This window comes from Macrobrachium rosenbergii, chromosome 2, assembly GCF_040412425.1.
Source record: "Macrobrachium rosenbergii isolate ZJJX-2024 chromosome 2, ASM4041242v1, whole genome shotgun sequence".
Taxonomy (NCBI): Eukaryota; Metazoa; Arthropoda; class Malacostraca; order Decapoda; family Palaemonidae; genus Macrobrachium; species Macrobrachium rosenbergii.
The window spans coordinates 35,387,252-35,530,458 of NC_089742.1; the positions used below are offsets into that span (position 1 = coordinate 35,387,252).

Genomic DNA, 143,207 nt, shown 5'->3' on the forward strand with positions numbered 1-143,207 from the left:
CTTAATATCGAAATTCACGCTACCTCGGTATATCTCCGTTGGAGAATTGTCGCCGAAGGGGAATTTATATAAGTGATAAATGAATTGGAATCGTGGGGACACGAACCCGCGACGAAAGCCTATTCAGCGACTCCAGTTGACGTAAACCATTGAGCCATCAAGAGAGGTATAAGTCTCTTGCCGAGATGTCGTACTGTTTTTACCCGTCGTGAGCGGGGAAAGTGTACTAGCCTCGACAATGACCCACCTCCGCCATGACAGTTCATTGGTACGTTTGGAACACGCAGCTCTTGTTATGAAATTTTTATCACACCGTGATTTATATACAATCATGAAGCTACAAATGTCGCTTAATATCGAAATTCACGCTACCTCGGTATATCTCCGTTGGAGAATTGTCAAGGGGAATTTATATAAGTGATAAATGAATTGGAATCGTGGGGACACGAACCCGCGACGAAAGCCTATTCAGCGACTCCAGTTGACGTAAACCATTGAGCCATCAAGAGAGGTATAAGTCTCTTGCCGAGATGTCGCACTGTTTTTACCCGTCGTGAGCGGGAAAGTGTACTAGCCTCGACAATGACCCACCTCCGCCATGACAGTTCATTGGTACGTTTGGAACACGCAGCTCTTGTTATGAAATTTTTATCACACCGTGATTTATATACAATCATGAAGCTACAAATGTCGCTTAATATCGAAATTCACGCTACCTCGGTATATCTCCGTTGGAGAATTGTCGCCGAAGGGGAATTTATATAAGTGATAAATGAATTGGAATCGTGGGGACACGAACCCGCGACGAAAGCCTATTCAGCGACTCCAGTTGACGTAAACCATTGAGCCATCAAGAGAGTATAAGTCTCTTGCCGAGATGTCGTACTGTTTTTACCCGTCGTGAGCGGGAAAGTGTACTAGCCTCGACAATGACCCACCTCCGCCATGACAGTTCATTGGTACGTTTGGAACACGCAGCTCTTGTTATGAAATTTTTATCACACCGTGATTTATATACAATCATGAAGCTACAAATGTCGCTTAATATCGAAATTCACGCTACTCGGTATATCTCCGTTGGAGAATTGTCGCCGAAGGGGAATTTATATAAGTGATAAATGAATTGGAATCGTGGGGACACGAACCCGCGACGAAAGCCTATTCAGCGACTCCAGTTGACGTAAACCATTGAGCCATCAAGAGAGGTATAAGTCTCTTGCCGAGATGTCGTACTGTTTTTACCCGTCGTGAGCGGGAAAGTGTACTAGCCTCGACAATGACCCACCTCCGCCATGACAGTTCATTGGTACGTTTGGAACACGCAGCTCTTGTTATGAAATTTTTATCACACCGTGATTTATATACAATCATGAAGCTACAAATGTCGCTTAATATCGAAATTCACGCTACCTCGGTATATCTCCGTTGGAGAATTGTCGCCGAAGGGGAATTTATATAAGTGATAAATGAATTGGAATCGTGGGGACACGAACCCGCGACGAAAGCCTATTCAGCGACTCCAGTTGACGTAAACCATTGAGCCATCAAGAGAGGTATAAGTCTCTTGCCGAGATGTCGTACTGTTTTTACCCGTCGTGAGCGGGGAAAGTGTACTAGCCTCGACAATGACCCACCTCCGCCATGACAGTTCATTGGTACGTTTGGAACACGCAGCTCTTGTTATGAAATTTTTATCACACCGTGATTTATATACAATCATGAAGCTACAAATGTCGCAATATCGAAATTCACGCTACCTCGGTATATCTCCGTTGAGAATTGTCGCCGAAGGGAATTTATATAAGTGATAAATGAATTGGAATCGTGGGGACACGAACCCGCGACGAAAGCCTATTCAGCGACTCCAGTTGACGTAAACCATTGAGCCATCAAGAGAGGTATAAGTCTTTTGCCGAGATGTTGTAGCTTCATGATTGTATATAAATCACGGTGTGATAAAAATTTCATAACAAGAGCTGCGTGTTCCAAACGTACCAATGAACTGTCATGGCGGAGGTGGGTCATTGTCGAGGCTAGTACACTTTCCCCGCTCACGACGGGTAAAAACAGTACGACATCTCGGCAAAAGACTTATACCTCTTTGATGGCTCAATGGTTTACGCCAACTGGAGTCGCTGAATAGGCTTTCGTCGCGGTTCGTGTCCCCACGATTCCAATTCATTTATCACTTATATAAATTCCCCTTCGGCGACAATTCTCCAACGGAGATATACCGAGGTAGCGTGAATTTCGATATTAAGCGACATTTGTAGCTTCATGATTATATATATATATATATATATATATATATATATATATATATATATATATATATACATACATGTATGTATGTATGTATGTATGTATGTCTGTCTGTATGTATGTATGTATGTGTGTATTAATACTAACGTTTAAATTACATTGTCATTTTCCTACACGAAATAGTTTATGTTAATGTTTTCAATAATATTTTGATTTTCCTTGCATAAATTAAAAGTTTTGTATATAAAGAAACGTAGATTTAAAGGCCTAGTCTTCTTTAGCGGACCGTAGACTACTGCTTAACAGACTATATACCACTAGATCTATACAGAAATGGTGTGTATGCATCAAACGTAGTTTTTACCTCCATAAAGTCTCGTTGAAAAACTTGAATAATTGCTTTACGTGACTCTGAGATTATGTGCCCAAAGGAACGATCTGTGGCGAGGAAGTGAAGTGCAGCCAACAACCTCGTGCAGTGATATGTTGGTTGTCTCACACAACTGAATGTGGGTGTGTTTCTCTCTCTCTCTCTCTCTCTCTCTCTATAAGAGGGCGGGGCGGGGGGCGCCGCATATAATAATTCCATTTAAGTCTGCTCGTCGATTCTCGGGTAACTGAACCAGTCACCAGGTTCAAGTTTCAGTTCATTAAGTAGGCTATCGTGAGATAATTGATTTCTCTTCATCAGCCACGTCTATGGCCAACGTGGATACCGGAGTTAGAACGGAACCTGCTCCGCCGGTCGCATCGTCTACGGGGCCCTTTAGACATAAGGAAGCGCTGAGGTCTTGCTTGATTGGTGATGGGTAACGAGGGAGCCTAAAAGCTGAGCGGGACAGTGAGCGAGTGATTGAAGGATTTACTTCAAAACCCAATCCAGACTTCCCGGCCCTTAAAGTCTTCCTTTCCACAAAGTTCATTGGTGCCATTTATAACTTTTTAAAGCATCTTGCGGACAGACATACTGACAGACAGACAGGCGACTGAAAGGAAGCGGTGGTTATTGGAGTCTCAAGTGTTTTCATATTCTGCGCTGTTGGTTCCGCTAATGTTATTGTCTCTATAAGTGATTACGTCTTCGTTATTGCAAAATACCCATTGTTTGCGAGAAGAGTGACACATTTATTCTTATCCTCTAAATATTCGTCATTGCGCAGCATTTCATGTTTATATTTACTGAGAAGTAAAACTTCACAATCACTTATTATTATTATTATTATTATTATTATTATTATTATTATTATTATTATTATTATTATTATTATTATACTTCCTCATATTTTATAACTTTTTATCAGATCCCCGTGAAATTAACCAGATTCTTTGATCTAAATGGCATTGACCCTGAGAACATAAAAAATGCCAAAACACAAAAAATGTCAAAATCATAAAATAAATTTTTTTATGATTTTGGCATTTTTTATGTTCTCAGTGTCAATGTCATTTAGATCAAAGAATCTGGTTAACTTCACGGGGATCTGATAAAAAAAGTTATAAAATGAGGAATAATAATAATAATAATAATAATAATAATAATAATAATAATAATAAGTGATAATGAAGTTTAATAATGAGACAAAATAAAAAGAATAACGAGTGGGGACACACAAAGGCAGATGACATCACATACACTATCGTAAGACCAATGAGAGGTTGGTACATACAGCCAGTGACGTCATTCAGTACACGACAAGAAAACGCAATTGGAATAAGTCAGCTGCCAAAGGTCTTGACGAATGCTGGTCATAAACTCTTCTGCAGGGACAGTCATTTCACAAGGGGAATCTTGACACAAAGCTTCGCTGCTTCAGGGAGATATTCGCAACTTTCTCTCTCTTTTCACTTTGTTACGGTTTCGCAAGAAATCGAAATTTCAATTTTTCCTTCTGTTTCAGTTACTCCTTGTAAGGGAGTAGTGCCGTCAGTGCGCCTCACAGGGTGTGCTGTAGGCATTACTGAAGGTTCTTTGCAGCGTCCCTTCAGCCCCTAGCTGCAACCCATTTCATTCCTTTAACTGTACCTCCGTTCCTATTCTCTTTCTTCTTCCATCTTACCTTCCACCCTCTCCTAGCTCTTCGTTGGGAAAGTCGGTAGAGCTGTGGACTGGCACTCGCCAGGCCCGAGTTCGAGTCTCCGGCCGGCTCATGAAGAGTTAGAGGAATTTATTTCTGGTGGCAGAAATTCATTTCTCGCTATAATGTGGTTCGGATTCCACAATAAGCTGTAGGTCCCGTTGCTAAGTAACCAATTGGTTCTTAGCCACGTAAAATAAGTCAAATCCTTCGGGCCTGCCCTAAGAGAGCTGTTAATCAGCTCAGTGGTCTGGTAAAACTAAGGTACACTTAACTTTTTTTTCCACCCTCTCCTAATGATTGTTTCAAGTGCAATTCCAAGGTTTTCTTCTTGTTACACCTTCAAAAACTCCTTTACTCTCAATTTCCGTTTCAGCGCTGAATGACCTGATAGGTCCCAGTGCTTGGCCTTTGGTCTAAATTTTATATTCCAATTCCTCTTTCTTCCATCTTACGTTCCACCTTCTCCTAACAATTTACACAGCATTATTTTCAGCGTTGAGTGACCTTATAGGCCCCAGCGTTAGGCCTGAATTTTATGATCTGCGAAAGATTTTATCTTAAAGCTTGTATTTATTTTTACAGTAAGCTTTAAATATCTTTAATTAACCGCAAAAAACAAAATTCACGGAAAAAACTGACTAGAAATCTGTCATTTTCTTCCCTGGCTGCATTGGGCAATCGCAGGCAAACAAAAGAGAGGCATTGGCTAGAACAACAATGTTGTGTAATAAGCAATTTCGCTTTGTTTATTCATCGTGAGGTATAAGACGCTTCTGAGTAGATTGCTTAATTAACAGGTGGTATTTCTTCTTCCAGGCACAACCAATGACAACATCCGTGACGAAGCTATTGCTAGATTCCATGCTCTATTCTTATAATATTACCTTTATTGCCGTCCCAGATTCCTTTTCCTGTTTCCTTAGGAAAGCAATTATTTCACACAGACACTTGTAAAGCAACTCCTTCATTTCCGCCGAAATGAAATGGTCCTAGGTAAGAAGGGTACATTGGAAAAGAATAAGTTTACTTCGCGAAGAATCTAGACAAATAATAAAATTATGAAATGAGTGTCTTTGTTTTTTTAAGCGTCAGCCTTACCCTGCTATTATAATTCCTGAAAGAACACAGCACCTCACTGGAACAGAATACAAAAATGAGGGCAAAGGCCAAGCGCTGAGACCTATGAGGTCATTCAGCTCTGAAACGGAAATCGTCAGTGAAATGGTTTGACAGGTGTAACAGAAGGAAAGTCTCGCAGGTTCACCATGAAACAACTGTTAGGGGAGAGTGGAAAGTGAGATGGAAGAAAAGAGAATATGGACGGAGGTGCATACAGTTACGAGGAATGAATGGGGTTGCACCCAGGGGCCGAGGGGGCGCTGCAAAGAACCGTAAGTAGGAGACATCACCTTATTTACCCGTCGAGTATCACAGCAGAGGCGATAGCCACTCATATAATTTCCAGGTAAGTTTAACAGTACTGTATGGTTTAAAATTCTTGAATTCTCCTACATCAATTCGTTCATTCCATAAAAGGAACCTTTTGCCTCTATAAAACAGATATATTTTACACTTAAGATTCAGTTTAATTGATTTATCGGCAAAATGAAATTGTAGATGTTGTCAAGGCAGTTTATATAATAAATCAGCTATATATATCTATATTATATACACACACATACACACTATATATATATGCTAATTGACCAACCCGGTGCTTCCCAGGAAAACTCTGAATGACAGTCGATCATGTACCTTAGAAAGAAAGTCACACATGATGTAGTTTTGATTAACATGTTTATTTAAAGCAGTGAATTCTAGACAGAATTATTAATCATGGAAAAAAAAGCATTTTCAATGATAGTACTCATACTTTACACGACAAAAGAATTCAAGGGAGATGCAGGAAACTTTTTCACACCAGTACAAACTGTTATCCCATGGCTGGGTCTTTGCCGGGACCCACAGTAAATAAAGTACCCCAGAGGACGTGGGTACTGGTTTGAAACCTACGCAAAAACCTTCCTTAGATCAAACGAGGGCTGCGTGCAAAATTTTGTCTAGATCAGTCAAGTGGTTCAGATTTCTATAGAGCACAAGTTTACATACAAGTATAGCTACGTTCACACACACACACACACACACACACATATATATATATATATATATATATATATATATATATATATATATATATATATATGTGTGTGTGTGTGTATATATATATATATATAAATTCTCTTCGACATAAAAATAACATAGAATATATCAATATATTTTGTATATTGAGAAGTCAAAACAAGATCAATTTTGGCCGAAGATTACTTCCGGAAATCATTTTGAAAAAAATTATTACAAATCTATTTACCTTTCATCTAAATAAATTATAAATCCAACATTATTTTTAAGAAGCCTAGCTACATTTAAATACTTTGTGCTGACTCTGATAACAGCAAGGAAGAATAGTATTGTGCCTAAAGTCAAACACAGGATTCTAAGAAAATAACTTTATTAATATATGATGTTTGTAACTGAAAAGGACTTATGCCAGAACGGGCTCTTGCTCATAAAGTAGCTCGTAAACTTTGTGCCAGGGCTCTGACCCCTTTTATTACATGTGGACGGAATCGTAGTTGCAGTTGACCATATTAATCCGTGACTAAGAGGGCGCACTGTGACTGGTTGCCAAACATGGCAGCTAAACTTAAGTTAGGCAGGGAAGTTTAGAAACTTTAAGGAAAAGCAATGTTTCATAAGAGATGAATTATCTATTCACTTTTGAAATTTGAAAAGAATGGATTATAAAAACTATAACATAATTAAAAACATATTTGAGAGAGAGAGAGAGAGAGAGAGAGAGAGAGAGAGAGAGAGAGAGAGGGGGTCCGGCGTGGGGGAATTGAGTGAGAGGAAGGGACGGTGTTGAGGGAGAGGGGAGGGGGCAATCAAATCATCTCCACAGAAGATTGAAAGATATAGGGAGGCGATTCAACACTGTCCACGATGGGTTTTTCCATTGAACATTTGCATGCTGCATCCTGGACGTAATTTAACGTAAGGTTGGCGATCCTCTTTCCCCCTTCAGTCACTGGCATATGTGTCGTACGTATTTCTTCACTACCAGTGCCACAGTAGAATCCATCGCCTCTACACGGGTGCAAGAAGTCGCGACAGCGAAACACCTCCAGCGGCTCTCCAACCCAGGTCCCAGGTATTGTGAACTTCCCATGTTGATGAACCAAATAGTTTCTCACGCTCTTCCACGCTACGTACGTTTTCCGTGGTTCGCACACGAGCTGGGCGTCTTCCTGTACAGCTGCTATATCTGTTGGGAAAGGAAACCGGATAAAAGGCATTTATAGCTTTAAAGCAAATTAGCAGCTGAAAGTCAGTCAAGCATTCAAGCACTACGATACAAGTGAGAAGACTAATTCTTGTCACCTGAAACTTTTCTACACTAGCGCAGCAACTCAAGCGAAGATGTTATACCTGTAAAACATGCATCAGCACATACACAGAATTCTCTGCTCAAATATCTTTTCAGAGCATGGTAATTACCAATGCTGGAAGTATCTGTTAATTCAGGGTTATGTTGTTGTTTCACATCCGGGGCAACTGCCAACTCTAGGCAACTGAACAACTATCAATAATAATAGCATGCACGTTAATGTACCTTAGGAGTTGATGAATTCAAGAATGGCTCATTTTTCTCAACGTACATTTCAGAAATACTCAGCAATTCACTTGGCATTTTAGAATGAAGAATTGACAAAGCAGCCTTATGCCTGAAAGTCTTTGTCATTAGACCTACTGGATAAAACACAAAAGCTGCATAAGCACTTAGCATAACTGGTGGCTTCCTAACGACAGTAAGTAGCGTTACGTTACCATATTAGAAGAGAATGAAATGCAAAGGAGGCTGATACTGTGTTATATTCTAAAAGATAGCGCGAAAAACCATTTCTGTTGACTATGAAAAAGGTAAAAAATGTTTTAGGCATAACTCTGGGCGCCAGACTAAAACACGCACTTACCGATAGCGTTGCCATAACTAGCTTGTACATAGCACAGGAAGGCGGCAGCACATAGCAGAACTTTCAGCATCTTACTTAGTTGTTTGCTCCGCAACAATCTAAACGGTAGACCGTATTGCTCGGGACCTTGGGAAGAAAGTGAAAATTAAAAAAATATATCTTTAGAATCATCAAAATATTCGTCGAAAAATGTGCACCTGCTGTTTTAATATATTCATCAAAAGCACACACACGGATGAAACCAACCTCATTCCCACTTCCCAGTAAGTGCTTTATAGAACGAAGTTACAGCACACCAAGAAGCCTAACATAACGTTTATACTTTTCAAGTTTCCGTTTACAAAGTGGCTACAAATAATGTCCCATGATGCATGCCACGAATGTTGATGTAACGGTCAGCACAAGCGCTTTAATAGCAAATCAACTCATGCGCCCTGTTAGGTCTTCATACCAAATCAAGATGATGACGAAGCCCAAGTCGCTAGCCGAGCCTAGCTCTGCAAGTGCAAATCATCCTTACAATGTTTGACGCGTCATAAGGCTTGTGATACGGACATTAGGTGTCTCCGGTTTTGAACGCCAGAAGACGTGTCTGTGTATTTGAATTTCCGCGGCTTGCCAATGTCTTGAATGCGAGGTGATTATATTGTTATGGAAGTATCTGTTAACCTAGGCCGCCACTGGCATAATACTGAGACCACCGAAAGAGGAGGCCTGTTCGATGTATTGTGACATAGGCAAGGGTGGTCCGAGCAAGGCCTGTTGGATATGACGTCATGACGTAATGACGTTGACCCTAGTGGTCCAAGCTTGCAATTCTTTCTCTCTCCAGCTTCCTTCCCGTACATCACTTGCGTACAAGGTTTTCTCGTGGTTCCGTTGTTTTGTTTTTTAACTAGACCGTAAAACTTACATGGCATAATGAAGTAGCGTGCCATGGATATATCTTGTGTTTTATTGGACGATTTTACTATGATAAGTAGGTAAACTCAACAGTTAGTTCTCTGCAAACTAGCGCTGAATAATCCCTCGGATTCCAGTACTTGGCTTCAAGGCAAAATTTCATACTCCATTCCATTCCACATTAGGATAACTTTCGACTGCAATATAAAGTCTACATTCATCACACTGGAACCAGCGCTACGCCACGTCCGGAGCGCAAACAAACATACAGTTAGGTTTCTGCGATAAGGTAACAAAAGTTGGGCCTGTGCAAGTATAGCCTACACCCAGGTATAGCCTAAGAAAGCTGTTGCCTGAAAAAAGGATTTAGGTAGGTGTTGTGAGCAATATAAAGAAAGACTGGTTTAGCCTAGATTGAATCTTGGTAGGAATTCCTATAAAGTAGACTTAACATTCTATAATATCGTAACATGTGAAACAACTCCAGTGCATTTCAACTCCCAGTTGCTTCTGTCAAACAGCTCGTTCAGGACTTAACAAGAGCTTTGGAAATGCACAAACATAAATTTATAGGTTTATCACAAGTGGATGCTAGTACAGTGATCAGGAAATGAGCAAGTTACCATTGTAGTCAAAGGACAAACCTTATTGGACTTTTGATTGGTTAAGGTGAATAAAATTAAACTGGCCTAGATTCTAAGGGTTACAGGTACAAAACAGAGGATGTCAATAACTAACCTAACCTCATGGAATTACTATGTTTTAATGCTCATATAACCACTCATGGCATAACTAAATATATATATCATCTTTATACTCTTTACAAGTATTAGGTATCTTCCCTCTTCCACAGTTGAGTACAGATTAATGAAAATAGCATACTGTACAAACACAATACCCTACCTGCAGTTAAGGCTAACTGCACGTACATGCGTTTGTTCATGTTTCTGAAGTACGTCACTTAAGAGATTTAAGATTCCTACAGGTTCATGATACAATATCATTGAGCAGATATTGAACAACGCAGAGCAGACAATGCTGAGTGTATTTCGTCCTGCAATAGCATTGTGTTATAAAATTAGTGATTTCATTTTTGGCAATAATTTTTAGATGATCCAGTCAAACACTTGCACTCTGCTGAAATTCATATTTGAACAACTACGGTTAATATTTGAATAAATTTGATTATTCATCATCAGACCTGGTAATAATGTCTTCTTTTGTTATGTAATTACCCTCAAAGTTATAAACAATAAGAAATTCAAATTTTCCTGATCTACATTAGAATAAATGTTTGCCCAATCATTACAAAATTACCCAATTTTCTGACAAAGAAAAATAATGATACTGATGTGGATGAAACTCACTTGAAACCATATTTTTGATTATAAAGGCGGAAATTCAGTATGCTTGTTGAGATGTACCAGGAATAATTGAAGCCAGCCGAAAGATACAAATAAAACATTAAAAGTTGTCACGGTTCTCCTTTGATGAAATCATATGTTAGAAAATGAAATTCATTATACCATTCAGCTCTGAAAACACTTCATGAGATAGTGATGGTTTACTCTTGTTTACATTATAAACTACCATGAAAAGCATTCTCCTCATCCACCTTTGAAACAAAATGTTCATTTAGTTTTACAAAATATTCAGTATATCTCATTTCAAACTTTACTAACTCTTGGAAAAAATCACCGTTTCCCTTTTTATTCCAGAAGTTACAGAATGTCAATTTTTTACACATTTGATGGACAACAATGAATGTAAATCCCCATATAAAGGTCAAAGGTTGAATAATAAATATGCTGCTCAATAAGTAATGAAGGTCATAGCAGAGAAAAAATTGCAAAATTAATAATTGGCGTTCTCTAACGTTTTATTAGGTAATTTATTGTTTCCAAGAAAATAACTATATCGTAACCAACAAAAACTTGAATAAAATGAGAATTTAGAAACTTAACTAACAAATAACAGCTGTATGTAAAGATAATTATTAAGTTATTTCATTCACACACTTAGTAAAATAAACCATCTTTTTGGTGATGTATGTAGTATGATTGCAATGCCGTCTTGTAATTTGAGTTAACACTATTCATGTATAAACAATTTTTAATACAATGATAAACATGTTTGTACTTGGTATATACTGTATTGTAACTGTAAGTAAATTGTTTTGGCTCACTATTTTATATTAATCTTATAACCTGTGTTTCGAGTTATTATTATTTGGTGTACACAAATTAGTGTAGACGAGAAAAATAAGTAAATTAACCTATTACCATAACTGGCAAGCAACAATGGTCTATTTTAGCGACGCTTTGTTTAGATTTCTTTCGTCTGGCAGCGTAGTCAGTGCTCGCGACTCTGACCAAGACTGGCTTGTTCGATGTATTGTGACGTAGGCAAGGGCGGTCCGAGTCGCTGGCACTGACTACGCTGCCAAACGAAAGAAATGTAAACAAAGCGTCGCTAAAATAGATCATTCGTTGCTTGCCAGTTATAGTAATAGGTTAAATTACTTATTTTTCTCGTCTACACTAATTTGCGTACACCAAATAATACCAACTCGAAACAGATTATGAGATTAATATAAAATACTGAACCAAAACAGTTTACTTACAGTTACAATACAGTATATACCGAAGTACAAACATGTTTATCATTGTATTAAAAAATGTTTATACATAAATAGTGTTAATGTCAAATTACAAGACGACAATGCACTAGTTTACATACATCACCAAAAAGATGGTTTATTCTACTATGTGTGAATGAAATAACTTAATTATTATCTTTTACATACAGCTGTTATTTGGTAGTTAAAGTTTCTAACTTTCTCTTATTATTCTAGTTTTTTATTGGCTACAACACAGTTATTTTCTTGGGAACAATAATGACCTTTATTACTTATTGGAGCAGCATATTTATTATTTAACCTTTGACCTTTATATGGGGATTTTACATTCGTTATAGTCCATCAAATGTAAAAAGTATTGGCATTCTGTGACTTCTGAATAAAAAAGGGAAACGGTGATTTTTTTCAAGAGTTGGTAAAGCTTGAATGAGATACTCACTGAAAATTTGTAAAACTAAATGAACATTTTATATGAATGTTTCAAGAGTAAACCGTCTTCTATCTCATGAAGTTTTTTCAAAGAGCTGAATGGTGCATAATGAATTCCATTTTCTAAAATATGATTTCCATCAAAGGAGAACCGAGGCAACTTCGTTGTTTTATTTGCATCTTTCTGGCCAAGCCAATTATTCCTGGTACATCTCAACAAATGTACTGAATTTCCGCCTTTATAACCAAAATATGGTTTCAGGTGAGTTTCATCCACCATCAGTATCACTGTTTTGTCACTGGGTAGTAATGATTTACATTTAATACGGCGGAACCACGAGGAAACCGTGTAGGTAAGTGATGTACGGGAAGAAAGCTCGCGAGAGCTTTGAAAAATCGACAGCTTGGAACCACCAGGGTAGACGTAGCCACCAGGCCTTGTTTCTGGGTGGTATTAATAATGCCGTCCCCCAGAAACCTACCCACCCGGGCACCCATTCCCTTCAGTGACTGCGTTGTCACGGCCAAGGTTCCGAGGTAGGTAGCACTCGTTCTTCAAGGCTATATGGTACACCTAAAGGTTGTTACAAGACGTTATATATATGGACCTTAGTACCACCCAACACCGCATCAACGAGTCGTATGTGTCAGAAAGTGAATATTGTAAAATAAGTGATAAACAGTAATAAGTATTAGTTTCATAACTGTTAGCCGAAAAAATAATAATTAGTGAAATAAGACAGTGTATTTGTGTATGCATTTAAAGCATATATATATATATATATATATATATATATATATATATATATATATATAATATATATAAATATGTATATATATAATATATATATAATACATATATATATATATATATATATATATATATATATATATATATATATATATATATATATATATATATTTATATATATAAATATATATATATATATATATATATATATATATATAATATATATATATATATATATATATATATATATATACATACACTAGTACCGTCTTATTAACATTTCACTAACTGTGTTTTTTAACGAACACTATCAGCGTGTGTGCGCGCGCAGAATATGCTCGTTATGAAATTATAACAATAGAGGAAAAAAAAAAAAGGTTACTAAAACATCTACACGTGCAACACACAACCTACTGTGATATGGCTCAAAATTTAAATACCTTTCAGAGCTGCTCTGTGTTGAAATAAAAAAAATAGGGGAAACGGTATTCTTCATCACCACCAACAGCAATACCGTGAAGTGGTAGGTAGGACTTAACAGACTGTTGCCCTTAACATTTAGGAGGAGTGTGTTGGTGTACTGTAAAAATATTCGTGGTGAAAACGGGAAAAGCTCTTTTTCTCTAAAGAAACTACGAAAGTTCTGCAACAGACGGTGGTGAGTTACCTGCAGGGGAATATGCTCCGGTCAAAATTAGCGCCAGTCCTTAAGAATGAGTGTCTACTGCTGCGCCACCAGGAAACGTTGCATAGTCCCACCACCGAAGTCTACCGGGAACTGCGAACTGGTCTGGTGATCCGAATGAATGAGGTCTAGGGTGTTGACGGCGCAGGAAATGCCATTCACTTCCGGGAGATAAACATTTTACCGTAACATCAATCACTTAACAGGAGAGTTTACTTTCATGGAAGGTAGAAGGGAGTGATGGGAACCGGTTGCTGCCAATAATTGCCATAAGCTTTCCTGTCTGTTGATTGTGATTTTATATGGAGCTCACACTTTGCCTTTGAAAAAAAAAAATTGAAATGATAGCAAAATCACATATAAAACTGGTTGCCAGTAGTAGATTAGCATAACCCTTTTTTTAGGCTATGAATGCTCATAACATCTACATGCATACAGGCTCGGACAAACAGACACTTAGACAGGCACTAACACAACGTCATTGGACAAATATGGCTTCCCGCTAAAACCTGCAGTGACCCATATGCTGTGGTTTCAAGGAATTCAAAATCTTCATTACAAAGTGTTACGATATATCCGTAGTGTGGCCATCCACAGTGAAGAAATAATGTATTTCTGAGACACTGGCTTTGTTCATAGACTCATTTTATGTAGATTTTTGTTGTTTTCTGTATTTGCCTTCGCTTGTTCTAGGAACCTATTATGGAACACTCACACGCTGACTCTTTCATGGATTTGATCGCTACGTGGCATCATAACGAATAAGCTGAACATAAATTAATTGCTGCCTCTCCTACTCTTCAGAAAATCTTGAAAGTCATTATCCCATACATTCGGAAGGTCGATATCAAACAACGAAAGACACCTGTAACCGAAAACTAGGTTACAAGGTGAAACTGCAGCTCACGTCAATGTTTTGTCTTTCCTAGGAATTGTTGTTCAATGGATGTGGTCCACCTACAACGCCCTCATTGTTGGTTCAAACAACAGCCCCGCCCGCCCCCAAAAAAAGTATGAGTAACCCTTCACAATACTTTATTTTTAATCATTTTTGCTCTTTATTAGAATACCACACCTCTAGTTTCTTTAATCTGATATCGTATGAAGAATACCGATGTGTAAAAGTGTATCAACTTATTAAATTGAACTGAATTTTAATATTTAAGTAAAATATCACTTCTGTTTTATCTTACATGAGGGGAAATTGAATCACAGTGATGTGTTAGTAATTATCGCATATTTCATATAGTAGGGCTTTGTGTTGCCTTTCATGATTTATGAAGAGGGAAAGAAATAATTATTACTTAATCTAGTTTTTAAGTTATGTATTGGTATATTTATAAATAATAACAATGATGATAAGGGTGTTGAGAAATTATATATATATATATATATATATATATATATATACATATACATATATATATATATATATATATATATATATATATATATATATATATATATATAAATTACAAGTGAATGTTTGAATGATTGTGCACTATAGAAATCTCAACCGCTTGACAGACCCAGACAAAATTTCGCCCCATGAAGATTATAACTCAAAATCAAATCCCTACTCCCGTGACAGACATCAAACACAGACAAATTGAATGAAATTTTCGTTTTTTACCGATTTCGTCAGGTTTTCCTTCAGGTGCTGTATGGGGTAATGGTCTTTTTCGCCTGAGCACTCCAGGTTTTCTTCCAGGCGCTGTCAGACGTATGAGTAACCTGCAACAATAAATCCCCTATAACATCATTTTTTTTATCATAATTTATGATAATTATTAATATAATACGGTTGTACAGTGCCACAGTAAAAGTCGACAGCTGTAGGCTACAGATCTACAGCTTTCCAGTATACGTTTCAGCTGTACAATTCTACAGTCTTACAATTCAGCAGTGAAGTTCTATGGTCTTACAATTCGGCAGTACATTTCTATGCTCTTACAATTCAGCAACACAGTCCTACAGTCTTCCAATTCAGCAGAACTGTTCTGCAGTTTTTATAGTTCAGACAATCAGACTGAATGTCGGCGATCCCACTTCTTTAACTGTGTTATGACTCACAACGCATTGTTCCCCAATAGAATGACAGCTAGCACACAAAAAGAGCTTAAGTTATGTCCTTGGCGCCTCGGGGGCGGCGGGGGAGAGAGCATGAGTCAGCCAATAATAAAATTGATTTAATAATTCCCTCCAAAAATAGAGCGATACTGACTCTGCCTTCACCGTACGTGGGACATAGCAAAACGTTTAAGTAAGTGGTTACAATCTTAACTCCTAAGTGCATTCATTTATCTATTCGTTTATTTATTTTTTCCTAGCGCATCTTCGTCTGTAACATTACCAAAGAAGCTCCAAAGTCGTAACGAAAGCAGAGTTAGTAGACGAAGGAGAGAGAAAATAAAATTTGATCAGTGGAAGAATCATCTTCAGCATGATCTTGACATGAATCAGCCTAATCTAGTTCAAGGGGGAAATGCGCCGAAAATAGTTCCATGCCTCGCAACAAAAACATCGTAAATTCTAAACTAAAATGTACATGATTATCATGATTACCTGTTCATGGAGTGAATTTAATGATGCAAACAGCACGACACGCAGTGAATCGACATTTCGGTATAATTATGAAATAAAATGCTCTCTGCGTCGTGGGACTAATAAAATTCACCGACCCGCTCACTAGTTTAGTAACCGAAAAGACCTTCGTAGCCTAGAGTTGTGAATGCCAGACCTCCGCACTGACAATCATCTGATAACGTTATAGTGAATGCCAGACCTCCGCACTGACCATCATCTGATAACGCTGCTATGGCCGAGGACCCATCCGTGACCAATTTCAGGAATTACATTCGAATAAAGACTGTTCAGCCTAATCCGGATTACGGTAAGTTAAAACGAAAAACAAACCACTTTCGTCCTTCGCGTTCAATTACTGTATGTGTGGAATACTTTCTGAAATTGAGCAGGTTCGTACGCTCTTTTTTCAATTCAGAATTTTTGAATGAGGAAATCGTAGTATCCGGAGGATTCTGTTGTGAAATTGGGAAATCATTATGAAATACTGGCAAGAATGCGATTGAACTTTGCCTTCGATCGCTACTCACTCGCCTGAGGAATGTGTGGAGGCGTACACTGACGTACTAATGCATCAAGTTACTACCAGTTCGGCCAAGGTCTCTGGACATCGAGCTAGGCAACTGAGCCATCTCTAGACAATCGATCGCTAGGTTTCAACTGATTTATAGATTTCATAGATTTATGTTGCATAAGTAAATCCGAGAGTGCTTATAGTTATTTCATGTCCATTTCAACTCACCCATTTCAACCCGCTTCAAGCAATTCCTTCTGTTGAACGATAAGGAACACAGTAACAGATAACTCAATGACTCTGCTGATTATTCAGATAAGAAAGATAACACGTGACAGATCTCACTGCTTTGTCCGGGATATAACAAGGATATGCGTAATTCTGGGACGGATATACTTCCTTGTATTTCAAGCTAAAAATTGTCCGGCAGAACATGCGCGAAACGTGCGCAAGAGCGCAGGAGAAGCGAAATAGTGAAATGTATACTCATTTACACAGTTGCAAACATTTACGATAAATGTCACGTTTTTGTCGACTAAAAGCACGTGACACAATAGCTGTATATTCTATTGCATACCTTTTTTTTTTTTACCTTGAAAAATTTAGCAACATTTTTATTTTAGTATCTGGAAAAGATTTCGTATGAGACGCTTTTTTATGAATACTACTTGGCATTAAGCCAAATAACCACCTACAGTAAGTTGCTGGTTGCTTTTTCTTTTACACTGTATCCTAATTTCTTGCCTATTTACCTTTTCAGTCAGTTGTCTCCCATATTGTACTCTTATCCGTTATATACTATATATATATATATATATATATATATATATATATATATATATATATATATATATATATATATATATATATACTGTATATGTGTGTGTGTATATATATATATATATATATATATATATATATATATATATATATATATATATATGTGTATATATGTGTATATATATATATATATATATATATATATATATATATATATATATATATATATATATATATATATATATAAAACAGAAGTAGGCGACGGCCAGTGGGACACATCGGCACGAAGATGGACCATGGAAACGTACAAATTTCAGCATAATTCTTTATTTCCAACGTTTCATAATAACTCTATTACATCATCAGAAAATCTGTTAAATAATGAATAAAATTACTTTAAAAATTGCTCTAAAAATCAATCAAATTCATGAAATACAGCACAGTTAGAATACAAAATAAAAAAAAAATAAAAAAAAAGACATAAAAGCAAAATCAAAGACCCCATTGGTTGTTTGGCTTATGATACAGAAATCATTTCTGTCAATATACGTTTTACAATTTTTTTTATGGTTTCTTATGCTTGAATGTTCGGGATGAGAGAGCCTACAGCCAGTACGAAAACTTAATCCCCGATGAGAGTCGATTCTGACCCTCAGTAACCTCCTCGTGGATCCGACATATGTCCCAGAGTTACGCTTAGGACAAGTATACTTATATACCACGTTAGAGGTCAAAAGCGGATTTAATCGATCTTTGTATCTGAAAAAGGAACCAATCGTTAGTGTGTTTTTTGGGATTAATTTTAGAGTAATGGCACCACAATGTTCATGAACAATTTGTGCGAACCTTTGTCGAAAAGAATCATCATGTAAAAAAGGAAACTTGGCAGAAAAAGCTAATTTTGGCTATAGGCTCTCTAACCCCAAACATTCAAGCATAAGAAAGCATTCAAAAAATTGTAAAACATATATTGATAGAAATGATTTCTATATCATAGGCCAAACAACCAATGCATGCGAACTGCCTATCCTGGAATCATTATCTATTAAACAACTGGTTCTCCAATTAAATACCCAGACCTCCTCCACTCAGCTCTACCTGAGTTAACTTTTTATTTATGCATTCTGCCTTCTTGGTATAAGGTTGGTTAGGGGTCTTTGATTTTGCTTTTATGTCTTTTTTGCTTTTTTTTTTTTTTTTTTGTATTCTAACTGTGCTGTATTTTATGAATTTGATTGATTTTTAGAGCAATTTTTAAAGTAATTTTATTCATTATTTAACAGATTTTCTGATGATGTAATAGAGTTATTACAAACGTTGGAAATAAAGAATTATGCTGAAATGAGTACGTTTCCATGGTCCATCTTCGCGCTGATATATATATATATATATATATATATATATATATATATATATATATATGTAAACTAAAGGCTTGGTCATATTAGTCCAAAAGAATTTTCTACATGGCGTAAAATTCACCCTAAATTCTTGCGTAGGATTCACAGACCAGTTTCCGGTCCAACCTTTGAGGGTTGATCTTCGGAAATTATCAGTGGCTCCCATAAGATTAAAATAAAAAACAACTAAATTTATAAGTTGATTTGATAATATTCAATTCTTCATTCTTCATGATTTGTTTTAAACTTACAAAAAAAAAAAAAAAAGTCTTGAAAATTGCATACAATATCCTTCACCCATGTATGCTCTAATCTCTGATCCCTTTTTGTTATAACAAACATCAATGGTACGTAGATTTCATTGACTATAAATGATGTTCAGAAATGTCAATGCCCGACCGTGCAGATTTGGTAAACCTGTCATTTTCTCAAACTATCTTCCAGCGTTATCCTGCAATCAAAACGAGAATTTTATCCTAAGGCCAAGCACTGGTACTTATGAGGTCATTCAGCGCTGAAATGGAAATTGACAGGAAAAGGTTTGAAAGGTGTAACAGGAGGAAAACCTCGCCGTTGCACTAGGAATCAATTGTTGGGAGAGGATGGAGAGTAAGTTGGAAAAAACAGAATATGAAAGGAGGTACAGTAAAAGGAACGAAAGGGGTTGCAGCTAGGGGCCGAAGGCACGCTGCAAAGAGCCTTAAGTAATGCCTACAGTGCACCACATGAGGTGCACTGAAGACACTACCTCCCTACGGGGATAAGGCTAATCTTTTAAGGCTAATTATTTGATATATGATGCCTACTCAGACGTATCTCCTTTGTTAAACAGATGCGTGTGCCAAGTTCTTACAGAGCCAGGCAAAAGAGCTTGGGGCCCAGTTCCAGAAGATAGAATGCGTTCCAGGAAGCCAATCGTCCTAATGACACTTCCAGGCCAAGACCCGTCACTGAAATCCGTCCTTCTGAATTCTCACACTGACGTAGTTCCTGTTTTTCCAGTGAGTATTTACGTAAAAGAGATGAAGGCTGTTTCCAAGTTAAAATGCCCCAGCCTTAACATCTTTGTTTTTGTCCCACAAATGCACGAGTCATTCACACTTCATTTGGGATGCAGCGAAAATACAATAAAAGATACATTTGCCATTACGAGGGGTTTTCATTCTACGTTTCAAAGATTTACGTTTGCTTACAACAAACGCTTACAGCTATTTCATATCTTGTTTTGTAAAAGTCACCTTTTCACATTTCAAATAAGGACAAACTCTTATTTAATTGCTACCTTTCAACCAAATGCACAACAAAGCAGCTACGAGTAATATATAGAAGCAAATGCCACAACATATCAATTGCAATGTGTGTGTACAAATGAGTGTATAAATGTAAGGAGAGACTGGATATGGCATCTGTGATTCAAAGATTAATATTTTCATATTTTGAAGGAAATACTTTGAATTTTCCAAAAGTTTAAATGCTTTTCATGTATTTTTCATTCATTTTATTTTTTTCTAAAGGGCCCTCTTATTTAAAGTGTCTTATATGCCCCTTTGGAACTGAACTTCTCCCCTGAAGCCTAATACAGCTGAATCACTGTTTTTATTAATAATTGGTCTTATGATATACATTGTGAGATAGACATTGTTAGTTTATACTCAACTGAGCTGGAATTAATGGATATCAGTGTATGTCAAGTCTTCGGAAATTAAACATACCGAGAATTCAGTTCGAGAACCAACCGCTTATTCTTTTGTTCCTTAGCCCTTTTCAGCTCTCCTTTCAACGGGTGAATTGCTTGCTTTCTACTTTCTTCACAGGAACACTGGAAATATGAACCCTTCAGTGCACACAAGGATGAGAAAGGTGATATCTACGGCCGTGGCACGCAGGACATGAAATGCGTCGGTATTCAGTACCTTGAGGCCCTGAAGAGGCTTCGGAAAGATGGCGCCACGTTTCTTCGGACCATCCATTTAACTTTTGTTCCAGGTTAGCATTTGATTTGCTCTATGTGACAAGCTAGAAGCTAGTCATGGAAGTTCTGATCCTAATTAAAAAAAAAATAAAGTCAAGTATAATGAAAAACATGACCTTCAAACTTGTAACAAACAATTAGGGTGAGTCAGCACGATCTGACTGTAGGCTGAGCCAGTGTTGCCAGATCTACAGATTAATCTGAAATTAAAGATTTTTTTTAGAGTTTTTCAGATTCTCAGAATTTTCCTCGAAAACAGGTGAAATCTACAGATTTTTACCATTCTCGTCTCAAATTCCTAGAACTGACCTGCGAAATTATAAAATATTTTTTAAATAATTTAAAATTAAGTATCCTAAAGTATTTTTCTCTTGTGTGAAACTAATCGCAGACCGAAACATAAATGTCTTAGGAGGGCGGTTGACATTTTTAAATTTTCAGAAGGAGTAGCAAGCGATTTCACTGTTTATGATTGTGTGCTGTTTATGGTTTTGGCCACAACAAACATTGCAGTGCATTATCACTTTATAATATTAATGTCGTTCACTTTTCAATGACTTAAACAAACAAATGCAATCAGTCACTTCAGACAAACAATTTACACATTTCTGTTGCTGCAACTCGTTAAAAACAGTTTTGGAATGCCATCTCAGAAAGGTTTACGTGGACTGGACACCGCTACAGAACAGACAGATCAGGGAACGTAAGAACTTCAAACCTTTGGAGGAAATGCATCTTGGCATCAAAGTGAGGATCGAGCTGAGAAATGAAGCTCTATATGTTACACAAGAATGAAAACATTTTAGCTAGACAGTTTGGCATTATTATATGAAAGCTGCCTCTCAGACTTACCAAAGATTTCCTTTTGACTCGGATATAGTTGGATAAATTACCTTCCTTAATTCATCTGGCATCTTGTTTTGGCTATGATATTCAGATTAGCGGAACAGAGCTGACGTTGCTTAGTAATTTCCCTGGAAGATTTGATGGTAACCCTGATGCAATGCCATAGCTATTTTGGAGTACTGTAGCATCAATTAGGCAAATGGACAATACATTAATCCTTCCAAGTTGATCAAACTTTGTTACGTTTACCCTGCCAAAAATATGCAGTTGAAAGAATTCTTCTTACAATAGACTGGATGGAAAATAAATAAAGAAATAGGTTAGATACTGAAATACTTACAGGTTTGCTCCATATAAAACAAATGATAAGATTACATCATGTTTTGAGTTTACTATAAGAAATGATTTACTATAAAGCGCAAGGAAGTGGGAATTATAATTTTGCTGTCTTGTGGAAAACACTGATATGAGTTGGACATGTGTATGTGAGCAAATTAACTTCTTTCTCTAATTTTGTAGTCCTTAGGAATTACCGGTAACCTGTTTTGGTTTGAACATGTTTAGTAGAGTAAAACAAGTTGTATAATCCCTTGACTTTTGTTATTTGTAGCGACATGGGGAAATACCCTCTAGTATTTTTATTGTGTTCAGATTATAGAAGTAGTATTGAATGAGTGTTCTTTAATTTGTCTGAATTTCTTCCTAATCATGTGCAAATACGCTAAGAAAAAAGTCCTTATGAATAAACAGAGGATGCTGCAAATTCATTCTAAAATTTTAATTCTTATCTACAGATTTTTTAACGAAAGTTCAAATTTTTTGAAAAATGATCTGGCAACACTGGTCCCACGGACAGAGTTGTCATAATCCCCTAGCTGAGAGTGGCTGGCAGATAGGGTGGTGGTAGTGTATGAACATGACTTTACAGATCTGGTAACACTGCAAAAATGGCTCCCCTGTGGCATCGGCAGCAGGCTGTCTGTCGAACACAATTGGACCGTGTCACAGTCTAGACCGTGGACTGAGCAGACCCGGTGTAGACGCACCCTAGAAGTGTACTGTAAATGGTAGTGGGTCATTATGAAGGCTGAAAATCAAAAGAATAATTGTAACATCTTTTGCAGATGAAGAACTGGGTGGTACGGAAGGCATGGGCATGTTTATCAACACTCTGGAATTCAAGAAAATGAACGTTGGCTTTGGTCTAGACAGAAGGTTACGCAAATCCCACAGAGAAGTTCTCTGTGTTTCATGGACAGCGGAGCCTCGAGGTGTGTATTTTTGTGCCCCCTCTGAATTTATGGTAGATTTAATCTCCGCTTGAACTTTTGAGGTTCTAATTGCACAACATCCCTAAACTTCTTGTAACCACTGCCTCTTAAAGCAGACTCTTAAGGAACTGTAGCAAATTTCTAGGAACTGATTTTTGGGAGGTTGTTAGGCCCATACACTTCCCTAGTATTTCATTAAATCCTTTAAAGAAATATCTAATTTCTCCCATGGAACAGTCTCCCTGAGGATGTCGTGCAACTGGAACTAAAAATTTTCAAGCGAAGATGCGTTGCATAACTACCCTGTTATTCTCTTTGCATTTAAATACATTTTTATCTATTTATTAATTTATTTTTTTCTTTTTAATAAGTGAAATCTCTTCTGAGCACCATATTCTTTGGAAACTTGAATTTCAAATCAGTGGCCCCTGGGGCTTGTTCCATATGAAGAGAGTTTATCTTCTGAATAATAATAATGATGATCTTGACGAAAGTGACACTTTTACAGGCATTCTGATACGTTGCAAAGGTCAGCCAGGTCATGGATCACAATTTTTACCCAACAATGCTGGCGAGAAGCTGCACAAGGTCATCAACTCCTTCATGGAATTTAGAGAAGAAGAGAAAAAGAGACTTGAGAACAACAAGGGTCTGCGTCTCGGAGATGTCACAACTGTTAATCTCACGATGCTGAAGGTAAGGAAAAAACAACTGATACAAAGTGGTAAATGTAGATATTAGTCATTCATTGCGAGCAAAGTGACCGAAAAAAGTGCTATAATTGTGGATATTAAACATTTTATCATTCATTAAGGATTCAGCAACAATTAATTTGAAGGATTTGAAAGTTTTTGTTTTTGTTTTTAGATAGCTTGACAAATGTGCTGTATCATTTTAGTTGACTTTGTAATTTTTTGGAGATGAAAAACTTTTAAAACCTTTTCACTCTCAATTTCGCTTTCAGCGCTGAATGACCTCATAGGTCTCAGCATGTGGCCTTTGGCAGAAAGTTTACATTCCAATTCCAATACAGTCAAATGCAAGAAAACTGCTGCAGCTAGCAGCCGAAGAGATAGTGCAAAGGACCTTAAGTAAGAGGCATGCCTATGCCATAAGGCCCCCTTTGTAAAGTAAATGACTGTTTCGACCTTATGATTAAAGGGATTTACTTCAAATTTTTACCACTTATTCTACAACTAATAATGAAAATTCTCACGTGGGGAAATGTAGAAATTCGGCCTCTAAGTTAATTTTTACAGTTGAAAAAATCATGACGTCACATTTTAAAAATAATGTGCAGAATAAAAAGTTTCACTCAAAAATGAATTTGCCAACAACAAAATCAAGATATATAGTTATACTACACTCTGTAAAAATTTCATTGAATTTGCTTCAGTCTTCTTGGAGAAATAAACATTTATTTTTGAAAAAAAAATAGACTTTGAGAAAACGGCAAAAGAAAAACATTTTTGGACTTTCAAAAATCATGAGAAAATCTGGACATCTAGACCAAGTTATCCCTATATCATTATAACTCGTTGTCTCTGACATGTCCCATAGAGAGAATGGGATATTTTAGTAAGTGACAATTAATTTTGAATAAATTTTTTTTCACACTTAATTTACATGCTTTTTTACAATTATTTACATGATTTTTTACAGTTTGTCGTTCACATTGCCGTACAAGTGATGAACAGAATTGTCCATGAACCAATCTATACATTTTTTTGAGCAGTATATCTTCAAGATAAGAACTATTGACAACCTTTTTATTCCACTGGGACATTTCGGCTTTAACATGCTAGGTCATTTTCAACCTAAAATAGAGACAAAAACCAAAACATAAAACTTTATACTAGTAAAATACAAATCAAAGAAAGGTCACACTAAGGTCAAACTAATACAATTCAGTGAATTACTATAGCCAATAAAACAGAGAAAAACCAAACTTAAGATGAGATAAAAAAACCATCAAATGTTTTTTTCAAGATTTGTTGTTCACAGTGCCACGCAAGTGATGAACAAAATTGTCAATAAACCAATCTAAATTTTTGCTTTTAGCATTATCGCTTTGGGATATATTTATGTAGACATAAAGCAGTTGAAAACTGTTAATAACTAAAATTCGATAATTCCTAATAATTCGGCAGTGAGTGTCCCCCTAATGCCTGCAGTGAATTGGGTCAAGTGCACTAATGGCAGTTTTCCCCCCCCCTCCCCTGCCCCTCTCACTAGATAAGCTTTTGTAATAAAAAAAACCTTGTATCTCTGGCTTCAGGGTGGTGTCCAATACAACGTCATCCCAGCTGAACTGAGCGTGGGATTTGACGTGAGACTAGCTCCTTCGATTAGCTACGAGGAATTCGAGGCAATGGTGAAGCTTTGGTGTGAAAAAGCAGGTGACGATGTTTCTTACGAATTTATTCGTAAGGTAAGTTTTTCTTTAATTTTTTGTAAGGTTCTGCTTTACTTACTGCATCTGTTTTTACGCTAGTGTTTTTTTATGTAGATTAAAACTCCTCTTAACAACTGGGTCAGATTTTATATTTAAGGTTGTTTTTCGAACAGAACCTAATGCTCTGAAATTCTGGAGATTGCACAGAAAAATAATTACAGATTTTGTCATTTGTTTGCGAAAAATACGTAAATTACTATAACAATAACAAAAATACTGCTCTGGTTTGCAATCTAGAACTAACGGGAAGAATCGACGTATAAACAGAAGTCAGGAAATATTTATAGTTTTGTAAGATTTTACGGAAATTTAAATTGAGGATACGAATGACGTATATCCTCGATTGATGTCATAAAGGATAGAAATTACTGGAAACTTTAGAAAGTAGATTATTTATTACGCTGCACATAACGATAAACTCTTTCATTCTCATGTTCAGTGAAAACTTAGATAAAGTTAAAGGCCATTTTTATTTATTAGTGTGAATAAATACAAACAAACAATATATATATATATATATATATATATATATATATATATATATATATATATATATATATATATATATATATATATATATATATATATATATATATATATAAATATATATATATATATGTACAGTATATATATATAATGATATATATATATATATATATATATATATATATATATATATATATTGCATATATATATATACATATATATACAAATGTACAGTAAGAGGAATGAAAGGGGTTGCAGCTGAGGGCCGAACGGACGCTGAAAAGAACTTTTAAGTAATGCCTACAGGGCACCGCGTGAGGTGCACTGAAGTCACCACCCCCGTACGGGGAGGAGACACCTATACGCTAAACAGAAAAAGCTTTGTAGCTTCAGCGAAGGCCAGGTTTAGAGGCGCATCGGGGGACTGGGAGCTTTAACGGTTTAACATCCTGTTTAATAAATAAGGATTTAAAAATTTTCGGAGAAAAAATCACATTCCGGGATCTAAATCTTATTTCCATTGCTTTTTTAGCTTCAAGTTAAATTCATTATCGATATTTTAACACAGGGCTTTTAGTCTCACTTCGAGTTGAGTCTCATTCCATGAAGAAATGACGTATTTTCAAAAATATTTTCTTGATGACAACTGCTTCCCACCCAAACCGTTGTTTTAGGCACGACAACGAATTTTTAAACAAAATGATTATTCCAAAGTTAACTGTATGTACTGCCTTAAAATTCCCTTTATTTGCCAGTCTCCCACCAATACATAAAAAAATTATGTTGAATTATACATAACCGTCATATTCCGGCTATCAGTATAAAGCTAATAAAGAAAGACTAAGCCTTTTAATGACCTCCGGTGCAGTATACAAATCTACTTAACCCAGATGTGATTTGGGGGTCATATGTCGGTTACACACGGAAGATACTGAATGTGAGGATAGATTCACATCCAGAACAATGGTTAAACTATGGAGCCTTGAATTCTCTAACATACGAGATCACTTACAGAAGTGTAAACATAAAATAAATAAGATGTTTTTGAGATACTGGGCAGAATCTCGAACGACAAATTCCTGACAATTCTTGAATCCGCATTTATTAAGCAGATTGTTCCTTAGTACAACCCCAGTCCTGTGCCACGCCTCTATACCTGACGGGAATTTTCCTGGAAAGCCAAAGTTCCCTTGCTATCATGTAGTCACTCCCTTTCTCTACCTAGCATATGGGAGTGCCTTCTCTTCTTGTATTTCAATTTACATTTATTTTCGTTTTTACTTTTCACTGACTTTTTGTTTTTATTTTGCTGTTGTATTAATCATTTCAATGTTTAAAAATTAGTTTGTCTAAACGGATTTCTTCTTGAAATACTTCGTTTTCAGTTGCATCTTGGTAAAACCTCAAGAATGAATTTTTCCAACACTAAACCCTGACCTAAAGTCTATAATGAAATCCGAGTGGATCTGATCTTGTTTGTCCTCACCCAGGTGACAGTAGGGGAGACATGACACAGCCACCCACACCCATGCAAACCGGTTTGTCCGACCCGTTTGTAATAATTATCCAAAATTTGTCCTAGGTCTAACATGGTTATTGTATTACAGGCTGTTCCTCAAGCTGTAACTTGCATAGAAGATGGAAAGAATCCTTGGTGGGACGCGTTTTCTTCAGCCTGTAAGAAGGAGTAAGTATTCTTTGCTTGTCTTTCCCTGTTGGATCACTTTACAGTACACACTTCAAAGTTATTATAGCATTAGATATTTCCCGCTATCGGGCTCAGAAAGTCGTTCCTTGAAATAGCTTTTTCCCGGCCATAGATAGACTTTAAGTAACAAGAACCTCTACTGGAACAAGATCAGCTTAATCCAACGGCAACTTTGACGACCATGAGAGACTGGTACCAGGTTTCACATAAAGCCACCTAAAAGTGTCTGCTCAGTTACTCTCTTACCTGAGGTCCAAGTAAGGCAGTTTCACTAGGAAACCAAACTAGTAAGCATATCCCTAAGCATTACCTCCTGTAGTGAGAGAGGAATTGAAAGGGAGAGTGAGAGAGCCATCAAGTTGTGTCAGGCTGCGGACTTTTCTTGCTCAGGGAGCATAAGAGCTCTGCTGAATCTGATAGTCTTACCTTCCAGCAGAGCCTCTTGGTTGTCATAACGTGACAGTACATTTCTGTTGGAGTGAAGGAAATCTTGACTACATGTTCGTCGAGAGTCATAGTTACAGGAATGGATTTTGTAAAAAAATTTCAGATTTCCCTCAATACTTGCTAGTGGATTCCAGTAACGATAGACTTAACAGTAAGGAGTGTTGATATACAGCTATATAATTAATCTGTTGCATTCCTGTATACGAGAACCAATTTTCTTATTTCACTAATATTACTTGAACACTTCTGTCATTCCTTCTTATATGCTTTGCATGCACGAGACATATTGTGCAATATCTGGCTTGAGTTTTGATTTTGATTTTTCAGGAAGCTGGACATAGACACGGAGATATTTCCTGCGTCCACTGATTCAAAGTACATAAGAATGGTAAGATGAAATTGTCATGTATGTTATTTCGTATAATCACGTTGATTGGTTAAAATTTGCATCTCAGAAATTCAGTTTTGTTTTTTATGCTTTGTTTCGTGTTCTTAAATGGTATCAGTTGCAGTTTCAATTCAAAGTACACACGAAAAAAGAATGGAAGTTTCAACTAGCGTTTCTACAAAACAAAAAGGAGAGTTATCAGTATTGTAGAAATGAGTGATTAGTCTACAGTTTTATGCACTCCACTGATGAATTATGCAACCCGCATAAAGTCACGCCTTTCCCTAGATTAATATTTCAAGCCATTTAGCCCAAAATAATTAAAAATAAATTAGATTCAATTAATGTCACTGATTCCTCAAAGCTTGGCGTTTCTCTTTCATGTCAGCTTGGCATACCGGCCCTGGGATTCTCGCCGATCAACAACACGCCGATTCTCCTCCACGACAACAACGAATTCCTGAACGAGAAGATATTTTTGCGAGGAATTGAGATCTATGCGACCATTATCCCAGCCCTGGCTAATCTGAAACCTTAATCAAGTGCCTTCAGTCAGTGAACCGTATAATTCTTGCTATAACTCGAGTTTTAACCTTGGATGATCAGGAACTGAATAGCACGGGACTAGCGTAACTGCAGAACAGAAGTATGATTGGCTATCAAGGTCTTTTTTGGAATCCTGTAGTCTCTTTGACGAAATCATTCCGGTACGTTTCATGACCTTATTATCCTGCGATGTATTCTTATTGTAATTATAATGTTTGGATCATAAACTACTTTCTTAGGAGACTGTATTATGCATTAGCAGGCTTGGGTCTGCGTCCAACGTGTGTCTCAGCCACCTAGCCTAGTTTTATCCTAGGCCTAACTTATGTGCATTAGTTTTAGACGAGTCACTGCCGCCTTCATCCTTTAACTGTGGAATTGAGGATATACCCTTTCTACAGCTCGCTAAAAACAACTACTATGCACACACACACATTCTATCTGACTCACGTCCATCTTGCATGAACTCTCATTTCTGTTGTATAACTAATTTAAAATTATTTCTCCATTCTTTTATTAAGCCTACCATTTATGTGTCCTGTTATGAGGTCAATTTCATCTTTTCTCATATTTCTATAGTTATATCCCTGCTGACCTATTGACCCAATTCTAGAGATTTCCATATTCCTATACTAGCTCCTCCAGCTATGACATATATTTATCAATAGCCCATTGTTCTGGTCTTAATTTGAACTCTTCTTCTTCTTGTAAATCTTTCTTGTGTTTCGACATTTTCATTAACGAGATTATGATTAGTTATATCTTTCAGCTATGGCCACTCAATTAACTTTCTATCTATTTAGCACCGACATAACTTAATTCCTCACCATTTTCTCTCTTCTCAGTGGACTGGTGAATACTTTATTCTAGTTCTAGCCCTCCCACCTACTCCACCCTTTTCTCACTCAGCTACCTTTGCATCAAAATCCCCTAGTGCGGCCACCCTTTCTGTTGAAACCTAGCCAGATTGAGACCTTCCCAGTAACTTCCCGTTCAACCATATTCCTACGTTCTCCCTCTACCCTCATCATCACCCAAATAGCACTTATACTTTCACACGTCCCCATAATTTCCATGACTCACCAAAAACTTTCTCCTCCATTGCCCTACATCTGGCAGGCTCACTTGGTCTTGATAATTGCAATTCAAAATAAATGATGGTGATAGAATGATCTGATTCTAAGTTACAAATATCCAAAATAGTGTGTTCAGTATCCTGAATAACTAAAATATCGGAAGTATTTTAACATCCGGTTCGAAGGACCATAAAAAGGGAAAAGCTGTGGCGAAAAAAAAATTGATTGTATGGACAAAGTGGACTGTATGCTTAATGTTGTTACTTGGTCAAAAAACCGCTAAAAGTCTTACGTAACAACACCACGCTCCCTTTGCGGTTTCTAAATTACGGGGAGATATCTCTCAACCCAATTCATTACTAACGAGGATAACACACTAATATCATCACTGATTAGTACCACAATTAAGTACTATTACTTACTGAGCAGTCCCTATAGACATGAACTCAGATCATAAGTTGCTGCAAGATACGACGAGAGGTACGCGCCCCTCTCTCTCTCTCTCTCTCTCTCTCAAAATCTTGCGAGTACTCACGGGTTGATTTTCAGACCTTAGAGGACCGCTACATGTTACCTCGTTTCTATAAGTTACTTACGTAACCTTAAAGTATGAACACAATACAAGTTTATCAGATCAAATTATATTCACCATTCTTAAAATTGAAACACAGGAAAATGAAATAAAATGGGGGATATTGAAACGCATCTGTTGAATTTAAAGTTAAACTAATTTAATAACTAAAGGTTAAACATATCAAAGAGTAATTACATAAGGGACAAATAAAATGAATTACTCAAAAGGGGATTATAACTCAATGGCACTCAAATGAGCCAAGTTACAGCAAAGTTCAAAGGCTAAGGGCAATCACCCTTTCAAAGTCCACACACACATCACTACACGACACTAGATATCAGGTCTACTCAAAAGTTGAGCCAAGAAGCTGTACGTTCCGTCCTGCATTCGGGTTTTATTGGGGAAAAAGAGACAAGTTATACAATAACCACGAATACAAAACAGATTTACAAAGTTTACATGTACATAAAAAGCTTTAAGACAAATCCCAAGTTCGTTATCAAAAATAAATTCCAAATATAATATTGCGCAATTTCAACATATTGGTTAAATGTAGTGAATTAATTGGTGGTGTGTGACAATACAATTTTGGGCGACGTCACGCCCATACAGTGCACGCACACACGCATACACGCCCGCGGAGGGGCGCGAAGAGGGCGGGGGAACAATTACCCTTCCTTTCCCCTCTCCCGAACTCTTGACCTCGGTTAATGGCTTCTCTGGCGGGAGGTACAAACAAGATCTACTAACACCTTCAACTATCACTATACGTGGTGCAGTGCATTCACTAAGAGTTATTTCAAACATAAAAATGAATTATTATAACTAAAACAGTACTCCAGACTTCATGCTAGAATCATAATAAAAATCAGGCAAAATAATGTAAGAGTGTCATTCTCCAATTAGATGTGGTTCTTTCACCCTTATTACGATAAGCAATAGAGACGTAAATATTTCTACAAAATACATAAGCATGCGAATGAATATATTTGGATTTCACACGAATACAGATACAAATACAGTAACATAGTTCTTGTCTGTCGATGACCTGACAGTCGGCAATTCACAACGAAAACTCAAATCAATAATTTCTTATGAAACAGACGATCCTAATAGCTCTACAATAAGAGATAGATCGCACGAAAACAATGAGTAAACAAAAACATCAGAAAAATTATTGTGAGAAGAATTTCTCACAGCTAGCATACATAGAGCTTAAGTTATGTCCTTTGCGCCCTGGGGCCGGCGGGGAGAGAGCATGAGTCAGCCAAAATAAAATTGATTTAATAATTCCCTCCAAAAATACAGCGATACTGATTCTGCCTTCACCGTACGTGGGACGTAGCAAAACGATTAAGTAAGTGGTTACAATCTTAACTCCTTGGTGCATTCATTCATCTATTCGTTTATTTATTTTTTCCTAACGCATCTTCGTCTGTAACATTACCAAAGAAGCTCCAAAGTCGTAACGAAAGCAGAGTTAGTAGACAAAGGAGAGAAAAATAAAATTTGATCAGTGGAAGAAAGAAAAACAGAGAAACTCCTACTGCTGAATCATCTTCAGCATGATCATGACATGAATCAGCCTAATCTAGTTTAACGGGGAACTACGTCGAAAATAGTTCCATGTCTCGCAACAGGAACATCGTAAATTATAAACTAAAATCTACATGGTCATCATGATTACCTGTTTATGGAGTGAATTTAATGATGCAACAGCACGACACGCAGTGACTCGACATTTCGGTATAATTATGAAATAAAATGCTCTCTGCGTCATGGGACTAATGAAATTCACCGGCCCGCTCACTAGTTTAGTAACCGAAAAGACCTTCGTAGCCGAGAGTAGTGAACGCCAGACCTCCGCACAGACCATCATCTGATAACGTTGCTATGGCCGAGGATCCATCCGTGACCAATTTCAGGAACTACATTCGAATAAAGACTGTTCAGCCTAATCCGGATTACGGTAAGTTAAAACGAAAAACAAACCACTTTCGTCCTTCGCGTTCAATTACTGTATGTGTGGAATACTTTCTGAAATTGAGCAGGTTCTGTATCATAGGCCAAACAACCAGTGCATGCGAACTGCCTATCCTGGAATCATTATCTATTAAACAACTGGTTCCCCAATCAAATACCCAGACCTCCTCCGCTCAGCTCTACCTGAGTTAACTTTTTATTTATGCATTCTGTCTTCTGCCTTCTTGGTGTAAGGTTGGTTAGGGGTCTTTGATTTTGCTTTTATGTCTTTTTTGCTTTTTCTGCTTTTTTTATCTTATATTCTAACTGTGCTGTATTTTATGAATTTGATTGATTTCTAGAGCAATTTTTAAAGTAATTTTATTCATTATTTAACAGATTCCCTGATGATGTAATAGAGTTATTACGAAACGTTGGAAATAAAGAATTATGCTGAAATGAGTACGTTTCATGGTCCATCTTCTGATATATATATATATATATATATATATATATATATATATATATATATATATATATATATATATATATATATATATATATATATATATATATATATATATATATATATATATATATATATATATATATATATATATATATATATATATATATATATATATATATATATATATATATATATATATATATATATATATATATATATATATATATATATATATATATATATATATATATATATATATATATATATATATATATATATATATATATATATATATATATATATATAAACTAAAGGCTTGGTCATATTAGTCCAAAAGAATTTTCTACATGGTGTAAAATTCACCTAAATTCTTGCGTATGATTCACAGACCAGTTTCCGGTCCAACCTTTGAGGGTTGAACTTCGGAAATTATCAGTGGCTCCCATAAGATTAAAATAAAAAACAACTAAATTTATAAGTTGATTTGATAATATTCAATTCTTCATTCTTCATGATTTGTTTTAAACTTACAAAAAAAAAGTCTTGAATATTGCATACAATATCCTTCACCCATGTATGCTCTAATCTCTGATCCCTTTTGTTATAACAAACATCAATGGTACGTAGATTTCATTGACTATAAATGATGTTCAGAAATGTCAATGCACGACTGTCATTTTCTCAAACTATCTTCCAGCGTTATCCTGCAATCAAAACGAGAATTTTATCCTAAGGCCAAGCGCTGGTACTTATGAGGTCATTCAGCGCTAAAATGGAAATGGACAGGAAAAGGTTTGAAAGGTGTAACAGGAGGAAAACCTCGCCGTTGCACTAGGAATCAATTGTTGGGAGAGGATGGAGAGTAAGTTGGAAAAAACAGAATATGAAAGGAGGTACAGTAAAAGGAACGAAAGGGGTTGCAGCTAGGGGCCGAAGGCACGCTGCAAAGAGCCTTGGTAATGCCTACAGTGCACCACATGAGGTGCACTGAAGACACTACCTCCTACGGGGATAAGGCTAATCTTTTAAGGCGAATTATTTGATACATGATGCCTACTCAGACGTATCTCCTTTGTTAAACAGATGCGTGTGCCAAGTTCTTACAGAGCCAGGCAAAAGAGCTTGGGGCCCAGTTCCAGAAGATAGAATGCGTTCCAGGGAAGCCAATCGTCCTAATGACACTTCCAGGCCAAGACCCGTCACTGAAATCCGTCCTTCTGAATTCTCACACTGACGTAGTTCCTGTTTTTCCAGTGAGTATTTACGTAAAAAGAGATGAAGGCTGTTTCCAAGTTAAAATGCCCCAGCCTTAACATCTTTGTTTTTGTCCCACAAATGCACGAGTCATTCACACTTCATTTGGGATGCAGCGAAAATACAATAAAAGATACATTTGCCATTACGAGGGTTTTCATTCTACGTTTCAAAGATTTACGTTTGCTTACAACAAACGCTGACAGCTATTTCATATCTAGTTTTGTAAAAGTCACCTTTTCACATTTCAAATAAGGACAAACTCTTATTTAATTGCTACCTTTCAACCAAATGCACAACAAAGCAGCTACGAGTAATATATAGAAGCAAATGCCACAACATATCAATTGCAATGTGTGTGTACAAATGAGTGTATAAATGTAAGGAGAGACTGGATATGGCATCTGTGATTCAAAGATTACTCACTGCTGGCTATTTACTCATTAACCAAATATTTTCATATTTTGAAGGAAATACTTTGAATTTTCCAAAAGTTTAAGTGCTTTTCCTGTATTTTTCATTCATTTTATTTTTTCTAAAGGGCCCTCTTATTTAAAGTGTCTTATATGCCCCTTTGGAACTGAACTTCTCCCCTGAAGCCTAATACAGCTGAATCACTGTTTTTATTAATAATTGGTCTTATGATATACATTGTGAGATAGACATTGTTAGTTTATACTCAACTGAGCTGGAATTAATGGATATCAGTGTATGTCAAGTCTTCGGAAATTAAACATACCGAGACTTCAGTTCGAGAACCAACCGCTTATTCTTTGAAGTCTTGCAAGGAGTGTAATTCGTAACACAGTATATTACTGATTGAATCCCAGTTTGGGCTCGGTTTTGTTCCTTAGCCCTTTCCAGCTCTCCTTTCAACTGTTGAATTGCTTGCTTTCTATTTTCCTCACAGGAACACTGGAAATATGAACCCTTCAGTGCACACAAGGATGAGAAAGGTGATATCTACGGCCGTGGCACGCAGGACATGAAATGCGTCAGTATTCAGTACCTTGAGGCCCTGAAGAGGCTTCAGAAAGATGGCGCCACGTTTCTTCGGACCATCCATTTAACTTTTGTTCCAGGTTAGCATTTGATTTGCTCTATGTGACAAGCTACAAGCTAGTCATGGAAGTTCTTATCCTAATTAAAAAAAAAATAAAGTCAAGTATAATGAAAAACATGACCCTCAAACTTGTAACAAACAATTAGGGTGAGTCAGCACGATCCGACTGTAGGCTGAGCCAGTGTTGCCAGATCTACAGTTTAATATGAAATTAAAGATTTTTTTAGAGTTTTTAAGATTTTCAGAATTTTCCTCGAAAACAGGTGAAATCTACAGATTTTTACCATTCTCGTCTCAAATTCCTAGAATTGACCCGCGAAATTGTAAAATATTTTTTAAATAATTTAAAATTAAGTATCCTAAAGTATTTTTCTCTTGTGTGAAACTAATCGCAGACCTAAACATAAATGTCTTAGGAGGGCGGTTGACATTTTTAAATTTTCAGAAGGAGTAGCAAGCGATTTCACTGTTTATGATTGTGTGCTGTTTATGGTTTTGGCCACAACAAACATTGCAGTGCATTATCACTTTATAATATTAATGTCGTTCACTTTTCAATGACTTAAACAAACAAATGCAATCAGTCACTTCAGACAAACAATTTACACATTTCTGTTGCTGCAACTCGTAAAACAGTTTTGGAATGCCATCTCAGAAAGATTTACGTGGACTGGACACCGCTACAGAACAGACATATCAGGAACGTAAGAACTTCAAACCTTTGGAGGAAATGCATCTTGGCATCAAAGTAAGGATCGAGCTGAGAAATGAAGCTCTATATGTTACACAAGAATGAAAACATTTTAGCTAGACAGTTTGGCATTATTATATGAAAGCTGCCTCTCAGACTTACCAAAGATTTCCTTTTGACTCGGATATAGTTGGACAAATTACCTTCCTTAATTCATCTGGCATCTTGTTTTGGCTATGATATTCAGATTAGCGGAACAGAGCTGACGTTGCTTAGTAATTTCCCTGGAAGATTTGATGTTAACCCTGAGGCGACGCCATAGCTATTTTGGAGTACTGTAGCATCAATTAGGCAAATGGACAATACATTAATCCTTCCAAGTTGATCAAACTTTGTTACGTTTACCCCGCCAAAAATATGCAGTTGAAAGAATTCTTCTTACAATAGACTGGATGGAAAATAAATAAAGAAATAGGTTAGATACTGAAATACTTACAGGTTTGCTCCATATAAAACAAATGATAAGATTACATCATGTTTTGAGTTTACTATAAGAAATGATTTACTATAAAGCACAAGGAAGTGGGAATTATAATTTTGCTGTCTTGTGGAAAACACTGATATGAGTTGGACATGTGTATGTGAGCAAATTAACTTCTTTCTCTAATTTTGTAGTCCTTAGGAATTACCGGTAACCTGTTTTGGTTTGAACATGTTTAGTAGAGTAAAACAAGTTGTATAATCCCTTGACTTTTGTTATTTGTAGCGACATGGGGAAATACCCTCTAGTATTTTTATTGTGTTCAGATTATAGAAGTAGTATTGAATGAGTGTTCTTTAATTTGTCTGAATTTCTTCCTAATCATGTGCAAATACGCTAAGAAAAAAAGTCCTTATGAATAAACAGAGGATGCTGCAAATTCATTCTAAAATTTTAATTCTTATCTACAGATTTTTTAACGAAAGTTCAAATTTTTTGAAAAATAATCTGGCAACACTAGTCCCACGGACAGAGTTGCCATAATCCCCTAACGGAGAGTGCCTGGCAGATAGGGTGGTGGTAGTGTATGAACATGACTTTACAGATCTGGTAACACTGCAAAAATGGCTCTCCTGTGGCGTCGGCAGCAGGCTGTCTGTCGGACACAATTGGACCGTGTCATGGTCTAGACCATGGACTGAGCAGACCCGTGTAGACGCACCCTAGAAGTGTACTGTAAATGGTAGTGGGTCATTATGAAGGCTGAAAACCAAAAGAATAATTGTAACGTCTTTTGCAGATGAAGAACTGGGTGGTACGGAAGGCATGGGCATGTTTATCAACACTCTGGAATTCAAGAAAATGAACGTTGGCTTTGGTCTAGATGAAGGTTACGCAAATCCCACAGAGAAGTTCTCTGTGTTTCATGGACAGCGGAGCCCTCGAGGTGTGTATTTTTGTGCCCCCTCGGAATTTATGGTAGATTTAATCTCCGCTTGAACTTTTGAGGTTCTAATTGCACAACATCCCTAAACTTCTTGTAACCACTGCCTCTTAAAGCAGACTCTTAAGGAACTGTAGCAAATTTCTAGGAACTGATTTTGCGGGAGGTTGTTAGGCCCATACACTTCCCTAGTATTTCATTAAATCCTTTAAAGAAATATCTAATTTCTCCCATGGAACAGTCTCCCTGAGGATGTCGTGCAACTGGAACTAAAAATTTTCAAGCGAAGATGCGTTGCATAACTACCCTGTTATTCTCCTTGCATTTAAATACATTTTTATCTATTTATTAATTTATTTTTTTCTTTTTAATAAGTGAAATCTCTTCTGAGCACCATATTCTTTGGAAACTTGAATTTCAAGTCAGTGGCCCCTGGGGCTTGTCCCATATGAAGAGAGTTTATCTTCTGAATAATAATAATGATGATCTTGACGAAAGTGACACTTTTACAGGCATTCTGATACGTTGCAAAGGTCAGCCAGGTCATGGATCACAATTTTTACCCAACAATGCTGGCGAGAAGCTGCACAAGGTCATCAACTCCTTCATGGAATTTAGAGAAGAAGAGAAAAAGAGACTTGAGAACAACAAGGGTCTGCGTCTCGGAGATGTCACAACTGTTAATCTCACGGTGCTGAAGGTAAGGAAAAAACAACTGATACAAAGTGTTAAATGTAGATATTAGTCATTCATTGCGAGCAAAGTGACCGAAAAAAGTGCTATAATTGTGGATATTAAACATTTTATCATTCATTAAGGATTCAGCAACAATTAATTTGAAGGATTTGAAAGTTTTTGTTTTTGTTTTTAGATAGCTTGACAAATGTGCTGTATCATTTTAGTTGACTTTGTAATTTTTGGAGATGAAAAACTTTTAAAACCTTTTCACTCTCAATTTCGCTTTCAGCGCTGAATGACCTCATAGGTCTCAGCATGTGGCCTTTGGCAGAAAGTTTACATTCCAATTCCAATACAGTCAAATGCAAGAAAACTGCTGCAGCTAGCAGCCGAAGAGATAGTGCAAAGGACCTTAAGTAAGAGGCATGCCTATGCCATAAGGCCCCCTTTGTAAAGTAAATGACTGTTTCGACCTTATGATTAAAGGGATTTACTTCAAATTTTTACCACTTATTCTACAACTAATAATGAAAATTCTCACGTGGGGAAATGTAAAAATTCGGCCTCTAAGTTAATTTTTTACAGTTGAAAAATCATGACGTCACATTTTAAAAATAATGTGCAGAATAAAAAGTTTCACTCAAAAATGAATTTGCCAACAACAAAATCAAGATATATAGTTATACTACACTCTGTAAAAATTTCATTGAATTTGCTTCAGTCTTCTTGGAGAAATAAACATTTATTTTTGAAAAAAAATAAAAAAAAAAATAGACTTTGAGAAAACGGCAAAAGAAAAACATTTTTGGACTTTCAAAAATCCTGAGAAAATCTGGACATCTAGAGCAAGTTATCCCTATATCATTATAACTCGTTGTCTCTGACATGTCCCATAGAGAGAATGGGATATTTTAGTAAGTGACAATTAATTTTGAATAAATTTTTTTTCACAATTTACATGCTTTTTTACAATTATTTACATGATTTTTTACAGTTTGTCGTTCACATTGCCGTACAAGTGATGAACAGAATTGTCCATGAACCAATCTATACATTTTTTTGAGCAGTATATCTTCAAGATAAGACCTATTGACAACCTTTTTATTCCACTGGGACATTTCGGCTTTAACACGCTAGGTCATTTTCAACCTAAAATAGAGACAAAACACCAAAACATAAAACTTTATACTAGTAAAATACAAATCAAAGAAAGGTCACACTATGGTCAAACTAATACAATTCAGTGAATTACTATAGCCAATAAAACAGAGAAAAACCAAACTTAAGACGAGATAAAAAAACCATCAAATGTTTTTTTCAAGATTTGTTGTTCACAGTGCCACGCAAGTGATGAACAAAATTGTCAATAAACCAATCTAAATTTTTGCTTTTAGCATTATCGCTTCGGGGTATGTTTATTTAGACATAAAGTAGTTGAAAACTGTTAATAGCTAAAATTCGATAATTTCTAATAATTCGGCGGTCAGCGTGCCCCTAATGCCTGCAGTGAATTTGGTCAGGTGCACTAACGGCAGTTTCCCTCCCCCTCCCCCTGCTCCTTTCACTAGATAAGCTTTTGTAATAAAAAACCTTGTATCTTTGGCGCCAGGGTGGTGTCCAATACAACGTCATCCCAGCTGAACTGAGCGTGGGATTTGACGTGAGACTTGCTCCTTCGATTAGCTACGAGGAATTCGAGGCAATGGTGAAGCTTTGGTGTGAAAAAGCAGGTGACGATGTTTCTTACGAATTTGTTGATGAGGTAAGTTTTTCTTTCATTTTTTGTAAGGTTCTGCTTTACTTACTGCATCTGTTTTTACACTAGTGTTTTTTTTATGTAGATTAAAACTCCTCTTAACAGCTGGCTCAGATTTTATATTTAAGGTTGTTTTTCGAAAAGAACCTAATGCTCTGAAATTCTGGAGATCGCACAGAAAAATAATTACAGATTTTGTCGTTTGTTTGTGAAAAATACGTAAATTACTATAACAATAACAAAAATACTGCTCTGGTTTGCAATCGAGAACTAACGGGAAGAATCGACGTATAAACAGAAGTCAGGAAATATTTATAGTTTTGTAAGATTTTACGGAAATTTAAATTGAGGATACGAATGACGTGTATCCTCGATTGATGTCATAAAGGATAGAAATTACTGGAAACTTTAGAAAGTAGATTATTTATTACGCTGCACATAACGATAAACTCTTTCATTCTCATGTTCAGTGAAAACTTAGATAAAGTTAAAGGCCATTTTTATTTATTAGTGTGAATAAATACACAAACGAACAATATATATATATATATATATATATATATATATATATATATATATATATATATATATATATATATATATATATATATATATATATATATATATATGAACAAATGTACAGTAAGAGGAATGAAAGGGGTTGCAGCTGAGGACCGAAGGGACGCTGAAAAGAACTTTTAAGTATTGCTTTGGAGCTTCAACGAAGGCCAGGTTTAGAGGCGCATCGGAGGACTGGGAGCTTTAATGGTTTAACATCCTGTTTAATAAATAAGGATTTAAGAATTATTCGGAAAAAAAACACATTCTGGGATCTAAATCTTATTTCCATTGCTTTTTAGCTTCAAGTTAAATTCATTATCGATATTTTAACACAGGGCTTTTAGTCTCACTTCGAGTTGAGTCTCATTCCATGAGGAAATGACGTATTTTCAAAAATATTTTCTTGATGACAACTGCTTCCCACCCAAACCGTTGTTTTAGGCACGACAACGAATTTTTAAACAAAATTATTATTCCAAAGTTAACTGTATGTACTGCCTTAAAATTCCCTTTGTTTGCCAGTCTCCCACTAATACATAAAAATAATTATGTTGAATTATACATAACCATCATATTCCGGCTATCAGTATAAAGCTAATATCGAGAAACCCACCAACAATTGGCGCTCTGCTTAAATATAAAGAAAGACTAAGCCTTTTCATGACCTCCGGTGTAGTATACAAATCTACTTAACCCAGATGTGATTTGGGGGTCATATGTCGGTTACACACGGAAGATACTGAATGTGAGGATAGATTCACATCCAGAACAATGGTTAAACTATGGAACCTTGAATTCTCTAACATACGAGATCACGTACAGAAGTGTAAACATAAAATAAATAAGATGTTTTTGAGATACTGGGCAGAATCTCGAACGACAAATTCCTGACAATTCTTGAATCCGCATTTATTAAGCAGATTGTTCCTTAGTACAACCCCAGTCCTGTGCCACGCCTCTATACCTGACGGGAATTTCCCTGGAAAGCCAAAGTTCCCTTGCTATCATGTAGTCACTCCCTTTCTCTACCTAGCATATGGGAGTGCCTTCTCTTCTCGTATTTCAATTTACATTTATTTTCGTTTTTACTTTTCACTGACTTTTTGTTTTTATTTTGCTGTTGTATGAATCATTTCAATGTTTAAAAATTAGTTTGTCTAAACGGATTTCTTCTTGAAATACTTCGTTTTCAGTTGCATCTCGGTAAAAGCTTAAGAATGAATTTCTTCAACACTAAACCCTGACCTAAAGTCTATAATGAAATCCGAGTGGATCTGATCTTGTTTGTCCTCCCCCAGGTGACAGTAGGGGAGACATGACACAGCCACCCACACCCATGCAAACCGGTTTGTCCGACCCGTTTGTAATAATTATCCAAAATTTGTCCTAGGTCTAACATGGTTGTTGTATTACAGGCTGTTCCTCAAGGTGTAACTTGCATAGAAGATGGAAAGAATCCTTGGTGGGACGCGTTTTCTTCAGCCTGTAAGAAGGAGTAAGTATTCTTTGCTTGTCTTTCTTTGTTGGATCACTTTACAGTACACACTTCAAAGTTATTATAGCATTAGATATTTCCCGCTATCGGGCTCAGAAAGTCGTTCCTGAAATAGCTTTTTCCCGGCCATAGATAGACTTTAAGTAACAAGAACCTCTACTGGAACAAGATCAGCTTAATCCAACGGCAACTTTGACGACCATGAGAGACTGGTACCAGGTTTCACATAAGCCACCTAAAAGTGTCTGCTCAGTTACTCTCTTACCTGAGGTCCAAGTAAGGCAGTTTCACTAGGAAACCAAACTAGTAAGCATATCCCTAAGCATTACCTCCTGTAGTGAGAGAGGAATTGAAAGGGAGAGTGAGAGAGCCATCAAGTTGTGTCAGGCTGCAGACTTTTCTTGCTCAGGGAGCATAAGAGCTCTGCTGAATCTGATAGTCTTACCTTCCAGCAGAGCCTCTTGGTTGTCATAACGTGACAGTACATTTCTGTTGGAGTGAAGGAAATCTTGACTGCACGTTCGTCGAGAGTCATAGTTACAGGAATGGATTTTGTAAAAAAATTTCAGATTTCCCTCAATACTTGCTAGTGGATTCCAGTAACGATAGACTTAACAGTAAGGAGTGTTGATATACAGCTATATAATTAATCTGTTGCATTCCTGTATACGAGAACCAATTTTCTTATTTCACTAATATTACTTGAACACTTCTGTCATTCCTTCTTATATGCTTTGCATGCACGAGACATATTGTGCAATATCTGGCTTGAGTTTTGATTTTGATTTTTCAGGAAGCTGGAAATAGACACGGAGATATTTCCTGCGTCCACTGATTCAAAGTACATAAGAATGGTAAGATGAAATTGTCATGTATGTTATTTCGTATAATCACGTTGATTGGTTAAAATTTGCATCTCAGAAATTCAGTTTTGTTTTTTATGCTTTGTTTCGTGTTCTTAAATGGTATCAGTTGCAGTTTCAATTCAAAGTACACACGAAAAAAGAATGGAAGTTTCAACTAGCGTTTCTACAAAACAAAAAGGAGAGTTATCAGTATTGTAGAAATGAGTGATTAGTCTACAGTTTTATGCACTCCACTGATGAATTATGCAACCCGCATAAAGTCACGCCTTTCCCTAGATTAATATTTCAAGCCATTTAGCCCAAAATAATTAAAAATAAATTAGATTCAATTAATGTCACTGATTCCTCAAAGCTTGGCGTTTCTCTTTCATGTCAGCTTGGCATACCGGCCCTGGGATTCTCGCCGATCAACAACACGCCGATTCTCCTCCACGACAACAACGAATTCCTGAACGAGAAGATATTTTTGCGAGGAATTGAGATCTATGCGACCATTATCCCAGCCCTGGCTAATCTGAAACCTTAATCAAGTGCCTTCAGTCAGTGAACCGTATAATTCTTGCTATAACTCGAGTTTTAACCTTGGATGATCAGGAACTGAATAGCACGGGACTAGCGTAACTGCAGAACAGAAGTATGATTGGCTATCAAGGTCTTTTTTGGAATCCTGTAGTCTCTTTGACGAAATCATTCCGGTACGTTTCATGACCTTATTATCCTGCGATGTATTCTTATTGTAATTATAATGTTTGGATCATAAACTACTTTCTTAGGAGACTGTATTATGCATTAGCAGGCTTGGGTCTGCGTCCAACGTGTGTCTCAGCCACCTAGCCTAGTTTTATCCTAGGCCTAACTTATGTGCATTAGTTTTAGACGAGTCACTGCCGCCTTCATCCTTTAACTGTGGAATTGAGGATATACCCTTTCTACAGCTCGCTAAAACCAACTACTATGCACACACATTCTATCTGACTCACGTCCATCTTGCATGAACTCTCATTTCTGTTGTATAACTAATTTAAAATTATTTCTCCATTCTTTTATTAAGCCTACCATTTATGTGTCCTGTTATGAGGTCAATTTCATCTTTTTCTCATATTTATATCCCTGCTGACCTATTGACCCAATTCTAGAGATTTCCATATTCCTATACTAGCTCCTCCAGCTATGACATATATTTATCAATAGCCCATTGTTCTGGTCTTAATTTGAACTCTTCTTCTTCTTGTAAATCTTTCTTGTGTTTCGACATTTTCATTAACGAGATTATGATTAGTTATATCTTTCAGCTATGGCCACTCAATTAACTTTCTATCTATTTAGCACCGACATAACTTAATTCCTCGCCATTTTCTCTCTTCTCAGTGGACTGGTGAATACTTTATTCTAGTTCTAGCCCTCCCACCTACTCCACCCTTTTCTCACTCGGCTACCTTTGCATCAAAATCCCCTAGTGCGGCCACCCTTTCTGTTGAAACCTAGCCAGATTGAGACCTTCCCAGTAACTTCCCGTTCAACCATATTCCTACGTTCTCCCTCTACCCTCATCATCACCCAAATAGCACTTATACTTTCACACGTCCCCATAATTTCCATGACTCACCAAAAACTTTCTCCTCCATTGCCCTACATCTGGCAGGCTCACTTGGTCTTGATAATTGCAATTCAAAATAAATGATGGTGATATAGAATGATCTGATTCTAAGTTACAAATATCCAAAATAGTGTGTTCAGTATCCTGAATAACTAAAATATCGGAAGTATTTTAACATCCGGTTTGAAGAACCATAAAAAGGGAAAAGCTGTGGCGAAAAAAAAATTGATTGTGTGGACAAAGTGGACTGTATGCTTAATGTTGTTACTTGGTCAAAAAACCGCTAAAAGTCTTACGTAACAACACCACGCTCCCTTTGCGGTTTCTAAATTACGGGGAGATATATCTCAACCCAATTCATTACTAACGAGGATAACACACTAATATCATCACTGATTAGTACCACAATTAAGTACTATTACTTACTGAGCAGTCCCTATAGACATGAACTCAGATCATAAGTTGCTGCAAGATACGACGAGAGGTACGCGCCCCTCTCTCTCTCTCTCTCTCTCTCTCAAAATCTTGCGAGTACTCACGGGTTGATTTTCAGACCTTAGAGGACCGCTACATGTTACCTCGTTTCTATAAGTTACTTACGTAACCTTAAAGTATGAACACAATACAAGTTTATCAGATCAAATTATATTCACCATTCTTAAAATTGAAACACAGGAAAATGAAATAAAATGGGGATATTGAAACGCATCTGTTGAATTTAAAGTTAAACTAATTTAATAACTAAAGGTTAAACATATCAAAGAGTAATTACATAAGGGACAAATAAAATGAATTACTCAAAAGGGGATTTTAACTCAATGGCACTCAAATGAGCCAAGTTACAGCAAAGTTCAAAGGCTAAGGACAATCACCCTTTCAAAGTCCACACACACATCACTACACGACACTAGATATCAGGTCTACTCAAAAGTTGAGCCAAGAAGCTGTACGTTCCGTCCTGCATTCAGGTTTTATTGGGGAAAAAGAGACAAGTTATACAATAACCACGAATACAAAACAGATTTACAAAGTTTACATGTACATAAAAGCTTTAAGACAAATCCCAAGTTCGTTATCAAAAATAAATTCCAAATATAATATTGCGCAATTTCAACATATTGGTTAAATGTAGTGAATTAATTGGTGGTGTGTGACAATACAATTTTGGGCGACGTCACGCCCATACAGTGCACGCACACACGCATACACGACCGCGGAGGGGCGCGAAGAGGGCGGGGGAACAATTACCCTTCCTTTCCCCTCTCCCGAACTCTTGACCTCGGTTAATGGCTTCTCTGGCGGGAGGTACAAACAAGATCTACTAACACCTTCAACTATCACTATACGTGGTGCAGTGCATTCACTAAGAGTTATTTCAAACATAAAAATGAATTATTATAACTAAAACAGTACTCCAGACTTCATGCTAGAATCATAATAAAAATCAGGCAAAATAATGTAAGAGTGTCATTCTCGAATTAGATGTGGTTCTTTCACCCTTATTACGATAAGCAATAGAGACGTAAATATTTCTACAAAATACATAAGCATGCGAATGAATATATTTGGATTTCACACGAATACAGATACAAATACAGTAACATAGTTCTTGTCTGTCGATGACCTGACAGACGGCAATTCACAACGAAAACTCAAATCAATAATTTCTTATGAAACAGACGATCCTAATAGCTCTACAATAAGAGATAGATCGCACGAAAACAATGAGTAAACAAAAAAACATCAGAAAAATTGTTGTGAGAAGAATTTCTCACAGCTAGCATACATAGAAAGCTTAAGTTATGTCCTTGGCGCCCCGGGGCCGGCGGGGGAGAGAGCATGAGTCAGCCAAAAATAAAATTGATTTAATAATTCCCTCCAAAAATACAGCGATACTGATTCTGCCTTCACCGTACGTGGGACGTAGCAAAACGATTAAGTAAGTGGTTACAATCTTAACTCCTTGGTGCATTCATTCATCTATTCGTTTATTTATTTTTTCCTAACGCATCTTCGTCTGTAACATTACCAAAGAAGCTCCAAAGTCGTAACGAAAGCAGAGTTAGTAGACAAAGGAGAGAGAAAATAAAATTTGATCAGTGGAAGAAAGAAAAACAGAGAAACTCCTACTGCTGAATCATCTTCAGCATGATCATGACATGAATCAGCCTAATCTAGTTTAACGGGAACTACGTCGAAAATAGTTCCATGTCTCGCAACAGGAACATCGTAAATTATAAACTAAAATCTACATGGTCATCATGATTACCTGTTTATGGAGTGAATTTAATGATGCAACAGCACGACACGCAGTGACTCGACATTTCGGTATAATTATGAAATAAAATGCTCTCTGCGTCATGGGACTAATGAAATTCACCGGCCCGCTCACTAGTTTAGTAACCGAAAAGACCTTCGTAGCCGAGAGTAGTGAACGCCAGACCTCCGCACAGACCATCATCTGATAACGTTGCTATGGCCGAGGATCCATCCGTGACCAATTTCAGGAACTACATTCGAATAAAGACTGTTCAGCCTAATCCGGATTACGGTAAGTTAAAACGAAAAACAAACCACTTTCGTCCTTCGCGTTCAATTACTGTATGTGTGGAATACTTTCTGAAATTGAGCAGGTTCTGTATCATAGGCCAAACAACCAATGCATGCGAACTGCCTATCCTGGAATCATTATCTATTAAACAACTGGTTCCCCAATTAAATACCCAGACCTCCTCCGCTCAGCTCTACCTGAGTTAACTTTTTATTTATGCATTCTGTCTTCTGCCTTCTTGGTGTAAGGTTGGTTAGGGGTCTTTGATTTTGCTTTTATGTCTTTTTGCTTTTTCTGCTTTTTTTTTTATCTTATATTCTAACTGTGCTGTATTTTATGAATTTGATTGATTTCTAGAGCAATTTTTAAAGTAATTTTATTCATTATTTAACAGATTCCTGATGATGTAATAGAGTTATTACGAAACGTTGGAAATAAAGAATTATGCTGAAATGAGTACGTTTCCATGGTCCATCTTCATTGATATATATATATATATATATATATATATATATATATATATATATATATATATATATATATATATATATATATATATATATATATATATATATATATATATATATATATATATATATATATATATATATATATATATATATATATATATATATATATATATATATATATATATATATATATATATATATATATATATATATATATATATATATATATATATATATATATATATATATATATGTGTGTATATATATATATATATATATATATATATATATATATATATATATATATATATATATATATATATATATATATATAAAAACTAAAGGCTTGGTCATATTAGTCCAAAAGAATTTTCTACATGGTGTAAAAATTCACCCTAAATTCTTGCGTATGATTCACAGACCAGTTTCCGGTCCAACCTTTGAGGTTGATCTTCGGAAATTATCAGTGGCTCCCATAAGATTAAAATAAAAAACAACTAAATTTATAAGTTGATTTGATAATATTCAATTCTTCATTCTTCATGATTTGTTTTAAACTTACAAAAAAAAAAAAGTCTTGAATATTGCATACAATATCCTTCACCCATGTATGCTCTAATCTCTGATCCCTTTTGTTATAACAAACATCAATGGTACGTAGATTTCATTGACTATAAATGATGTTCAGAAATGTCAATGCACGACTGTCATTTTCTCAAACTATCTTCCAGCGTTATCCTGCAATCAAAACGAGAATTTTATCCTAAGGCCAAGCGCTGGTACTTATGAGGTCATTCAGCGCTAAAATGGAAATGGACAGGAAAAGGTTTGAAAGGTGTAACAGGAGGAAAACCTCGCCGTTGCACTAGGAATCAATTGTTGGGAGAGGATGGAGAGTAAGTTGGAAAAAACAGAATATGAAAGGAGGTACAGTAAAAGGAACGAAAGGGGTTGCAGCTAGGGGCCGAAGGCACGCTGCAAAGAGCCTTAAGTAATGCCTACAGTGCACCACATGAGGTGCACTGAAGACACTACCTCCCTACGGGGATAAGGCTAATCTTTTAAGGCGAATTATTTGATACATGATGCCTACTCAGACGTATCTCCTTTGTTAAACAGATGCGTGTGCCAAGTTCTTACAGAGCCAGGCAAAAGAGCTTGGGGCCCAGTTCCAGAAGATAGAATGCGTTCCAGGGAAGCCAATCGTCCTAATGACACTTCCAGGCCAAGACCCGTCACTGAAATCCGTCCTTCTGAATTCTCACACTGACGTAGTTCCTGTTTTTCCAGTGAGTATTTACGTAAAAGAGATGAAGGCTGTTTCCAAGTTAAAATGCCCCAGCCTTAACATCTTTGTTTTTGTCCCACAAATGCACGAGTCATTCACACTTCATTTGGGATGCAGCGAAAATACAATAAAAGATACATTTGCCATTACGAGGGTTTTTCATTCTACGTTTCAAAGATTTACGTTTGCTTACAACAAACGCTGACAGCTATTTCATATCTAGTTTTGTAAAAGTCACCTTTTCACATTTCAAATAAGGACAAACTCTTATTTAATTGCTACCTTTCAACCAAATGCACAACAAAGCAGCTACGAGTAATATATAGAAGCAAATGCCACAACATATCAATTGCAATGTGTGTGTACAAATGAGTGTATAAATGTAAGGAGAGACTGGATATGGCATCTGTGATTCAAAGATTACTCACTGCTGGCTATTTACTCATTAACCAAATATTTTCATATTTTGAAGGAAATACTTTGAATTTTCCAAAAGTTTAAATGCTTTTCCTGTATTTTTCATTCATTTTATTTTTTCTAAAGGGCCCTCTTATTTAAAGTGTCTTATATGCCCCTTTGGAACTGAACTTCTCCCCTGAAGCCTAATACAGCTGAATCACTGTTTTTATTAATAATTGGTCTTATGATATACATTGTGAGATAGACATTGTTAGTTTATACTCAACTGAGCTGGAATTAATGGATATCAGTGTATGTCAAGTCTTCGGAAATTAAACATACCGAGACTTCAGTTCGAGAACCAACCGCTTATTCTTTGAAGTCTTGCAAGGAGTGTAATTCGTAACACAGTATATTACTGATTGAATCCCAGTTTGGGCTCGGTTTTGTTCCTTAGCCCTTTCCAGCTCTCCTTTCAACGGGTGAATTGCTTGCTTTCTATTTTCCTCACAGGAACACTGGAAATATGAACCCTTCAGTGCACACAAGGATGAGAAAGGTGATATCTACGGCCGTGGCACGCAGGACATGAAATGCGTCAGTATTCAGTACCTTGAGGCCCTGAAGAGGCTTCAGAAAGATGGCGCCACGTTTCTTCGGACCATCCATTTAACTTTTGTTCCAGGTTAGCATTTGATTTGCTCTATGTGACAAGCTACAAGCTAGTCATGGAAGTTCTTATCCTAATTAAAAAAAAAATAAAGTCAAGTATAATGAAAAACATGACCTTCAAACTTGTAACAAACAATTAGGGTGAGTCAGCACGATCCGACTGTAGGCTGAGCCAGTGTTGCCAGATCTACAGTTTAATATGAAATTAAAGATTTTTTTTAGAGTTTTTAAGATTTTCAGAATTTTCCTCGAAAACAGGTGAAATCTACAGATTTTTACCGTTCTCGTCTCAAATTCCTAGAATTGACCCGCGAAATTGTAAAATATTTTTAAAATAATTTAAAATTAAGTATCCTAAAGTATTTTTCTCTTGTGTGAAACTAATCGCAGACCTAAACATAAATGTCTTAGGAGGGCGGTTGACATTTTTAAATTTTCAGAAGGAGTAGCAAGCGATTTCACTGTTTATGATTGTGTGCTGTTTATGGTTTTGGCCACAACAAACATTGCAGTGCATTATCACTTTATAATATTAATGTCGTTCACTTTTCAATGACTTAAACAAACAAATGCAATCAGTCACTTCAGACAAACAATTTACACATTTCTGTTGCTGCAACTCGTAAAACAGTTTTGGAATGCCATCTCAGAAAGATTTACGTGGACTGGACACCGCTACAGAACAGACAGATCAGGGAACGTAAGAACTTCAAACCTTTGGAGGAAATGCATCTTGGCATCAAAGTAAGGATCGAGCTGAGAAATGAAGCTCTATATGTTACACAAGAATTAAAACATTTTAGCTAGACAGTTTGGCATTATTATATGAAAGCTGCCTCTCAGACTTACCAAAGATTTCCTTTTGACTCGGATATAGTTGGACAAATTACCTTCCTTAATTCATCTGGCATCTTGTTTTGGCTATGATATTCAGATTAGCGGAACAGAGCTGACGTTGCTTAGTAATTTCCCTGGAAGATTTGATGTTAACCCTGAGGCGACGCCATAGCTATTTTGGAGTACTGTAGCATCAATTAGGCAAATGGACAATACATTAATCCTTCCAAGTTGATCAAACTTTGTTACGTTTACCCCGCCAAAAATATGCAGTTGAAAGAATTCTTCTTACAATAGACTGGATGGAAAATAAATAAAGAAATAGGTTAGATACTGAAATACTTACAGGTTTGCTCCGTATAAAACAAATGATAAGATTACATCATGTTTTGAGTTTACTATAAGAAATGATTTACTATAAAGCGCAAGGAAGTGGGAATTATAATTTTGCTGTCTTGTGGAAAACACTGATATGAGTTGGACATGTGTATGTGAGCAAATTAACTTCTTTCTCTAATTTTGTAGTCCTTAGGAATTACCGGTAACCTGTTTTGGTTTGAACATGTTTAGTAGAGTAAAACAAGTTGTATAATCCCTTGACTTTTGTTATTTGTAGCGACATGGGGAAATACCCTCTAGTATTTTTATTGTGTTCAGATTATAGAAGTAGTATTGAATGAGTGTTCTTTAATTTGTCTGAATTTCTTCCTAATCATGTGCAAATACGCTAAGAAAAAGTCCTTATGAATAAACAGAGGATGCTGCAAATTCATTCTAAAATTTTAATTCTTATCTACAGATTTTTTAACGAAAGTTCAAATTTTTTGAAAAATGATCTGGCAACACTAGTCCCACGGACAGAGTTGCCATAATCCCCTAACGGAGAGTGGCTGGCAGATAGGGTGGTGGTAGTGTATGAACATGACTTTACAGATCTGGTAACACTGCAAAAATGGCTCTCCTGTGGCGTCGGCAGCAGGCTGTCTGTCGGACACAATTGGACCGTGTCATGGTCTAGACCATGGACTGAGCAGACCCGGTGTAGACGCACCCTAGAAGTGTACTGTAAATGGTAGTGGGTCATTATGAAGGCTGAAAAGCAAAGAATAATTATAACGTCTTTTGCAGATGAAGGAGCTAAGGTGGCTCTGGAAGGCATGGGCATATTTATCAACCACTCTGGAATTCAAGAAAATGAGCGTTAACTGGTCTGGGCGAGTTACGCCAAATCCACAGAGAAGTTCTCTGTGTTCATGGACAGACCCTCGAGGTGTGTATTTTGTGCCCCCTCTGGAATTCCTTAGTAGATTTAATCTCGCTTGAACTTTGAGGTTCCTAATTACACAACATCCCTAAAGCTTCTTGTAACCACTGCCTCTTAAAGCAGACTCTTAAGGAACTGTAGCAAATTTCACAAGACTGATTTTGCGGGAGGTTGTTAGGCCATACACTTCCCTAGTATTTCATTAAATCCTTCAAAAGAAATATCTAATTTCTCCATGGAACAGTCTCCTGAGGATGTCGATGCAACTGGAACTAAAATTTTTCAAGCGAAGATCGTTGCATAACTACCTGTTATTCTCCTTGCATTTAAATACATTTTATCTATTTATTAATTTATTTTTCTTTTTAATAGAGTGAAATCTCTTCTGAGGCACCATATTCTTTGAAACTTGAATTTCAAGTCAGTGGCCCCTGGGCTTGTCCATATGAAGAGGAGTTTTATCTTCTGAATAATAATAATGATGATCTTGTGAAAGTGACACTTTTACAGGCATTCTGATCGTTGCAAGGTCAGCCAGGTCATGGATCACAATTTTTGCCCAACAATGCTGGCGAAGCTGCAAGGTCATCAACTCCTTCATGGAATTTGAAGAGAAAAAGAGACTTGAGAACAACAGGGTCTGCGTCTAGGAGATGTCACAACTGTTAATCTCGATGCAAAGGTAAGGAAAAAACAACTGATACAAGAGTGTTAAATGTAGATATTAGTCATTCATTGCGAGCAAAGTGACCGAAAAAGTGCTATAATTGTGGATAATCAAGCATTTTATCATTCATTGAGTTCAGCAACAATTAATTTGAAGGTTGCAGTTTTGTTTTGTTTTTAGATGGCTTGACAAATGTGCTGTATCATTTTAGTTGACTTTGTAATTTTTGGAGATGAAAACTTTTAAAACCTTTTCACTCTCATTTGGCTTTCAGCTGAATGACCTCATAGGTCTCAACATGCTGGCCTTGGCAAAGTTTGTTATTCAATACAGTCAAATGCAAGAAAAACTGCTGCAGCTAGCAGCGAAGAGAGATAGTGCAAAAGGACCTTAAGTAAGAGGCATGCCTATGCCATAAGACCCCTTTGTAAAAAGTAAATGACTGTTTCGACCTTATGATTAAAGGTTACTTCAAATTTTACTTATTCTACAACTAATAACGAAAATTCTCTCACGTGAAATGTAAATTCGGCCTCTAAGTTAATACACAGTTGAAAAAATCATGACGTCACATTTTAAAAATAATGTGCAGAATAAAGTTTCACTCAAAAATGAATTTGCCAGCAAAAAATCAAGATATATAGTTATACTACCTCTGTAAAAATTTCATTTAGATTTGCTTCAGTCTTCTTGGAAAATAAACATTTTATTTTGAAAAAAAAATAGACTTTGAAAACGGCAAAGAAAAACATTTTTGGACTTTCAAAAATCCTGAAAAATCTGGACATCTAGACCAAGTTGTCCTATATCATTTATAACTCGTTGTCTCTGACATGTCCCATAGAGAGAATAAGGATATTTTTAGTAAGTGACGAATTAATTTTGAATAAATTTTTTCACAATTTACATACTTTTTACAATTATTTACATGATTTTTTTACAGTTTATCGTTCATTGCCAGCCTGAAATGATGAAGACAAAGAATTGTCCATGAACCAATCTATACCATTTTTTTGAGGCAGTATATCTTCAAGATAAGACCTATTGACAACCTTTTTATTCCACTGGGACATTTCAGCTTTAACACGCTAGGTCATTTTTTCAACCTAAAAATAGAGAGACAAAACACCAAAACATAAAACATACTAGTAAAATACAAATCAAGAAAGGTCACACTATGGTCAAACTAATACAATTCAGTGAATTACTATAGCAATAAAACAGAAAAAACCAAACTTAAGACGAGATAAAACATCAAATGTTTTTTTCAAGATTTCAATGTTCACAGTGCCACAAGTGATGAACAAAATTGTCAATAAACCAATCTAAATTTTTGCTTTTAGCATTATAAGCCGGGTATGTTTATTTAGACATAAAGAAGTAGTTGGCTGTTAATAGCTAAAATTCGATAATTCTAATAATTCGGCGGTCAGCGTGCCTAATGCCTGCAGTGAATTTGGTCAGGTGCACTAACGGCAGTTTCCTCCCCCTCCCCTGCTCCTTTCACTGAATGCTTTGTAATAAAAACCTTGTATCTTTGGCGCCAGTGGTGTCAATACTAACGTCATCCCAGCTGAACTGAGCGTAGGATTTGGCGTGGAACTTGCTCGCCGATTAGCTCCCGAGTGGGGCAATGGTGAACTGGTGTGAAAAACGGGTGACGATGTTTCTTACGAATTTGTTGATGAGGTAAGTTTTTCTTTCATTTTATGAGTTCTGCTTTACCATCTGTTTTTTAGTGTTTTTATGTAGATTAAACTCCTCTTAATAACTGGCTCAGATTTATATTGAGGTTGTTTTTCGACAGAACCTAATGCTCTGAAATTCTGGAATCGCACAGAAAAATAATTACAGATTTTTGTTTGTTTGAAAAATACGTAAATTACTATAACAATAACAAAAAATACTGCTCTGGTTTTGCAATCTAGAACTAACAGGAAGAATCGCGTATAAACAAAGTCAGGAAATATTTATAGTTTTGCCAGATTTTTACGGAAATTTAAATTGAGGATACGGATGACGTGTATCCTCGATTGATGTCATAAAGGATAGAAATTACTGGAAACTTTAGAAAGTAGATTATTTAACGCTGCACATAACGATAAACTCTTTTTCATTCTCATGTTTTCGAGTAAAAACTTAGATAAAGTTAAAGGCCATTTTTTTATTTATTAGTGTGAATAAATACACAAACAAACAATATATATATATATATATATACTTATATATATATATATTAAATATATCTCTCTTATATATGTGTACAGTAAGAGGAATGAAAGGTTGCAGCTGAGGACCAAGAGGATGCTGAAAAGAACTTTTAAATGTGCTGGAGCTTCAACGAGGCCAGGTTTAGAGAGCGCATCAGGAGGACTAAAAAAAAAAAAAAGGAGCTGTGGTTTAACATCCTGTTTAATAAATAAGGATTTAAGGTATTCAGGAAAAAAAACACATTCTAGGATCTAAATCTTTTATTTCCATTGCTTTTACCTTCAAGTTAAATTCATTATCGATATTTTTAACAGGGCTTTAGTCTCGCCGAGTTAGTCTCATTCCATGAAAATAGCGTATTTTAAAATATTTTCTTGATGACAACTGCTTCCCACCCAAACCATTGTTTTTAGGCACGACAACGAATTTTAAACAAATTATTATTCCAAAAGTTAACTGTATGTACTGCCTTAAATTCCCTTTATTGCCAGTCTCCACTAATACATAAAAATAATTATGTTGAATTATACATAACCATCATATTCCAGCTATCAGTATAAAGCTAATATCGAAACCCACCCAACAATTGGCTCTGCTAAATATAAAAAGAAAAGACTAAGCCTTTAATGACCTCCATGTAGTATACAAATCTACTTAGCCAGATGTGATTTGGGGGTCATATGTCAGTTACACACGGAAGATACTGAATGTGAGATAGATTCACATCAGAACAATGGTTAAACTATGGAACCAGATTCTCTAACATCTACGAGATCACTTACAAGTGTGAAAGCATAAAATAAATAAGATGTTTTTGAGATACTGGGCAGAATCTCGAACGACAAATTCCTGACAATTCTTGAATCCGCATTTATTAAACAGATTGTTCCTTAGTACAACCCCAGTCCTGTACGCACGCCTCTATACCCGACAGAATTTTCCTGGAAAGCCAAAGTTCCTTGCTATCATGTAGTCACTCCCTTTCTCTACCTAGCATATGGGAGTGCCTTCTCTTCTCGTATTTCAATTTACATTTATTTTTTTCGTTTTACTTTTCACTGACTTTTTGTTTTTATTTTGCTGTGTATGAATCATTTCAATGTTTAAAATTAGTTTGTCTAAACGGATTTTCTTCTTGAAATACTTCGTTTTCAGTGCATCTTGGTAAAACCTCAAGAAATGAATTTTTTCAACACTAAACCCTGACCTAAAGTCTATAATGAAATCAGTGGATCTGATCTTGTTGTCCTCCCCCAGGTGACAGTAGGAGACATGACACAGCCACCCCACCCATACAAACCGTTTGTCAAACCCGTTTCTTAATAATTATCCAAAAAATTTGTCCTAGGTCTAACATGGTTATTGTATTACAGGCTGTTCCTCAGGTGTAACTTGCATAGAAGATGGAAAGAATCATGGTGGGACACGTTTTCTTCAGCCTGTAAGAAGGGTAAGTATATTTTGCTTGTCTTTCCCTGTTGGATCACTTTACAGTACACACTTCAAAGTTATTATAGCATTAGATATTTCCCGCTATCGGGCTCAGAAAGTCGTTCCTTGAAATAGCTTTTCCGGCCATAGATAGACTTTAAGTAACAAGAACCTCTACTGGAACAGATCAGCTTAATCCGCGGCAACTGACGACCATGAGGCCCAGGTACCAGGTTTCATAAAGCCACCTAAAAATGTCTGCTCAGTTACTCTCTTACCTGAGGTCCAAATGGGGCAGTTTCATAGAAACCAAACTAGTAAGCATATCCTAAGCGTACACTCTGTAGTGAGAGGTGAAAGGAGTGAGAGCCATCAAGTTGTGTCAGGCTGCAGACTTCACTTGCTCAGGGAGCATAAAGGCTCTACTGAATCTGATAGTCTTCACCTTCAGTAGAGCCTCTTAGTTTGTCATAACGTGACAAATTTTTGTTCCTGTTGGATGAAGGAAATCTTGACTGCACGTTCGTCAGTCATAGTTACAGGAATGGATTTTTGTAAAAAAATTTCAGATTTCCCTCAATACTTGCTAGTGGATTCAGTAACGATAGACTTAACAGTAAGGGAGTGTTGATATACAGCTATATAATTAATCTGTTGCATTCCTGTATACGGGAACCAATTTTCTTATTTCACTAATAATATGAACACTTCTGTCATTCCTTCTTATATGCTTTGCATGCACGAGACATAATGTGCAATATCTGGCTTGAGTTTGATTTTGATTTTTCAAGGAAGCTGGACATAGACACGGGAATGCGCTGCGTCCACTGATTCACAGTACATAAGAATGGTAAGATAAATTGTCATGTATGTTATTTCGTATAATCCCGTTGATTAGTTAAAATTTGCATCTCAAAATTCAGTTTTGCTTTTATGCTTTGTTTCGTGTTCTTAAATGTTATCAGTTGCAGTTTCAATTCAAAGTACACGAAAAAAATGGAAGTTTCAGCAGCGTTTCTACAAAACAAAAGGAGAGTTATCAGTATTGTACAAATGAGTGATTAGTCTACAGTTTTATGCCTCACTGATAGTGCAGCCGCATAAAGTCGCACCTAGATAAATATTTCAAGCCATTTAGCGGAAAATAATTAAAAATAAATTAGATTCAATTAATGTGCACTGATTCCTCAAAGCAGGCGTTTCTCTTTCATGTCAACTTGGCATACCGGCCATGGGATTCTCGCCGATCAACAACACGCCGATTCTCTCCACGACAACAACGAATTCCTGGACGAGAAGATATTTTTGGAATCGAGATCTATCGACCATTATCCCAGCCTGGCTAATCTGAAACCATGAATCAAGTGCCTTCAGTCAGTGAACCGTATAGTGCTTGCTATAACTCGAGTTTTAACGCTTGGATGATCAGGAACTGAATAGCATGGGACTAGCGTAACTGCCAGAACAGAAGTATGATTGGCTATCAAAGGTCTTTTTGGAATCCTGTAGTCTCTTTGACGAAATCATTCCAGTACACGTTTCATGACCTTATCATCCTGCGATGTATTCTTATTGTAATTATAATGTTTGGATCATCAAACTACTTTCTTAGGAGACTGTATTATGCATTAGCAGGCTTGGGTCTGCCGTCCAACGTGTGTCTCAGCCACCTAGCCTAATTTTTATCCTAGGCTAACTTATGTGCATTAGTTTTAGACTTAGTCACTGCCGCCTTCATCCTTTAACTATGGAATTGAGGATATACCTTTCTACAGCTCATAAAACCAACTACTATGCACACACATTCTATCTGACTCACGTCCATCTTGCATGAACTCTTATTTCTGTTGTATAACTAATTTAAAATTATTTCTCCATTCTTTTATTAAGCCTACCATTTATGTGTCCTGTTATGAGTCAATTTCATCTTTTCTCATATTTCTATAGGTGCAGGCGAGAACATCCCTGCTGACCTATTGACCCAATTCTAGAGATTTCCATATTCCTATACTAGCTCCTCCAGCTATGACATATATTTATCAATAGCCCATTGTTCTGGTCTTAATTTGAACTCTTCTTCTTCTTGTAAATCTTTCTTGTGTTTCGACATTTTCATTAACTAGATTATGATTAGTTATATCTTTCAGCTATAGCCTCAATTAACTTTCTATCTATTTAGCACTGACATAACTTAATTCCTCACCATTTTCTCTTCTCAGTGGACTGGTGAATACTTTATTCTAGTTCTAGCCCTCCCACCTACTCCACCCTTTCTCACTCAGCTACCTTTGTCAAAATCTAGTGCAGCCACCTTTCTGTGAAACCTAGCCAGATTGAGACCTTCCCAGTAACTTCCGTTCAACCATATTCTACGTTCTCCTCTACCCTCATCATCACCCAAATAGCACTTATACTTTCACACGTCCCCATAATTTCCATGACTCACCAAAAACTTTCTCCTCCATTGCCCCCGTACATCTGGCAGGGCTCACTTGGTCTTGATAATTGCAATAACGTCCGGCTTTCTGAAATCAAACTGGTCAGCTGAAATAAAATTTGCAAATAGGAAAGAAACTTAAGCGCACACAAGGAAGGCTAACTTCCGGGAAAATATAAACAAGTAAAAAATGCGTCCAAGTTTCTTCGGCGCAATCGAGTTTTCTGTACAGCGTATAATCAAGGCCACCGAAAATAAATTTATCTTCCGGTGGTCTCGGTTTAATGTATGAGCTGCGGCCCATGTAACTTCAACCACAGCCCGGTGGTGGCCTGTCTATATCGTTGCCAGATGCACGGTTATGACTAACTTTTAACAAATAAAATAAAAACTACTGAGGCTAGAGGGCTGCACTTGGTATGTTTGATGACTGGGGGTGGATGATCAACATACCAATTTGCAACCCTCTAGCCTCAGTAGTTTTAAGACCTGAGGGTGGTCGGACAGACAAAGCCGGTACAATAGTTTTCTTTTACAGAAAACTAAAACGAGCGTTGTTACTTTAGAGACTCTGAAATCCCTAATGGAAAATTGGGGTACTGTATAGCGTAAAGGCAAAGCATTGAAGGTGAAGAATTGTGTTAACTCAGGAAGCGCTACAATAGTTGTCAAGCCAATAACCTGGCTCTGCCTGAGTAACAGAAAAAGTGAGAAGGTCGGGGTTAAAAGTAAAGTAATTTATTAACTGCTAACAGTCAGTAAAAACTGAGTTTAGTAGCACCGCTGTAACTTTCTGAGGTTCTTATTGCAGAAAAGATAATGTTCAAGGACTGAAATAAACAGTTGGGCGAACAATTAAATAAAGTGAAGCTAAAGACGATTAAAATTGTAAATAACGAGGAATTCAGTATTAACAGTACGAAAGAGGAAAGTTACAGAGTAAAAAGCTGTTTCCAAGTTGAATAGCTCTGCACCTAACACGAGCAGTGTAGTCAGGCCGCAAGACGGCAACAGTGTTTGTGGAGTGACTGCTTGGGAGAAACCAACGCGGTGTATACTGTAAATTTCTGGCTGGCGCCGGAGTTGACTTTCCGAGTCGAGACGTTTCAACTGGAATGAAGTGACTATGTTTAGACCTACTTACTGATACTAGTGATGAAGAGAGACGACAGTTGGCTACTGAGAGAAGAAAGCGTAAGTATTCCTTTTACTAATGATGCTTATAATGTTGGTTACTGGGAAACCCTGAATGACAAATAACATATTTCTTAGAATTGTGACCTAAGTAATTTACGAAATACTGAAGAACAGAACAAAAGCGTCTTTGTTTACGAAATTCTAATGAATTTCTCGGATGTGAGTCATTAATATTATACAAAAGTGAGGAGTAAATGAATTATTTACATGACACAACAGTCATTTCCTCTGATTGCAAACACCAAGGACGAGATGAGAGCTAAGTGAACTGGTCATCTACCCAACCCACCTGCCAAAACACCCCATGAGTTTTGAATAACTACTTTCTTTCATATTGTGATAAACTAACTGAGAAATTCTTCTCACAGCAATTTTTCTGATGTTTTTGTTTATTCATTGTTTTCGTGCGATCTGTCTCTTATTGTAGAGCTATTAGGATCGTCTGTTTCATAAGAAATTATTGATTTGAGTTTTCGTTAGAATTGCCGTCTGTCAGGTCATCGACAGACAAGAACTATGTTACTGTATTTGTATCTGTATTCATTCGTGAAATCAAATATATTCATTCGCATGCTATGTATTTTGTAGAAATATTTACGTCTCTATTGCTCATCGTAATAGGGTGAAAGAACCACATCTAATTCGAGAATGACACTCTTACATTATTTTGCCTGATTTTTATTATGATTCTAGCATGATGTCTGGAGTACTGTTTATTTATAATAATTCATTTTATGTTTGAAATAACTCTTAGTGAATGCACTGCACCGTATAGTAATAGTTGAAGGTGTTAGTAGATCTTGTTTGTACCTCTCGCCAGAAGCCATTAACCGAGGTCAGAGTTCGGGAGAGGGGAAAGGAAGAAATTGTTTCCCCGCCCTCTGATGGCCCCTCTTCGCGCCCCTCCGCGGGCGTGTATGCGTGTGTGCGTGCACTGTATGGGCGTGACGTCGCCCAAAATTGTATCGTCACACACCACAATTAACTACATTTAACCAATATGTTGAAATTGCGCAATATTATATTTGGAATTTATTTTTGATAACGAACTTGGGATTTGGCTTAAAGCTTTTTATGTACATGTAAACTTTGTAAGTCTGTTTTGTATTCGTGGTTATTGTATAACTTGTCTCTTTTTCCCCAATAAAACCCGGGAATGCAGGACGGAACGTACAGCTTCTTTGGCTCAGCTTTGAGTAGACCTGATATCTAGTGTCGTGTAGTGATGTGTGGACTTTGAAAATTGATTGCCCTTAGCCTTTGAACTTTGCTGTAACTTGGTTCATTTGAGTGCCATTGATTATAACCCCCTTGAGTAATTCATTTTATTTGTCTCTTATGTAATTACTCTTTGATATGTTTAACCTTTAGTTATTAAATTAGTTTAACTTTTAAATTCAACAGATGCGTTTCAATATCACATTTTATTTTCATTTTTCCTGTGTTTCAGTTTAAGAATGGTGAATATAATTTGATCTGATAAACTTGTATTGTGTTCATACTTTAGGTTACGTAAGTAACTTATAGAAACGAGGTAAATCATGTAGCGGTCCTCTAAAGTCTGAAAATCAACCCGTGAGTACTCACAAAAGATTTTGAGAGAGAGAGAGAGAGAGGGGGGGCGTACCTCGTCGTATCTCGCAGCAACTTATGATCTGAGTTCATGTCTATAGGGACTGCTCAGTAAGTAATAGTACTTGTTGTGGTACTAATCAGTGATGATATTAGTGTTTATCCTCGTTAGTAATGAATTGGGTTGACAGATATCTCCCCGTAATTTAGAAAACGCAAAGCGAGCGTGGTGTTATTACGTAAGGCTTTTTAGCGGTTTTTTGAATTAAGTAACAACATTAAGCATAATAGTCCACTTTGTCCATACAATCAACTCTTTTTTCGCCACACCTTACGCCCCCAGAAAAAAGTATGAGTAACCCATCACAATACTTTATTTAATCATTTTTGCTTTTTATTAGAATACCACACTCTAGTTTCTTTAATCTGATATCGTATGAAGAATACCGATGTGTAAAAGTGTATCAACTTATTAAATTGAACTGAATTTTTAATATTTAAGTAAAATATCACTTCTGTTTATCTTACATGAGGGGGAAATTGAATCACAGTGTTGTGTTAGTAATTATCGCATATGTCATATAGTAGTGCTTTGTGTTGCCTTTCATGATTTATGAAATGGGAAAGGAATAATTATTACTAATCTCAGTTTTTCAGTTATGTATTGGTATATTTATAGATAATAACAATGATGATAAGGGTGTTGAGAAATTATATATATATATATATATATATATATATATATATATATATATATATATATATATATATATATATATATATATATAATTACAAGTGAATGTTTGAATGATTGTGCACTATAGAAATCTCAACCCTTGACAGACCCAGACAAAATTTCGCCCCGTGAAGGTTATAACTCAAAATCAAATCCCTACTCCCAGGACAGACATCAAACACAGACAAATTGAATGAAATTTCGTTTTTGATTTCTGTCAGGTTTTCCTTCAGGTGCTGTATGGGGGTAATGGTCTTTTTCGCCTGAGCACTCCAGGTTTTCTTCCAGGCTGTCAGAGGTATGATTAACCTGCAACAATAAATCCCCAATAACATCAATTTTTATCACAGTTTTATGATAATTATTAATATAATACGGTTGTACAGTGCCACAGTAAAAGTCGACAGCTGTAGGCTACAGATCTACAGTTTTCCAGTATACGTTTCAGCTAGTACAATTCTGCAGTCTTACAATTCTGCAGTGAAGTTCTGCGGTCTTACAGTTCAAAGCAATTGCATTTCTAATTTCACAATTTAGCAACACAGTCCTACAGTCTTCCAATTCAGCAGAACTGTTCTGCAGTTTTATAGTTCAGACAATCAGACTGAATGTCGGCGATCCCACCTCTTTAACTGTGTTATGACTCACAGTGCATTGTTTCAGTAGAATGACAGCTAGTGGCGAAAAAGGTGATTGTACGGACAAAGTGGACTGTATGTTTAATGTTACTATTTTCGGTCAAAACCGCTAAAAGCCTTGCAGTAACAACACCACGCCCCTTTGCGGTTTCTAAGAATTACAGGGAGATATCTCTAACCCAATTCATTACTAACGAGGATAACACTAATATCATCACACATTAGTACCACAATTAAGTACTATTACTGAGCAGTCCCTATAGACATGAACTCAGATCATAAGTTGCTGCGAGATACGACAGGAGGTAATGCGCCTCTCTCTCTCTCTCTCTCTCTCTCTCTCTCTCTCTCTCTCTCTCTTTCTCAAAATCTTATGAGTACTCACGGGTTGATTTTCCAGACCTTAGAGGACCACTTCACATGTTACCTCGTTTCAGTGGGTTACTATGCAACCTTTAAAGTATGAACACAATACAAGTTTATCAGATCAAATTATATTCACCATTCTTAAAATTGAAACACAGGAAAATGAAATAAAATGGGGGATATTGAAACGCATCTGTTGAATTTAAAGTTAACCTAATTTAATAACTAAAGGTTAAACATATCAAAGAGTAATTACATAAGAGACAACAAATGAATTACCTCAAAAGGGATTATAACTCAATGGCACTCAAATGAACCAAGTTACAGCAAAGTTCAAAGGCTAAGGGCAATCACCCTTCAAAGTCCACACACACATCACTACACTACACTAGATATCAGGTCTACTCAAGTTGAGCCAAGAAGCTGTACGTTCCGTCACTGCATTCAAGTTATATTGGGGAAAAGAGACAAGTTATACAATAACCACGTATACAAAACAGACTTACAAAGTTTACATGTACAAAAAGCTTTTAAGACAAATCCCAAGTTCGTTATCAAAAATAAATTCCAAATATAATATTGCGCAATTTCAACATATTGGTTAAATGTAGTGAATTAATTGGTGGTGTGTGACAATACAATTTTGGGCGACGTCACGCCCATACAGTGCACGCACACGCATACACGCCCGCGGAGAAGGCGAAGAGGGCGGGGGAACAATTACCTTCCTTTCCCTCTCCCGAACTCTTGACCTCGGTTAATGGCTTCTCTGGCTAGGAGGCCAACAAGACCTCACTACCTTCAACTATCACTATACGTGGTGCAGTGCATTCATTAAGTTATTATTTCAAACATAAACATAAATTATTATAACTAAAACAGTGCTCCAGACTTCATGCTAGAATCATAATAAAAATCAGGCAAAATAATGTAAAGTGTCATTCTCGAATTAGATGTGGTTCTTTCACCCTTATTACGATAAGCAATAGAGAGACGTAAATATTTCTACAAAATACATAAGCATGCGAATGAATATATTTGGATTTCACACGAATACAGATACAAATACAGGTAACATAGTTCTTGTCTGTCGATGACCTGACAGACGGCAATTCTAACGAAAACTCAAATCAATAATTTCTTATGAAACAGACGATCCTAATAGCTCTACAATAAGAGATAGATCACACGAAAACAATGAGTAAACAAAAAACATCAGAAAATTATTGTGAGAAGAATTTCACAGCTAGCATACATAAAGAGCTTAAGTTATGTCCTTTATGCCCCAGGGCCGGCGGGGGAGAGAGCATGAGTCAGCCAAAAATAAAATTGATTTAATAATTCCTCCAAAAAATACAAAGATACTGATTCTGCCTTCACCGTAATGTGGACGTAGCAAACGATTAAGTAAGTGGTTACACCTTAACTCCTTGGTGCATTCATTTATCTATTCGTTTATTTATTTTTTCCTAACGCATCTTCATCTGTAACATTACAAAGAAGTTCCAAAGTCATAACGAAAGCAGAGTTAGTAGACAAAGGAGAAAAAATAAAATTTGATCAGTGGAAGAAAGAAAACAGAGAAACTCCTACCTGCTGAATCATCTTCAGCATGACATGACATGAATCAGCTAATCTAGTTTAACGGGGAACTACGTCGAAAATAGTTCCATGTCTCGCAACAGAACATCGTAAATTATAACCTAAAATCTACATGGTCATCATGATTATCTGTTTTATGGAGTGAATTTAATGATGCAACAGCACGACACGCAGTGACTCGACATTTCAGTATAATTATGAAATAAAATGGTTTTTGCGTCGTGGACTAATGAAATCACCGGCCCGCCACTAGTTTAGTAACCGAAAAGACCTTCGTAGCCGAGAGTAGTGAACGCCAGACCTCCGCACAGACCATCATCTGATAACGTTGCTATGGCCGAGGATCCATCCGTGACCAATTTCCAGAACTACATTCGAATAAGACTGTTCAGCCTAATCGGATTACAGTAAGTTAAAACGAAAAACAAACCACTTTTCGTCCTTCGCGTTCAATTACTGTATGTGTGGAATACTTTCTGAAATTGAGCAGGTTACTGTATCATAGGCCAAACAACCAATGCATGCCGAACTGCCTATCCTGGAATCATTATCTATTAAACAACTGGTTCCCTCGAATTAAATACCCAGACCTCCTCCACTCAGCTCTACCTGAGTTAACTTTTTTATTTATGCATTCTGTCTTCTGCCTTCTTGGTGTAAGGTTGGTTAGGGGAGTCTTGATTTTGCTTTTTATGTCTTTTTTGCTTTTTTCTGCTTTTTTTATCTTATATTCTAACTGTGCTGTATTTTATGAATTTGATTGATTTCTAGAGCAATTTTTAAAGTAATTTTATTCATTATTATTTAACAGATTCCCCTGATGATGTAATAGATTATTGCATTGGAATAAGTTGGAAATAAAGAATTATGCTGAAAATGATTACGTTATCCATGGTCCATTCGCGCTGATATATATATATATATATATATATATATATATATATATATATACATATATATATATATATATATATATATATATATATATATATATATATATATATATATATATGTATATATATATATGTATATATATATATATATATATATATATATATATATATATATATATATATATATATATATATATAAACTAAAGGCTTGGTCATATTAGTCCAAAAGAATATATATATATATATATATATGTATATATATATATGTAAATTATATATATAAATTATTGCGTATGATATATATATGTAGACCAGTATTCCTTGGTCCAACCAAAAGAATTTTGACATGGTGTGAAATTCACTTTCTTGCGTATGATTCATTATCAGTTTCGGCAACCTTTGATAAGATTAAAATAAAAAAACAACTAAATTTATAAGTTGATTTGATAATATTCAATTCTTCATTCTTCATGATTTGTTTTTAAACTTACAAAAAAAAAGTCTTGAATATTGCATACAATATCCTTCACCCATGTATGCTCTAATCTCTGATCCTTTTGTTATAACAAACATCAATGGTACGTAGATTTATGGACTATAAATGATGTTCAGAAATGTCAATGCACGACTGTCATTTCTCAAAACTATCTTCCAGCGTTATCCTGCAATCAAAACGAGAATTTTATCTAAGGCCAAGCGCTGGTACTTATGAGGTCATTCAGCGCTAAAATGGAAATGGACAGGAAAAGGTTTGAAAAGCGTAACAGGAGGAAAACCTCGCCGTTGCACTATTAATCAATTGTTGGGAGGATGGAGAGTAGAGTTGGAAAAACAGAATATGAAAGGAGGTACAGTAAAAGGAACGAAAGGGAGTTGCAGCTAGCCGAAGGCACGCTGCAAAGAGCCTTGTAATGCCTACAGTGCACCACATGAGGTGCACTGAAGACACTACCTTCCCTACGGGATAAGGCTAATCTTTTTAAGGCGAATTATTTGATACATGATGCCTACTCAGACGTATCTCCTTTGTTAAACAGATGCGTGTGCCAAGTTCTTACAGAGCCAGGCAAAAAGAGCTTGGGAGCCCAGTTCCAGAAAGATAGAATGCGTTCCAGGAAGCCAATCGTCTAACCACACTTCAGGCCAAGACCCGTCACTGAAATCCGTCCTTCTGAATTCTCACACTGACGTAGTTCCTGTTTTTCCAGTGAGTATTACGTAAAAGAGATGAAGGCTGTTTCCAAGTTAAAATGCCCCAGCCTTAACATCTTGTTTTTGTTCCACAAATGCATCGTCATTCACACTTCATTTGGGATGCATGAAAATACAATAAAAGATACATTTGCTATTACGGGTTTTCATTCTACGTTTCAAAGATTTACGTTTGCTTACAACAAACGCTGACAGCTATTTCATATCTAGTTTTGTAAAGTCAATTTTTCACATTTCAAATAAAGACAAACTCTTATTTAATTGCTACATTTCAACCAAATGCACAAATAAAGCAGCTACGAGTAATATATAGAAACAAATGCCACAATATATCAATTGCAATGTGTGTACAAATGAGTGTATAAATGTGGAGAGACTGATATGGCATTTTGTGATTCAAAGATTACTCACTGCTGGCTATTTACTCATTAACCAAATATTTTCATATTTTGAAGGAAATACTTTGAATTTTCCAAAAGTTTAAATGCTTTTCCTGTATTTTTTCATTCATTTTATTTTTTCTAAAGGGCCTCTTATTTAAAGTGTCTTATATGCCCCCTTTTGAACTGAACTTCTCCCTGAAGCCTAATACAGCTGAATCACTGTTTTTATTAATAATTGGTCTTATGATATACATTGTGAGATAGACATTTTGTTAGTTTATACTCAACTGAGCTTGAACAATGGATATCAGTGTATGTCAAGTCTTCGGAAATTAAACATACCGAGAGATCTTCAGTTCGAGAACCAACCGCTTATTCTTTTTGTTCCTAGCAGTTTGGGCCAGTTTTGTTCAGCCTCTCTCTCCTTTCAACGGGTGAATTGCTTGCTTTCTATTTTCCTCACAGGAACACTGGAAATATGAACCCTTCAGTGCACAAAGGATGAGAAAGGTGATATCTACGGCCGTGGCACGCAGGACTGAAATGCGTCAAGTATTCAGTACCTTGAGGCCCTGGAGGCTTCGGAAAGATAGCGCCACGTTTCTTCTGACCATCCATTTAACTTTTGTTCCAGGTTAGCATTTGATTTGCTCTATGTGACAAGCTACAAGCTAGTCATGGAAGTTCTTATCCTAATTAAAAAAATAAAGTCAAGTATAATGAAAAACATGACCTTCAAACTTGTAACAAACAATTAGGTGAGTCAGCACGATCCGACTGTAGGCTGAGCCAGTGTTGCCAGATCTACAGTTTAATCTGAAATTAAAGATTTTTTAGAGTTTTTTCAGATTTTCAGAATTTTCCTCGAAACAGGCAGAAATTACAGATTTTACCGTTCTCGTCTCAAATTCCTAGAACTGACCCGGAAATTATAAAATATTTTTTAAAATAATTTAAAATTAAGTATCCTAAAGTATTTTCTCTTGTGTGAAACTAATCGCAGACCTAAACATAAATGTCTTAGGAGGGCGGTTGACATTTTTAAATTTTCAGGAAGGAGTAGCAGCGATTTCACTGTTTATGATTGTGTGCTGTTTATGGTTTTGGCCACAACAAACATTGCAGTGCATTATCACTTTATAATATTAATGTCGTTCACTTTTCAATGACTTAAACAAACAAATGCAATCAGTCACTTCAGACAAACAATTTACACATTTCTGTTGCTGCAACTCGTAAAACAGTTTTGGAATGCCATCTCAGAAAGATTTATGGGACTGACACCTACAGAACAGACAGATCAGGAACATGAACTTCAAACCTTTGGAGGAAATGCATCTTGGCATCAAAGTAAGGATCGAGCTGGAGAAATGAAGCTCTATATGTTTACAAGAATTAAAACATTTTAGTTAGACAGTTTGGCATTTTATATGAAAGCTGCCTCTCAGACTTACAAAGATTTCTTTGACTCGGATATAGTTGGACAAATTACCTTTAATTCATCTGGCATCTTGTTTTGGCTATGATATTCAGATTAGCGGAACAGAGCCGACGTTGTTAGTAATTTCCTGGAAGATTTGATGTTAACCCTGAGGCGACGCCATAGCTATTTTGGAGCACTGTAGCATCAATTAGGCAAAATGGACAATATCTTAATGCTTCAAGTTGATAAAACTTTGTTACGTTTACCCATAAAATATGCAGTTGAAAGAATTCCTTCTTACAATAGATTGGGATGGAAAATAAATAAAGAAAATAGGTTAGATACTGAAATACTTACAGGTTTTGCTCCGTATAAAACAAATGATAAGATTACATCATGTTTTGAGTTTACTATAAGAAATGATTTACTATAAAGCACAAGGAAGGAAGTGGGAATTATAATTTTGTTGTTTTGTGGAAACACTGATTTGAGTTGGACATGTGTATGTGAGCAAATTAACTTCTTTAATTCTCTAATTTTGGTCCTTAGGAATTACCGGTAACCTGTTTTGGTTTGAACATGTTTAGTAGAGTAAAACAAGTTGTATAATCCCTTGACTTTTGTCATTTGTAGCGACTTGGGGAAATACCCTATATTATTTTGGTTGTGTTCTGATTATAAAAGTAGTATTGAATGAATGTTCTTTAATTTGTCAGAATTTCTTCCTAATCACATGCAAATACGCTAAGAAAAAAAGTGCTTTTGAATAAACAGGTGACGCTGCAAATTCAATTTAAGATTTTAATTCTTATCTACAGATCTTTTAACGAAAGTTCAGTTTTTTTGAAAAATGATCTGGCAACACTGGTCCCACGGACAGAGTTGTCATAATCCCCTAGCTGAGAGTGGCTGGCAGATAGGGTGGTGGTAGTGTATGAACATGACTTTACAGATCTGGGTAACACTGCAAAAATGGCTCTCCTGTGGCGTCGGCAGCAGGCTGTCTGTCGAACACAATTGGACCGTGTCATGGTTCCAGACCGTGGACTGAGCAGACCCGGTGTACGCACCCTAGAAGTGTACTGTAAATGGTAGTGGGTCATTATGAAGGCTGAAAATCAAAAGAATAATTGTAACATCTTTTGCAGATGAAGAACTGGGTGATGGAAGGCAAGGGCATGTTTATCAACACTCTGGAATTCAGAAAATGAACGTTGGCTTTGGTCTAGGCAGAGGTTACGCCAAATCCACAGAAGTTCTCTGTGTTTCATGAACAGCGGAGCCCTCGAGTGTGTATTTTTGTGCCCCCTCGGAATTTATGGTAGATTTAATCTCCGCTTGAACTTTTGAGGTTCTAATTGCACAACATCCCTAAACTTCTTGTAACCACTGCCTCTTAAAGCAGACTCTTAAGGAAACTGTAAAATTTCTAGGAACTGATTTTGCGGGGAGGCTGTTAGGCCCATACACTTCCCTAGTATTTCATTAAATCCTTAAAGAAATATCTAATTTCTCCCATGGAACAGTCTCCCTGAGGATGTCATTGCAACTGGAACTAAAAATTTTCAAGTCACGTTGCATAACTACCCTGTTATTCTCCTTGCATTTAAATACATTTTTTATCTATTTATTAATTTATTTTTTCTTTTTAATAAGAAATCTCTTCTGAGCACCATATTCTGGAAACTTGAATTTCAAGTCAGTGGCCCTGGGGCTGTCCCATATGAAGAGTTTATCTTCTGAATAATAATAATGATGATCTTGTGAAAGTGACACTTTACAGGCATTCTGATACGTTGCAAAGCCAGGTCATGGATCACAATTTTTACCCAACAATGCTGGCGGAAGCTGCTGGGTCATCAACTCTTCATGGAATTTAGGAGAAGAAGAGAAAGAGACTTGAGAACAACAGGGTCTGCGTCTCGGAGATGTCACAACTGTTAATCTCCCGATGCTGAAGGTAAAAAAGGAGAAAACAACTGATACAAAGTGTTAAATGTAGATATTAGTCATTCATTACAAGCAAAGTGACCGAAAAAGTGCTATAATTGTGGATATTAAAACATTTTGGTCATTCATTAAAGTTCAGCAACAATTAATTTGAAGGATTTGAAAGTTTTTGTTTTTGTTTTTAGATAGCTTGACAAATGTGCAGTATCATTTTAGTTGACTTTGTTCGGTATAATTTTGGAGATCCAGAAAAACTTTTTTGGAGATGAAAACCTTAAAACCTTTTCACTTTCGATTTCGCTAGCGCTGAATGACCTCATAGGTCTCAGCATGGCCTTTGGCAGAAAGTTTATATTCCATTCCAGTACAGTCAAATGCAAGAAAACTGCTGCAGCTAGCAGCCCAAGGGATACTGCAAAGAACCTTAAGTAAGAGGCATGCCTATGCAGACCCCTATGTAAAGTAAATGACTGTTTTGACCTATGATTGAAGGATTTATTTCAAATTTTTACCACTTATTCTACAACTAACGAATGAAAATTTCACGGTGAAATGTAGAAATTCGGCCTCTAAGTTCATTTTTTTTGCAGTTGAAAAAATCATGACGTCACACATTTTAAAAATAATGTGCAGAATAAAAAGTTTCACTCAAAATAAATTTGCCAACAACGAAATCAAGATATATAGTTATACTACACCTGTAAAAGTTTAAATAACTTGCTTCAGTCTTCTTGGAGAAATAAACATTTATTTAAAAAAATAGGTTTTGAGAAAACAGAAAAAGAAAAACATTTTTGGACTTTCAAAAATCCTGAGACAATCTGGACATCTAGACCAAGTCATCCCTATATCATTGTAACTCGTTGTCTCTGACACGTTCCATAGAGAGAATGGGATATTTTAGTGAGTGACAATTAATTTTGAATAAATTTTTTTTCACACTTGATTTACATGCCTTTTTTTACAATTATTTACATGATTTTTTACAGTTTGTCGTTCACAGTGCCGTACAAGTAATGAACAGAATTGTCCATGAACCAATCTAAACATTTTTTTGAGAAATATATCTTCAAGATAAGAACTATTGACAAACTTTTTATTCCACTGGGACGTTTCGGCTTTAACACGTTAAGCCATTTTCAACCTAAAATAGAGGCAAAACACCAAAACATAAAACTTTATACTAGTAAAATACAAATCAAAGAAAGGTCACACTACGTTACCATAAAAAAACACACTACTCGGAAAAGAAAACATACTGACTTAAAACTAATACAATTCAGTGAATTACTATAGCCAATAAAACAGAGAAAACCAAACTTAAGACGAGATAAAAAAACCATCAAATGTTTTTTTTCAAGATTTGTTGTTCTACGAAAAGCCACGCAAGTGATGAACAAAATTGTCAATAAACCAATCTAAATTTTTGCTTTTAGCATTATCGCTTTCGGGGTATGTTTATTTAGACATAAAGTAGTTGAAAACTGTTAATAGCTAAATTCGATCATTCCTAATAATTCGGCGGTCATGTGCCCCTAATGCCTGCAGTGAATTGGGTCAGGTGCACTAACGGCAGTTTCCTCCCCCTCCCCTGCTCCTCTTTCACTGATGTTTTTGTAATAAAAACCAGCATCTTTGGCTCCAGGGTGGTGTCAATACAACGTCATCCCAGCTGAACTGAGCGTGGGATTTGACGAGACTTGCTCTCGATTAGCTACGAGGAATTCCGGCAATGGTGAAGCTTTGGTGTGAAAAAGCAGGTGACGATGTTTTACGAATTTGTTGATGAGGTAAAGTTTTCTTTCATTTTGTAAGGTTCTGCTTTACTTACTGCATCTGTTTTTACACAGTGTTTTTTTTTATGTAGATTAAAACTCCTCTTAACAGCTGGCTCAGGTTTTATATTTAAGGTTGTTTTTCGACAGAACCCAATGCTCTGAAATTCCGGAGATCGTACAGAAAAAATAATTACAGTTTTGTCGTTTGTTTGCGAAAAATACGTAAATTACTATAACAATAACAAAAATAATGCTCTGTTTTGCAATCTAGAACTAACGGGGAAGAATCGACGTATAAACAGTAGTCAGGAAAATATTTATAGTTTTGTAAGATTTACGAAAATTTAAATTGAGGATACGAATGACGTATATCCTCGATTGATGTCATAAAGGATAAATTACTGGAAACTTAGAAAGTAGATTATTTATTACGCTGCACATAACGATAAACTCTTTCATTCTCATGTTCAGTGAAAACTTAGATAAAGTTAAAGGGCCATTTTTATTTATTAGTGTGAATAAATAACAAACAATATATATATAATATATATATATATATATATATATATATATATATATATATATATATATATATATATATATATATATATATATATATAATAATATATATATATATATATATATATATATATATATATATATATTTGTATATAAGAAACAAATGTACAGTAAGAGGGTTGCAGCTGAGGACCGAAAGGATGCTGAAAAGAACTTTAAGTAATGCTTTTGGAGCTCAACGAAGGCCAGGTTTAGAGGCGCATCGGACTGCAGCTTTAATGGTTTAACATCCTGTTTAATAAATAAGGATTTAAGAATTATTCGGAAAAAAAACACATTCTGGGATCTAAATCTTATTTCCATTGCTTTTTTAGCTTCAAGTTAAATTCATTATCGATATTTTAACACAGGGCTTTTTAGTCTCACTGAGTTGAGTCTCATTCCATGAGGAAATGACGTATTTTCAAAAATATTTTCTTGATGACAACTGCTTCCCACCCAAACCATTGTTTTAGGCACGACAACGAATTTTTAAACAAAATTATTATTCCAAAGTTAACTGTATGTACTGCCTTCAAATTCCCTTTATTTGCCAGTCTCCCACTAATACATAAAAATAATTATGTTGAATTATACATAACCATCATATTCCGGCTATCAGTATAAAGCTAATATCGAGAAACCCACCAACAATTGGCTCTCTGCTTAAATATAAAGAAAGACTAAGCCTTTAAATGACCTCCGGTGTAGTATACAAATCTACTTAACAATGATGTGATTTGGGGGTCATATGTCGGTTACACACGGAAGATACTGAATGTGAGGATAGATTCACATCCAGAACAATGGTTAAACTATGGAACCTTGAATTTCTAACATACGAGATCACGTACAGAAGTGTAAACATAAAATAAATAAGATGTTTTTGAGATACTGGGCAGAATCTCGAACGACAAATTCCTGACAATTTTGAATCCGCATTTATTAAGCAGATTGTTCCTTAGTACAACCCCAGTCCTGTGCCACGCGTCTATACCCGACGGAATTTTCCTGAAAGCCAAAGTTCCCCTTGTTATCATGTAGTTACTCCCTTCTACCTAGCATATGGGAGTGCCTTCTCTCTCGTATTTCAATTTACATTTATTTTCGTTTTTACTTTCACTGACTTTTTGTTTTTATTTTGCTGTTGTATGAATCATTTCAATGTTTAAAAATTAGTTTGTCTAAACGGATTTCTTCTTGAAATACTTGTTTTCAGTTGCATCTTGGTAAAACCTCAAGAATGAATTTTTCCAACACTAAACCCTGACCTAAAAGTCTATAATGAAATCCGAGTGGATCTGATCTTGTTTGTCCTCCCAGGTGACAGTAGGGGAGACATGACACAGCCACCCACACCCATGCAAACCAGTTTGTCCGACCCGTTTGTAATAATTATCCAAAATTTGTCCTAGGTCTAACATGGTTATTGTATTACAGGCTGTTCCTCAAGGTGTAACTTGCATAGAAGATGGAAAGAATCCTGGTGGGACGCGTTTTCTTCAGCCTGTAAGAAGGAGTAAGTATTCTTTGCTTGTCTTTCTGTTGGATCACTTTACAGTACACACTTCAAAGTTATTATAGCATTAGATATTTCCCTGCTATCGGGCTCAGAAAGTCGTTCCTTGAAATAGCTTTTTCCCGGCCATAGATAGACTTTAAGTAACAAGAACCTCTACTGGAACAAGATCAGCTTAACCCAACGGCAACTTTGACGACCATGAGAGACTGGTACCAGGGTTTCATAAAGCCACCTAAAAGTGTCTGCTCAGTTACTCTCTTTACCTGAGGTCCAAGTAAGGCAGTTTCACTAGGAAACCAAACTAGTAAGCATATCCCTAAGCATTACCTCCTGTAGTGAGAGAGGAATTGAAAGGAGAGTGAGAGAGCCATCAAGTTGTGTCAGGCTGCGGACTTCACTTGCTCAGGAGCAAAGAGCTCTACTGAATCTGATAGTCTTACGTTCCAGCAGAGCCTCTTGGTTGTCATAACATGACAGTACATTCCTGTTGGAGTGAAGGAAATCTTGACTGCACGTTCGTCGAGAGTCATAGTTACAGGAATGGATTTTGTAAAAAAATTTCAGATTTCCCTCAATACTTGCTAGTGGATTCCAGTAACGATAGACTTAACAGTAAGGAGTGTTGATATACAGCTATATAATTAATCTGTTGCATTCCTGTATACGAGAACCAATTTTCTTATTTCACTAATATTACTTGAACACTTCTGTCATTCCTTCTTATATGCTTTGCATGCACGAGACATATTGTGCAATATCTGGCTTGAGTTTTGATTTTGATTTTTCAGGAAGCTGGACATAGACACGGAGATATGTCCTGCGTCCACTGATTCACAGTACATAAGAATGGTAAGATGAAATTGTCATGTATGTTATTTCGTATAATCACGTTGATTGGTTAAAATTTGCATCTCAGAAATTCAGTTTTGCTTTTTATGCTTTTGTTTCGTGTTTCTTAAATGTTATCAGTTGCAGTTTCAATTCAAAGTACACAAATGAAAAAGAATGGAAGTTTCAACTAGCGTTTCTAAAAAACAAAAGGAGAGTTATCAGTATTGTACAAATGAGTGATTAGTCTACAGTTTTATGCACTCCACTGATGAATTATGCAACCCGCATAAAGTCACGCCTTCCCTAGATTAATATTTCAAGCCATTTAGCCCAAAATAATTAAAATAAATTAGATTCAATTAATGTCACTGATTCCTCAAAGCTTGGCGTTTCTCTTTCATGTCAGCTTGGCATACCGGCCCTGGGATTCTCGCCGATCAACAACACGCCGATTCTCCTCCACGACAACAACGAATTCCTGAACGAGAAGATATTTTTTATGAGGAATCGAGATCTATGCGACCATTATCCCAGCCCTGGCTAATCTGAAACCTTAATCAAATGCCTTCAGTCAGTGAACCGTATAATTCTTGCTATAACTCGAGTTTTAACCTTGGATGATCAGGAACTGAATAGCATGGGACTAGCGTAACTGCAGAACAGAAGTATGATTGGCTATCAAGGTCTTTTTGGAATCCTGTAGTCTTTTGACGAAATCATTCCTGGTACGTTTCATGACCTTATCATCCTGCGATGTATTCTTATTGTAATTATAATGTTTGGATCATAAACTACTTTCTTAGGAGACTGTATTATGCATTAGCAGGCTTGGGTCTGCGTCCAAAGTGTGTCTCAGCCACCTAGCCTAGTTTTATCCTAGGCCCAACTTATGTGCATTAGTTTTAGACGAGTCACTGCCGCCTTCATCCTTAACTATGGAATTGAGGATATACCCTTTCTACAGCTCACTAAAACCAACTACTATGCACACATTCTCTATCTGACTCACGTCCATCTTGCATGAACTCTCATTTCTGTTGTATAACTAATTTAAAATTATTTCTCCATTCTTTTATTAAGCCTACCATTTATGTGTCCTGTTATGAGGTCAATTTCATCTTTTCTCGCCATATTTCTATAGTTGCGGGCAACATCCCTGCTGACCTATTGATCCAATTCTAGAGATTTCCATATTCCTATACTAGCTCCTCCAGCTATGACATATATTTATCAATAGCCCATTGTTCTGGTCTTAATTTGAACTCTTCTTCTTCTTGTAAATCTTTCTTGTGTTTCAGACATTTTCATTAACGAGATTATGATTAGTTATATCTTTTCAGCTATGGCCACTCAATTAACTTTCATCTATTTAGCACCGACATAACTTAATTCCTCACCATTTTCTCTCTTCTCAGTGGACTGGTGAATACTTTATTCTAGTTCTAGCCCTCCCACCTACTCCACCCTTTTCACTCAGCTACCTTTGCATCAAAATCCCCTAGTGCGGCCACACCTTTCTGTTGAAACCTAGCCAGATTGAGACCTTCCCAGTAACTTCCTGTTCAACCATATTCCCTACGTTCTCCCTCTACCCTCATCATCACCCAAATAGCACTTATACTTTCACACGTCCCCATAATTTCCATGACTCACCAAAACTTTCTCCTCCATTGCCCTACATCTGGCAGGCTCACTTGGTCTTGATAATTGCAATTTAAAATAAATGATGGTGATAGAATGATCTGATTCCAAGTTACAAATATCCAAAAATAGTGTGTTCAGTATCCTGAATAACTAAAAATATCGGAAGTATTTTAACATCCGGTTCGAAGGACCATAAAAGGAAAAGCTGTGGCGAAAAAAATTGATTGTGTGGACAAAGTGGACTGTATGCTTAATGTTGTTATTTGGTCAAAAACCGCTAAAAGTCTTACGTAACAACACCACGCCCCTTTGGGTTTCTAAATTACGGGGAGATATCTCAACCCAATTCATTACTAACGAGGATAACACACTAATATCATCACTGATTACTACCACAATTACATTATTACTTACTGAGCAGTCCCTATAGACATGAACTCAGATCATAAATTGTTGCGAGATACGACGAGGTACGCCCCTCTCTCTCTCTCTCTCTCTCTCTCTCTCAAAATCTTGCGAGTACTCACGGGGTTGATTTTCAGACCTTAGAGGACCGCTACATGTTAATTGTTTCTATAAGTTACTTACGTAACCTTAAAGCATGAACACAATACAAGTTTATCAGATCAAATTATATTCACCATTCTTAAAACTGAAACACAGGAAAATGAAATAAAATGGGGATATTGAAACGCATCTGTTGAACTTAGTTAAACTAATTTAATAACTAAAGGTGAAACATATCAAAGAATAATTACATAAGAGACAAATAAAATGAATTACCTGCAAAAGGGGATTATAACTCAATGGCACTCAAATGAACCAAGTTACAGCAGTTCAAAGGCTAAGGGCAATCACCCTTTCAAAGTCCACGCACACATCACTACACGACACTAGATATCAGGTCTACTTGTGAAGTTGAGCTAAGAAGCTGTAATGTCTGGGTCCTGCATTCAAGTTATATTGGGGAAAAAAGAGACAAGTTATACAAAACCACGAATACAAAACAGACTTACAAAGTTTATATGTACATAAAAAGCTTTAAGACAACCTTGCCTGTTATCAAAAATAAATTCCAAATATAATATTGCGCAATTTCAACATATTGCTAAATGTAGTGAATTAATTGGTGGTGTGTGACAATACAATTTTGGGCGACGTCACACCCATACAGTGCACGCACACACGCATACACGCCCGTGGAGGGGCGCGAAGAGGGGCGATCAGAGGGCGGGGGAACAACTACCCTTCCTTTCCCCTCTCCCGAACTCTTGACCTCGGTTAATGGCTTCTCTGGCGAGAGTTACAAACAAGATCTAATAACACCAACTATTACTATACGTGGTGCAGTGCATTCACTAAGAGTTATTTCAAGCATAAAAATGAATTATTATAAATAAAACAGTACTCCAGACATCATGCTAGAATCATAATAAAATCAGGCAAAAATAGTGTAAGAGTGTCATTCTCGAATTAGATGGTTCTTTCACCCTTATTACGATACAATAGAGACGTAAATATTTTACAAAATACATAAGCATGCGAATGAATATATTTGATTTCACGAATACAGATACAAATACAGTAACATAGTTCTTGTCTGTCGATGACCTGACAGACGGCAATTCACAACGAAAACTCAAATCAATAATTTCTTATGAAACAGACGATCCTAGTAGCTCTGCAATAATAGATCGCACGAAAACAAAAACATCAGAAAAATCGTTGTGAGAAGAATTTCTCACACCCTCCCTCACCAAAAAATCATACAACACATGTATAGTGTCCTGATAAAACTCCTTCTCGAATCAACTGTTTTCTTTGTTCGTCGGCCTTAGCAGCAGTTCTTCTCATGGGCCGACGATCATACATCACTTGCAGTGGTGGGGGACCTGTTAAGGTCGCGGGCCTCGCCTGCTTCATTCCGTCCGCTTTCTGTTGACGATTTCTCTCTAACATTACATTGAAGTGGAATGACTTGATTCAATGGTCTCGTAAAATTTCCACTTGCTGTTTTTATCTCGACCGTCCTTATAACATTATCAGGTCCTGCGTGGAGTTTTTCAATGATTCCCAAAGGGTACTTGTATCTTTTACAATTATCATTTGCTATAAGGACTAAATCCCCTGTGCTTAATGGACAGATGTTTGAAGACTCGATGTTCCTGTGCCTCTCTCTAAGAGAAGACAAATAGTCAAGTAGCCACAATTTCTCAAATTTTCTTATCGTCTCACACAAGCTTGCATAGTTCTCTCTCAATTCGACGTTCTCATTGAAAGGTACGTCGACAAACTTGTTCAAAGGAGGAGCCATTGTAAAAGTTCTGCCGTATAAGAGTTTGGCAGGGGTGAGCGCGATGTCGGCGTTATCTTCGTTGACATATGTTAGCGGCCTGTTATTAATGATGTTCTCAGCTTCGGCGACGATGGTAGTGAGTTCTAAAAAAGAGATCCTTTTTCTATACAAGGCCCTTTGTAAGCATGATTTCACTACTCCGATCAGTCTCTCGTAAAAGCCGCCTTTCCATGGTGACCGGGGAGTTATGAACTTCCATTCTAAATTATGATCCATCAAATAATTTCTCACCTCGGGCTCTTCGCTGACATCTCTTAGAAACTTACTAGCTGCAATAAAGTTTGGTGCATTATCACTTATCAAAACCTTTGGAAGTCCGTGTCTTGCAGCGAATTGTCTAAAAACAAAGAGGAATTCTTGTGCATTCATGGATCTGCACACATATAAGGCTACTGCTCTTGACGTAGCGCATGTAAATAACAAGACATACGCCTTCTCATCTTCAGCCTCGTTTTCGGACACGTTAATGTTTCCCGTATAGTCGACGCCAACACAAGAAAAAGGTACTTCATGCTTAACTCGTTCGGGTGGCAGTGGGAGAAATCCAGGTAGACTTAGCAGTTGATTTTGTGCTTTCTTGCACAATAAACACTCTTTCAGAATCTTCTTAACGGACTGCCTCATTTTTCCAGCCCAAAACTGTTGTCTCAACCACAAGCGTATTCATGTTGCAGTGCAGGTTGAGTACGTGATAGTGAGACACTATAAGTTGCCAAGGTGCCGATTATGACGATACTGCGCTTAGCGAATTCGGCAAAGCTGCATTGTGAAGTCTTTCTCCCTTGGCACCGAATGACACCGCTTTCATCAACATAAAGACCAACTGTCTGATAAGATTCCTAACTCAGAAGGAACACTAGAACTGGTTTGTAACCCATTAGTCACCGCATAATATAGCGTTGGAAAGGCTTGACGTTGCATGATTCTGATTAAAACAAGTAAATTATTGCTTTCCCTGAATTTGTCGGGAAATAGTCTTCTCCCAAACAGTATCAATCTACCTACAATTCTTAATGCATGTTTCAGTGAAGAGAATTCAGAACAATTAAACACAAGTACATCATCATCAGGTTTCCTCAAAACTGGTTCTACAATATTTTCATTGACATTAACAGACTCTCTGTAAACTACATCCTCTTGTTCTGGAAACTGATTTCTGTCAACAATCCAGGTAGGGCCATGAAACCACAAACCCGGTTTACTCAAAAGAGACATTGAAATACCTCGTGTAACTAAATCAGCAGGATTATCCTCACTGGTGACATATAGCAACCTGATGTTATGAGCGGACTTAATTTCTTTTACTCTGTTGACTACAAACACTTCTTTAGATCTTTCATAAAATACCCAACTCAAAGCTACTTGGGAGTCACTCCAAACAGTGCAATCTGAAATTTTATCCCCAAATATCTCTAACAAATGAACAGCTAGGCGCATGCCTATTGTCAAAGCAAGTAATTCTTGACGGGGAATAGAGAGCGGAGGGCTCGGGGCTACTCGAGACTTGCTCATTAGCAAGTGGCTTGTGTGCTTACTACTAACAACATACGCACAGGCTCCATAAGCCACCTGAGAGGCATCAACAAACACATGTAAACTACAAGTTCCTTCATTAAAACAAGATCTAGGGACTTTGATCTCCTCAATAGATTTGAGTTGGTTTAACAATTCATCAAACTCTCCCTTTAAATCCATCATCAGTTCGTCATCCCAATCAGCTTTCAGTTCCCAAATTTTTCACAAATAGTTTTCCCCTTGATTGTTACGGGGAGTTAACATTCCTAAAGGATCAAAGATGGTTGAAAGGAGAGAAACAACCTTTCTCTGGTCAAAGTACAAAAACATTTCAGATTATTCAAATAGGTAACAATCTGAGAAGGGGTCTTACACTCAATGAGTCATTATAGGTATCCCACAAAAGACCGAGTAGTTTTACTGCATTCAAGCTGACAGTATCTGGGGGTATGCTTATCATTAAATGAGCTCAAATTAAGCCCATTCTCCCAAAGGCATATTAGTTTTACATAATTTGGTTTACCTTATTACTCTCGAGTTCTAAATCTTCACATTTCTCATAAGTTTTCATGAAATTATCCACATAAAAGGACTTCTTTACTGAATTGGCGATGGGATCTGAATGATTCTGCAAATGATACTGTATAGTCTGATTCAGCAAAAAAGGTGAACAAGTTGCTCCAAACAATAAAACCTTAAATCTGAAAGTTTTGACATGCTCAAAATTCCTATCAGCAAACCATAAGAATCTCGTGAAATCTCTGTGATTTTCATTATTTCCTATTCTAAGGAAAGCTTTACTTATGTCTGCTACTACAGCATATTTGTTTTGACGAAATTCCAGCAGCATATCTGTCAACTTCGTCGCCAGATTAGGTCCCGCATGTAAACAATCATTGAGGGACTTAGCATGTTGTGACTCCTTACTACTTGCATTGAAAACTATTCTAATTGGAGTCGTAGCAGATTCTTTAAAATTCTAACTTTACTTCCTCAATGAATCCTAATTTAACATACTCATCTAAAACAGACTGATACTGATCAAACATTTCTAGTTTAGAATGAAAGTTCCTCTTAAGTGAATATAATTGACCTAAGGCTTTTCTGTAACCCGTAGGGGTCTTGGCATCGCTCTTTAAATGGCAAATCAATCGTATATTTGTTATCAGTCTTCACAATAGTTTCACTGAAATGTTCGATCGCTGCTTGATTGTTATAGATCGCGCATCCTTCCGATGATCGTATCTAAAGACCACACCCAGAAACATCCTCATCATCAAGAGGATTTACAGAAGCAGTGACTCGAGCAACAATACTTTGTGTAATACGTATTACAGATCTTGCATTTTCATCATCACTGACATCATTACAAGCCCATTTGGAATAGGACCAAAAATAACAGGATCAGCGGTGCTACCAAGCAAACATACATCATCGTATTTATCGTGACAATACACAAATGTATTATAATAATCAGCACCAATAATCAAACCTATATCACTTAAGGTATCTGATTCAATATTCTTATTCGCCAGTTTAACACCTCGTTCTTGCAATCGCAGATACAGTACGTACACGCTTGTGTGGTGACCAGGTGTGTATGGAAGTGTTAAATACGGTTACAAACAACGGTGCATTTAACTTAATACGTTTAGTACCTGCTCGAACCTTTACTCTTACTACATCAAACATTTTAGTTTTCAATATTATCTCCGAACGGAATTAACGCGCTAATTCCACCTTTTAAATGGCACTTAAGTTCAATTTCTCAACAACATCTGGGTTAATGAACGTTCTTTGGGGATCCGCTGTCTAAAAGGTTTCCAACTGGATCCGGATTTTACCATTATCCAAACGAAGGGTGGCTGTTTGTAATGCCGTCGGTCGGGAGACGCAACAGTTTTAATAGCTACTTTATTAGTGTTAACATTACCTGAGGATTACTCGTGCAGCTGATTTTTGACTAGTGTTGAACTAGGCTGTGACTGGCAGTTTCTATAGGCTTATTATCAACTTTACTTTGATCTGATTTACCGCTAGATGGTTTCGAGACGAAATTACATTAACGCTAGTAGAATTAGGCAATAGTCTAGCACATAAGAATGTATGATGTTTACTGTTACAGTTGAAACAATAGGTCTTACTGTTACATTCAAGTGAACGATGACCCTTCTAAACATCCAAAACATAGTTGTAATTCGCGGATACGCGCTCTTCTAGTCTCTAAAGTAGCGTATTTCGTACAGACTTTACCGCTGTGTTCGCCCTGACAAACAACAATATAACGTGACTTTCCTTGCTGTGTTTTTAACATTAGTTCTGAAAGCACTTACTAAGCGAATTAATTTTGACGCCGTTTTTCGCATCCCTTTATTGCGATCCTTGTCGCTCTTAACAGGGTTAGACGGTGATGACGTAGAGTCCTGCACGTTACCCTATCTAGCCCTCAATTAATGCCTCAATGCCCTTTAATTGATCCAAACTAAGATCACAAGTATCATATCTTCGATACAAAGCTTTCCTCAATGTGTTTCTTTGATAAACATCGCATGATGATCGCTTTCAATAGAATTGCCGTTCTTATTACCTCGTTAAAGTTTCTAATTGTTGAGTGACGTTATTCCACTCTAATATGAAATCCGTCAGTTGCTCCGCATCATGCTCAGGTGCGGTAAGTTTAACAGCCGATTCCTCAAATTTGCTCCCACTTCCAATATTGGAAAACGAGTCTGAAGCGCGTTTATCATTGCCACAGTATAATTAGCAGGAGTTCTAGCTAAACCCTCAACAGTTTCCGTGCTCTACCCTTAAGATAGCTATTCAGCATAGTGAACTTAATGACATCATCCATGTCCAGCCTGTCATGAATAACTGCTTGAAAACAGTCCAAAAGCGATGCCAGTGCTGATTTTCCCATCAAAAGTAAGTATCGTAATTCTGAGGCAACTTCGGCTGTGGAATACTAAGGGCAGCAGGTACCGCAGGTGATTAACAGGTGGGGGGCTGCAACCGATCGCTAAGTTCGGCGATTTCGTTATCCATGCAAGACAGATAATTGTTAGTTCTCGTTATTGCGTTTACTAATGCTTTTACCCTTAGTCTCCTTATAATATTCAGAAGTTGCTGTTTGTAGTGAATCAGCTGCTTCTTAAGGGACTCTGGTAAGCAGCTTGATCACTGTATTAGACAATTGTTCAGCACGTTTTGCATCATTCAAACGTCGTTCAGTTTCACTTATAGCAGCCTCATACAAAATGAATGCATTACTACAATCTTCTGCATCCATGGTGAGAAATTTAAGGTAAAATCACCTTACTAAACATACAAGGTTGACAATAATAATACCAACATAAATCTCAATAATATCGAAGTAGACAACACTTCTTCGAAACACTGATTCACAGAAAAACACTGCTGACAATCTGTGTTCTTGCAAAAATAATACTGCTCAATATCGTATTACAAAATTCTTATTCAAAGATTCAATTTGTAAATGAGACGGAAGCCTAGAATGCACAAATACATCGTCTCGTTACATCTCAATGCTCATATGTGAACCACTTCTACCTTCAAAAAAGGAGAATGACACTCACCTAGTTGTCGACCTTCATCTTAGGTTGTCGTGTGTGTGTGTGCGTATGTGCTGGTTCAAAAAACAATGTGCCAGCATGAAACTTCTAACTTAGGAAAAGGGGCTCCAAACAATTCAAAATAAATGATGGTGATATAGAATGATCTGATTCTAAGTTACAAATATCCAAATAGTGTGTTGGTATCCTGAATAACTAAAATATCGGAAGTATTTTAACATCCGGTTCGAAGGACCATAAAAGGGAAAAGCTGTGGCGAAAAAAAAAATTGATTGTATGGACAAAGTGGACTGTATGCTTAATGTTGTTATTTGGTCAAAAACCGCTAAAAAGTCTTACGTAACAACACCACGCCCCTTGCGGTTTCTAAATTACGGGAGATATCTCTTCCTAACCGATTACTAACGAGGATAACGCACTAAATATCATCACTGATTACTACCACAATTATACTATTACTTACTGAGCAGTCCCTATAGACATGAACTCAGATCATAAGTTGCTGCGAGATACGATGAGAGGTGTACGCCCCCTCTCTCTCTCTCTCTCTCTCTCTCTCTCTCTCTCTCTCTCTCTCTCAAAATCTCAAGAGTACTTCACAGGTTGATTTTCAGACCTTAGAGGACCGCTACATGTTACCTTGTTTCTATAAGTTACTTACGTAACCTTAAAGCAAGAACACAATACAAAGCATATCAGATCAAATTATATTCACCATTCTTAAAACTGAAAACACAGAAAATGAAATAAAATGGGGATATTAAACGCATCTGTTGAATTTAAAGTTAAAACTAATTTAATAACTAAAGGTTAAACATATCAAAGAGTAATTACATAAGAGTAAAAATAAAAATGAATTACTCAAAAGGGGATTATAACTCAATGGCACTCCAAATGAACTAAGCTACAGCAAAGTTCAAAGGCTAAGGGCAATCACCCTTTCAAAGTCCACACACACATCACCACACTACACTAGACATCAGGTCTACTCAGAAGTTGAGCCAAGAAGTTGCATGTTCCGTCCTGCATTCAAGTTTTATTGGGGAAAAGAGACAAGTTGAGCACAATAACCACGAATACAAAAAACAGATTTACAAAAGTTTACATGTACATAAAAAGCTTTAAGACAAATCCCAAGTTCGTTATCAAAAATAAATTCCAAATATAATATTGCGCAATTTCAACATATTGGTTAAATGTAGTGAATTAATTGGTGGTGTGTGGATAATACAATTTTTGGCGACGTCACGCCCATATGCACGCAATAGCGTCGCATACACGACCGCGGAGGGGCGCGAAGAGGGCGGGGGGGAAATTACCATCTTCCTTTCCCCTCCCGAACTCTTGACCTCGGTTAATGGGCTTCTGGCGGAGGTACAAACAAGATCTACTAACACCTTCAACTATCACTATACGTGGTGCAGTGCATTCACTAAGAGTTATTTTCAAACATAAAAATGAATTATTATAACTAAAACAGTACTCCAGACTTCATGCTAGAACTCATAATAAAAATCAGCAAAATAATGTAAGAGTGTCATTCTCGAATTAGATGTGGTTCTTTTCCAAATTTTTATTACGATGGAGTACAGAGACGTAAATATTTCTACAAAATACATAGCATGCGAATGAATATATTTGGATTTCAGCTAATGAATACAGATACAAATACAGTAACATAGTTTCTGGTTCGGTCGATGACCTGACAGACGGCAAATTCACAACGAAAACTCAAATCAATAATTTCTTATGAAACAGACGATCCTAATAGCTCTAAGCAACAAAGAGATAGATCGCACGAAACAAATGAGTAAACAAAAACATCAGAAAAATTATTAGAGAAGAATTTCTCACAGCTAGCATACATAGAGAGCTTGTTGCAACCTTATGCCCTGGGGCCGGCGGGAGAGAGAGCATGAGTCAGCCAAAATAAAATTGATTTAATACCTCCAAAAATACATAGCATACTGATTCTGCCTTCACTGTACGTGGGATGTAGCAAAACGATTAAGTAAGTGGTTACAATCTTTAACTCCTTGGTGCATTCATTCATCTATTCGTTTATTTATTTTTCCTAACGCATCTTCGTCTGTAACATTACCAAAGAAGCTCCAAAGTCGTAACGAAAGCAGAGTTAGTAGACAAAGGAGAGAGAAAATAAATTTGATCAGTGGAAGAAAGAAAACAGAGAAACCCTACTGCTGAATCATCTTCAGCATGATCATGACATGAATCAGCCTAATCTAGTTTAACGGGGAACTACGTCGAAAATAGTTCCATGGCCCTCAACAGAACATCAAATTATAAACTAAAATCTACATGGTCATCATGATTACCCGTTTATGGAGTGAATTCTAATGATGCAACAGCACGACACGCAGTGACTCGACATTTCGGTATAATTATGAAAAAATGCTCTCTGCGTCATGGGACTAATGAAATTCACCGGCCCGCTCACTAGTTTAGTAACTGAAAAGACTTTCGTAGCCGAGAGAGTAGTGAACGCCAGACTCTCCGCATTACACCATCATCTGATAACGTTGTTATGGTCGAGGATCCATCCGTGACCAAATTTCAGGAACTACATTCTGAATAAAGACTGTTCAGCCTAATCCGGATTACGGTGTTAAAACGAAAAACAAACCACTTTCGTCCTTCGCGTTCAATTACTGTATGTGTGGAATACTTTCTGAAATTGAGCAGGTTCTGTATCATAGGCCAAAACAACCAGTGCATGAACCGCCTATCCTGGAATCATTATCTATTAACAACTGGTTCCCAATCAAATACCCAGACCTCTCCGCTCAGCTCTACCTGAGTTAACTTTTTATTTATGCATTCTGTCTTCTGCCTCTTGGTGTAAGGTTGTTAGGGTCTTTGATTTTGCTTTTATGTCTTTTTGCTTTTTCTGCTTTTTTTTATCTTATATTCTAACTGTGCTGTATTTTATGAATTTGATTGATTTCTAGAGCAATTTTTAAAGTAATTTTATTCATTATTTAACAGATTCTGATGATGTATTAGAGTTATTACGAAACGTTGGAAATAAAGAATTATGCTGAAAATGAGTACGTTTCATGGTCCATCTTCGCGCTGATATATATATATATATATATATATATATATATATATATATATATATATATATATATATATATATATATATATATATATATATATATATATATATATATATATATATATATATATATATATATATATATATATATATATATATATAGATATATATATATATATATATATATATATATATATATATATATATATATATATATATATATATATATATATACACATATATATATATATATATATATATATATATATATATATATATATATATACATATATATATATATATATATATAACCAAAGGTTTAATACATATTAGTCCAAAAAGAATTTTGGTACATGGTGTAAAATTCACCCTAAATTCTTGCGTATGATTCACAGACCAGTTTCCGGTCCAACCTTTGAGGGTTGAACTTCGGAAATTATCAGTGGCTCCCATAAGATTAAAATAAAAAACAACTAAATTTATAAGTTGATTTGATAATATTCAATTCTTCATTCTTCATGATTTGTTTTAAACTTACAAAAAAAAAAAAAGTCTTGAATATTGCATACAATATCCTTCACCCATGTATGTTCTAATCTCTGATCCCTTTTTGTTATAACAAACATCAATGGTACGTAGATTTCATTGACTATAAATGATGTTCAGAAATGTCAATGCACGACTGTCATTTTCTCAAACTATCTTCCAGCGTTATCCTGCAATCAAAACGAGAATTTTATCCTAAGGCCAAGCGCTGGTACTTATGAGGTCATTCAGCGCTAAAATGGAAATGGACAGGAAAGGTTTGAAAGGTGTAACAGAGGAAAACCTCGCCGTTGCACTAGGAATCAATTGTTGGGAGAGGATGGAGAGTAAGTTGGAAAACAGAATATGAAAGGAGGTACAAAAAGTTGAACGAAAGGGGTTGGCGCTTAGTCGAAGGCACGCTGCAAAGAGTTTTGTATCGCCCACAGTGTGCACCAAGAGGTTTCACGAAGACACTCACCTCTACGGGGATAAGGCTAATCTTTTTAAGGCGAATTATTTGATACATGATGCCTACCCAGACGATTCCCTTTGTTAAACAGATACGTGCTGCCAAGTTCTACAGAGCCAGGCAAAAGAGCTGGGGCCCAGTTCCAGAAGATAGAATGCGTTCCAGGGAAGCCAATCGTCCTAATGACACTCCAGGCTGGAAGACCTGTCACTGAAATCCGTCCTTCTGAATTCTCACACTGACGTAGTTCCTGCTTTTTCCAGTGAGTATTTACGTAAAAAGAGATGAAGGCTGCTTCAGTTAAATGCCCAGCCTTAACATCTTTGTTTTGTCCCACAAATGCACGAGTCATTCACACTTCATTTGGGATGCAGCGAAAATACAATAAAAGATACATTTGCTATTACGAGGGGTTTTCATTCTACGTTTCTTAAAGATTTACGTTTGTTTACAACAAACGCTTTCGACAGCTATTTCATATCTAGTTTTGTAAAGTCACCTTTTCACATTTCAAATAAGTGACAAACTCTATTTAATTGTTACTCTTCAACCAAAATGCACAACAAAAGCAGCTGAGTAATATATAGAAGCAAATGCCACAACATATCAATTGCAATGTGTGTGTACAAATGAGTGTATAAATGTAAGGAGAGACTGGATATGGCATCTGTGATTCAAAGATTACTCACTGCTGGCTATTTACTCATTAAACCAAATATTTTCATATTTTGAAGGAAATACTTTAATTTCCAAAAGTTTAAGTGCTTTTCCTGTATTTTTCATTCATTTTATTTTTTCTAAAGGGGTCCTTATTTAAAGTGTCTTATATGCCCTTTGGAACTGAACTTCTCCCCAGCTTCCAATACAGCTGAATCACTGTTTTTATTAATAATTGGTCTTATGATATACATTGTGAGTTAGACATTGTTAGTTTATACTCAACTGAGCTGGAATTAATGGATATCAGTGTATGTCAAGTCTTCGAAATTAAACATACTGAGACTTCAGTTCGAGAACCAAACCGCTTATTCTTTTTGAAGTCTTGCAAGGAGTGTAATTGAATACGCATATTACTGATTGAATCCTGCAGTTTGGGCTCGGTTTTGTTCCCAGCCCTTTCCAGCCTCCTCCTTCAACTGTTGAATTGCTTGCTTTCTATTTTCCTCACAGGAACACTGGAAATATGAACCCTTCAGTGCACACAAGGATGAGAAAGGTGATATCTACGGCCACGCAGGACATGAAATGTGTCAGTATTCAGTACCTGAGGCCCTGAAGAGGTTTGAAAGATGGCGCCATTGTTCTTCGACCATCCATTTAACTTTTTGTTCCAGGTTAGCATTTGATTTGCTCTATGTGACAAGCTACAAGCTAGTCAGGAAGTTTCATCCTAATTAAAAAAATAAAGTCAAGTATAATGAAAACATGACCTCAAACTTGTAACAAACAATTAGGGTGAGTCAGCACGATCCGACTGTAGGCTGAGCCAGTGTTGCCAGATCTACAGTTTAATATGAAATTAAAGATTTTTTAGAGCTTTAAGATTTTCAAATTTCTCGAAAACAGGTGAAATTGATTTTACTTCATTCTCGTCTCAAATTCCTAGAATTGACCCAAGAATTGTAAAATATTTTTTAAATAATTTAAAATTAAGTATCCTAAAGTATTTTTCTTGTGAAACTAATCGCAGACCTAAACATAAATGTCTTAGTGGAGGGTGGTTGACATTTTTAAATTTTCAGAAGGAGGTAGCAAGTGATTTCACTGTTTATGATTGTGTGCTGTTTATGGTTTTGGCCACAACAAACATTGCAGCATTATCACTTTATAATATTAATGTCGTTCACTTTTCAATGACTTAAACAAACAAATGCAATCAGTCACTTCAGACAAACAATTTACACATTTCTAAGCTGCTGCAACTCGAAACAGTTTTGGAATGCCATCTCAGAAAGATTTACGGGACTGGACACCGCTTTACAGAACAGACATATCAGGAACGTAAGAACTTCAAACCTTGAGGAAATGCATCTTGGCATCAAAGTAAGTGATCGAGCTGAGAAATGAAGCTCTATATGTTACACAAGAATGAAAACATTTTAGCTAGACAGTTTGGGCATTATTATATGAAAGCTACTCTCAGACTTACCAAAGATTTCTTTGACTCGGATATAGTTGGACAAATTACTTTCCCTTAATTCATCTGGCATCTTGTTTTGGCTATGATATTCAGATTAGTTGAACAGAGCTGACGTTGCTTAGTAATTTCCTGGAAGATTTGATGTTAACCGAGGCGACGCCTTATAGTATTTGGAGTACTGTAGCATCAATTAGGCAAATGGACAATACATTAATCCTTCCAAGTTGATCAAACTTGCTACGCTCGTACTTAAAAATATGCAGTTGAAAGAATTCTTCTACAATAGACTGATGGAAAAAAATAAATAAAGAAATAGGTTAGATACTGAAATACTTACAGGTTTGCTCCATATAAACAAATGATAAGATTACATCATGTTTGAGTTTACTATAAGAAATGATTTACTATAAAGGCAAGGAAGTGGAATTATAATTTTGCTGTCTTGTGGAAAACACTGAAGTGAGTTGGACATGTGTATGTGAGCAAATTAACTTTTCTTAATTTTGTAGTCCTTAGGGAATTACCGTGTAACCTGTTTGGTTTGAACATGTTTAGTAGAGTAAAAATGTTGTATAACCCTTAGACTTTTGTTATTTGTAGCTTATTACGGGAAATACCCTCAGTATTTTTATTGTGTTCAGATTATAGAAGTAGTATTGAATGAGTGTTCTTTAATTTGTCTGAATTTCTTCCTAATCATGTGCAAATACGCTAAGAAAAAAGTCCTTATGAATAAACAGAGGATGCTGCAAATTCATTCTGTAAATTTTAATTCTTATCTACAGATTTTTTAACGAAAGTTCAAATTTTTGAAAAATAATCTGGCAACACTAGTCCCACGGACAGAGTTGCCATAATCCCCAACGGAGAGTGCCTGGCAGATAGGTGGTGGTAGTGTATGAACATGACTTTTACAGATCTGGTAACACTGCAAAAATGGCTCTCCTGTGGCCCGGCAGCAGGCTGTCTGTCGGACACAATTGGGTCATGGTCAGACCATGGACTGAGCAGACTCCGGTGTAGACGCACCCAGAAGTGTACTGCAAATGGTAGTGGGGTCATTATGAAGGCTGAAAACCAAAAGAATAATTGTAAACGTCTTTTGCAGATGAAGAACTGGGTGGTAATGGAAGGCATGGGGCATGTTTATCAACACTCTGGAATTCAAGAAAATGAACGTTGGCTGGTCTGATGAAGGTTACGCAAATCCCACAGAGAAGTTCTCAGTGTTTCATGGACAGCGGAGCCTCGAGGGTGTATTTTGGCGCCCTGAATTTATGGTAGATTTAATTCCGCTGAACTTTTGAGGTTCTAATTGCACAACATCCCTAAACTTCTTTGTGTAACCACTGCCTAAAGCAGACTCTTAAGGAAACTGTAGCAAATTTCTAGAACTGATTTTTATGGAGGTTGTTAGCTCCATACACTTCCCTAGTATTTCATTAAACTTTTAAAGAAATATCTAATTTCTCCATGGAACAGTTCCTGAGGATGTCGCAACTGGAACTAAAAATTTTCATAAGATGCGCTGCATAACTACCCTGTTATTCTCCTTGCATTTAAATACATTTTTATCTATTTATTAATTTATTTTTTCTTTACTAAGTGAAATCTCTCTTCTGAGCACTATATTTTGAAAACTTGAATTTCAAGTCAGTGGCCCCCTGGGGTTGTCCCATATGAAGAGAGTTTATCTTCTGAATAATAATAATGATGATCTTGACTTTAAAGTGACACTTTACAGGCATTCTGATACGTTGCAAAGGTCAGCCAGGCTCATGGATCACAATTTTTACCCAACAATGCTGGCGAAGCTGCACAAGGTCATCAACTCTTCATGGAATTTAGAGAAGAAGAGAAAAAGAGACTTGAGAACAACAAGGGTCTGCTGCCTCGAGATGTCACAACTGTTAATCTCACGGTGCTGAAGGTAAGGAAAAACAACTGATACAAAGTGTTAAATGTAGATATTAGTCATTCATTATGAGCAAAGTGACCAAAAAGTGCTATAATTGTGGATATTAAACATTTTATCATTCATTAAGGATTCAGCAACAATTAATTTGAAGGATTTGAAAGCTTGTTTTTGTTTTTAGATAGTTGACAAATGTGCTGTATCATTTTAGTTGACTTTGTAATTTTTTTGGAGATGAAAACTTTAAAACCTTTCACTCTCAATTTCGCTCAGCGCTGAATGACCTCTATAGGTCTCAGTGCATGTGGCCTTTTGGCAGAAAGTTTACATTCCAATTCCAATACAGTCAAATGCAAGAAAACTGCTGCAGCTAGCAGCCGTAAGAGATAGTGCAAAGGACCTTTGCAGTAAGAGGGCATTGCCTATGCCATAAGGCCCCCTTTGTAAAGTAAATGACTGTTTTGGACCTTTATGATTAAAGGGATTTACTTCAAATTTTTACCACTTATTCTACAACTAACAATGAAAATTCTCACGTGGGGAAATGTAAAAATTCGCCCTCTAAGTTAATTTTTTTACAGTTGAAAATCATGATGTCACATTTTAAAAATAATGTGCAGAATAAAAAGTTTCACTCAAAAATGAATTTGCCAACAAAAAATCAAGATATATAGTTATACTACACTCTGCAAAAATTTCATTGAATTTGCTTCAGTCTTCTTGAGAAAAATAAACATTTATTTTGAAAAAAATAGACTTGAGAAAAACGCAAAGAAAAACATTTTTGACTTTCAAAAATCCTGAGAAAATCTGGACATCTAGAGCAAGTTATCCTATATCATTATAACTTCCTGTTGTTCTGACATGTCCCATAGAGAAATGGGATATTTTAGTAAGAATTAATTTTGAATAAATTTTTTTCACAAATTTACATGCTTTTTTACAATTATTTACATGATTTTTACAGTTTGTCGTTCACATTGCTGACAAGTGATGAACAGAATTGTCCATGAACCAATCTTATACATTTTTTTGAGCAGTATATCTTCAAGATAAGACCTATTGACAACCTTTTTTATTCCACTGGGACATTTCGCTTTAACACGCCAGGTCATTTTCAACCTAAAATAGAGACAAAAACACCAAAACATAAAACTTATACTTAGTAAAATACAACCAAAGAAAGGTCACACTATGGTCAAACTAATACAATTCAGTGAATTACTATAGCCAATAAAAACAGAGAAAAACCAAACTTAAGACGAGATAAACCATCAAATGTTTTTTCAAGATTTGTTGTTCACAGTGCCACGTAAGTGATGAACAAATTGTCAATAAAACCAATCTAAATTTTTGCTTTTAGCATTATCGCTCGTATGTTTATTTAGACATAAAGTAGTTGAAAACTGTTAATACAAAAATTGATAATTTCTAATAATTCAGCGGTCAGCGTTCTAATGCCTGCAGTGAATTTGGTCAGGTGCACTAACGGCAGTTTCCTCCCCTCCCCTGCTCCTTTCACTAGATAAGCTTTTGCAATAAAAACCTTGTATCTTGGCGCAGGGTGGTGTTCAATACAACGGCCATCCCAGCTGAACTGAGCTGTGATTTGACGAGACTTGCTCCTTCGATTAGCTACGAGGAATTCGAGGCAATGGTGCTTTGGTGTGAAAAAGCAGGTGACGATGTTTACGAATTTGTTGATGAGGTAAGTTTTTCTTTCATTTTTGTAAGGTTCTGCTTACTTAATGCATCTGTTTACACTAGTGTTTTTTTATGAGATTTAAAACCTCTTAACAGCTGGCTCAGATTTTATATTTTAAGGTTGTTTTTCGAAAAAGAACCTAATGCTCTGAAATTTGAGATCGCACATTAAATACTAACACAAATTTCATGTATTCAGATACTGCATGGCGTCAAGAAATAACACAAGTACGTAATGGAATTTAACGCTACGTGAAAGCAGCGCCACGGAAAATTGTAACCGACGTTCGATCCTCCTAATCCAATATTGGTAAGATCGGGTCCTGTCTCCTTTCGCTGCTCTGAGCTTATGGCCGGAAAACATCAATATCCTCAATATTTTACGCACATAAGTGTAGCTCCTGACCCATGGCGCAAACGTAAACTAGCTTTCCAAAGTATGATGTAATAAAATAAAAACATACTGTACGTCTGAGACATGAAGTTTTATCTCCGCCTGACTTTTATGCAGCGCGTTGATAAACAGCAGAAGGGTGAGGTAAACTTGAAGTAATGAAAGCGGTAAAAGAGTATAAAGGAAGTAATACTCAACAACTTAGCATGGAATAAACAGCCAATTTATATCGAAATTCGGTATGAAGAAAAGGCCATCGTACATTCTACAGGAACAACCACTGAATGTTTGTTATTGCCTCAATAACAAAAGACACGAAGATTTTGGTTGAAATTATCTGATAAAACGACGTGTAATAAAAAAAAAGGGGGTGGGGCTTCATTTATAACGATACCCTGAATATTGGCTCTTGAGACAATGATAAAAAAAAAATAAATACATAAAATTAAATAAATAAATGAAATAAATAAATAAATTCAACAACCCAAACAACGACACAACCAAGCGTCCGGCCCTCATAATGACGGCACTGTATAGTGAGTATGCTATCGGGTCCACGCTCATTTCGACCTAGTTCCGCGGCTGCGTACACTACTTCCATTTACTGTATGCTGCTGCAGCTCGTCTGGAACGTATAAGCTGGACAATGTGGTCGTGTTTAACTTCCACTGCGGGAGGAGGCTGTGAGAGAATGGAAACGGCTTATTTCTGTGTGGTCTGTTTGATCCGTTAAATGCGTCCTCCTCCATATCGAGGAAATGAGAGCTTTGTATTTTGGTTCTGGTCAGTTCTATTTATCACAGCGTTGTAGAATAGTAGGTGTTCAGTGTAGAATTCACTACGGAGGCGTGTCGAGTAAAAGGGTCAATGAAAATGTGTTTTTTTTTGGAGGGGGGCTTGTTTGACAGTAACAGTCAAAACTATTTCCAGATAATGAATGATTATTATTATTATTATTATTATTATTATTATTATTATTATTATTATTATTATTGTTGTTGTTGTTGTTGTTGCTGTTGACAAAAGCGCCGTCTGGATGCCGTTCAGTTTACATTGCAGTTTTTTTATCTCTCGAATGAACTTATTTGTAACGGCAAATATAACTATATAACTTCTCTCCAAAATCTATTTATTACTTAACGTTTATATTAAGAAACTGCAATAGAAACTCAACGGCATCCAGACGGCCATTCTTTTTAACGAAGTTTCTTTGAAAGAGAGTCTTCTTCAGAGATGATATTATTATTATTATTATTATTATTATTATTATTATTATTATTATTATTATTATTATTATTACTTCAATTTTTTACAAATCAACCTTCACATTCATTCTCATCATCTATTCAAAATACAGAATCTAAAATACACTTCCTCAGTACTAAATCTAGTATTTGGATCAATGCAAGATATATATTAAAAGCTACTGTGATCGCGTACATGAAATAAAAAATTAGCAGTCGGAAGGAATAAGAGCCAGTCCTTTGAAAAGCCTCATGTCTGCCAGACTGTTATTACAGGGTAACGTCTAAGTGCTCTTACGATATTATATCCGTCAAGTGAAACTAACGATTGTAATTATGATAAAAAACTTTATTTTCACCATGTCGCTTGAGAATTGTCAGTTGTCAGTGTCTTTGGTATGGAATAAACTAGGGAATTTTGCTATATACTGTATATATATATATATATATATATATATATATATATATATATATATATATATATATATATGTATGTATATATACTATATATATATATATATATATATATATATATATAAGGAAATTTATATATATAAGTATATAATTGTATATTAATGGGCCTGTTCCTGGTACAAATAGTGGGCCATCTTTTATTGCTTTAGATAAGTTTTTAAGAATAGAATCAATCATCTTACTTCTGCAAGATGATTAATTCTAAGTTATATATCTATATATATATACACACACACACATATATATATATAATATATATATATATATATATATATATATATATATATATATATATATATATATATGTTATATACATACATACATACCTCGACACCGGCCTGAGTGATATGGAGTCTCTAACGGTTGTGTATGTTCGTCAGTACTGTTCTTGTAGTATATATATTTGTGACTTCTCATACTCTGTATCAGTCCTTCTGTCAATGGCTTTCTGAAATAAAGTAGAAAACCGGTCAGACCTTACACCCTGTTTCTATTTGTCACCTGTGGTAATGTGTGATAAATGAATCGTACAAAAGTGATAATAACCATACATATATATATATATATATATATATATATATATATATATATATATATATATATATATATATATATATATATATAGACATATATATATATATATATATATATATACATACCTATATATATACAGTACATAAATACAGTTAGTGTATGTATATATATATATATATATATATATATATATATATATATATATAGTATATATTCTTACTGGCTAGGTACCTACCCTTTGGACGAAATAAAAAAATATATATATTAAATTCATGGCCCATGAATTTCCTAAACTTTAGATGTTTATACCATGAAAAAAATTGCTAATAGGGCGTGAAAGGACACCCTGCATATCATTTTAAAGTAAAGAGTGTATAATTTTACTCGATAAAGTATCAAGCTAAAAACATGGAATATATCGTGACAAAACTGGGAAACGCATAAATGGCTAAGTAAAGAAACGACGAAAATATCCAAATAATTTAGGAAACACGTCAGCGAACAGCAGTTCTGTCACTGCAAGGAGAGTGACACAAGACAAGCGAATAAATGGAATGACCTTCAGATTTAAAATATAATATACATGCACCTTGTCACATGATTTTAGATTAACCGACAAAACTCAGTTTTCCTCTCATGAAAGGATCATAACCGAAGCTTAAAGAAGGTACGTCGATTTATATGTTCTTTTTGCTTGCTTCTTTATGACTGGCGAAATGATCAAGCTGTATTTTTTAGCTTTTTTAACAGATGAAACATTAACTTTCACGGAAATGTCTAGCTTTGAAATTTAAATCGTAATCAGATACAGTACAATACTTCGACAAGTCCCGCAAAAAGGCATTCCAGATTGGAAAGTTTAATTTTTTGTATAGTAAGCCTGCTCTCTCTCTCTCTCTCTCTCTCTCTCTCTCTCTCTCTCTCTCGTTGTGAGTATGTAAGGTTAACAAAAGCAAGATGAAGTAACCTGCAAAGCCGTATTCCGAAGTAATGCTTCATACTACCCAGCTCACAATAGTAATGCACCATTACATAAAGCGATGGTTTTGCGTCCTATCTTATTAAACTGAAGCGCGTAATCGAGAAAATAGAATAAGCACATTCATTCTATTGCGTTTCCAAAAGTTTGATCGTAATGTTAACGAAATAATCTGCTGGGAAACATGAAATTCGATAACAGTGGGCTTCTTGTGAAAGTGTCGCGTTTGTTGGTAATATCATTTATTAACCTGAAACGGGAAGACAAAAATGCTTCACAAGATGAGTGACGATTACATTAAGATATACTTGTGAAGATTTTTTTTTTTTTATTTCACGCATCCGTTTGTTAAAGCATGTCATTGTTAGACGAGAAGGTATTTCTTCATGCGAGAAATTTGATTGGTTCTTTATTTTTTGTCATAAATGTTTCTTGATCACTGCTTCAGAGAGAGAGAGAGAGAGAGAGAGAGAGAGAGAGAGAGAGAGAGAGAGAGAGAGAGAGACTAATAAAATAAAACAGTCCTTCACGATCAGATTTTTAGTCTCTCTCGCATGACATTTTTTCTTCTGAGACTCTGCTTCATCTGTTACAAAAGAATTAAGGTAAAAAATAAAAAAAAAGGACCGAGCGCATTCAAGCGAATGGAAAAAAGCTAAATCCTTTATAAAAAAAATAAAAGTAAGCGTATAAAAAAAGGAATGATGTCATAGGACGTGAGCCACTTTTCTCGTGAATTTTACACGAATATTTCGTCGAAAAGAGACTTAGCTTGTACACCTTTTTTAGTACCATCTATTAATAAAATACATATATAAACAACTCACTCTTTGGTTCTTTTAATAATTCATTTGTCTGTCTTGTCCACTTCCAACCACTAATTTTTTGCGCTCTTCTGACTGCTTAACAGTCTTCGCTAAATACGGATATCATCTAAACTGTGCCACCTGAACTGTATCCAAAATAACCGTGATAATAAAATATGAGGAGAGTTCATTATTTTCCTTAATTTACTTTGCATTAAAGACATCTGAAATTTGTACAGGAATGTAATCAATTTGTATCATCATGGAATTCCACGTGCTCTATTTCTTACTCTTTTTCCAAGAAAATATTCCATTTTTTTGCAATTGAGTTCATAGAGAACATATTTGTTCTATGTAGAGTATTGTGTGCATATAAATATGTTTACTACAAAGTTCCCAATATTGACCTCTTCATTATTTCCCAAGTTAAAGTGAAGTATCCCAAGAAAAAAGTAATACATACAAAGATTGGTGCCTATCTGCTGGTTAGGATATATACAGGATTAGTTGATCAGTAAATACTGGATATTTCTTTTTTGTTTGAATTCTGCCTCTGCGTGAAAAGGAAATATTAATACACGAGTTTTCACTGATACTTTGTATAAAAGTTGGGAGTTTTATATTGTTATCGAAAACATGTTTTAATAAAAATTATTGAAACTTTAATGCCTATTGAGTGATTCTGAAAAAAGCGTATAAATCAAGAAGAATCTTCGTGACTGACAAGCAGTTTTTTTTCAAAGTTTTACTTTAAATATATTAAATAAGAAAAAGTAAAATAACAGTTCTTATTTGCTGTAATTTTATCTTTAAGTTATTCAGGTAAATTCTAGTACTCCAAAAGGGAAAAAACAAAATTATATATATAAATCTGCATATATAGGAAAAACATGAAAAACTAGCCTAAATATGTATTGATCATGCATCCATTTTAATGATACATTATTTTGCATAACAAATATATTCCTCGCATGCCAACTGTTTTTTATTACCTAACCATTTGCTATATTAGTTATAAACGTAATAAAGTTCTCACTGAGATTATGGTATCCTTTACTAAGCAAATTATAATTGTAACGTAGCATGCTTTGATGTTTTGCAGAATTCACAATAATCTGTTTATGAACGACGTAAATAGCCGAACTGACTTACTATTGTGCTTATATACGACAAGGTAAACAAAAGGATACTCATCTCAATTTTAACTTCAGGTTCTCGTGTTTTTGTCCCATTATTGTAAAGCTGATGACAATGATAATCATAATGAAAATAATTCTGATGCAATTATAGTGAATAATGACCAGTCATATTATATCTTTATTGCAGGTGAAAACCAGTGAGATTCCAACACAAAAATTTCTAGTAACTAGAATGTATTTTTCATTTTCCGTGAAAATGGCAGCTGTTATTTTCATCATACTTTTTCGTTTCCTGATAATGAAAGGATCTCGGAGCTGATTAATAAGTCTGTCATTTAAGATCCTATCTTCTAATGTTATCTTTATTTAATTCTTTTGAATACAAGTATAGTAAGTTCATATTTTCCTTATAAGAATATTCTCATCTCGCATGAAAGGCAGGAACCACCCCTAACAATAAAAATGCAAGGGTTTTAACAATCATATACAACTAGGTTAAAAAAAAAAGGGAGTGAGAAAAGGACAGACTCTCAGGGGACAAGAAAACCGAATAACTGAGGGAAGCGAAGAGCCACAACTCATCATGGAGCTTTATGACGGCGTGTATGTAACTGCAGGGGACGACCGCATCCATCCATAACGTTATGTCCATCACATCAGACTGATGCGAGTAATTACGGAAACAAAGAAACCCCATTATCTTTACTCTGTTACCGCAAAATATGTTGGTAGCACTAAATAGTGAACTGAAGAAAAAACCGAAATGTCCTCGGTTTGAAAACAAGAAAAGAAATTAGAACCAGGTCATCCTGATGACGTCATTAAATATCCCACTCACTAACAGGTTTACGCAATACCCTGAATGATGCCAACATTAAAATGTATCTTTTAATATTCCTGTTGCATTAGTGTCCATTTGATAATTTCTTTAATTATAAATTAGTGAGCGAATTACCGCCTCTCAGAACACGTGCAGAAGCTACCAGTACTCTGTGGATATTTACATGAGCTCCTTTGAGAGATCTCTGTTTCTTGAAGATTAGATTGAGAGAGAGAAAGAACCTTAGTTAACCAATACATATACAGTATATATATATATATATATATATATATATATATATATATATACATATACATATATATATATATATATATATATATATATATATATATATATATATACAGAGAGAGAGAGAGAGAGAGAGAGAGAGAGAGAGAGAGAGAGAGAGAGAGAGAGAGAGAGAGAGAGAGAGAGAGAGAGTGAGAGATCTGGCGATGTTACGCCGAAGATTTATAGTCTTTCTCTCTCCCTTCTTTCTCAGAATAGGTCAAGAAAAGAAGTGAAGATGACGATATGCACGGAGCCGAACTCCATTAAAACAGCTATAGGGTACGGCTATGAAAGCAATGCGCGTAGTTACGGAAATAATTAAAGAGGATTACATACAGTACAGTATGTATACACTCGCGTGAATTGTTAGCAGCAATGTGAGAACAGAGACTGCAGATGATCAAGAAATAAACTTGATGTGAAAATTATAAAAGTAGGACAGAGAATATCTATTTAGAACTCTTTAAAATCAATTTAGTTTTTAGATCAATTTAAGTGGAATGCGCAGCTAAGCATGCATAGGTATTCCATGTGGAGGTCATATTTTCAATTGCCTCTTATGTTAAAGAGAAAATCATATGCGAAGATTTATGTTACTGATAGCCTTCATTCTATGATATCTTCATTGGTGCATGAATGCATCGAAACCTGATCTTCCAGTGCATTTTAAGTTAGTTTTTAACCTAAAATTTATTTAAATTTAAATTACACACTCGACGTTGGAGAGAGAGAGAGAGAGAGAGAGAGAGATAGTGGGATTCAATGACATACAATAAACGAATCCCAAAAGAAAGAATCCGATCTTTCTTGTTCTATTTATTCGTATACAATAAATAAGGCTTCATGACCGAACGTTTCAACAAAGGCCGAAGAGATCTTTGGTAAAAGAGTTTAACCGAAGTAAAACCTCCTTCTGGTCTTCCACGCACCATGCAGAGCTAGAGACCTCTTGAAAAAGGCATAATATGCTAATGGTCCATAATCCAGGTGCTTGCATGCAAGACACTCCTACGATGTTGCTTCACGACACTGATTTTTTGCATAATCTTTTCTGGCTTTTAGTCTTGCGAAAGAACTTCATTCTTGGGAGATCAAAGATGGTAGCACCGGTAAAAGACTCTTCGGAGAACAAACTGTCCGTAAACCGCATCACAGCCATGATCATAAGTGATAATACATGACTGCACAGGATTTCGTTCAAAATTCACGAACTACTAACCTAACGTTTTACATATTTATCTCTTATTTGAATGAGAAAACACATTTATTTCATAAAACAAGACCAAAGTGTGTTTCATATGAGCAATTTCTATCATATATTCCAAAACTGTAAGAAAATATCACGTATGGTCAAACTTCAAAAAAAGAAATGAAAAATTTCCAACGCCTTTGTTAACTTATCGCCGATGCGTTCAACAAAAAAATGTCTTCGTCAAACCTTGGTTCAACGATAAAATTTGTAATAGTCCTATTTGATGATTTTTTTTGCCTCAACGCTGAAAAAAAACACAAATTAATAAATACGAAAGTATTGATGTAGCTACAACGCATCCACTGATATCATCGGGTGGGCGGGGCCTGTGTGATGCAACCATTTAAGCGGCGGCAACATGAAATACCTGGAACACAGGTCTCCAATGTTTTCAGACAATGAAATGACCTTGAATATAATTATTTTACATTTGTTAAAGGAATATTTGACTTTCATAAAAAATAAAATGATTATGTTATATTTCATAACCACTTTAAAAATTATGGTTTCGTAGCAAATAATTGCTTATGCAATTATGCTTTTGTTAAAGCCAAGATTTTCTTCTTAGGCACAGGTATGTTAGTTTTTGTTTACTCGCTAAAAATGCATCACACTTAGCATTCACAGTTCTACATCAACAATTTCTTCATATTCTTGCACTTCAAGTTACCTTATGAATGAGTTCATTATACACCAAAAGCAAGCACGATTTCCAAGAAAATAAAATTCTTAGTTAAACAGAGTGTTGCGTTGGGCTTGGCGTTAACACTAATAAATGTGTAGACTAATAACTATCGTCTTGATATAACTCAAAGAATCACCACCTTTTACTTTCAAAACAACAGGTAATCTCCCAAAATTAGTCCTTTAGTAAACGGGATCACATCTCAGAAGCCTTACATTATTTTAGTTAAGCCTATAAATCATTTTGTAACATACAAGAAGTTTAAACGTTGCATAAAACATCAAAATTCAAAGAAAATATTTTTGTAAAAAAAAAAAAACATAATAAATTCATGTCAATGATTATGTATTAGATCAATGCAAAAAGAGATCATGCCTTATATACCCATAAGGAAAATTATGTTACCTTTGAATTCGCAAACTCATCGGCATGCGAGACATTGGAAATAAAAAAAAAGGAATTTAACACTACTTGGAAACCGTAACACTTAATCAGATTGTGGACAACACAAATAGAATTATGCTGCATTACTACTGGACATGGCTTTAGATGGCTGATATTCGAGGCTAAAAAATGGTTATACTTCTAAGGAGGGCTATCTTTTTGTGGTAATGATTTTTTAAAGTGCTTTCAAGTAATATTCAGCCTGTTTGGCTTGTTTGCCATGAACATTTTGGCGGTCTTCCAAACTTCTAATTTTATGCCACCTACGGAACAAATTCGGATCTTACTGAGTCCGACCGTTTTGGAGGTTCAACATCACTGGAAAGATGTCAATTTAGTTGTAAAATCAACGGAATTCATATAAAATAGTTATGATGACTTTATATAAAAACATATCTAAAAGCTAAGTTATTAATTTTCCTATAAGGAATTACTTATCATACATATATGAACTAATACTAAATATAGGAATACAATACTTAAAGCGAATCTGTAAATCAATGAAAAGAATAACGTTTTTAATACATGATTCTGATGACCACCCTCATACCATTAAAGACGAAACATTCTACTCGATATTTCTGCATCTGTTCCACTGTAGTAACTGTCTGTTGTTACACTTTAACGATTACATATATATATATATATATAGTATATATATATATATATATATATATATATATATATATATATATATATATATATATATATATACATATACTAAGAACATTCTGTAGGCGAACCTCTAAGAGAAAAAGGCTTATTGTTTAATATAATATCCATATGGTACTTGCTTCTTATTCAACAAGGTTCGTAATGTTTTTAGAGGTTAGTAAATACACTCTGCATTGCTTTGTTGCTGCTATCCCGGCACAGTGACGAGACTACCTTTCGTCGAATTGAAGGTATTAAAATTTTTTAAAATTTGTGCGAAAATCATTATTCCTTAATTACACGCTTTAGTATATAGCCAAGGATATAATTATGACGAAAATAGAATAGTATTTCTGGGGGGTTACAAATACTGGTAATCGATGTAATTTCACATACTTTCATTATATAGCACTAATGGATCGTTGTGAAGTTATATGTAGTAAGTAATAAAATTATACGTATTATGCAGTGCATAATAATATCTCTACATAAATTGCAGCGTAGCCAATTACTTTATAGACTTAAAATTATCACTTTAGTTTATTTGTATAAGACTTAAAACTGAACGGGTAATAATCTTAATAATAATTCTTTGTTCTTATTTTAACTCTTTCTATACTGCTCTATTCCTTTCACTGGAAAAATTATAATGAAAATAAACGTTCATTCTAGGTGAGGGTCATGTAAATAAAAAACCTAGTATATAGTAAAGTAAATAATAATAAACAGAATCAAATACTGAGCTAGCAAGAGGATTAATTTAGTTAAATATAAATGGTAATATTATCATATCATGTGTTATTTGTATGCCTGCCTGTTAGTTGTTCTGTTGTTTAATCTTTCGTCTTTCGGTTGACTTGAATAAAAACGTTTCTTCTGGAGAGTAAAAACAAGAAAAAGACCCGAAATTAGAGTAAAGCAAAAGGGAAAACAAAAGCATGCAGTAAATTCCAAATCAGAGGAAAAAACTCATGATATGCATTATGACAGTTGGTGCTTCTTCCTAAGCTCCACTGGTGATCGAAACGGAAATGAACGTCAGAAACAGTGAACTTGTATATTAAAAGGTGTTTCTTTGGTGATGAGTATCTCAGATTCATTTGGCATCTGAAATGTCGAAGGGTATTGAGAGATTTTTCTTCTATCTGACACAAAGATGATGTCGGAAACATTACATGTAACATTTTGTAAATATCTTAAATTCTATGAACTTGAATATACATAAGAGAAAGAATGGGTGAACAATACATGTGTTTTTTTTTTCTTGGAAACGTTTCAGTCAGTGATGTGTATATTTCCAGTCATGCTTCTATCGTCAAAGTGAAGCATGAGCAGACTCTTGTATGCATGCGCGTGACTGGTATTGCATATAGGAATATGAATGGTATGTTGGGACGCAATGCCTTTAAATGCTTCTGTCCATAGAAAAATGACTAGAAAAGAAATGCCCCAGCCTCCTTCAAAGTAAAGGGACAGTGCAAGTAAGCGTACGAGGAAATAAGACGAGTAACGAACACTAAATGGCAAATCTTCATATCAAACAAGGTGATAACTGGAAAGACTCAAAAGAAGATATGAAGTATGGATTTGTTTGGAGAATCAAAAACATAAAGTTAAGGTAAATGAAAACAAAAGTAAGGTCATCAGTGGAAATGGAAGCAAATAATTCATGGAAGGTTAATCCTATGCTTCAGAAATTATGCAATTTTCACCCTACACACAGAGAAGACACTCTTATTTACCATTCATTTATCTTTCGAGGAAGGAGGATCACACAGCACGAGCAGAAGTTCCTACAATGTTTTTTCTGTAAACCTGTACAATAGCAAAGATATACAAAGCCAGGTTTTTTTAGAGGAATACCCTAATACCCACCACTTTTAAACGCAATACAATACTCATATACTTCCCATCAAAGTAAAGGAAATGAGTCAGTTCCGTCATCGGAAATACAGCAACAATAGTGGACCACTGAATAGTTAAAATTTAACAGCCTAAGTTCAACAGATTTATATGATGGTGAGGAACGCAAATAAAAAAATGTAATAAAGGCATGACGTACTTTGATAAAAAAAAAATAAATATGCAACTAATAGTAAAATACTGGATAATGTGAAAGCATTCGTTTATTTGTGGCTCTTTCGTTCAATCTTTCTGATCGGAATGATTTTTGATCGATAAACAAATCTGGTTCACTGATATACGAAATGATAACATTAAAAATCCAGAAATCAAATTCAAAGCGGCTCCCTTGCACGGAGAGAGAAACACGCTCACACACACAGAAACACACACACACACACACACACACACACACACACACATATATATATATATATATATATATATATATATATATATATTAGTTATTATTATATACAAGTGTGTGTTTATATATATAAACATGTGCTTACGAGAGCATGATAGAGAATTAAATAACTAGATCTGATGTAAACACAAATAAATACTCATCTCTCTCTCTCTCTCTCTCTCTCTCTCTCTCTCTCTCTATCCTACACCCACCCGAAAATATGCGTTAATGGATTCGGTTTTATCCAACGATCAAACTTGCAATATGAAAATTAGCTCTGCATCCTTGATGATGGCTATCAAAAAACTCAGTAAAATATTAACTGTATTGCAGCCAAATCGATACTGATGATAATACACGATATTTTTATTGCTGTTTACTGTTCATATTAACTCGACCATTCACGCCAGTTAAACCGAAAATGCACTCAACATACCTACATATATATATATATATATATATATATATATATATATATATATATATATATATATATATATATATATATATATATATATATATATATATATATATATATATACATAAATACCTATATATATTATATATATATATATACATATACATGTATATATTTATTTATATGTATACTGTATATACATACATATGCATATATCTATAATATATGTAGGTATGTATGCATGTATGTATATGTATGTATATACGTGTATATATATGTATAATATATACAGTATATATACATATATGTGTGTATATATATACAGTATATATGGGTATGTTTGCGTGTATTTTCAATTCAGCTGACATGAATGACCGAGATCTTAGCAACAGCAAATAGCAATAAAAAAAGTAGTACATTAGCATCAGTATCAGTTTGGCTGCAGTACAGTTAATATTCTACTGAGTATTTTAACAGCCATTATCAAGAATGCAGAACTAATCTTCATATTACAAGTTTGATCGTTGGATAAAACCGACTCCATATAAAAAGAATTTTTTTTTATACAACTATTAAGGGCTGTTTTGTGGCTGTAGTAGAATATTCATTTCATATTTTCTATGTTATGCCTAAAGCTTTCGACCCTAAAAGTGGTTCATCCCTTTAATCCCTGGACCAATCACAGCTCAGGTCTACTTTTCCATCCGCATGTAGAGACAAAATGATTGTAAATCCAATTTGTAAACCAGCAGTCACTTGAAAATGCCACAGAGTGGAGAAACAGGTGTCGTGACAAAATAGAATAAATGGAACAAAGAAGTTTGTTTGTTCTTCACCGAAGATTGACGCCTGAGAATCAGAAAAAACTCCGACGATTTAGCCACGTAAAATAAATCTAATCCTTCGGGCCAGCCCTAGTAGAGCTGTTAATCAGCCCAGTGGTCTGGTTAAACTAAGGTATACTTAACTTTTCTCTCTCTCTCTCTCTCTCTCTCTCTCTCTCTCTCTCTCTCTCTCTGCCGTCTCGGGTGTTACCTGGCCGTTTACAGACATTTTTTTTTAAATTGTGAAAATGGTTCTCGGTATCCCATCTCATAGGGACGATACCACGTTTATAAAATAAAAAATTAGTTTCTTAGGAAAAATATAAAAGTTTTGATATAGCTTTCAAACAGCCTAGACTAGTTACGGGGAAAATAAATGTAAGGCCTATTATGCTTATATCACTTGAGTTGTATATGTATTAATACAACTATATTTCACAGTACCTAATATATATATATGTATATGTATATATATATATATATATATATATATATATATATATATATATATATATATATATATATATTGACCTCGGAAGAGGTATCTCGAGGCGTAGGTTCGTATCTCACCGGTGCCACCAACTATTATGACCTAGAAGAGGTCGTTTTGGACTTACCTCGAAGAGTTATCTCGGTAGCGTTGGTCAGCGTCGAGGCCGAGAGGAGCACTTTTCCTCTCTCTCTCTCTCTCTCTCTCCTCTCTCTCTCTCTCTCCTCTCATAAAGACTAAAGGCCACTGAATTAACTCTCGAGTTACAAAAATAGACGTTATTTTGGAAATTTTACAAAGCACTGATTGGTTAAATGAATAAGTCACACTGACTTCCAAAGTCCAAAACCGAACAGGGACTAAACTAAAATCGGAGATCAAATTCTCACACATCATATCACCACTGAACAAGTCAAGTCAAGTCAAAACAGTCAAAATGAGTCTTTAGGTGACATAACCACCACTCCAACCTCTCACGCCCTTCAGCCCAGGGCATTGCCCCCACTGACATGAGTTCACAGACTTGTAATTGCGAAGGAAGAAACATCCCATAAATAACCAGAAAAGTTAATTGAAATGACATGAGTAAACTGGCAATAAAAGGAATCACATAGAAATAAATGAGCGCAAAAAACGTAAAATCAGGGAGCAAAAGGAAACACAATTTCACTCGGACCTGGAAAATAAAAAGAACAATCTTATAAAAGTTCTTGCTCACTTCAGCAAACTGGAGGACCCATCTCCAAAGAAAATCAAATGCATTGCTGGAACTGAGCACTACAACTGTTCAAGCCCCAACATACTGTACAGTAGTTTTCACATATTTTCTCTCCAGGAAAACTCATCATGACCAACTCACGAATGCACTTACTTCCGAGAACGTTTACACTTCGCCTGGAAAAGACCCATGACGACATATCGGAGGAATCCGGTACTCACCATGCAATACGGGTCAACGATCGTCACACCCTGACATGTCATATGGACTTCCGATCACATCTCAGTCACGCCTCAAGGCAAGCGAGACCAAGGAAGTCGCTGAATAAAGATATATCTGCACCATACTGTATATATATTTAATATTATATATATATATATAATATATATATATATATATATATATATATATATATATATATATATATATATATATATATATATATATACATAGATTTAGATAGATAGATATAAAAGTTAGTTACACATAAAAAACCGCAGTTGGCAGGTACAGACATTTTTCTTTCTTTGTAGATTGTTGATGAGTCCATAAAAGCATCACTGAAAAGCCCAGTGCAGGATTTAAGAAAGTTTAAGGAGGAATGTAAACAAGATCCTAATTCAAGTTGCTTTGAAAGCATGAGAAAGCAAACGATGTTCAGTTTGTCCTAAAATGATCGACGGTAGCGTGTCTCATTTGTATAGACGTACAGTCTATAACTTACCGTGAGACTAGAATATTATCTGTAATAAGTTTCTACAGATACGAGAGACAATTGGTAAATCTTCCTACATGAAACGTAAGTCTGCAAAGGGTACTTTATGGCTAAAATCTATTTGTGACAATCCTCCGTGTAGGTAATGGGTCATTTGATAAAGATTGCAACAAAAGTATACATAGACTCATGTATTACTCTGGATATACACTTAGGCTAGACAGTATCAAAAGGTTTGATTGCAAATTGCGTACTGTAAGAATAGCTTCAATATGATCGTCGGGAAACTTAAAAGTACAAAAGTGTCATTGACAAAACAGCTCCCTTTGGTTGTCAAGTTTCTTGGTAATAGCACTGGAGTCTGTGCAGGACCATTTTCTGCAGTTAACTAGTGTGTCTGTTGCTCTAAGACTTTCAGGTATGCTAAATGCCATTATTAATAATGTATAATTGCAACGTGCAAAGTTTGTTATTTCATCAATAATCACCAGTAGACTAATGCAAATACCCAACCTAGACTGGCGAGTCAGTACATAACTGGTAAGCAATTATTTTTATATTCTAAAGATTTTGCAATACCTAGAAATAAATATATTTCCTCAACTTGACCATATCAACGACAGAAGTATATTTCGTTTCGAGTTACGATTATACCTATAGCAGAGCCCCACCGCTCTTTGCAGCTAAGCCCCGCCCACTGCACGCCAGTGATTGGCTATAAAAAAAAAAGTACATTCACATCAGCCGTGCATTTGGTGCCTAGTGCCGTCCCTTACGACGCTCCTGATTGGCTAGTGGTCAGCCAATCACAACGCTGGAAAATGGCCAGTCTGCAGTCTCTCTCAAAGATCCGTAGAGTAAATGTCTCCGCTCCGACACCAGAGGAAAATGTCTTTCAAAAGTTATAACTTTCATTACACCTCAGTTTTACCCAAAGAATAGTAGTGTTTCCCAATTTCATCACTAAACATGTCAAGCCAATGGTTGAAGGATTATAATGATATACGAATTATTTACTTCAATAAACTTAATTGTAAGATATTTGATAGTGAAATAAACAAGAAATTTTTAAAGATAAAATGTATTCTTTCATTCCTTACATGGCATCGCAGTGCATTCATCATTTATCGTCTTGTGTCTCATAAAATTTCGCTGCTTAAATGTCATGGATGGCAATGCTACCTAAAAAGTATGGGTAGGGCTATCAGTCAATATGAAAATAACAAGCACGCGATTAAGAATTTTAAAATGTGCGGGATGCACGCAGACTGTAGCCTATCCCGGGCAACCAGCAGCTCTTTACACATTCCAGAGTTGTAATATATATTATATATTACAACTTTGGTCTAGTATAAGGCACAAATGAAACACGTGAAATTTTTATAATGATATTTAACAGACTTGTGGTAGATGAAAAGATATTTTTTTTAGATAATAAAAATTGCACAACAAATCTGAAATGTAACATAACTCTGCTCATTGTACCCCTTTTAGTCAATATTTCCTTCACAAGAAAATAACAGATAATATGTTCCTCTCATCTTTGGCCTAAAAATGAAAAGAAAAATGATTTAGATGATAATAGAATAAGACATGGGCTACATGTAACAACACTGCTTGCCGTGTAGCAAAGTAAATATGAAATTCGTATTCAGAAACATCATTAAGGTGTAATCTTTTCATGAAACAGTAATAATAGACCTGTTGTTAAGAATTCTTCATCAATTTACAATCGATAGTGGAGATCGTTGAAAAGCTCCATAAAATGAACTGGTGTAGGCATGTTCCCACCAGTGACATTTCCCCTTTGCATCGCTATAGGAACAATGCTGAAGAAATTTCCTGAATGGCCGTCAAAAGAAGGCGTTGATGGTCTGCTTTGTTGCTGGGCATTTGGCTCATTTACTTTCCCCGAGTGTCTGTGAAGCTCCCTTCAAAGAGGATGTCATTTATCGCCTTTTTGGCTTGGTAGCTGATGGATTGTTTTCTTTCATTTTTTTCTACTAATTTCCCATACCATTCCTGCTTTAAAGTTTATTTTCATATTCGTCACTCTTCATCTTCCAAAGAGCAGGAAACTCTTTATACAGTTCAATAAACTCCCGCCAAAATTCATGTGATTCGGGAGACCCGCTCATCGTGACTGTAGCTACTCAACTGAGCGTGCGTGACAAGCAACAGCACAAACGATCTAGCATGCATGACGAACCTCTTGCATGAAGAGGGAAAATCAAACTCGTTTAATCTTCGTCAAGCATGCTGGATCTGTTGCCATGCGCTCACATACACACCCAATTGGCATGATCCTGGACAGGCATATTGGATCGTCTATGGCCCGCTTTACACACAACTATCAAACTGCTCTCAGTGAACTATATTGAAAATATATTTACAAAAGGAGTATCAAATATAAAGCTGCTGTAGCGTTTCTATGAAAATGAATTCTGTGGTAGGAAGGCACCATAAGATACTTCACGAAATAAAAAAAAAAAAAAAAGATAGCTGAAAAAGTTAAGGGTGCATAAGAGTCATTAAATTCTCTCTCTCTCTCTCTCTCTCTCTCTCTCTCTCTCTCTCTCTCTCTCTCTCTCTCTCTCTCTCTCTGTTGTTAGGAGAATATTCTGGCGTAGACTATATTCATAAAGATCTCGATTACTTTTAATTAAAACAAATTACTAAATTTCAGTTCACAAGAGTAGGCAGATAATTCTTTACACGAGTATTTTATGATTAGGTCTGTGTTTATTCTGCAATGTTAGGTTACCATATGAAAATTTTTCGAAGACACTACAAGCACCATAACAGCAGCAACAAAAACAAGAATAACCACAAAAAGAACCACAATAAAACGGCTGAATATAAGATAGGCCTATAATCCAAACATAAAGACATAGGACTTTATAGGTCTATGTCATTTTTTATGGTCCTGTTACTTCGAAAGGAGATGATGTCCTTAAGAAAATTCTCAGCAAATTATATCCAATATGACTTGTATAGCCTATCATACTGTAACTTTAAGTTAAACATTGGCACATTCTGGTTTTGTAGAGTGCAGTCACTGCTTATCATCCCTCCGAGTGTGTAAACGGTTGCAATGAAATCGATTTTATGACTATTAAAATGTAGTAAAATTTCCAGAAATCAGTATGAAACACCAGTCTGCATAGCTCTGGGAAAATCTTTGAGTTAAATTTAGAATGGTGAACACGCTTGACAGTATCAGACGGTAATTATCATTGTCCAGTGATTCAAGTGCACCGATTCGAACGCAGACATTTCCTGTGTCACCTCCTTATTCAGGTGAACTTCATTTACGAAACACAACATTGATGTTTCGCGGAACACTCCTGACTTCAATTATATTTTCCTGTTTTTTTTACCATTTTAGGGAGATGTGTTTTATGATTTTATTTCAGGGGATAATACAACGTTTCTTTTTGATAATCAGCAGAACTTATTTTAGTTCGGTAAAACAACCATTGCAAAATAACTGAAGATGAAAAGAACCATGGATTAACCAACTTTTCGGAACCATTGCCAACCAATCAGCTTCAAGGAATGGTCGTGACGTAATCAGTGGGTGGGGCTTAGGTGCAAAGCACGGTGGACTTTGCTATAGAGCAGCTATAGTCTGACTACGACGGCATGAGAATCATGAGATTCGAAAAAGGCCATATTAGTTAATGTACACCATAACCTCCTCAATTTACTCATGTTTATTTCCAAAGGACCCCTTTCAATAAATCTTACTGCATAATCTCACTCTCGCCCTCATACTTCTCCGCAGTATTTTGTCGTGGCTGCAACAGTCACTAGAAAAAATCAGCTCTAATGGCCTTGTTTGAATCTCTCTCATCCCATCGTAGATAGACTAGCTTTAGGATAGAGCCTAATTGCACTCAAAAGATACGGCACACCTTTCATCCATGCTAAATTCCATTACTAATATTGTGTTCGTACAAAAAAGCAAAAATGTTCGATATGATTTCGTTGTCAATCGCTAACAAGTGACTATCTCAGAACCGAATTGAACCGGGAAGTTTAACCGATATTTCACTAGAATTCACACAAGCGCTACACAGTTTGAAGCTCAATATCTTATTCACAAAGTTTCCACCTCGTCAAATTTTCCGCCACTCTCCAGGCAGTCAGTGAGTGATGACCCAATTCCAAATGTAATTGATTATCAGTAAACCATTCATAAATGTAGAAACGGTTAAAAAAACTCATATACAAAATTTTGGTATTAAAATTTCATTCTACAAGTGCTATTTTCCTTTCTTGCCATGTGGATATACATGGCGGAAAAAAATTCCGCCATTTCCGTCATCTTTGAAGTGTGACATCATCATCCGTTTCTCGGACGAATTCCCTCCAAAATCCAGCTCTGGGTCTGGAACTGCCAATGGCATCAGCCAGAGAGAACCATAGAGAGGGCCGACCTCCTATGTGCTGCATTGTAATTGGCTGAGCGAAGGCGGCCATTTTGATTGTGTGTAACTGGAGGTTGCTGAAGACGCATCATTCCGTCACTGCAACCGAATCTACACCAAATTATCTCTCCATGGATCATTTACACTACACAGGCCACACCATGAAAACCTCTGGATCAAAAGGAACAGAGTGTTCTGCCATTAACTGTACAAAGTATACAAAAACAAACAAAGAAGTGGCCTTCTACCCTTTTCCAAAGGACAACACGAGGTGACTGAGCACATAAGTGTGTCAGCCCATCTGCTTGTAAGCAGCTTGTTTACTGCTATGTACTATTCATTATTGCTCTCAAAGTGTACAGTTTATGAAGCAATTGTATGTTACAGTGAGACTAAAATATCAATTGAAAATCAAGAATAAAGCTTCCAAAGAAAAGAAATGACGTAAGAACAGAAAACTGTTGAAAATTTCCCAGAAATGAATTCATATTAATCCAATGAGTATTTTGTTAACAGGTCTTCACGCCGACAGATAAGTATAGCCCTGTCTAACTCGATTAAGCTTGGTGTGTGTTAATGCTTTTGGTGGTGGACTGGTGGTGATTTTAATGCTAAACAATGTGTGCTATGTGTATGTGTTGATGCCTTTGGTGGTGGTACGTGATTAGTAATTAAATACTACCTATTTGATAGGTTGTGCACAGGCATAGCATTTTGTGCATATTTTGCTAAGGCATGGTATTTGCGAAGGCTTGACATTTTGCTAGCATGTTCTTCTCCTAGGGCCTGTTATATCTGCCATCATTTAATGACATTGAAGTACAATGATTACTTTTCCAGATGCAGTCCTTTCACAGGTAATTTTTGTAGCCTAAATGTTTGAAAATATGTATTATTTTATTTTACAGAACTTTGAGTAAAATTGTTTAAACATTTTTCCTAGGGTTATTTTTATTTTATTTTATAGAACTTTGAATAAAACTGTTTAAACATTTATGGGTTATTTTTTTATATAAATATACCACATACATGTCTGTAAGAATATCTGAGAAGAATAAAATTTTTATCCCACTAAGGAATGACCTAAATGGGTATTATTTGGAGCAACGTCTGTTCTGCTGATCTAGTCACATTTGGCTGTGATGTATCTGAATGGTCCTCTTACTGTTACATACTTATATAGGCCTATTTGTACCGTTATTTTCTGATATACGTCCATAAAATGAACAATCATAACAGCTGTCAAATAAATAAACATTGGCAGTTTGTTGTGTTCCAGCATAAAGACAAACAGTTGGCCCTACAGTGGGTTGCAGTGCACTCAGAGCATGTTAGTTTACAAAACGTTGCTGTCACTGCAGCTCCAGTTACACACAATCAAAATGGCAGCCAAATTACGCTGCACATAGGAAGTCGGCCCTCTCTATGGTTCTCCCTGGCATCAGCATTGGTTCAAAACCCCTCAGCAGCTGCTCCTGCACCTACTGTACACCAGAATATGGCCAGTTGTTTGTATATGACTGGAAGGTAAACAGGGCTATGGCTGCCCGTAGACTTTTGCTGAATATAAGTATAATTTAGCTGTGGGTATGGGTTTGGTACAGATATGGGTATGGGTATGGGAATGGTTAAAAGTTAAGTATACCTTAGTTTTACCAGACCACTGAGCTGATTAACAGCTCTCCTAGGGCTGGCCCGAAGGATTAGACTTATTTTACGTGGCTAAGAACCAATTGGTTACTTAACAACGGGACCTACAGCTTATTGTGGAATCCGAACCACAGTATAGCGAGAAATAATGGTATGGTATGGGTATAGATATGGGTATGGAATGGATATGGGTTTGGGTATAGGTATGAGTATGGCGAGGATTTAGGTATGGGTATGGATATCGATATGGGTATACTGTAGGTATGGGTATGATACAGATATGGGTATGCATATGGTACAGATATGGGTATGGGTATGAGTATCAGTATGGGTATGGTTATTGGCATGGGTATGGTTATTGGTATGGGTATAGGTATGAGTAAGGTATGGATATGGGTATGGGTATAGGTATGGTATAGATATGGGTATGGTATGGATATGGGTATGGATATGAGTATGGTACGGATATAGGAACTAGCAAATGCGAGCGATTGCAAGCATCTGCCAATATAATTTGAATGATGCTGCGATTTCAAAACTGAAGTCGCCATTGCACCGCAATAAAATGCTAAAAGTTGGACATGTTGACACAAAAAGGATTTGCCACAAAGTAAAAAAAACAGCTATACATTATTTACTTACGCATCACAGTAACAAGCTTAAAAGACGCGACCTGGTGACACATCTAGTGTAATACCTATAGACCTACTTACTACAAAGCATTTTAATAATGATTATGATTAATTTACTTTCTTATATATATATATATATATATATATATATATATATATATATATATATATATATATATATATGAGTGTGTGTGTGTGTGTGTGTGTGTGTGTGTGTGTGTGTGTGTGTGTGTGTGTGTGTGTGTGTTGTAAAGTCTTCAATCTACATTTTCAAACCATTCACAACTAAAAACTTATTATTTCATATATTTACATTAGAGCACATTATTTTATGCAAAATTCTGTACTTCATATAGGTCAACATTTTAGGCTTTTTCTTTTTCGTTATGAGAGAATGTATAGTTATTTTAATGTGTATAGAATACTGTCTGCTTAATAAGGGAGTAAGTTTTTCTAATCAAATTATAGTTGGCTTTCAAATACTTGAGATTATACAGATTAGATTACAAAATTCTGTATGTCAACTACAATAAACCTCAGAATAGAAATATTTTGAAACATATTTTAAAGTGATGGTTAATTTACCTATAAAAAATAAAATAATGATGATTAAACAAGAGGAAAAAATAGCCTAGTTGCGTAGTGCTTAGTCTCTACAGTTCAGTATTATGTGCTGGACCAGGACTTTCAACATGGCTGCCCGAAGTCACACGTTCGGCAGGGAGATCGCCACTCCATGTTACTGAAGCTCTATGCGTAAGCCTTGTGGGTGGGGCTAATGTCATAGATCAACAGTGTAGGCGTTTGTGGGCGGGGCTGATGTCATAGACAACAATGTAGGAGTTTGTGGGCGGGGCTGATGTCATAGACAACAATGTAGGAGTTTGTGGACGGGGCTGATGTCATAGACCAATGATGAAGGCGTTGTGGGTGACGCTGAAGGCATACACCAACAATGTAGGCGCGGTCGCTGAGCAATAATTGTGTAAAGGAAGAAATATTTGATCAAGTCAATTTTTTGTTGGGGAGGCGTGAAAGCAGGGTGCGTTTCATAGCTCGAAACCAACCCTCCAGAATGCATGAAATAACGGCTTTTCAAGGTTTTCTGAAGAGTAAAAGTCGTTAGGCTACGGTACCAGGTACCAGACAATTCCTTTGAAGGTCAGCACGACTGAGTGGCCAGGGCAAGGTGCTTTCCACAAGAGAAGAAATTTCATGAATGCCCGGCGTACGGCTGTACTTCCTGCAAACGAATAGGCAAAAAAAAAAAAAAAAAGTGAAAGATGAATGTAAAAAATGACTTTGACGCTCTCAGCATCGTCTATAAACTGAGTCAATAAAAATTCATAAAGAATGTAATTTACATATGCCTGAACCTTAAGATAAAATTTTCTCTTGATAATCTTTCAACGTCCACAGGAAATACCCACTACCCAACATGTGGCCATTGATGTCAACTAAAACCATTTCCGCAGATTCTGTTGTGGGCAGCCGGGGAAAAATTGAGTCTATTGAGAGAATAGAATACAGAATTTAGGCCAAGGGCCAAGTACTTGGGCCCATGAGGCCATTCATCCCTGAAACGGAAGTTGACAGTAAAAAGGACTGAAAGGTGTAACAGGAGGAAAACCTCGCAGTTGCACTATGAAACAATTGTTAGGAGAGGGTGGAAAGTGAGGTGGAAGTAAGATAATATGAATGAAGGTACGGTGAAAGGAATGAAAGGGGTTGCAGCTAGGGGCCGAAGGGATGCTTCTTAGAACCTCAAGTAATGCCTACAGTGCACCTCATGAGGTGCACTGACGGCACTACCCCCCCTCTGCATAAAATGAGTCTATGAACAAAGCCAGTGTCTCAGAAATACATTGTTTCTTCGCTGTGTATGACGACAGTACGGATATATCGTAACACTTTGTAATGAAGACTTTGAATTCCTTGAAACCACAGCATATGGCTCACTGCAGGTTTTAGCGGGGAGCCATACTTGTCCAATGGCTTTGTGTTAGTATGTCTGAATGTTTTTTTTGTCTGAGTCTGTATTCATATAAATATTATGAACATTCACAGCCTAAAAAAAGTTATGATAATCTACTATTGGTAACCAGTTTTATATGTGATTTTGCTAGCATTTCAAATTTCATTTGAAAGGCAAAGTGTAAGCGCCATATAAAATCACAATCAACAGAGAAGAAGGTTGACGGCAATTATTGGCAGCAATCGGTTCCCGTCACTCCCTTCTACTTTCCATGAAAGAAAATACTTTTCAATTGTAATTATCACCGCCTTCTCCATTCAAAACTATATTGTTATGTTTTAAGTACTTTAGCAAATGTTTGAGTTATCTCCCCGGAACCGAGATGTAACCGAGTGCTAGGACCTTTCCCAGAAAAAAGCGAGACGCCATATCTTAAAAACTAACTATAGAATTTTCTTGAAAATAATCTCATCATGTTTCCCACGTCCAAGTTACCGACGGTTGTGGTTGGAAGGGGGAAATGAAATTTCAGAGTGGCAACCATGAAACGCTGTTAGACTGGGGTCAGTCTACCGTCAAGATCGACGGTGTGAGGTTGTGACTCGTCCAGACGATGCAGCCAACGCTTTTTCCTGGAAGGTGGTGCGGATTTTGACTGGAAGACATTTCTCTGAAGGTAATTAAGCCGCTGGTTGCAGAATTTTTGGAGTTTCAGAAAAAACATTGTTTTCACCGCGAATATTTTTAATGTACAAAGCTGACGAGGCGGTAGCCACGCCCGGCCCAAAGGTTCTATTGTCACGGGAGACATGGCCTGTGCGTCACCCTTCCAGGGCCCTGCATAAAAACTTGGCCCCTCCCCCACTCTTCCTATACCCCTGGGAGCCTTACACCATGACCTCCACCCCAGGCATCACACAGGCTTAAATTAAATATTAGGAGTAAGTGAAAATTGCCAAAAATATAGTTGATCATCAGTTATTAAAAATACAAAAAAAGAACAATAATAATAATAATAGTATTGTTAGGGAAGCATGGGCCCCTTGAGCGTCCTTCACCCTTTGATTTTGTTTATTCTCTAAAAAAAGAAAAAGTTAAAATAAACAAGCTGCTGTCACGGCCCCCGCCCCAAGACTGCCGGGGCCCAGGAAAGTAGTACCCTCCTCCCCCCCAATGCTTGGGCCCTGATGGGAGAAGGATTTCAAAGGCGATCCTTCGGTTAACATTTGTAATTGCAAAAAAAGAAACTTGATAGCAAAATCATTTAGATATTAAGCCTCAGTCGCTCCTCTTGATTTTCTTCACTGAAGGCCTCCTGACTTAATCCTTTTTTATAGAGTAGTGCGAAAAGTTTTTCAGCTGCGATGTATTTTACGCATGTTGAAGGACTTAACATAAATATTACAAGTAAGGAACCACATAAAAACTATAACTAGTAAACCTATAAGTAAATTAAAATGCTCTATGTCGTTCTTTAACCTTCACCAATCCATAGCCTGTTTTCTCTGTTTGACTTCTCTAAGTTATAGAAAACCTTCCCCCTCCCCAATTACTCCATAATCTACCCCCGAAAATAATATTCAAAACTACTCCAAAAATCCGGCTTCAGCGCATTTCGCCCGCGTGTTTCCCTTTAGGGTACGGCCACGACGCGAACGGCAAGCGGTGAGGCAGCGTCTAGCAAGTGGCGGCAGCGGTAGCGGTAGCGTCAAAGCGTTGCCCGGCCACACTGGAGCCGTCGAAGGTTGTCATCAGTGCAAAACGTGGTCATCAAGTTTGTCAAGAAAAGTATTTTTATCTGAAAATACTTTCGTGAAATTTGATGAAATGCCAGTAAAAAAAAAAAAATCGGGAATTATTATTTTAACAAGAGAAGAATGGATTGGATTGAATTTTATGATCTATATATACAGTCTCGAATGTGCGATGAGAAATTTTATTAATATTTGCGAATGAGCCAGGGCTCGTTCGATATATTGCACAGCAAACTTGAAGAGAGGCTGAATTAACCCGTAACAAACTTCAGAGAGCCAGCTCATTCGGAAGGAAATACCTGAAATCTCGCGTTTTAAACATGGGGAATCGTGTGCGATGAACGGCGAGGTTTGCGCGAGGCGGGAATGTTCCACTCCGCCAGTGTACCAACTATATAGGAATCTGCAAGTTTCACAACTGGCGGCATAACTTGCTAAACTCCGCCGCTCGTCGCACACGATTCCGCATGTTTCAAATAAGCGCGGAGTCCCGAGCGTTTTCCGTCAGGAAGTTAATAAGTATATCTTAGTTTAACCAGACCTAGGGCTGGCCCGAAGGATTAGATTTATTTTTACGTGGCTAAGAACCAATTGGTTACCTAGCAACGGGACCTACAGCTTATTGTGGAATCCGAACCACATTATAGCGAGAAATGAATTTCTATCACCAGAAATAAATTCCTCTAATTCTTTATTGGCGGCTCGGAGAGTCGGACGCTGGGCCAACAGTGTGCCAGTCGAAAGCTCTACCACCCTTCCAAAGAAGAACTAGAGCTGGGCTCTCTGAAGTATGTGCGTGCGCATGTGCCATGTGTTAATGTCCACGTGCTCTACATGTACGACAGTAGTATTCACATTGTATAAACGAGTCTATATTACGGGAAAATGGGTAGGGCTATACCGGCTAAAAGGTAGCGCTTTTTGGTTTCTCTAATACCAGGACCCATCATTACTTTTATGTTTATCAGTAGTTCCTCACTGGACGGGTGGGTATCGTTCTCAGCTAGCACTCTGCTGGCCCAGCTTTCGATTCTCCGACCGACAGTGGAATTAGGGAATTTATTTCGGTGATAGAGATTCATTTTCGCCATAGTGTGTTCGGATTCCACAATGTTGTAGGTCCCGTTGCTAGGTAACCAGTTGGTTCTAGCCACGAAATAAATCTAACCTTGGCCTGCCCAGGAGAACTGTTAATCAGCTCGGTGGTCTGGTTAAACTAAGGTATACTTATTTGTGTTCATCAGTGTTTTTGAAGGGTCCACGTACTGACTTAATGTTTAAATGAACAGTGAAACTTGTCATATATAACTAAATATATTTCATTGATAACATGTGCACAATCATATTATATTTACAAATTACAAGTAAATTATAAGCAACAGGCAATTGTTATATATCATGTAGGTAAATATGTACTTATATGTAATAAGTGTGACCCATTTTTAATTGTCTAATGTCCATCTTCAACAAGTAGTAGAGAATTTCATAATTAATACAGGAGAAGACATTTCTGACCCTATCAGTGACAGCATTTTATTCCTTATAAATATATATATATATATATATATATATATATATATATATATATATGTTATATATATATATATATATATATATATATATATATATAAAATATTTGATGACCAAACCTGACGCTGCCCGGGAAAAAAACTTGAATGACAGTTTATATGTAGAGGAGGGAATATGGATAGGGGAGGGGAATGCAAGAGGGAAGGGGGAGGTGGAAGGGGAAAGGATGAGAGAAGGAAGACTGGCAGTTCTACTTTTTTCATGCAGTCATTCACCCTTCGAACAGTTGGTGTGAACTGACAGGCATTACTGTGGTAACTGTCCCTTTTATCCATATATAACTGTTTTATGCAGGTATTGCTGTTCCATCTGTCCATTTTAGCCAGGTATTATTGTGGTGATTGTCCCTTTTAACCAGGTATTACCGTGGTGACTGTCCCTTTTATCCAGGTATTACTGTGGTTATTATCCCTTTTATCCAGGCACTACTTTAGTGACTGTCCCTTTTATCCAGGTACTAGCTGCCTGGGAAAACTCTGAATGACAACCAATAAACTCTCTCTCTCTCTCTCTCTCTCCTCCTAACACCCCCTAACACCCTCACTCTCTTCCTATTAATAATGTTGTTTCAGCTACATGTTACTCCAACATTTTTGACACTATATTACACCCCTTCCCAACCCCCATTTCCTATCGGGTTTGAACTTATGCTTAAGGGCATTAGGAGTGTCACTATTCATCTCAGCAACGTCGAAACCTATGGATTAGATACTAATTTTTTACTTTTTATTTTTTACCCCTTCTCACCGCCACTTGCTATCAGGGCTGAACTTGGATTTAAAAGGCATCAGGAGTGTTACTGTTCATCTCAGCAACCTCGAAAACTATGGATTAGACACTAATATCTGCTGTTTTCGGTTATTTTTACATGTCGCCCCCTTCCCACCCCACACCCTTTGGTCCTAGCGACATCTCACCCCTCACAGTATTCTCTTCCAGATAGTGAGTCATATGTATACCAAGTTTGGTTGAAATTCCTCAATGCATTTCAGAGTTATGCTGGAACATACAAACACACTTGCATACATACATACATACATCCATTTTTATATATAGACACGCTGACCAACCCAGCGCTGCCCTAAATACTCTGAATGACAACTGATAAACTCCTCTCTCTCTCTCTCTCTCTCTCTCTCTCTCTCTCTCTCTCTTCCTTCCTGTTAAAATAGTTGCTTCAGTTACTTTGCCCAGCATTTTTGACATTTTATATTTCACCCCTTCTCACCCCTCCTTCCTATCAGGACTGAAGTTGGACTTAAAGGGCATCGAGAGTATCACCATTCATCTCAGCGACCTCGAAAACTATGAATTAAACACTTACCAATAATTTTGCCCCGAAAATTATATGGTTTAGGTATGAGGATGATATTTTCTGTATCTGGCCAGTTCACGAAAACCTCCAGGAATTTCTGGTTAAGCTAAATAATTTAGTCCCTTCTATAAAATTTACCTTAGAGGAGGAAAGTAGTTGTAATTTGAATTTTCTTGATGTAACTATCCATAGACATGATAGAAATTTCACCTTTTCGGGCATTCGAAAACCAACTAAATTGCCTCTTTTGTTCATTATTATTCCAATCATCATCAAAATGTTAAATTCTCTGTGTTTTCTGGAATGTTCTTAAGGGCTTTACGCGTTTGTAGCCCGCAGTTCATTGATGCTGATATCAAAACTATTTATGATATTGCTTTGAAACTTAAATATCCAATGACCTTTGTAGATGTAGCATGTGAAAGAGCCAGGAAAACGGTTGATTTAACTAATAACAAACTGGAATTCAGCAAGCATAATATTCTCAAATTACCGTATGATTTTAATGTTAAGAGTTTAGTAATAAAAAATTCTCCCAAAGATGTTTCTGGCTGCATCTATGAAATTTATTGTAAAAAATATGATAAAATATATTATGTGGATGAAACTGAAAATCACTCACAACGAATCAAAACACCAATATTCTGGTGAGAACGGGCCAAATATCGAATGCATTATTCATACATATGAGAGATCTTTAGTCCCGTGCAACGACACAGTTAAAAGGAATAGCATTGAATCTTGTTTTATCAAGTCAAAATAGTGAAAGTGTTCTAAATTTAAGTCTTGGTTCGTTTAAACTTGATGCCTTCATAATTAAAGAAGTTGGTGATGAAATATAAATAAAATTAGTGGTCGGTTTATGTGTTCTGCATTTTGAATCGGTAAAGATTCGTAAATTCTTATGGTTAAGTATATGGTTTTAGATCGGATTTTCCTGGATTACCTTTTGTTTATTACCCCTTGGCAATCAACCATCTGGTATTCACTTTTATACATGTTTTTGGATTTTGTACAGCTAAACTTTCGTATCTCTTGTAGTTCATTCTATGGTTTTAGTTTGTGACCACTTTATTCCGGATTATCCAGGGTTATCTTTCTGTTTATTACCCTTTGACAATTGACCATCTGGTGACGTTTACTTTGTAACCTTCTTTTCATCTGTGTCTCATTTGTGCCCAGACGATGCGTTAATAAACGTGAAAGCGTTCGGTACTGAACTTCTGCCCGTCATTTTCCTGTGTGATTCAACATACACACGAAATTACGTACATCTACTGTGATTTTAACATATATATATATATATATATATATATATATATATATATATATATATACTATATATACCATATATATTTATATATATAAATTATATATATATAATTTTTATCACATCAATATGATTTATATTCAATCATTAAGCTACAAATTTCGTTTAATGTCCAATTCACGCTACTTCGAGAATATCACCGAAGGAAAATTATAAGTGATAAGTGGATTGGTACCGAAGTGTCTCGAACACTCGACTCAGTACCCTCCAACGAGTCCAGTCGAGCCTGGATTATTTCTATCAGCGCTGCCAACGCCTATTTGTATCAGCGCTGCCAACGCCGGCTGTAAAGCAAACACCTGCAACGACCCCAAGTGTTGTCTCTGTGTTCTTTATCATTTTAGAATATTAGGGGATTGAAATATCTATCATTACTGAAAGTAATGTTCTATCCACTTCTTCTGTAAAAAATTTGTTACATTTGATATGCAGAAAATACATTTTCTTATCCTTTGAACATAAAACAAAACTGCGAAACCTAAAAAAAATTAGAAAGCGTTTTGTGTAAACTTACAATGCGTCCTAACTCTTCCACTGCTCACCGAGGAAGTAAAATGACCAGAAAGGGTTAATGTACTTGTCCCATTTGTCCATGTTTATTACTTCCGTCAACGAAGTACGAATGAGTGTGTGCGTTTGCTTTTAATGACTAAAAACATCCACATGAGCAGTTGTGATGAATATTTCAAGGATTCTGTTTTTTTTTTTTTTTTTACTTGTTCTCAATTATTGTTCTGAGGACACGAGCATTCTAAATTTCCCTCCTGTGCCGAAAAGGTTTAGTAGTTCCGACCAGTTCAAATGGTTGAAAAGTTACCTTGACATATGTTATTTCGAGCCTACTTTGCTAAGTAAAGTAGTTTCCTGAAACAAGATATGAAAGTTAGATATGATAGGAAGACTAGTGTCTGCTTTAAAAAGATTTTTATAAGCTAGCAAAAGTCACTTTAAATACTTAAAAGTTTCGTTTTCTCACTTGTTAAATGAATAGTCCTTCATTAATGCAACATTCATAACAACACTTTGCAAGTTTCCTCCCTTTCAGGTTAGATTTCAATCATTGATACCTTACAAATGAAAATGTTAAAACTTGAGGAATTCTGCAAGTTCCTCAAAACAAACTTGAACACTATCCTAAGTTTTGTCGTGCATGAACCATGAAGTATGTGAAGTGCAATAAGGAATTTCTGATGTTCAGTGTCAAGATGTATGATAATGTACATTTAGCAGTAGTGCAGTAAAGAGCCTCAAGTAGAGTGACGATGTCTCAAAGAGTAGAGTGACGATTTTTCGCTAATTTCAGATTTAAGCGAAACTGGAAGAAATAAAAGGAAATGGATGCCTTCCTCAAACTTCTGTTGACGACCTGCCTTTGCATCTACTCAGCGCACGGTCTGAATTCGAAATCGTAAGTAAAAGAAGTGTCTTCTGGTGTTTCACCTGGTAGGCTGCGGATTAGCATTTTTAATGAAGCAATTAACACACCTGGTGTTTCTCTCTTTCTCTCACTTTTCTCCAACTCCCAGCAGCGACGACCCACAAAAGTTGACCAACAACTAGGCACCCAATTCATTGCTTAGGTCAACAGTGGCATATATATTGAATTTTGACCAACAGGACCACACCATCCTCCCTCTTCCGGCTTAAAGGTCAAACACTGGTCCCTCGATTTGTGACATAGAGGAAGAGAGATGCTTTTCCTTTTCCCTAAGTAATGTTATCTTCTTACTAGTCTTGCTATAATTTAAATGTAATGGAACTTATATATTTCAGTCGTTTAGTGAAAATTTCATGTCAACCTTTCTCTGCTTATATACTGTCAGTTGATTGCAAAATAAAGTTTTTTTTCAGAAATATTGATCGGACTTATAAGAACTATTAGGCCTCAGTTTCCTTTAGATAATGTCACACCGTACAAATGGCCCTGTGGCGTAGAAAGTCAAACATTATACAGTATATTGCAAGGCTGCCATTATTGTTTTTTGTCCTTACAGAATTGGTAAAGTCTGGCTGAATCGTGCCGTCCCAGGTATATGTACATACCTTGGAAGAAAGTCGAAGTTACTTGAACAATTATGCGATGGCTGCAATACCTGAACAATGTGGAAGGACGACCTTGAAAGTCAGAGCGCTGCAGATGCTTTCTGGGCCTGCTCTCGGGGAAAGCTTAGTGCGGCGTCGAGACCGAGAAAGTGAAGAGACGAAAGTTAGCCGTGGTGAACGAGAGGCAAGAGGAATGGCACCTCTTTCTGAATTTCGTCGAGGACGAGAGCTGTCGATGTATGAGAGAAAAGGAGTACAATATATATGTCTATGGCGACGTAGCAGCTCCTCCGTTCATCTTCAATCACACGTGGATCAAGAGACGGAAATAATCAAGTGATGTGGGACGTGAATAGGACGAAGTGGACAGAGCCAGGGAGGGTAAGGGCCCACAGACAACACGATCGCCGGATCAGGCCGTCTAGACGGAAGGAAATCTCACTGTCTATGGTGTTCTCCATCTGACCTCTCCGACCAGCTCGCAGCCTGCCGTTGCCAGGTTCATGGCTTCCGTTTTAGTTCAGGTGGCCCGAAGCCTCCACGTCTATGGCGTGATCTCAGGATTTACTTCAGTTTCAACTAGACGCTGAAAGGGAAACATGACATCTACGTCGGCAGATGAGGAGTTCTGTGAGGAGTTTATTGAACTTCATAGGCAACATCCTTGTCTGTGAAGATTTAATTAGGTGCAAAGACTATTCCGATACAAGATGTTGAAATGAGGCTCATAATAAATTCGTTGAAAAATTACAGGAGATAGTTTGCAATATATATATATATATATATATATATATATATATATATATATATATATATATATATATATATATATACATATATATATATATATGAATGTCTTTACTGTAATTACCACAGTGTGATATGAAGAAAAAAATTATAAAAACACTTTATTTGAACGTTAATATATATTAATTACTTCAGTATTACTGTGCTGTTATGTGGTAAAATATGGACGGATGAATATATACAAAGAATATGTAGGTGTGGCATTAAGTCTCCGATGGTATAAGGTCACCTGCATACTAGCAGAACTTGCTACCACCTACCTGTATGCTGTATACTGTACGCTCTCTTGTAACGCTTCATCTGTCATATTTTGCAGTGAACGTTTCTGAGGAAGTGCTCGAAATATGTGATTTACAACGATAGTGTTTTATGGGCCTCTTTATCTTCAAATATATATATGAAATTTTTTATCACACACGTGATTTATATACAATGTGAAGCTACAAATGTGGCTTAATATAAATTCAACGCTACCTCGGTATATCTCCGTTGGAGAATTGTCGCCGGGGAATTTATATAAGTGATAAATGAATTGGAATCGTGAGGACACGAACCCATGATGAAGCCTGTTCAGCGACTCGGTTGACGTAAACCATTGAGCCATCGAGAAGTATAAGTCTCTTGCCGAGATGTCGTACTGTTTTACCCGTCGCGTGAGCCCGGGGAAAGTGTACTAGCCTACGACAATGACCCACCTCCGCCATGACAGTTCATTGGTACGTTTGGAACATAGCTCTTGTTATGAAATTTTTATCACACAGTGTTATATACAATGTGACTACAAATGTAAGCAATATCGAAATTCCGCGCTGCCTCAGTATATCTCCGTTGGAGAATTGTCGCGAAGATTATAAGTGATAAATGAATTGGAATCGTGGGGACACGAACCCGCGACGAAAAGCCTGTTCGCGACTCGGTTGACCATCGACCATTGAGCCATCAAGAGAAATTATAAATCTCTTGCCGAGATGTCATCACTGTTTTTACCCGTCGTGAGCGGGAAAGTGTACTAGCCGCAAACAATGACCACCTCGCCATGACAGTTCATTGGTACGTTTGGAGACACGCAGCTCTTGTTAGCAATTTTATCACACCGTGATTTATATACGAATCATGACTACAAATGTCGCTTAATATCGAAATTCACGCTACCTCGGTATATCCGTTGGAGAATTGTCGCGAAGGGAATTTATATAAGTGATAAATGGTGGAATCGTGGGGACCTGAATATGACGAAAGCCTATTCAGCGACTCCAGTTGACGTAAACCATTGAGCCATCAAAGAGAGGTATAAGTCTCTTGCGAGATACCGTACTGTTTTTACGTCGTGACGGGGAAAGTGTACTAACCTCGACAATGACCCACCTCCGCCATGACAGTTCATTGGTACGTTTGGAACACACGCAGCTCTTGTTATATTTTTTATCACACCGTGATTATATACAATCATGAAGCACAAATGTCGGCAATATCCCGAAATTCCACGCTACCTCGGTATATCTCCGTTGGAGAATTGTCGCGAAGGGGAATTTATATAAGTGATAAATGGTGGAATGATGGGGACGAACCGCGGCAAAGCCTGTTCAGCGACTCCAGTTGGCGTAAACCAGCTGAGCCATCAAAGAGGTATAAGTCTCTTTTGAGATGTCGTACTGTTTTACCCGTCGTGGCCCGGGAAAGTGTACTAACCCACCGACAATGACCCACCTCCCGCCATGACAGTTCATTGATGCGTTTGGAACCAACGCAGCTCTTGTTATGAAATTTTTATCACACCGTGATTTATATACAATCAGCAAACTACAAATGTCGCTTAATATCGAAATTCACATGCCTCGGTATATCTCCGTTGGAGAATTGTGCGCGAAGAATTTATATAAACTGATAAATGAATTGGAATCGTGGGGACATGAACCCTTGACCAACCTATTCAAGCGACTCCAGTTAGCGTAAACCATTGAGCCATCAAGAGGTATAAGTCTCTTGCCGAGATGTCATCCTGTTTTTACCGTCGTGAGCGGGAGAGTGAACTAACCTCGACAATGACCCACCTCACGCCATGACAGTTCATTTAGTGCGTTTGGAATCGCAGCTCTTGTTATGAAATTTTTATCACACCCGTGATTTATATACAATCATGTTCGTCTTAAGCAATATCCGGAAATTCACGCTACCTGCGGTATATCTCCGTTGGAGAATTATGCCGAAGGGAATTTATATAAGTGATAAATGGTGGAATGGGGACACGAACCGCTGACGAAAGCCTATTCAGCGACTCCAGTTGGCGTAAACCATTGAGCCATCAAGAGGTATAAAGTCTCTTGCCGAGATGTACCGAGGTAGCGTGAATTTCGATATTAAGCGACATTTGGCAGCTTCATGATTGTATAAATCACGGTGTGATAAAGATTTCATAACAAGGCTGCGTGTTCCCAGAAAGCGTGCCAATGAACTGTCATGGCGGAGGTGGGTCATTGTCTGGGTATTACCTTTGACGGTATTTTTCTCGACAAGCATTTCTCACCTGTGATGGCTCAATACGTCAACTGGAAGTCGCTGAATATTTTCGTCACAATTCATCTTACGGTATCACTTATATAAATTCACTGCTGTCAAGCAGTCTCCCAGTATGATATTTCGATGATAGCATTTGTAACTTCATGTTATATATATACTATATATATATATATATATATATATATATATATATATATATATACATATATGTATGTATGTATGTATGTATGTATGTCTGTCTGTATGTATGTATGTATGTGTATTAATACTAACGTTTAAATTACATTGTCATTTTCCTACACGAAATAGTTTATGTTAATGTTTTCAATAATATTTGATTTTCCTTGCATAAATTAAAAAGTTTTGTATATAAAGCTTGTAGATTTAAAGTACAAGTCTTCTTGTGGACCGTAGACTGCACTTAACAAGGCTATATACCACTAGATCTATGCAGAAATGTGTGTATGCATCAAACGTAGTTTTACCTCCATAAAGTCTCGTTGAAAAACTTGAATAGTGCTTTACGTGACTCTGAGATTATGTACCCAAGGAACGATCTGTGGCGAGAGTGTGAAGTGCAGCCAACAACCTCGTGCAGTGATATATTTAGTTGTCTCACACAACTGAATGTAGGTGTGTTTCTCTCTCTCTCTCTCTCTCTCTCTCATAAGAGGGCGGGGTGGGCGTATATAATAATTCATTTAAGTCTGCTCATTGATTCTCGAGTAGCTATGGACAGTGCAGTTCAGTTCAGTTCATTAAGTAGGCTATCGTGAATCGTTGATTTCTCTTCATCTTAGCCATCTGTAGCAATGGATACCGGGTTCAGGCAGACCTGCTCCGCCGGTGCGGCATCGTCTGGGCACTTTAGACATAAGGAAGCGCTGAGGTCTTGCTGATTGGTGATGGGTAACAGAGGAGCCTAAAAGCTGAGCGGGACAGTGAACGAGTGATTGAAGAGATTGCTAAAACCCAATCCGAACTTCCCGGCCCTTAAGTCTTCCTTTCCACAAAAGTTCATTAGTGCCATTGTAACTTTCAAAGCATCTTGCGGACAGACATGACGATGAACGGGCGACTGAAAGGCGGTGGTTAGTGGAGTCTCAAGTGTTTTCATATTCTGCTGTTGGTTCCGCCTATGTTATTGTCTCTATAAGTGATTACATCTTCCGTTATTGCAATACCATTGTTTGCGAGAAGAGTGACACATTTATTCTTATCCTCTAAATATTCGTCATTGCGCAGCATTTCATGTTTATATTTACTGAGAAGTAAAACTTCACAATCACTTATTATTATTATTATTATTATTATTATTATTATTATTATTATTATTATTATTATTATTATTATTATTATCTTTTCTCATATTTTACCTTTTTTATCAGATCCCCGTGAAATTAACCAGATTCTTTGATCTAAATAGCATTTGAAACCTGAGAACATAAAAAATGCCAAACACAAAATGTCAAAATCATAAAATAAATTTTTTTATGATTTTGGCATTTTACTGTTCTCGAAATGTCAATGTCATTTAGATCAAAAAATCACGGTTAACTCCTGAGGATCTGATTATAAATGAGAATAATAATAATAATAATAATAATAACAATAATAATAATAATAATAAGTGATAATGAGGATTTAATAATGAGACAAAATAAAAGAATAACAATTAAGGGGACACACAAAGGCAGATGGCATCACATACACTATCGTAAGACCCAATGAGAGAGTTGGTACATACAGCCAGTGACGTCATTCAGTACACGACAAAGAAAACGGTGGAATAAGTCAGCTGCAAAGGTCTTGACGAATGCTGGTCATAAACTCTTCTGCAGGACAGTCATTTCACAAGGGAATGTTGACTGCAAAGCTTCGCTGCTGGGGAGATATTCATAACATATCTCTTTCGCTGTTACGGTTTCGCAAGAAATCGAAATTTCAATTTTTCCTTCTGTTTCAGTTACTCCTTGTAAGGGAGTAGTGCCGTCAGTGCGCCTCACGGGGTGTGCTTGTAGGCATTACTGAAGGTTCTTTGCAGCGTCTGTAGCCTAAGTAATGTGTTCGATCATTACAACATTGCCTCCGTTTCCTATTCTCTTTCTTCTTCCATCTTACCTTCCACCCTCTCTGGCTCTTCGTTGGGAAAGTCCCGGTGAGAGCTGTGGACGCACTCGCCAGGCCCGAGTTCGAGAATCTCCCGGCCGGCTCATGAAGGTTAGAGGTATTTCTGGTGGCAGGGTGTTTCTCGCTATAATGTAGTTCCAGTTCCACAATAGCTGTGAGTCCCGGTGCTAAGTAACCAATTGGTTCTTAGCCCACGTAAATAAGTCAAATCCTTCGGGCTGCCTAAGGAGAGCTGTTAATCAGCTCAGTGGTCTGGTTAAACTAAGATATACTTAACTTTTTTCCACCCTCTCCTAACAATTGTTTAATAGTGCAACTGCGAGGTTTTCTTCCTGTTGCACCTTCAAACCTTCTTTACTCTCAGTTTCCGTTTCAGCGCTGAATGACCTGATAGGTCCCATTGCTTAGCCAGTGGCCTAAATATTATATTCCAATTCCTCTTTCTTCCATGCGTTCCACCTTCTCTAACAAATTTACACAACATTATTTTCCCGGCGTTGAGTGACCTTATAGGCCCCAACGTTGGAGCCTGAATTTTATGATCTGCGAAAGATTTTATCTTTTAAAGCTTGTATTTATTTTACAGTAAGCTTTAAATATCTTTAATTAACCGCAAAAAACAAAATTCACGGAAAAAACTGACTAGAAATCTGTCATTTTCTTCCCTGGCTGCATTGGGCAATCGCAGGCAAACAAAAGAGAGGCATTGGCTAGAACAACAATGTTGTGTAATAAGCAATTTCGCTTTGTTTATTCATCGTGAGGTATAAGACGCTTCTGAGTAGATTGCTTAATTAACAGGTGGTATTTCTTCTTCCAGGCACAACCAATGACAACATCCGTGACGAAGCTATTGCTAGATTCCATGCTCTATTCTTATAATATTACCTTTATTGCCGTCAGATTCTGCATTTCATGAAATAATTATTTCTGAATTACTTGTAAACAACTCCTTCATTTCCGCCGAAATGAAATGGTCCTAGGTAAGAAGGGTACATTGGAAAAGAATAAGTTTACTTCGCGAAGAATCTAGACAAATAATAAAATTATGAAATGAGTGTCTTTGTTTTTTTAAGCGTCAGCCTTACCCTGCTATTATAATTCCTGAAAGAACACAGCACCTCACTGGAACAGAATACAAAAATGAGGGCAAAGGCCAAGCGCTGAGACCTATGAGGTCATTCAGCTCTGAAACGGAAATCGTCAGTGAAATGGTTTGACAGGTGTAACAGAAGGAAAGTCTCGCAGGTTCACCATGAAACAACTGTTAGGGGAGAGTGGAAAGTGAGATGGAAGAAAAGAGAATATATGGACGGAGTGCATACAGTTACGAGGAATGAATGAGGTTTGCACCCAGAAGCCGAGGGCGTACGCTGCTCGTAAGTAAAAGAACATCACCTTATTTACCCGTCGAGTATCACAGCGAGGCGATAGCCACTCATATAATTTCAGGTAAGTTTAACAGTACTGTATGGTTAAAATTGCTTGAATTCACCATCAATTCCGTTCATTCCATAAAGAACCTTTGCCTCTATAAAACAGATATATTTTACACTTAAGATTCAGTTTAATTGATTTATCAGCCAAAATGAAATTACCAGATGTTGTCCAAGGCAGTTTATATAATAAATCAGCTATATATATCTATATTATATACACACACATACACACTATATATATATGCTAATTGACCAACCCGGTGCTTCCCAGGAAAACTCTGAATGACAGTCGATCATGTACCTTAGAAAGAAAGTCACACATGATGTAGTTTTGATTAACATGTTTATTTAAAGCAGTGAATTCTAGACAGAATTATTAATCATGGAAAAAAAAGCATTTTCAATGATAGTACTCATACTTTACACGACAAAAGAATTCAAGGGAGATGCAGGAAACTTTTTCACACCAGTACAAACTGTTATCCCATGGCTGGGTCTTTGCCGGGACCCACAGTAAATAAAGTACCCCAGAGGACGTGGGTACTGGTTTGAAACCTACGCAAAAACCTTCCTTAGATCAAACGAGGGCTGCGTGCAAAATTTTGTCTAGATCAGTCAAGTGGTTCAGATTTCTATAGAGCACAAGTTTACATACAAGTATAGCTACGTTCACACACACACACACACACACACACATATATATATATATATATATATATATATATATATATATATATATATATATATATGTGTGTGTGTGTATGTATATATATATAAATTCTCTTTGACATAAAAATAATATAGAATATATCAATATATTTTGTATATTGAGAAGTCAAAACAAGATCAATTTTGGCCGAAGATTACTTCCGGAAATCATTTTGAAAAAAATTATTACAAATCTATTTACCTTTCATCTAAATAAATTATAAATCCAACATTATTTTTAAGAAGCCTAGCTACATTTAAATACTTTGTGCTGACTCTGATAACAGCAAGGAAGAATAGTATTGTGCCTAAAGTCAAACACAGGATTCTAAGAAAATAACTTTATTAATATATGATGTTTGTAACTGAAAAGGACTTATGCCAGAACGGGCTCTTGCTCATAAAGTAGCTCGTAAACTTTGTGCCAGGGCTCTGACCCCTTTTATTACATGTGGACGGAATCGTAGTTGCAGTTGACCATATTAATCCGTGACTAAGAGGGCGCACTGTGACTGGTTGCCAAACATGGCAGCTAAACTTAAGTTAGGCAGGGAAGTTTAGAAACTTTAAGGAAAAGCAATGTTTCATAAGAGATGAATTATCTATTCACTTTTGAAATTTGAAAAGAATGGATTATAAAAACTATAACATAATTAAAAACATATTTGAGAGAGAGAGAGAGAGAGAGAGAGAGAGAGAGAGAGAGAGAGTGGGGGTCCGGCGTGGGGGAATTGAGTGAGAGGAAGGGACGGTGTTGAGGGAGAGGGGAGGGGGCAATCAAATCATCTCCACAGAAGATTGAAAGATATAGGGAGGCGATTCAACACTGTCCACGATGGGTTTTTCCATTGAACATTTGCATGCTGCATCCTGGACGTAATTTAACGTAAGGTTGGCGATCCTCTTTCCCCCTTCAGTCACTGGCATATGTGTCGTACGTATTTCTTCACTACCAGTGCCACAGTAGAATCCATCGCCTCTACACGGGTGCAAGAAGTCGCGACAGCGAAACACCTCCAGCGGCTCTCCAACCCAGGTCCCAGGTATTGTGAACTTCCCATGTTGATGAACCAAATAGTTTCTCACGCTCTTCCACGCTACGTACGTTTTCCGTGGTTCGCACACGAGCTGGGCGTCTTCCTGTACAGCTGCTATATCTGTTGGGAAAGGAAACCGGATAAAAGGCATTTATAGCTTTAAAGCAAATTAGCAGCTGAAAGTCAGTCAAGCATTCAAGCACTACGATACAAGTGAGAAGACTAATTCTTGTCACCTGAAACTTTTCTACACTAGCGCAGCAACTCAAGCGAAGATGTTATACCTGTAAAACATGCATCAGCACATACACAGAATTCTCTGCTCAAATATCTTTTCAGAGCATGGTAATTACCAATGCTGGAAGTATCTGTTAATTCAGGGTTATGTTGTTGTTTCACATCCGGGGCAACTGCCAACTCTAGGCAACTGAACAACTATCAATAATAATAGCATGCACGTTAATGTACCTTAGGAGTTGATGAATTCAAGAATGGCTCATTTTTCTCAACGTACATTTCAGAAATACTCAGCAATTCACTTGGCATTTTAGAATGAAGAATTGACAAAGCAGCCTTATGCCTGAAAGTCTTTGTCATTAGACCTACTGGATAAAACACAAAAGCTGCATAAGCACTTAGCATAACTGGTGGCTTCCTAACGACAGTAAGTAGCGTTACGTTACCATATTAGAAGAGAATGAAATGCAAAGGAGGCTGATACTGTGTTATATTCTAAAAGATAGCGCGAAAAACCATTTCTGTTGACTATGAAAAAGGTAAAAAATGTTTTAGGCATAACTCTGGGCGCCAGACTAAAACACGCACTTACCGATAGCGTTGCCATAACTAGCTTGTACATAGCACAGGAAGGCGGCAGCACATAGCAGAACTTTCAGCATCTTACTTAGTTGTTTGCTCCGCAACAATCTAAACGGTAGACCGTATTGCTCGGGACCTTGGGAAGAAAGTGAAAATTAAAAAAATATATCTTTAGAATCATCAAAATATTCGTCGAAAAATGTGCACCTGCTGTTTTAATATATTCATCAAAAGCACACACACGGATGAAACCAACCTCATTCCCACTTCCCAGTAAGTGCTTTATAGAACGAAGTTACAGCACACCAAGAAGCCTAACATAACGTTTATACTTTTCAAGTTTCCGTTTACAAAGTGGCTACAAATAATGTCCCATGATGCATGCCACGAATGTTGATGTAACGGTCAGCACAAGCGCTTTAATAGCAAATCAACTCATGCGCCCTGTTAGGTCTTCATACCAAATCAAGATGATGACGAAGCCCAAGTCGCTAGCCGAGCCTAGCTCTGCAAGTGCAAATCATCCTTACAATGTTTGACGCGTCATAAGGCTTGTGATACGGACATTAGGTGTCTCCGGTTTTGAACGCCAGAAGACGTGTCTGTGTATTTGAATTTCCGCGGCTTGCCAATGTCTTGAATGCGAGGTGATTATATTGTTATGGAAGTATCTGTTAACCTAGGCCGCCACTGGCATAATACTGAGACCACCGAAAGAGGAGGCCTGTTCGATGTATTGTGACATAGGCAAGGGTGGTCCGAGCAAGGCCTGTTGGATATGACGTCATGACGTAATGACGTTGACCCTAGTGGTCCAAGCTTGCAATTCTTTCTCTCTCCAGCTTCCTTCCCGTACATCACTTGCGTACAAGGTTTTCTCGTGGTTCCGTTGTTTTGTTTTTTAACTAGACCGTAAAACTTACATGGCATAATGAAGTAGCGTGCCATGGATATATCTTGTGTTTTATTGGACGATTTTACTATGATAAGTAGGTAAACTCAACAGTTAGTTCTCTGCAAACTAGCGCTGAATAATCCCTCGGATTCCAGTACTTGGCTTCAAGGCAAAATTTCATACTCCATTCCATTCCACATTAGGATAACTTTCGACTGCAATATAAAGTCTACATTCATCACACTGGAACCAGCGCTACGCCACGTCCGGAGCGCAAACAAACATACAGTTAGGTTTCTGCGATAAGGTAACAAAAGTTGGGCCTGTGCAAGTATAGCCTACACCCAGGTATAGCCTAAGAAAGCTGTTGCCTGAAAAAAGGATTTAGGTAGGTGTTGTGAGCAATATAAAGAAAGACTGGTTTAGCCTAGATTGAATCTTGGTAGGAATTCCTATAAAGTAGACTTAACATTATATAATATAGGCTAACTTATGTGAAACAACTCCCAGTGTAGCCTACAACTCCCAGTTTAGCCTATGTCAAACAGCTCCTAGTTCAGGACTTAACAAGAGCTTTGGAAATGCACAAACATAGAAGTTATAGGTTTATCACAAGTGGAAGTACAGTACAGTGATCAGGAAATAGGCAAGTTACCATTGTACAAACCTTATTGGACTTTGATTGGTTAAGGTGAATAAAATTAGACTGGCCTAGCATTCTAAGGGCTACAAGTACAAAACAGGAGCCTTCAGAAGGAATTTCAATAACTAACCTAACTCTACAACCTCATGGCATAACTATATATATATATATATATATATATATATATATATATATATATATATATATATATATATATATACATGTCTTACAAGTATTAAGAGATCATCTTCCCTCTTCCACAGTTGAGTACAGATTAATGAAATAGCATACTGTACACCACAATACCCTACCTGCAGTTATGGCTAACTGCACGTTACATGCATTTGTTCATGTCGAAGTACGTCACTTAGGAGATTTAAAGATTCCTAGAGGTTCATGATACGAATATCATTGAGCAGATGTTGAACAACTTGCAGAGAGCAGACATTGCTGAGTGTGTTTCTAAATCCTGCAATAGCACTGCTGTTATAAAATTAGTGATTTCATTATTGGCAATAATTTTAGATGACCAGTCAAACACTTGCCTGTGCTGAAATTCATATTTGAAGAACTACAGTTAATGACTGAATAAATTTGATTATTCATCATCAGAGCTGGTAATATTGCCTTCTTTTTGTTATGTAATTGTTCCCTCAAAGTTATAAACTCTTGAGAGATAAGAAATTCCTAATATTGCAATGTTACTCTACCATCGGAAGTGTTTCCAAAAAGTTTACCCCAGCATCAGAACAAAATTACTCAAATTTTCTGATGAACATTAAGAAAAACAATGATACTGATGGTGGATGAAACTCACCTGAAACCATATTTTGATTATAAAGACGGTAATTCAGTACATTTGTTGAGATGTACCAGGAATAATTGGCTTGGCCAGAAAGACACAAATAAAACAATGAAGTTGCTTCGGTTCTCCTTTGATGAATTCATATTTTAGAAAATGAAATTCATTATGTACCATTCAGATCTTTGAAAACACTTCATGAGATAGAAGATGGTTTACTCTTGAAACATTCACATAAACTGTCATGAAAAGCGTTCTCCTTCTCCTCCACATTTGAGAAACAAAATGTTCATTTAGTTTTACAAATATTCAGTGAGTATCTCATTCAAGCTTTACTAACTCTTGGAAAAAATCACCGTTTCCCTTTTTTATTCAGAAGTTACAGAATGTCAATTTTTTTACGTCTGATGGACAATAATGAATGTAAAATCCCCATATAAAGGTCAAAGGTTAAATAATAAATATGCTGCTCCAATAAGTAATGAAGGTCATAGCAGAGAAAAAAAAAGCAAAATTAATAATATGGGGTTCTACTAACGTTTTATTGAGTAATTTATTGTTCCCAAGAAAATAACTATATCGTAGCCAACAAAAACTTGAATAAAATGAGAATTTTAGAAGTCCAACTAGTCAAATGCTGTGCTATATGTAGATAATTATTGTTGCTTTCATTCACACATAGTAGACTAAACCATCTTTTTGGTGATGTATGTAAACCAGTGCAATGCCGTCTTGTAATTTGAGTTAACACTATTCATGTATAAACAATTTTTAATACAATGATAAACATGTTTATTACTTAGTATACTATTGTTTGTAACTGTAAAGTAAATTGTTTTGCTCACTATTTTATACAATCTTAACCCTGTGTTTCGAGTTATTATTATTTGTGTACACAAATTAGTGTAGACGAGAAAAATAAGTAAATTAACCTATTACCATAACTGGCAAGCAACAATGGTCTATTTTAGCGACGCTTTGTTTAGATTTCTTTCGTCTGGCAGCGTAGTCAGTGCTCGCGACTCTGACCAAGACTGGCTTGTTCGATGTATTGTGACGTAGGCAAGGGCGGTCCGAGTCGCTGGCACTGACTACGCTGCCAAACGAAAGAAATGTAAACAAAGCGTCGCTAAAATAGATCATTCGTTGCTTGCCAGTTATAGTAATAGGTTAAATTACTTATTTTTCTCGTCTACACTAATTTGCGTACACCAAATAATACCAACTCGAAACAGATTATGAGATTAATATAAAATACTGAACCAAAACAGTTTACTTACAGTTACAATACAGTATATACCGAAGTACAAACATGTTTATCATTGTATTAAAAAATGTTTATACATAAATAGTGTTAATGTCAAATTACAAGACGACAATGCACTAGTTTACATACATCACCAAAAAGATGGTTTATTCTACTATGTGTGAATGAAATAACTTAATTATTATCTTTTACATACAGCTGTTATTTGGTAGTTAAAGTTTCTAACTTTCTCTTATTATTCTAGTTTTTTATTGGCTACAACACAGTTATTTTCTTGGGAACAATAATGACCTTTATTACTTATTGGAGCAGCATATTTATTATTTAACCTTTGACCTTTATATGGGGATTTTACATTCGTTATAGTCCATCAAATGTAAAAAGTATTGGCATTCTGTGACTTCTGAATAAAAAAGGGAAACGGTGATTTTTTTCAAGAGTTGGTAAAGCTTGAATGAGATACTCACTGAAAATTTGTAAAACTAAATGAACATTTTATATGAATGTTTCAAGAGTAAACCGTCTTCTATCTCATGAAGTTTTTTCAAAGAGCTGAATGGTGCATAATGAATTCCATTTTCTAAAATATGATTTCCATCAAAGGAGAACCGAGGCAACTTCGTTGTTTTATTTGCATCTTTCTGGCCAAGCCAATTATTCCTGGTACATCTCAACAAATGTACTGAATTTCCGCCTTTATAACCAAAATATGGTTTCAGGTGAGTTTCATCCACCATCAGTATCACTGTTTTGTCACTGGGTAGTAATGATTTACATTTAATACGGCGGAACCACGAGGAAACCGTGTAGGTAAGTGATGTACGGGAAGAAAGCTCGCGAGAGCTTTGAAAAATCGACAGCTTGGAACCACCAGGGTAGACGTAGCCACCAGGCCTTGTTTCTGGGTGGTATTAATAATGCCGTCCCCCAGAAACCTACCCACCCGGGCACCCATTCCCTTCAGTGACTGCGTTGTCACGGCCAAGGTTCCGAGGTAGGTAGCACTCGTTCTTCAAGGCTATATGGTACACCTAAAGGTTGTTACAAGACGTTATATATATGGACCTTAGTACCACCCAACACCGCATCAACGAGTCGTATGTGTCAGAAAGTGAATATTGTAAAATAAGTGATAAACAGTAATAAGTATTAGTTTCATAACTGTTAGCCGAAAAAATAATAATTAGTGAAATAAGACAGTGTATTTGTGTATGCATTTAAAGCATATATATATATATATATATATATATATATATATATATATATATATATATATAAATATGTATATATATAATATATATATAATACATATATATATATATATATATATATATATATATATATATATATATATATATATATATATATATTTATTTATAAATATAAATATATATATATATATATATAATATATATAATATATATATATATATATATATATATATATATTATACATACACTAGTACTGTCTGCCAACATTTCACTAACTGTGTTTTAACGAACACTATCAGCATTATTGTGCGCGCGCAGAATATGCTCGTTATGAAATTATAACAATAGAGGAAAAAAAAAAAAGGTTACTAAAACATCTACACGTGCAACACACAACCTACTGTGATATGGCTCAAAATTTAAATACCTTTCAGAGCTGCTCTGTGTTGAAATAAAAAAAATAGGGGAAACGGTATTCTTCATCACCACCAACAGCAATACCGTGAAGTGGTAGGTAGGACTTAACAGACTGTTGCCCTTAACATTTAGGAGGAGTGTGTTGGTGTACTGTAAAAATATTCGTGGTGAAAACGGGAAAAGCTCTTTTTCTCTAAAGAAACTACGAAAGTTCTGCAACAGACGGTGGTGAGTTACCTGCAGGGGAATATGCTCCGGTCAAAATTAGCGCCAGTCCTTAAGAATGAGTGTCTACTGCTGCGCCACCAGGAAACGTTGCATAGTCCCACCACCGAAGTCTACCGGGAACTGCGAACTGGTCTGGTGATCCGAATGAATGAGGTCTAGGGTGTTGACGGCGCAGGAAATGCCATTCACTTCCGGGAGATAAACATTTTACCGTAACATCAATCACTTAACAGGAGAGTTTACTTTCATGGAAGGTAGAAGGGAGTGATGGGAACCGGTTGCTGCCAATAATTGCCATAAGCTTTCCTGTCTGTTGATTGTGATTTTATATGGAGCTCACACTTTGCCTTTGAAAAAAAAAAATTGAAATGATAGCAAAATCACATATAAAACTGGTTGCCAGTAGTAGATTAGCATAACCCTTTTTTTAGGCTATGAATGCTCATAACATCTACATGCATACAGGCTCGGACAAACAGACACTTAGACAGGCACTAACACAACGTCATTGGACAAATATGGCTTCCCGCTAAAACCTGCAGTGACCCATATGCTGTGGTTTCAAGGAATTCAAAATCTTCATTACAAAGTGTTACGATATATCCGTAGTGTGGCCATCCACAGTGAAGAAATAATGTATTTCTGAGACACTGGCTTTGTTCATAGACTCATTTTATGTAGATTTTTGTTGTTTTCTGTATTTGCCTTCGCTTGTTCTAGGAACCTATTATGGAACACTCACACGCTGACTCTTTCATGGATTTGATCGCTACGTGGCATCATAACGAATAAGCTGAACATAAATTAATTGCTGCCTCTCCTACTCTTCAGAAAATCTTGAAAGTCATTATCCCATACATTCGGAAGGTCGATATCAAACAACGAAAGACACCTGTAACCGAAAACTAGGTTACAAGGTGAAACTGCAGCTCACGTCAATGTTTTGTCTTTCCTAGGAATTGTTGTTCAATGGATGTGGTCCACCTACAACGCCCTCATTGTTGGTTCAAACAACAGCCCCGCCCGCCCCCAAAAAAAGTATGAGTAACCCTTCACAATACTTTATTTTTAATCATTTTTGCTCTTTATTAGAATACCACACCTCTAGTTTCTTTAATCTGATATCGTATGAAGAATACCGATGTGTAAAAGTGTATCAACTTATTAAATTGAACTGAATTTTAATATTTAAGTAAAATATCACTTCTGTTTTATCTTACATGAGGGGAAATTGAATCACAGTGTTGTGTTAGTAATTATCGCATATGTCATATAGTAGTGCTTTGTGTTGCCTTTCATGATTTATGAAATGGGAAAGAAATAATTATTACTTAATCTAGTTTTTCAGTTATGTATTGGTATATTTATAGATAATAACAATGATGATAAGGGTGTTGAGAAATTATATATATATATATATATATATATATATATATACATATACATATATATATATATATATATATATATATATATATATATATATATATATATAATTACAAGTGAATGTTTGAATGATTGTGCACTATAGAAATCTCAACCGCTTGACAGACCCAGACAAAATTTCGCCCCGTGAAGGTTATAACTCAAAATCAAATCCCTACTCCCAGGACAGACATCAAACACAGACAAACTGAATGGAATTTTCGTTTTTTACCGATTCTGTCAGGTTTTCCTTCATGTGCTTTATTGGGTAATGGTCATATTTTGCCTGAGCTCTCCAGGTTTTTTCCATACATTGTCAGACGTATGATTAACCTGCAACAATAAATCCCCAATAACATCATTTTTTTATCACAGATTTATGATAATTATTAATATAATACGGTTGTACAGTGCCACAGTAAAAGTCGACAGCTGTAGGCTACAGATCTACAGCTTTCCAGTATACGTTTCAGCTGTA

At 36.3% G+C, this 143,207-nt stretch overlaps 3 protein-coding genes, 1 long non-coding RNA gene and 2 pseudogenes across 8 annotated transcripts; 3 read left to right on the top strand and 3 right to left on the bottom strand.

Moving 5' to 3' along the window:
• Positions 1–6,120: 6,120 nt before the first annotated feature.
• On the bottom strand, positions 6,121–17,148 carry LOC136844999 (uncharacterized). Of its 5 annotated transcripts, none has more exons than XR_010855033.1 (5): positions 17,106–17,148; positions 15,414–15,514; positions 13,763–14,100; positions 8,375–8,500; positions 6,121–7,665 (listed from the first exon to the last, which is right to left on the bottom strand). XR_010855033.1 is itself a non-coding variant. In XM_067114586.1 (4 exons), exons 1-4 carry the CDS (start codon positions 16,351–16,353, stop codon positions 7,286–7,288), a joined length of 615 nt encoding a protein of 204 aa, XP_066970687.1. In that variant the 5' UTR covers positions 16,354–16,483; the 3' UTR covers positions 6,121–7,285. The 5 variants fall into 5 exon arrangements, 1 of the variants encoding a protein (XP_066970687.1); XR_010855032.1 differs by lacking the exon at positions 17,106–17,148 and adding an exon at positions 16,346–16,483; XR_010855035.1 differs by lacking the exon at positions 13,763–14,100 and having other exon boundaries at positions 17,106–17,126.
• On the top strand, positions 16,598–31,707 carry LOC136844998 (aminoacylase-1-like; annotated as a pseudogene).
• Positions 31,708–32,140: 433 nt separating this feature from the next.
• On the top strand, positions 32,141–44,079 carry LOC136844996 (aminoacylase-1-like). The gene is made up of 9 exons (XM_067114554.1): positions 32,141–32,795; positions 34,341–34,510; positions 35,422–35,593; positions 37,546–37,692; positions 38,202–38,389; positions 39,977–40,129; positions 42,100–42,179; positions 42,973–43,033; positions 43,422–44,079. The coding sequence occupies exons 1-9, from the start codon at positions 32,720–32,722 to the stop codon at positions 43,569–43,571; spliced, it is 1,197 nt and encodes a 398-aa protein (XP_066970655.1). The 5' UTR covers positions 32,141–32,719; the 3' UTR covers positions 43,572–44,079.
• Positions 44,080–46,850: 2,771 nt separating this feature from the next.
• LOC136842775 (aminoacylase-1-like) lies at positions 46,851–76,087 on the top strand (annotated as a pseudogene).
• Positions 76,088–79,038: 2,951 nt separating this feature from the next.
• On the bottom strand, positions 79,039–81,225 carry LOC136842782 (uncharacterized). Its single transcript, XM_067110615.1, has 2 exons — positions 80,532–81,225; positions 79,039–79,799 (listed from the first exon to the last, which is right to left on the bottom strand). Exons 1-2 carry the CDS (start codon positions 81,223–81,225, stop codon positions 79,039–79,041), a joined length of 1,455 nt encoding a protein of 484 aa, XP_066966716.1.
• A 53,086-nt stretch (positions 81,226–134,311) lies between these two features.
• LOC136845003 (uncharacterized) lies at positions 134,312–141,656 on the bottom strand. Its single transcript, XR_010855036.1, has 3 exons — positions 141,314–141,656; positions 135,852–135,977; positions 134,312–135,142 (listed from the first exon to the last, which is right to left on the bottom strand). It is a non-coding gene; the product is annotated as an uncharacterized lncRNA (long non-coding RNA).
• Positions 141,657–143,207: the final 1,551 nt, after the last annotated feature.

Coding starts and splice junctions, on each gene's coding strand:
- LOC136844996 (XM_067114554.1), top strand. CDS start 32,720: ATGGCCGAGGATCCATCCGTGACCAATTTCAGGAACTACATTCGAATA. Junction 38,390..39,976: donor TTAATCTCACGGTGCTGAAG/GTAAGGAAAAAA, acceptor CTTTGGCGCCAG/GGTGGTGTCCAATACAACGT. Junction 40,130..42,099: donor CTTACGAATTTGTTGATGAG/GTAAGTTTTTCT, acceptor GTTGTATTACAG/GCTGTTCCTCAAGGTGTAAC.
- LOC136844999 (XM_067114586.1), bottom strand. Junction 8,501..15,413: donor AGGAAAACCTGACGAAATCG/GTAAAAAACGAA, acceptor TTTCTTCCCAAG/GTCCCGAGCAATACGGTCTA. Junction 7,666..8,374: donor TAGTTATGGCAACGCTATCG/GTAAGTGCGTGT, acceptor CTTTCCCAACAG/ATATAGCAGCTGTACAGGAA.
- LOC136842782 (XM_067110615.1), bottom strand. CDS start 81,225: ATGGATTTAAAGGGAGAGTTTGATGAATTGTTAAACCAACTCAAATCT. Junction 79,800..80,531: donor ACATGCATTAAGAATTGTAG/GTAGATTGATAC, acceptor ACTTTATTGCAG/CTAGTAAGTTTCTAAGAGAT.